Source organism: Lepisosteus oculatus, unplaced genomic scaffold (assembly GCF_040954835.1).
Source record: "Lepisosteus oculatus isolate fLepOcu1 unplaced genomic scaffold, fLepOcu1.hap2 HAP2_SCAFFOLD_61, whole genome shotgun sequence".
NCBI lineage: Eukaryota > Metazoa > Chordata > Actinopteri > Semionotiformes > Lepisosteidae > Lepisosteus > Lepisosteus oculatus.
This window is the reverse complement of record NW_027168160.1, coordinates 324,826-469,004: the sequence shown is the minus strand read 5'-3', so window position 1 is coordinate 469,004 and position 144,179 is coordinate 324,826.

The window sequence follows — 144,179 nt, the reverse complement described above, 5'->3', positions numbered from 1 at the left end:
AACCTGCCCCAGCCCCCCGCGAATCCAAACCCCGACTACGTGCCCTGCCCTCACTGCGGCCGGCGCTTTGCCCCCAGGCCGGCACAGAGGCACTTCCCCAAGTGTCAGCACATCAGGAGCCGCCCTCCTCCTCCTCCTCGCAGATGAAAACTGATGTGAAGAAGAGCAAAAGAGTCATGATCTTGGCTCACGACTCACGTCCTGCTTTTTCTTTTTAGAAACACATTTAGCACAGTTCATCCGTATGATGATGAAAAAAAAATGTTACCTTATTTTAATTAAATGATTTTTTTTTGGTGGACTGGTGTTTGCGTAGCTGTGGTTATTTCAGTTTTTCTCTTATCATTCATACACCTTGACCTCCTAAAAATAATTTTTCAACCTGGAACGTACAATTAGCAGGCAATAGAACAGGTCGCATTGGTCTTGGAACCATCAAAAAGCAGTATTCACACATTCTCGGCATCAATTTTCCTTAAAAACAACTGAAAAAGCAAGGTAAAGAGTGATTGATTTTTTTAATGAAAGTTATTTGATTTAATTTATTTAATTTTCATAATATTTGAAATATGTTGGGATTAATGTGACTCAATATTATCTGCAGCTCTTACACTCCAGGCACCTGATAAAGTGGAACGCAGTGTCTTTGCCTTACATGGCGCTCAGCTCTTCCTCAATCCCAGCAGAAGCACCAGCAGAAGCAGCAGCCTCCGGGTCCTGCCTCATGCACAGCTTAAAATGCAACACCAAGTAATACAACAAACAACAGGGAAAACCATTCACGATCAGACACATCCGTTGATTGCTGGCTCTCAGTAAAGGGACATTCATTGCATCATTACATCACAAAATAGACTACATTTCAAGGTTAAAGAATTACCATGTTCTGCGATTCAGAACGAGGCAGCAAAACTTCCTATAATCTGTTGTGGCCCTATGACATTGTAAAGGAGCAGGCTTGTGAATACATCTCGTTTAATCCAATGGAAATATAACTCTCAACTTTTTTACGTTTTTGCCAATAAATAATACTACATTGTTAACTCTGCATAAAGAACCTTGGAATGGAACGTTTTTTGCAGTGAAATGTTTGCTGCATAACCTATACCCTTTCTCTCCTACATCACATTGCATTAGTCATTACAGTGATTAGTGAGCAGGAAGGGCTGCATCACATCGCAATTTGTGTGGAACTTGAATGCGAATTTGTTACAACATGGCGTAACTTACAGTCCTTTCACAAAATTCATGATTTTGTGCTCAATTTTGAGTTTGTAAAGTTTTTCTATAATGTCAATGATTTTATTTTGTGACTGAAATTAAATACTTTTGTGTCTGCAAAATTGGGACTGTAGTTCCACCTTAACCTACTAGTACTGTATGTCTTTGGACTGTGGGAAGAAACTGGAGCACCTGGAAGAAATCCACACAAATGAAGGGAGAACATACAATTCCATCCAGACTGCACCCCAGGAATTGAACCCAGGACCCCAGCTCTGTGAACCACAGTGCCACCTCATTGCTATAGTCACTATAATTAATGTCAAAACTCATTTGCAAATGAGCAGCCTGGGATCCAAAAGGATCAAGACAAGGATCCAAACAAAGCACTATCCCAAAGCTTGGCTTTGTACAGTATATCATACAGGGCTTGATGCAGAAGGCAGATAATCTAAGTCCATGCAATAATTGCTAAGGGAAAGTGACTTTGTGTTTTTGGAGGAAAGTCACTCAACTGTGTTAGTGAAATGATTGTTCTGATGTACGGCTGATGTCCAAACACTGAAAACATGATTGTGTATGCAATCGCACTCCCGAGCTCCATTGGGTATGGTTAAAATAACTTTTTATAGTTCATCACATTCAAAGTGTGTGTACCTGATGAAAGTGTAACACGCATTTGGAGGAGTTATTCAGGATTTTCTTTCATTCAACTATTTCAAGACCCATTATTTTCAGATGTTGTAGTATACGTGAATAATGAAAGGCCTTCATATTACACAATGAAGGAATGACTTCGCAGGTGTGAAGAATAAAAGATTAATTCAGCTCACTTTGGGGAGTTTCACAATGGCCCTCCTTAAAGAAATGTGGGTTTGATTAAAGGAGTGAAGAAAAAGCACTGAATAATATTTGCTTCTGTAAACGTAATCATCTCAAAATATGGTTAAAGAAATTGAAGAAGGTTAAACATAATCCAAAACGTATAAGGTCAATTTAAATACAACCAGAATTCTAGTGTTTATGCAATGCATCTGTGGGTTGATATGAAATACGGCCGTTCTTAAACTAAACCAGGTTATCGAGAGCATATTCCGAGTACGGCTGTGGCCAGTTGTACTGTGAACTGCGAGGACCGTATCTTATCCTGAACTGACTGTGCGAATACCGTCCTCTGCTGGCAGAAGGAATAGATTACAACGGCACTGTATTGGCGATTAGTCCTATTGCTAGAATATTGAAACAACAAGGAGTCCGCGGAGTCAAGCAATGCTGAATAAACAAGTACCTGAAATTCAATAGGATTTTGTGTATTGATTACAAATAGGTGTGAATTTCTCATGTACAGTGGTATTCATGAATTCCTTACACAAGCAGCCGTTGTTATGATACTTTCGTAATCTGAATATAAATCTGTTATCTACTTGAAACTGTAATTATTGAATAGATTAATGTCTTTGAAATGCTTCATTAACTGGGCAGTTTCCATGTTTGGAAATGTTTTTATTTTGATTGCTGATTGCTAGATACTGTATGTTTAATAGGCATGCTGTTAATATTTTCTACAAATAAGACAGTTATGCTGTAGTAAGTTCTATATAAGTTATATAACATAAGTTATATTTTGTTCTGAGGTCAATTTGAATCTCATACTAAATTACTGGTGTCCTTTTATCTGAGAAACACTACCTGATTGATCACCTGATGCCTAGAAATTAGCATGCACAGTAGCCCAGTGTTTAGCATTGCTAGCTCACAGTGCTGAGGCCCTGGGTACACTTCTGGACCTGGGGTGCTATCTGTATGGAGCTTGTATGTTCTCCCCATGTTTGCATGAGTTTGCTTTGGGTGCTCCGGCTTCCTCCCACAGTTCAAAGAACTACTGGTAGGTTAATTGGCTTCTGGGATAATTGGTGAGTGTCTGTGTCTTCCCTGCATTGGACTACCATCCAGTCCCAGGTATCTCCTGCTTATTACTTTCTGAGGCTCTGGCTCCCCCGTGCCCCGCGACCCCCTGACCCCCTGACCCTGAATTGGATGAAGCGGTTAGAAAATGGGTGGTTTCTGTTATGCTCTGGTCATGCTCTGCCATAGCAACAACTTGTAAAAAATGCAGATGCTAGGATTTAACTCAAAGAAGGAGCTCAGATCACTGTGTTGGCATCACTGTACAGGTGTCCGGTTTGTTTTAGAACATGTGCTAAAATCTTATTTACTAACTTCTAGACTTTTTACCCCCCATATCAGTCTGCAGGTGCACAGTGGTCTGTGGACACCCTCCTTGCTCTGTCGTAAAACAGGAAATAAAAAGCAACTGGTTTTGACTTTAATGCACTGAGACTGTGGAACTCACAGAACTCTCTTGTCAGAAAGGCAGCTTCTAACAGCTTTTAAGTGAAGACTAAGAACACTTTTCTATTTTATTAAAATAGATTATATATGTTTTGTTTAAATATATGTTATAAATGTTAAAACGACAGCTCGTATAAGCTTGTATTTTTACCTTTCGATCATTTTTAGAATTGCTTTGAGTTGCTTTTACCATGATAAACAGTACAAAATATGAGGTGTTGAACTTGTCAAAAGTTTTAAAGCGCTTTATGACGTAAAGTGTGATGACAGTCCTTGGCGGTCTATGTAACAATTCTTCTTGAAGTAGGTCATCGGGCCAACAGTATACAAACATTACAGCTCAAGTGCTTTTGTATCTGAACGCTTTTAGGTAAGTTATTTAGCAGCTGCGGTATTAATAATGATTTTAATGGCAAATTCAATTGCAGGTAAAATAAAAATGGCGGATAACTTTCTTTCTAGCTTCGTGAAGCGGTCGCGCTATATTATACATATATACCATAATAAGAAACATAATATGTACAGTAGAATTTTTCACTTTAAGCTGGCATTATCCAGAACCGGGTCAGGGCCCGGACCCGGACCGTGCAGTGTGGTCCGTCGGCCTTCTAAAGATGTTTAGGAGATCGAGGCGCCCTTGGATTTGATTAGAAACTTGCATAATTTCTTAACTTGACCCCATTATCTTAAAAAAAACGGCCAGGCCAAGACCAAAGCATGAAGGCTGCGAGGATCGGGGGACTCTCATTTTTGGTCACAGCGTACAGTAGTAGATCAGTAACCTCTGTTTATCGTGATAACCTTTAATTATTTTCCAGTACTTTTTTAAATGATAAAACACATTGTCTCGCCAGTTTTGCTAAAGATACGGTTTTAGTGTTTACGCATAAATTTGTAAGCCGTAGGTTTAAATCTCGTGGTCTTATTTTCTGCATTTTCATCGTAAGGGAAGGCGCTCGTTTGCGATTTACGCGCTGAATATTGTAAGCAGAGGAGCCTTAAGGCACAGCCTCGCCTTAACACCATCGTTTGCATTGTCATTGTCATCCAGAAAAGCAGTCGTAAGAAAATGAATCTGTGGCGGCTCCGAACATTAAAAAAACTATATCTAGACTGCAAATACATCCCAATCTTACTATCAACACGTTTTAAGACCCCTCTCCTTTCCACCGGTATACAAGCTAAGAGAGAAATATTGGAAATCCCATCTGAAGTAGCCCTCGTCTCACCTTCGGAGCTGTGAGCGATGGGGATCATAATTAAAAGGGGTACAGTTACTTTGAAAATGTGTATGTGATACTTAAATTTAAATAAAATAAAAAGATAAATTATATAACACAGACTGCTATCTATGTCCATGTGTTTAAGACGTATGAATCGGTTTTAAAACAGGCACACCCCTTCTCACAAATCCGACTGGAGTCTCAGTCCGTCGTCGCGATGAATTAGGAGCTCAGATGTAGGCTAAGTGATTGCAATTTACTTATTTAAAAGAACCACTTCAAATCAAAAGGGAGACATTTTGTAATGGTAGTTATCGTATTATAGTATACGATAACTGTATACGTATTATACGTAATTGTAGATATACAGTACATAAAGGGTATGAATAGGTGTGAGCTTTTACTGTATATTTAATATTTTATCTGACCCACTTGTAGAAACCGCCTACTCAGATTTATTTAAGTGGTCTGCCACCATAAAGACAGAAAAATATAATGACACCCTGTTACATTAACTGTAAAATAAACGCCGTAACTGCGGCCATATGAAAATTTGGATAAAGATTATACAAACATCCTAAGGAGCTCTATGACAATATGAGCGTCGTAATAATGGTTGGTGACCTGACGTAACAGTGCTCCCTGAATTACGTGATCTGTATATACCCAAATACAGATATATCACATAGGGAGATGCAGTCAAACATTGCATTGCTATCGTCGTGGTGAACTATTTCTCCGCTGTTTAAAACTTGTTTGGTAAGTGTCATCAAATATGCTTGTCAATTTGTAGCGAAATCGATATACTGTATCATAATCCTTCAGCTATCTATAATGTAGTGAAACGGCTAATTAATATTGATAAATTCCCTTATTCACGGTGACTTTTGCTCAAACCCCTGTTGCATAATGGGTTAATTTTATATAAAAAAACATTTATATCATAGATATAATACAAGCTTTGAAATGAAATAGCACATTTCCAGGTTTCAGTTAAACATTTTTAAAAAAGCTCATGACTTTAAGCATTCTGAACATTGAGAATGTTATTTGGGAAACAAATGTTTATTATAATGTTTATGTTTAGGATCTGTCTCCTACTGAGTCAGCATGCAGCATTCAACACCATTAGGTTTAATATTAAAAAGTTGTGTATTTCCTGAATTGTTTTTTTTTATTCTTTTCTATTAGACCATACTAGACTGTGCAGGATATCATTTATTTGCCATTTTTGCCTTTTCCAGATACCTGGGAAACAAAGCTCATATCTCATTTGCCAATGGAGCCCAGTCCTAAGCCTGGTGCTCTGTCCCCCTCCCCGAAGGACACAGACTCGAATCGACCCGCGCCCTTAAGGCAACAGGATCTGATCTCCACGTACTGCCCGCCTCCCAAGATACAGCTTCTGAAGGACACCTTCCAAGAGAAACTGATGCAGGAAAAGGAGAAAAAAATGATCGCCATGTACAATCGGCGGCAGGAGGCAGCTCTACAGAAGATGAGAAAATGTTTCCAATATGTCAAATACGCTGCGGAGAAGAAGATGGGGAACAGCTATCGCTTCCAAGCCCAACAGGGCCCCGAGAAGAACATTGTGGGGTATGATCGGTCTTACCCCCTGAAGCCTATGGGTAACAGGAAAGTCTCCGGCCCTGGTGAGGTTCGGGCTGTGGACCGCCCGGACGCACAGAGTGATTCCTTGTTTGCCCCCACCCCGCCTCAGGATGGTCATGAGAGGCCCTGCGAGAGGCCGGGCAGGAGGGGCTCAAGAGTACGCAAACCTAAGGACAGGACTGTCCTCCCCATGGTGGCGACCCCTCCAGGGCAATGCCCTTCTCATGCCAATGGGAAGGAGCACTTTCAGTTGCAAGAGGAGCTACGAAAAGTGGCCGAGGCAGAGGCCGCGCTGAAGGAGGAGCATCGCCGGAGGGAGGCCAGCCTGCAGGATGAGATGCGCCGGAAGGAGGCCATGATGAAGGACGAGATTCGCCAGAAGGAGGCCATGATGCAGGCGAAGCTCTTCAGAGCTCAGGAGGAGCTGAGGATGGTTCCGAGAGAGATGGAAGACTCCAGAGAGGTGGCCGGAAGGGAAAATAGAGGCGAGGCAGAGCGAGCTTTGCCCCAGAGGACCATGGGCCAACCACCGCTCTAAGGCCGTGCCTCTTCTGACCTGCAGAATGGAGAAGCAAAAAGCCTTCACTCCAAGGAAAGCCCTTCCTATCAGAGGAGACAACCTTGATTATGGTTCTCCAATGGAAGATGGCGGATGCGCAGAATCGCACTTTCCCTCTGCGCTTTCCCATCAGGAGAGACGTCAAGTGAGCCCTTGCAGCCGTGGGCTAGAAGACGTCCCCTGTGGAAGGAGAAAGTATCTCAAGAAAGCAAGGCTCCCTGAAAGCGACGTGTCAGCGGCACAGGCCGCGCAGGGCCACTTCAGAAATAACACCACATGTCTGGATGAACAAACTCTGTCAGTGGAAAACAGATATTTGTCCCCTACAAGTCTGATGTGCCCTACCGCTGAGCAATTTCCATATGAGAATAGCCAGAGTGGAAACCCTCAGCTGGTGCCCTGTGAACTGTGTCACGGGAAGTTTGCTGTAGAGAGGCTGGAGAAACACAGCAAGATCTGCAAGAAGCTTCAGAATTCAAAGAGGAAGGTTTTTGACTCTTTCAAGCACAGGGCCAAGGGAACAGAACTGGAGACATACATCCATAAGAAGAAGGTTAAACCGCCAATCGTGGTAAGGGCTATCCTTAAACTCTTTCCAAGCTTCCCTTTTTTTCTCCTAGAGTCAGACTCAGCTTATAAATCAATGTAAACAATAAATAAGTGTTTTATGAAGTACTCTTCTGAAAAACTGCCGCAAAGGCACATTTGCCAGACAGAATAAATGTGTCTTAGTGACTTCTGAATTCTGTTGTAAAAATCTACATATCAAGCAAATAGCACTCACAGGAAACAAAACCATAACTACGTAAATTGTACTCTCTACCCAATGACCTGAAAGGTGGCCCCAGAAAGCTACGTTATTACTGTATTGATATTTTCTTGCCTTGTGAATGGTTTGCGACCAGACTGTGTACGCAGTGCTAGTCTGGACTTTTTCTGGAAGCTGTTTTATTGGTTTCATTTCCTGTTCCCAGCTGAGAAAGAACAACTGGAGGCAGAAGCACGAGGATTTCATTCGGAGCATCAAACAGGCCAGGGAGGTGCAGCAGGTGATCACGCAAGGAGGGAAAGTTGTGAACCTGCCCCAGCCCCCCGCGAATCCAAACCCCGACTACGTGCCCTGCCCTCACTGCGGCCGGCGCTTTGCCCCCAGGCCGGCACAGAGGCACTTCCGCCCTCCTCCTCCTCCTCGCAGATGAAAACTGATGTGAAGAAGAGCAAAAGAGTCATGATCTTGGCTCACGACTCACGTCCTGCTTTTTCTTTTTAGAAACACATTTAGCACAGTTCATCCGTATGATGATGAAAAAAAAATGTTACCTTATTTTAATTAAATGATTTTTTTTTGGTGGACTGGTGTTTGCGTAGCTGTGGTTATTTCAGTTTTTCTCTTATCATTCATACACCTTGACCTCCTAAAAATAATTTTTCAACCTGGAACGTACAATTAGCAGGCAATAGCACAGGTCACATTGGTCTTGGAACCATCAAAAAGCAGTATTCACACATTCTCGGCATCAATTTTCCTTAAAAACAACTGAAAAAGCAAGGTAAAGAGTGATTGATTTTTTTAATGAAAGTTATTTGATTTAATTTATTTAATTTTCATAATATTTGAAATATGTTGGGATTAATGTGACTCAATATTATCTGCAGCTCTTACACTCCAGGCACCTGATAAAGTGGAACGCAGTGTCTTTGCCTTACATGGCGCTCAGCTCTTCCTCAATCCCAGCAGAAGCACCAGCAGAAGCAGCAGCCTCCGGGTCCTGCCTCATGCACAGCTTAAAATGCAACACCAAGTAATACAACAAACAACAGGGAAAACCATTCACGATCAGACACATCCGTTGATTGCTGGCTCTCAGTAAAGGGACATTGCATCATTACATCACAAAATAGACTACATTTCAAGGTTAAAGAATTACCATGTTCTGCGATTCAGAACGAGGCAGCAAAACTTCCTATAATCTGTTGTGGCCCTGTGACATTGTAAAGGAGCAGGCTTGTGAATACATCTCGTTTAATCCAATGGAAATATTGCTCTCAACTTTTTTACGTTTTTGCCAATAAATAATACTACATTGTTAACTCTGCATAAAGAACCTTGGAATGGAACGTTTTTTGCAGTGAAATGTTTGCTGCATAACCTATACCCTTTCTCTCCTACATCACATTGCATTAGTCATTACAGTGATTAGTGAGCAGGAAGGGCTGCATCACATCGCAATTTGTGTGGAACTTGAATGCGAATTTGTTACAACATGGCGTAACTTACAGTCCTTTCACAAAATTCATGATTTTGTGCTCAATTTTGAGTTTGTAAAGTTTTTCTAAAATGTCAATGATTTTATTTTGTGACTGAAATTAAATAATTTTGTGTCTGCAAAATTGGGACTGTAGTTCCACCTTAACCTACTTGTACTGTATGTCTTTGGACTGTGGGAAGAAACTGGAGCACCTGGAAGAAATCCACACAAATGAAGGGAGAACATACAATTCCATCCAGACTGCACCCCAGGAATTGAACCCAGGACCCCAGCTCTGTGAACCACAGTGCCAGCTCATTGCTATAGTCACTATAATTAATGTCAAAACTCATTTGCAAATGAGCAGCCTGGGATCCAAAAGGATCAAGACAAGGATCCAAACAAAGCACTATCCCAAAGCTTGGCTTTGTACCGTATATAATACAGGGCTTGATGCAGAAGGCAGATAATCAAAGTCCATGCAATAATTGCTAAGGGAAAGTGACTTTGTGTTCTTGGAGGGAAGTCACTCAACATGGAGCTGTGTTAGTGAAATGATTGTTCTGATGTACGGCTGATGTCCAAACACTGAAAACATGATTGTGTATGCAATCGCACTCCTGAGCTCCATTGGGTATGGTTAAAATAACTTTTTATAGTTCATCACATTCAAAGTGTGTGTACTTGATGAAAGTGTAACACGCATTTGGAGGAGTTATTCAGGATTTTCTTTCATTCAACTATTTCAAGACCCATTATTTTCAGATGTTGTAGTATACGTGAATAATGAAAGGCCTTCATATTACACAATGTAGGAATGACTTCGCAGGTGTGAAGAATAAAAGATTAATTCAGCTCACTTTGGGGAGTTTCACAATGGCGCTCCTTATAGAAATGTGGGTTTGATTAAAGGAGTGAAGAAAAAGCACTGAATAATATTTGCTTCTGTAAACGTAATCATCTCAAAATATGGTTGAAGAAATTGAAGAAGGTTAAACATAATCCAAAACGTATAAGGTCAATTTAAGTACAACCAGAATTCTAGTGTTTATGCAATGCATCTGTGGGTTGATATGAAATATGGCCGTACTTAAACTAAACGAGGTTATCGAGAGCATATTCCGAATACGGCTTTGGCCAGTTGTACTGTGAACTGCGAGGACCGTATCTTATCCTGAACTGGCTGTGCGAATACCGTCCTCTGCTGGCAGAAGGAATAGATTACAACGGCACTGTATTGGCGATTAGTCCTATTGCTAGAATATTGAAACAACAAGGAGTCCGCGGAGTCAAGCAATGCTGAATAAACAAGCACCTGAAATTCAATAGGATTTTGTGTATTGATTACAAATAGGTGTGGAATTCTCATGTACAGTGGTATTCATGGATTCCTTACACAAGCAGCAGTTGTTATGATGCTTTCGTAATCTGAATATAAATCTGTTATCTACTTAAAACTGTAATTATTGAATAGATTAATGTCTTTGAAATGCTTCATTAACTGGGCAGTTTCCATGTTTGGAAATGTTTTTATTTTGATTGCTGATTGCTAGATACTGTATGTTTAATAGGCATGCTGTTAATATTTTCTACAAGAGCCAAATAAGACAGTTATGCTGTAGTAAGTTCTATATAAGTTATATAACATAAGTTATATTTTGTTCTGAGGTCAATTTGAATCTCATACTAAATAACTGGTGTCCTTTTATCTGAGAAACACTACCTGATTGATCACCTGATGCCTAGAAATTAGCATGCACAGTAGCCCAGCGTTTAGCATTGCTAGCTCACAGTGCTGAGGCCCTGGGTACACTTCTGGACCTGGGGTGCTATCTGTATGGAGCTTGTATGTTCTCCCCATGTTTGCATGAGTTTGCTTTGGGTGCTCCGGCTTCCTCCCACAGTTCAAAGAACTACTGGTAGGTTAATTGGCTTCTGGGATAATTGGTGAGTGTCTGTGTCTTCCCTGCATTGGACTACCATCCAGTCCCAGGTATCTCCTGCTTATTACTTTCTGAGGCTCTGGCTCCCCCGTGCCCCGCGACCCCCTGACCCCCTGACCCTGAATTGGATGAAGCGGTTAGAAAATGGGTGGTTTCTGTTATGCTCTGGTCATGCTCTGCCATAGCAACAACTTGTAAAAAATGCAGATGCTAGGATTTAACTCAAAGAAGGAGCTCAGATCACTGTGTTGGCATCACTGTACAGGTGTCCGGTTTGTTTTAGAACATGTGCTAAAATCTTATTTACTAACTTCTAGACTTTTTACCCCCCATATCAGTCTGCAGGTGCACAGTGGTCTGTGGACACCCTCCTTGCTCTGTCGTAAAACAGGAAATAAAAAGCAACTGGTTTTGACTTTAATGCACTGAGACTGTGGAACTCACAGAACTCTCTTGTCAGAAAGGCAGCTTCTAACAGCTTTTAAGTGAAGACTAAGAACACTTTTCTATTTTATTAAAATAGATTATATATGTTTTGTTTAAATATATGTTATAAATGTTAAAACGACAGCTCGTATAAGCTTGTATTTTTACCTTTCGATCATTTTTAGAATTGCTTTGAGTTGCTTTTACCATGATAAACAGTACAAAATATGAGGTGTTGAACTTGTCAAAAGTTTTAAAGCGCTTTATGACGTAAAGTGTGATGACAGTCCTTGGCGGTCTATGTAACAATTCTTCTTGAAGTAGGTCATCGGGCCAACAGTATACAAACATTACAGCTCAAGTGCTTTTGTATCTGAACGCTTTTAGGTAAGTTATTTAGCAGCTGCGGTATTAATAATGATTTTAATGGCAAATTCAATTGCAGGTAAAATAAAAATGGCGGATAACTTTCTTTCTAGCTTCGTGAAGCGGTCGCGCTATATTATACATATATACCATAATAAGAAACATAATATGTACAGTAGAATTTTTCACTTTAAGCTGGCATTATCCAGAACCGGGTCAGGGCCCGGACCCGGACCGTGCAGTGTGGTCCGTCGGCCTTCTAAAGATGTTTAGGAGATCGAGGCGCCCTTGGATTTGATTAGAAACTTGCATAATTTCTTAACTTGACCCCATTATCTTAAAAAAAACGGCCAGGCCAAGACCAAAGCATGAAGGCTGCGAGGATCGGGGGACTCTCATTTTTGGTCACAGCGTACAGTAGTAGATCAGTAACCTCTGTTTATCGTGATAACCTTTAATTATTTTCCAGTACTTTTTTAAATGATAAAACACATTGTCTCGCCAGTTTTGCTAAAGATACGGTTTTAGTGTTTACGCATAAATTTGTAAGCCGTAGGTTTAAATCTCGTGGTCTTATTTTCTGCATTTTCATCGTAAGGGAAGGCGCTCGTTTGCGATTTACGCGCTGAATATTGTAAGCAGAGGAGCCTTAAGGCACAGCCTCGCCTTAACACCATCGTTTGCATTGTCATTGTCATCCAGAAAAGCAGTCGTAAGAAAATGAATCTGTGGCGGCTCCGAACATTAAAAAAACTATATCTAGACTGCAAATACATCCCAATCTTACTATCAACACGTTTTAAGACCCCTCTCCTTTCCACCGGTATACAAGCTAAGAGAGAAATATTGGAAATCCCATCTGAAGTAGCCCTCGTCTCACCTTCGGAGCTGTGAGCGATGGGGATCATAATTAAAAGGGGTACAGTTACTTTGAAAATGTGTATGTGATACTTAAATTTAAATAAAATAAAAAGATAAATTATATAACACAGACTGCTATCTATGTCCATGTGTTTAAGACGTATGAATCGGTTTTAAAACAGGCACATCCCTTTACTTCTCACAAATCCAACTGGAGTCTCAGTCCGTCGTCGCGATGAATTAGGAGCTCAGATGTAGGCTAAGTGATTGCAATTTACTTATTTAAAAGAACCACTTCAAATCAAAAGGGAGACATTTTGTAATGGTAGTTATCGTATTATAGTATACGATAACTGTATACGTAGTATACGTAATTGTAGATATACAGTACATAAAGGGTATGAATAGGTGTGAGCTTTTACTGTATATTTAATATTTTATCTGACCCACTTGTAGAAACCGCCTACTCAGATTTATTTAAGTGGTCTGCCACCATAAAGACAGAAAAATATAATGACACCCTGTTACATTAACTGTAAAATAAACGCCGTAACTGCGGCCATATGAAAATTTGGATAAAGATTATACAAACATCCTAAGGAGCTCTATGACATATGAGCGTCGTAATAATGGTTGGTGACCTGACGTAACAGTGCTCCCTGAATTACGTGATCTGTATATACCCAAATACAGATATATCACATAGGGAGATGCAGTCAAACATTGCATTGCTATCGTCGTGGTGAACTATTTCTCCGCTGTTTAAAACTTGTTTGGTAAGTGTCATCAAATATGCTTGTCAATTTGTAGCGAAATCGATATACTGTATCATAATCCTTCAGCTATCTATAATGTAGTGAAACGGCTTATTAATATTGATAAATTCCCTTATTCACAGTGACTTTTGCTCAAACCCCTGTTGCATAATGGGTTAATTTTATATAAAAAAACATTTATATCATAGATATAATACAAGCTTTGAAATGAAATAGCACATTTCCAGGTTTCAGTTAAACATTTTAAAAAAAGCTCATGACTTTAAGCATTCTGAACATTGAGAATGTTATTTGGGAAACAAATGTTTATTATAATGTTTATGTTTAGGATCTGTCTCCTACTGAGTCAGCATGCAGCATTCAACACCATTAGGTTTAATATTAAAAAGTTGTGTATTTCCTGAATTGTTTTTTTTTATTCTTTTCTATTAGACCATACTAGACTGTGCAGGATATCATTTATTTGCCATTTTTGCCTTTTCCAGATACCTGGGAAACAAAGCTCATATCTCATTTGCCAATGGAGCCCAGTCCTAAGCCTGGTGCTCTGTCCCCCTCCCCGAAGGACACAGACTCGAATCGACCCGCGCCCTTAAGGCAACAGGATCTGATCTCCACGTACTGCCCGCCTCCCAAGATACAGCTTCTGAAGGACACCTTCCAAGAGAAACTGATGCAGGAAAAGGAGAAAAAAATGATCGCCATGTACAATCGGCGGCAGGAGGCAGCTCTACAGAAGATGAGAAAATGTTTCCAATATGTCAAATACGCTGCGGAGAAGAAGATGGGGAACAGCTATCGCTTCCAAGCCCAACAGGGCCCCGAGAAGAACATTGTGGGGTATGATCGGTCTTACCCCCTGAAGCCTATGGGTAACAGGAAAGTCTCCGGCCCTGGTGAGGTTCGGGCTGTGGACCGCCCGGACGCACAGAGTGATTCCTTGTTTGCCCCCACCCCGCCTCAGGATGGTCATGAGAGGCCCTGCGAGAGGCCGGGCAGGAGGGGCTCAAGAGTACGCAAACCTAAGGACAGGACTGTCCTCCCCATGGTGGCGACCCCTCCAGGGCAATGCCCTTCTCATGCCAATGGGAAGGAGCACTTTCAGTTGCAAGAGGAGCTACGAAAAGTGGCCGAGGCAGAGGCCGCGCTGAAGGAGGAGCATCGCCGGAGGGAGGCCAGCCTGCAGGATGAGATGCGCCGGAAGGAGGCCATGATGAAGGACGAGATTCGCCAGAAGGAGGCCATGATGCAGGCGAAGCTCTTCAGAGCTCAGGAGGAGCTGAGGATGGTTCCGAGAGAGATGGAAGACTCCAGAGAGGTGGCCGGAAGGGAAAATAGAGGCGAGGCAGAGCGAGCTTTGCCCCAGAGGACCATGGGCCAACCACCGCTCTAAGGCCGTGCCTCTTCTGACCTGCAGAATGGAGAAGCAAAAAGCCTTCACTCCAAGGAAAGCCCTTCCTATCAGAGGAGACAACCTTGATTATGGTTCTCCAATGGAAGATGGCGGATGCGCAGAATCGCACTTTCCCTCTGCGCTTTCCCATCAGGAGAGACGTCAAGTGAGCCCTTGCAGCCGTGGGCTAGAAGACGTCCCCTGTGGAAGGAGAAAGTATCTCAAGAAAGCAAGGCTCCCTGAAAGCGACGTGTCAGCGGCACAGGCCGCGCAGGGCCACTTCAGAAATAACACCACATGTCTGGATGAACAAACTCTGTCAGTGGAAAACAGATATTTGTCCCCTACAAGTCTGATGTGCCCTACCGCTGAGCAATTTCCATATGAGAATAGCCAGAGTGGAAACCCTCAGCTGGTGCCCTGTGAACTGTGTCACGGGAAGTTTGCTGTAGAGAGGCTGGAGAAACACAGCAAGATCTGCAAGAAGCTTCAGAATTCAAAGAGGAAGGTTTTTGACTCTTTCAAGCACAGGGCCAAGGGAACAGAACTGGAGACATACATCCATAAGAAGAAGGTTAAACCGCCAATCGTGGTAAGGGCTATCCTTAAACTCTTTCCAAGCTTCCCTTTTTTTCTCCTAGAGTCAGACTCAGCTTATAAATCAATGTAAACAATAAATAAGTGTTTTATGAAGTACTCTTCTGAAAAACTGCCGCAAAGGCACATTTGCCAGACAGAATAAATGTGTCTTAGTGACTTCTGAATTCTGTTGTAAAAATCTACATATCAAGCAAATAGCACTCACAGGAAACAAAACCATAACTACGTATATTGTACTCTCTACCCAATGACCTGAAAGGTAGCCCCAGAAAGCTACGTTATTACTGTATTGATATTTTCTTGCCTTGTGAATGGTTTGCGACCAGACTGTGTAAGCAGTGCTAGTCTGGACTTTTTCTGGAAGCTGTTTTATTGGTTTCATTTCCTGTTCCCAGCTGAGAAAGAACAACTGGAGGCAGAAGCACGAGGATTTCATTCGGAGCATCAAACAGGCCAGGGAGGTGCAGCAGGTGATCACGCAAGGAGGGAAAGTTGTGAACCTGCCCCAGCCCCCCGCGAATCCAAACCCCGACTACGTGCCCTGCCCTCACTGCGGCCGGCGCTTTGCCCCCAGGCCAGCACAGAGGCACTTCCCCAAGTGTCAGCACATCAGGAGCCGCCCTCCTCCTCCTCGCAGATGAAAACTGATGTGAAGAAGAGCAAAAGAGTCATGATCTTGGCTCACGACTCACGTCCTGCTTTTTCTTTTTAGAAACACATTTAGCACAGTTCATCCGTATGATGATGAAAAAAAAATGTTACCTTATTTTAATTAAATGATTTTTTTTTGGTGGACTGGTGTTTGCGTAGCTGTGGTTATTTCAGTTTTTCTCTTATCATTCATACACCTTGACCTCCTAAAAATAATTTTTCAACCTGGAACGTACAATTAGCAGGCAATAGAACAGGTCACATTGGTCTTGGAACCATCAAAAAGCAGTATTCACACATTCTCGGCATCAATTTTCCTTAAAAACAACTGAAAAAGCAAGGTAAAGAGTGATTGATTTTTTTAATGAAAGTTATTTGATTTAATTTATTTAATTTTCATAATATTTGAAATATGTTGGGATTAATGTGACTCAATATTATCTGCAGCTCTTACACTCCAGGCACCTGATAAAGTGGAACGCAGTGTCTTTGCCTTACATGGCGCTCAGCTCTTCCTCAATCCCAGCAGAAGCACCAGCAGAAGCAGCAGCCTCCGGGTCCTGCCTCATGCACAGCTTAAAATGCAACACCAAGTAATACAACAAACAACAGGGAAAACCATTCACGATCAGACACATCCGTTGATTGCTGGCTCTCAGTAAAGGGACATTGCATCATTACATCACAAAATAGACTACATTTCAAGGTTAAAGAATTACCATGTTCTGCGATTCAGAACGAGGCAGCAAAACTTCCTATAATCTGTTGTGGCCCTGTGACATTGTAAAGGAGCAGGCTTGTGAATACATCTCGTTTAATCCAATGGAAATATTGCTCTCAACTTTTTTACGTTTTTGCCAATAAATAATACTACATTGTTAACTCTGCATAAAGAACCTTGGAATGGAACGTTTTTTGCAGTGAAATGTTTGCTGCATAACCTATACCCTTTCTCTCCTACATCACATTGCATTAGTCATTACAGTGATTAGTGAGCAGGAAGGGCTGCATCACATCGCAATTTGTGTGGAACTTGAATGCGAATTTGTTACAACATGGCGTAACTTACAGTCCTTTCACAAAATTCATGATTTTGCGCTCAATTTTGAGTTTGTAAAGTTTTTCTATAATGTCAATGATTTTATTTTGTGACTGAAATTAAATACTTTTGTGTCTGCAAAATTGGGACTGTAGTTCCACCTTAACCTACTAGTACTGTATGTCTTTGGACTGTGGGAAGAAACTGGAGCACCTGGAAGAAATCCACACAAATGAAGGGAGAACATACAATTCCATCCAGACTGCACCCCAGGAATTGAACCCAGGACCCCAGCTCTGTGAACCACAGTGCCACCTCATTGCTATAGTCACTATAATTAATGTCAAAACTCATTTGCAAATGAGCAGCCTGGGATCCAAAAGGATCAAGACAAGGATCCAAACAAAGCACTATCCCAAAGCTTGGCTTTGTACCGTATATAATACAGGGCTTGATGCAGAAGGCAGATAATCAAAGTCCATGCAATAATTGCTAAGGGAAAGTGACTTTGTGTTCTTGGAGGGAAGTCACTCAACACGGAGCTGTGTTAGTGAAATGATTGTTCTGATGTACGGCTGATGTCCAAACACTGAAAACATGATTGTGTATGCAATCGCACTCCTGAGCTCCATTGGGTATGGTTAAAATAACTTTTTATAGTTCATCACATTCAAAGTGTGTGTACTTGATGAAAGTGTAACACGCATTTGGAGGAGTTATTCAGGATTTTCTTTCATTCAACTATTTCAAGACCCATTATTTTCAGATGTTGTAGTATACGTGAATAATGAAAGGCCTTCATATTACACAATGAAGGAATGACTTTGCAGGTGTGAAGAATAAAAGATTAATTCAGCTCACTTTGGGGAGTTTCACAATGGCCCTCCTTATAGAAATGTGGGTTTGATTAAAGGAGTGAAGAAAAAGCACTGAATAATATTTGCTTCTGTAAACGTAATCATCTCAAAATATGGTTGAAGAAATTGAAGAAGGTTAAACATAATCCAAAACGTATAAGGTCAATTTAAGTACAACCAGAATTCTAGTGTTTATGCAATGCATCTGTGGGTTGATATGAAATATGGCCGTACTTAAACTAAACGAGGTTATCGAGAGCATATTCCGAATACGGCTTTGGCCAGTTGTACTGTGAACCGCGAGGACCGTATCTTATCCTGAACTGGCTGTGCGAATACCGTCCTCTGCTGGCAGAAGGAATAGATTACAACGGCACTGTATTGGCGATTAGTCCTATTGCTAGAATATTGAAACAACAAGGAGTCCGCGGAGTCAAGCAATGCTGAATAAACAAGTACCTGAAATTCAATAGGATTTTGTGTATTGATTACAAATAGGTGTGGAATTCTCATGTACAGTGGTATTCATGGATTCCTTACACAAGCAGCAGTTGTTATGATGCTTTCGTAATCTGAATATAAATCTGTTATCTACTTAAAACTGTAATTATTGAATAGATTAATGTCTTTGAAATGCTTCATTAACTGGGCAGTTTCCATGTTTGGAAATGTTTTTATTTTGATTGCTGATTGCTAGATACTGTATGTTTAATAGGCATGCTGTTAATATTTTCTACAAGAGCCAAATAAGACAGTTATGCTGTAGTAAGTTCTATATAAGTTATATAACATAAGTTATATTTTGTTCTGAGGTCAATTTGAATCTCATACTAAATAACTGGTGTCCTTTTATCTGAGAAACACTACCTGATTGATCACCTGATGCCTAGAAATTAGCATGCACAGTAGCCCAGCGTTTAGCATTGCTAGCTCACAGTGCTGAGGCCCTGGGTACACTTCTGGACCTGGGGTGCTATCTGTATGGAGCTTGTATGTTCTCCCCATGTTTGCATGAGTTTGCTTTGGGTGCTCCGGCTTCCTCCCACAGTTCAAAGAACTACTGGTAGGTTAATTGGCTTCTGGGATAATTGGTGAGTGTCTGTGTCTTCCCTGCATTGGACTACCATCCAGTCCCAGGTATCTCCTGCTTATTACTTTCTGAGGCTCTGGCTCCCCCGTGCCCCGCGACCCCCTGACCCCCTGACCCTGAATTGGATGAAGCGGTTAGAAAATGGGTGGTTTCTGTTATGCTCTGGTCATGCTCTGCCATAGCAACAACTTGTAAAAAATGCAGATGCTAGGATTTAACTCAAAGAAGGAGCTCAGATCACTGTGTTGGCATCACTGTACAGGTGTCCGGTGTGTTTTAGAACATATGTTAAAATCTTATTTACTAACTTCTAGACTTTTTACCCCCCATATCAGTCTGCAGGTGCACAGTGGTCTGTGGACACCCTCCTTGCTCTGTCGTAAAACAGGAAATAAAAAGCAACTGGTTTTGACTTTAATGCACTGAGACTGTGGAACTCACAGAACTCTCTTGTCAGAAAGGCAGCTTGTAACAGCTTTTAAGTGAAGACTAAGAACACTTTTCTATTTTATTAAAATAGATTATATATGTTTTGTTTAAATATATGTTATAAATGTTAAAACGACAGCTCGTATAAGCTTGTATTTTTACCTTTCGATCATTTTTATAATTGCTTTGAGTTGCTTTTACCATGATAAACAGTACAAAATATGAGGTGTTGAACTTGTCTAAAGTTTTAAAGCGCTTTATGACGTAAAGTGTGATGACAGTCCTTGGCGGTCTATGTAACAATTCTTCTTGAAGTAGGTCATCGGGCCAACAGTATATAAACATTACAGCTCAAGTGCTTTTGTATCTGAACGCTTTTAGGTAAGTTATTTAGCAGCTGCGGTATTAATAATGATTTTAATGGCAAATTCAATTGCAGGTAAAATAAAAATGGCGGATAACTTTCTTTCTAGCTTCGTGAAGCGGTCGCGCTATATTATACATATATACCATAATAAGAAACATAATATGTACAGTAGAATTTTTCACTTTAAGCTGGCATTATCCAGAACCGGGTCAGGGCCCGGACCCGGACCGTGCAGTGTGGTCCGTCGGCCTTCTAAAGATGTTTAGGAGATCGAGGCGCCCTTGGATTTGATTAGAAACTTGCATAATTTCTTAACTTGACCCCATTATCTTAAAAAAAACGGCCAGGCCAAGACCAAAGCATGAAGGCTGCGAGGATCGGGGGACTCTCATTTTTGGTCACAGCGTACAGTAGTAGATCAGTAACCTCTGTTTATCGTGATAACCTTTAATTATTTTCCAGTACTTTTTTAAATGATAAAACACATTGTCTCGCCAGTTTTGCTAAAGATACGGTTTTAGTGTTTACGCATAAATTTGTAAGCCGTAGGTTTAAATCTCGTGGTCTTATTTTCTGCATTTTCATCGTAAGGGAAGGCGCTCGTTTGCGATTTACGCGCTGAATATTGTAAGCAGAGGAGCCTTAAGGCACAGCCTCGCCTTAACACCATCGTTTGCATTGTCATTGTCATCCAGAAAAGCAGTCGTAAGAAAATGAATCTGTGGCGGCTCCGAACATTAAAAAAACTATATCTAGACTGCAAATACATCCCAATCTTACTATCAACACGTTTTAAGACCCCTCTCCTTTCCACCGGTATACAAGCTAAGAGAGAAATATTGGAAATCCCATCTGAAGTAGCCCTCGTCTCACCTTCGGAGCTGTGAGCGATGGGGATCATAATTAAAAGGGGTACAGTTACTTTGAAAATGTGTATGTGATACTTAAATTTAAATAAAATAAAAAGATAAATTATATAACACAGACTGCTATCTATGTCCATGTGTTTAAGACGTATGAATCGGTTTTAAAACAGGCACACCCCTTCTCACAAATCCGACTGGAGTCTCAGTCCGTCGTCGCGATGAATTAGGAGCTCAGATGTAGGCTAAGTGATTGCAATTTACTTATTTAAAAGAACCACTTCAAATCAAAAGGGAGACATTTTGTAATGGTAGTTATCGTATTATAGTATACGATAACTGTATACGTAGTATACGTAATTGTAGATATACAGTACATAAAGGGTATGAATAGGTGTGAGCTTTTACTGTATATTTAATATTTTATCTGACCCACTTGTAGAAACCGCCTACTCAGATTTATTTAAGTGGTCTGCCACCATAAAGACAGAAAAATATAATGACACCCTGTTACATTAACTGTAAAATAAACGCCGTAACTGCGGCCATATGAAAATTTGGATAAAGATTATACAAACATCCTAAGGAGCTCTATGACATATGAGCGTCGTAATAATGGTTGGTGACCTGACGTAACAGTGCTCCCTGAATTACGTGATCTGTATATACCCAAATACAGATATATCACATAGGGAGATGCAGTCAAACATTGCATTGCTATCGTCGTGGTGAACTATTTCTCCGCTGTTTAAAACTTGTTTGGTAAGTGTCATCAAATATGCTTGTCAATTTGTAGCGAAATCGATATACTGTATCATAATCCTTCAGCTATCTATAATGTAGTGAAACGGCTAATTAATATTGATAAATTCCCTTATTCACAGTGACTTTTGCTCAAACCCCTGTTGCATAATGGGTTAATTTTATATAAAAAAACATTTATATCATAGATATAATACAAGCTTTGAAATGAAATAGCACATTTCCAGGTTTCAGTTAAACATTTTTAAAAAAGCTCATGACTTTAAGCATTCTGAACATTGAGAATGTTATTTGGGAAACAAATGTTTATTATAATGTTTATGTTTAGGATCTGTCTCCTACTGAGTCAGCATGCAGCATTCAACACCATTAGGTTTAATATTAAAAAGTTGTGTATTTCCTGAATTGTTTTTTTTTATTCTTTTCTATTAGACCATACTAGACTGTGCAGGATATCATTTATTTGCCATTTTTGCCTTTTCCAGATACCTGGGAAACAAAGCTCATATCTCATTTGCCAATGGAGCCCAGTCCTAAGCCTGGTGCTCTGTCCCCCTCCCCGAAGGACACAGACTCGAATCGACCCGCGCCCTTAAGGCAACAGGATCTGATCTCCACGTACTGCCCGCCTCCCAAGATACAGCTTCTGAAGGACACCTTCCAAGAGAAACTGATGCAGGAAAAGGAGAAAAAAATGATCGCCATGTACAATCGGCGGCAGGAGGCAGCTCTACAGAAGATGAGAAAATGTTTCCAATATGTCAAATACGCTGCGGAGAAGAAGATGGGGAACAGCTATCGCTTCCAAGCCCAACAGGGCCCCGAGAAGAACATTGTGGGGTATGATCGGTCTTACCCCCTGAAGCCTATGGGTAACAGGAAAGTCTCCGGCCCTGGTGAGGTTCGGGCTGTGGACCGCCCGGACGCACAGAGTGATTCCTTGTTTGCCCCCACCCCGCCTCAGGATGGTCATGAGAGGCCCTGCGAGAGGCCGGGCAGGAGGGGCTCAAGAGTACGCAAACCTAAGGACAGGACTGTCCTCCCCATGGTGGCGACCCCTCCAGGGCAATGCCCTTCTCATGCCAATGGGAAGGAGCACTTTCAGTTGCAAGAGGAGCTACGAAAAGTGGCCGAGGCAGAGGCCGCGCTGAAGGAGGAGCATCGCCGGAGGGAGGCCAGCCTGCAGGATGAGATGCGCCGGAAGGAGGCCATGATGAAGGACGAGATTCGCCAGAAGGAGGCCATGATGCAGGCGAAGCTCTTCAGAGCTCAGGAGGAGCTGAGGATGGTTCCGAGAGAGATGGAAGACTCCAGAGAGGTGGCCGGAAGGGAAAATAGAGGCGAGGCAGAGCGAGCTTTGCCCCAGAGGACCATGGGCCAACCACCGCTCTAAGGCCGTGCCTCTTCTGACCTGCAGAATGGAGAAGCAAAAAGCCTTCACTCCAAGGAAAGCCCTTCCTATCAGAGGAGACAACCTTGATTATGGTTCTCCAATGGAAGATGGCGGATGCGCAGAATCGCACTTTCCCTCTGCGCTTTCCCATCAGGAGAGACGTCAAGTGAGCCCTTGCAGCCGTGGGCTAGAAGACGTCCCCTGTGGAAGGAGAAAGTATCTCAAGAAAGCAAGGCTCCCTGAAAGCGACGTGTCAGCGGCACAGGCCGCGCAGGGCCACTTCAGAAATAACACCACATGTCTGGATGAACAAACTCTGTCAGTGGAAAACAGATATTTGTCCCCTACAAGTCTGATGTGCCCTACCGCTGAGCAATTTCCATATGAGAATAGCCAGAGTGGAAACCCTCAGCTGGTGCCCTGTGAACTGTGTCACGGGAAGTTTGCTGTAGAGAGGCTGGAGAAACACAGCAAGATCTGCAAGAAGCTTCAGAATTCAAAGAGGAAGGTTTTTGACTCTTTCAAGCACAGGGCCAAGGGAACAGAACTGGAGACATACATCCATAAGAAGAAGGTTAAACCGCCAATCGTGGTAAGGGCTATCCTTAAACTCTTTCCAAGCTTCCCTTTTTTTCTCCTAGAGTCAGACTCAGCTTATAAATCAATGTAAACAATAAATAAGTGTTTTATGAAGTACTCTTCTGAAAAACTGCCGCAAAGGCACATTTGCCAGACAGAATAAATGTGTCTTAGTGACTTCTGAATTCTGTTGTAAAAATCTACATATCAAGCAAATAGCACTCACAGGAAACAAAACCATAACTACGTAAATTGTACTCTCTACCCAATGACCTGAAAGGTGGCCCCAGAAAGCTACGTTATTACTGTATTGATATTTTCTTGCCTTGTGAATGGTTTGCGACCAGACTGTGTACGCAGTGCTAGTCTGGACTTTTTCTGGAAGCTGTTTTATTGGTTTCATTTCCTGTTCCCAGCTGAGAAAGAACAACTGGAGGCAGAAGCACGAGGATTTCATTCGGAGCATCAAACAGGCCAGGGAGGTGCAGCAGGTGATCACGCAAGGAGGGAAAGTTGTGAACCTGCCCCAGCCCCCCGCGAATCCAAACCCCGACTACGTGCCCTGCCCTCACTGCGGCCGGCGCTTTGCCCCCAGGCCGGCACAGAGGCACTTCCGCCCTCCTCCTCCTCCTCGCAGATGAAAACTGATGTGAAGAAGAGCAAAAGAGTCATGATCTTGGCTCACGACTCACGTCCTGCTTTTTCTTTTTAGAAACACATTTAGCACAGTTCATCCGTATGATGATGAAAAAAAAATGTTACCTTATTTTAATTAAATGATTTTTTTTTGGTGGACTGGTGTTTGCGTAGCTGTGGTTATTTAAGTTTTTCTCTTATCATTCATACACCTTGACCTCCTAAAAATAATTTTTCAACCTGGAACGTACAATTAGCAGGCAATAGAACAGGTCACATTGGTCTTGGAACCATCAAAAAGCAGTATTCACACATTCTCGGCATCAATTTTCCTTAAAAACAACTGAAAAAGCAAGGTAAAGAGTGATTGATTTTTTTAATGAAAGTTATTTGATTTAATTTATTTAATTTTCATAATATTTGAAATATGTTGGGATTAATGTGACTCAATATTATCTGCAGCTCTTACACTCCAGGCACCTGATAAAGTGGAACGCAGTGTCTTTGCCTTACATGGCGCTCAGCTCTTCCTCAATCCCAGCAGAAGCACCAGCAGAAGCAGCAGCCTCCGGGTCCTGCCTCATGCACAGCTTAAAATGCAACACCAAGTAATACAACAAACAACAGGGAAAACCATTCACGATCAGACACATCCGTTGATTGCTGGCTCTCAGTAAAGGGACATTGCATCATTACATCACAAAATAGACTACATTTCAAGGTTAAAGAATTACCATGTTCTGCGATTCAGAACGAGGCAGCAAAACTTCCTATAATCTGTTGTGGCCCTGTGACATTGTAAAGGAGCAGGCTTGTGAATACATCTCGTTTAATCCAATGGAAATATTGCTCTCAACTTTTTTACGTTTTTGCCAATAAATAATACTACATTGTTAACTCTGCATAAAGAACCTTGGAATGGAACGTTTTTTGCAGTGAAATGTTTGCTGCATAACCTATACCCTTTCTCTCCTACATCACATTGCATTAGTCATTACAGTGATTAGTGAGCAGGAAGGGCTGCATCACATCGCAATTTGTGTGGAACTTGAATGCGAATTTGTTACAACATGGCGTAACTTACAGTCCTTTCACAAAATTCATGATTTTGTGCTCAATTTTGAGTTTGTAAAGTTTTTCTATAATGTCAATGATTTTATTTTGTGACTGAAATTAAATACTTTTGTGTCTGCAAAATTGGGACTGTAGTTCCACCTTAACCTACTAGTACTGTATGTCTTTGGACTGTGGGAAGAAACTGGAGCACCTGGAAGAAATCCACACAAATGAAGGGAGAACATACAATTCCATCCAGACTGCACCCCAGGAATTGAACCCAGGACCCCAGCTCTGTGAACCACAGTGCCAGCTCATTGCTATAGTCACTATAATTAATGTCAAAACTCATTTGCAAATGAGCAGCCTGGGATCCAAAAGGATCAAGACAAGGATCCAAACAAAGCACTATCCCAAAGCTTGGCTTTGTACCGTATATAATACAGGGCTTGATGCAGAAGGCAGATAATCAAAGTCCATGCAATAATTGCTAAGGGAAAGTGACTTTGTGTTCTTGGAGGGAAGTCACTCAACATGGAGCTGTGTTAGTGAAATGATTGTTCTGATGTACGGCTGATGTCCAAACACTGAAAACATGATTGTGTATGCAATCGCACTCCTGAGCTCCATTGGGTATGGTTAAAATAACTTTTTATAGTTCATCACATTCAAAGTGTGTGTACTTGATGAAAGTGTAACACGCATTTGGAGGAGTTATTCAGGATTTTCTTTCATTCAACTATTTCAAGACCCATTATTTTCAGATGTTGTAGTATACGTGAATAATGAAAGGCCTTCATATTACACAATGTAGGAATGACTTCGCAGGTGTGAAGAATAAAAGATTAATTCAGCTCACTTTGGGGAGTTTCACAATGGCCCTCCTTATAGAAATGTGGGTTTGATTAAAGGAGTGAAGAAAAAGCACTGAATAATATTTGCTTCTGTAAACGTAATCATCTCAAAATATGGTTGAAGAAATTGAAGAAGGTTAAACATAATCCAAAACGTATAAGGTCAATTTAAGTACAACCAGAATTCTAGTGTTTATGCAATGCATCTGTGGGTTGATATGAAATATGGCCGTACTTAAACTAAACGAGGTTATCGAGAGCATATTCCGAATACGGCTTTGGCCAGTTGTACTGTGAACTGCGAGGACCGTATCTTATCCTGAACTGGCTGTGCGAATACCGTCCTCTGCTGGCAGAAGGAATAGATTACAACGGCACTGTATTGGCGATTAGTCCTATTGCTAGAATATTGAAACAACAAGGAGTCCGCGGAGTCAAGCAATGCTGAATAAACAAGCACCTGAAATTCAATAGGATTTTGTGTATTGATTACAAATAGGTGTGGAATTCTCATGTACAGTGGTATTCATGGATTCCTTACACAAGCAGCAGTTGTTATGATGCTTTCGTAATCTGAATATAAATCTGTTATCTACTTAAAACTGTAATTATTGAATAGATTAATGTCTTTGAAATGCTTCATTAACTGGGCAGTTTCCATGTTTGGAAATGTTTTTATTTTGATTGCTGATTGCTAGATACTGTATGTTTAATAGGCATGCTGTTAATATTTTCTACAAATAAGACAGTTATGCTGTAGTAAGTTCTATATAAGTTATATAACATAAGTTATATTTTGTTCTGAGGTCAATTTGAATCTCATACTAAATAACTGGTGTCCTTTTATCTGAGAAACACTACCTGATTGATCACCTGATGCCTAGAAATTAGCATGCACAGTAGCCCAGCGTTTAGCATTGCTAGCTCACAGTGCTGAGGCCCTGGGTACACTTCTGGACCTGGGGTGCTATCTGTATGGAGCTTGTATGTTCTCCCCATGTTTGCATGAGTTTGCTTTGGGTGCTCCGGCTTCCTCCCACAGTTCAAAGAACTACTGGTAGGTTAATTGGCTTCTGGGATAATTGGTGAGTGTCTGTGTCTTCCCTGCATTGGACTACCATCCAGTCCCAGGTATCTCCTGCTTATTACTTTCTGAGGCTCTGGCTCCCCCGTGCCCCGCGACCCCCTGACCCCCTGACCCTGAATTGGATGAAGCGGTTAGAAAATGGGTGGTTTCTGTTATGCTCTGGTCATGCTCTGCCATAGCAACAACTTGTAAAAAATGCAGATGCTAGGATTTAACTCAAAGAAGAAGCTCAGATCACTGTGTTGGCATCACTGTACAGGTGTCCGGTTTGTTTTAGAACATGTGCTAAAATCTTATTTACTAACTTCTAGACTTTTTACCCCCCATATCAGTCTGCAGGTGCACAGTGGTCTGTGGACACCCTCCTTGCTCTGTCGTAAAAGAGGAAATAAAAAGCAACTGGTTTTGACTTTAATGCACTGAGACTGTGGAACTCACAGAACTCTCTTGTCAGAAAGGCAGCTTCTAACAGCTTTTAAGTGAAGACTAAGAACACTTTTCTATTTTATTAAAATAGATTATATATGTTTTGTTTAAATATCTGTTATAAATGTTAAAACGACAGCTCGTATAAGCTTGTATTTTTACCTTTCGATCATTTTTAGAATTGCTTTGAGTTGCTTTTACCATGATAAACAGTACAAAATATGAGGTGTTGAACTTGTCAAAAGTTTTAAAGCGCTTTATGACGTAAAGTGTGATGACAGTCCTTGGCGGTCTATGTAACAATTCTTCTTGAAGTAGGTCATCGGGCCAACAGTATACAAACATTACAGCTCAAGTGCTTTTGTATCTGAACGCTTTTAGGTAAGTTATTTAGCAGCTGCGGTATTAATAATGATTTTAATGGCAAATTCAATTGCAGGTAAAATAAAAATGGCGGATAACTTTCTTTCTAGCTTCGTGAAGCGGTCGCGCTATATTATACATATATACCATAATAAGAAACATAATATGTACAGTAGAATTTTTCACTTTAAGCTGGCATTATCCAGAACCGGGTCAGGGCCCGGACCCGGACCGTGCAGTGTGGTCCGTCGGCCTTCTAAAGATGTTTAGGAGATCGAGGCGCCCTTGGATTTGATTAGAAACTTGCATAATTTCTTAACTTGACCCCATTATCTTAAAAAAAACGGCCAGGCCAAGACCAAAGCATGAAGGCTGCGAGGATCGGGGGACTCTCATTTTTGGTCACAGCGTACAGTAGTAGATCAGTAACCTCTGTTTATCGTGATAACCTTTAATTATTTTCCAGTACTTTTTTAAATGATAAAACACATTGTCTCGCCAGTTTTGCTAAAGATACGGTTTTAGTGTTTACGCATAAATTTGTAAGCCGTAGGTTTAAATCTCGTGGTCTTATTTTCTGCATTTTCATCGTAAGGGAAGGCGCTCGTTTGCGATTTACGCGCTGAATATTGTAAGCAGAGGAGCCTTAAGGCACAGCCTCGCCTTAACACCATCGTTTGCATTGTCATTGTCATCCAGAAAAGCAGTCGTAAGAAAATGAATCTGTGGCGGCTCCGAACATTAAAAAAACTATATCTAGACTGCAAATACATCCCAATCTTACTATCAACACGTTTTAAGACCCCTCTCCTTTCCACCGGTATACAAGCTAAGAGAGAAATATTGGAAATCCCATCTGAAGTAGCCCTCGTCTCACCTTCGGAGCTGTGAGCGATGGGGATCATAATTAAAAGGGGTACAGTTACTTTGAAAATGTGTATGTGATACTTAAATTTAAATAAAATAAAAAGATAAATTATATAACACAGACTGCTATCTATGTCCATGTGTTTAAGACGTATGAATCGGTTTTAAAACAGGCACATCCCTTTACTTCTCACAAATCCAACTGGAGTCTCAGTCCGTCGTCGCGATGAATTAGGAGCTCAGATGTAGGCTAAGTGATTGCAATTTACTTATTTAAAAGAACCACTTCAAATCAAAAGGGAGACATTTTGTAATGGTAGTTATCGTATTATAGTATACGATAACTGTATACGTAGTATACGTAATTGTAGATATACAGTACATAAAGGGTATGAATAGGTGTGAGCTTTTACTGTATATTTAATATTTTATCTGACCCACTTGTAGAAACCGCCTACTCAGATTTATTTAAGTGGTCTGCCACCATAAAGACAGAAAAATATAATGACACCCTGTTACATTAACTGTAAAATAAACGCCGTAACTGCGGCCATATGAAAATTTGGATAAAGATTATACAAACATCCTAAGGAGCTCTATGACATATGAGCGTCGTAATAATGGTTGGTGACCTGACGTAACAGTGCTCCCTGAATTACGTGATCTGTATATACCCAAATACAGATATATCACATAGGGAGATGCAGTCAAACATTGCATTGCTATCGTCGTGGTGAACTATTTCTCCGCTGTTTAAAACTTGTTTGGTAAGTGTCATCAAATATGCTTGTCAATTTGTAGCGAAATCGATATACTGTATCATAATCCTTCAGCTATCTATAATGTAGTGAAACGGCTTATTAATATTGATAAATTCCCTTATTCACAGTGACTTTTGCTCAAACCCCTGTTGCATAATGGGTTAATTTTATATAAAAAAACATTTATATCATAGATATAATACAAGCTTTGAAATGAAATAGCACATTTCCAGGTTTCAGTTAAACATTTTTAAAAAAGCTCATGACTTTAAGCATTCTGAACATTGAGAATGTTATTTGGGAAACAAATGTTTATTATAATGTTTATGTTTAGGATCTGTCTCCTACTGAGTCAGCATGCAGCATTCAACACCATTAGGTTTAATATTAAAAAGTTGTGTATTTCCTGAATTGTTTTTTTTTATTCTTTTCTATTAGACCATACTAGACTGTGCAGGATATCATTTATTTGCCATTTTTGCCTTTTCCAGATACCTGGGAAACAAAGCTCATATCTCATTTGCCAATGGAGCCCAGTCCTAAGCCTGGTGCTCTGTCCCCCTCCCCGAAGGACACAGACTCGAATCGACCCGCGCCCTTAAGGCAACAGGATCTGATCTCCACGTACTGCCCGCCTCCCAAGATACAGCTTCTGAAGGACACCTTCCAAGAGAAACTGATGCAGGAAAAGGAGAAAAAAATGATCGCCATGTACAATCGGCGGCAGGAGGCAGCTCTACAGAAGATGAGAAAATGTTTCCAATATGTCAAATACGCTGCGGAGAAGAAGATGGGGAACAGCTATCGCTTCCAAGCCCAACAGGGCCCCGAGAAGAACATTGTGGGGTATGATCGGTCTTACCCCCTGAAGCCTATGGGTAACAGGAAAGTCTCCGGCCCTGGTGAGGTTCGGGCTGTGGACCGCCCGGACGCACAGAGTGATTCCTTGTTTGCCCCCACCCCGCCTCAGGATGGTCATGAGAGGCCCTGCGAGAGGCCGGGCAGGAGGGGCTCAAGAGTACGCAAACCTAAGGACAGGACTGTCCTCCCCATGGTGGCGACCCCTCCAGGGCAATGCCCTTCTCATGCCAATGGGAAGGAGCACTTTCAGTTGCAAGAGGAGCTACGAAAAGTGGCCGAGGCAGAGGCCGCGCTGAAGGAGGAGCATCGCCGGAGGGAGGCCAGCCTGCAGGATGAGATGCGCCGGAAGGAGGCCATGATGAAGGACGAGATTCGCCAGAAGGAGGCCATGATGCAGGCGAAGCTCTTCAGAGCTCAGGAGGAGCTGAGGATGGTTCCGAGAGAGATGGAAGACTCCAGAGAGGTGGCCGGAAGGGAAAATAGAGGCGAGGCAGAGCGAGCTTTGCCCCAGAGGACCATGGGCCAACCACCGCTCTAAGGCCGTGCCTCTTCTGACCTGCAGAATGGAGAAGCAAAAAGCCTTCACTCCAAGGAAAGCCCTTCCTATCAGAGGAGACAACCTTGATTATGGTTCTCCAATGGAAGATGGCGGATGCGCAGAATCGCACTTTCCCTCTGCGCTTTCCCATCAGGAGAGACGTCAAGTGAGCCCTTGCAGCCGTGGGCTAGAAGACGTCCCCTGTGGAAGGAGAAAGTATCTCAAGAAAGCAAGGCTCCCTGAAAGCGACGTGTCAGCGGCACAGGCCGCGCAGGGCCACTTCAGAAATAACACCACATGTCTGGATGAACAAACTCTGTCAGTGGAAAACAGATATTTGTCCCCTACAAGTCTGATGTGCCCTACCGCTGAGCAATTTCCATATGAGAATAGCCAGAGTGGAAACCCTCAGCTGGTGCCCTGTGAACTGTGTCACGGGAAGTTTGCTGTAGAGAGGCTGGAGAAACACAGCAAGATCTGCAAAAAGCTTCAGAATTCAAAGAGGAAGGTTTTTGACTCTTTCAAGCACAGGGCCAAGGGAACAGAACTGGAGACATACATCCATAAGAAGAAGGTTAAACCGCCAATCGTGGTAAGGGCTATCCTTAAACTCTTTCCAAGCTTCCCTTTTTTTCTCCTAGAGTCAGACTCAGCTTATAAATCAATGTAAACAATAAATAAGTGTTTTATGAAGTACTCTTCTGAAAAACTGCCGCAAAGGCACATTTGCCAGACAGAATAAATGTGTCTTAGTGACTTCTGAATTCTGTTGTAAAAATCTACATATCAAGCAAATAGCACTCACAGGAAACAAAACCATAACTACGTATATTGTACTCTCTACCCAATGACCTGAAAGGTAGCCCCAGAAAGCTACGTTATTACTGTATTGATATTTTCTTGCCTTGTGAATGGTTTGCGACCAGACTGTGTACGCAGTGCTAGTCTGGACTTTTTCTGGAAGCTGTTTTATTGGTTTCATTTCCTGTTCCCAGCTGAGAAAGAACAACTGGAGGCAGAAGCACGAGGATTTCATTCGGAGCATCAAACAGGCCAGGGAGGTGCAGCAGGTGATCACGCAAGGAGGGAAAGTTGTGAACCTGCCCCAGCCCCCCGCGAATCCAAACCCCGACTACGTGCCCTGCCCTCACTGCGGCCGGCGCTTTGCCCCCAGGCCGGCACAGAGGCACTTCCCCAAGTGTCAGCACATCAGGAGCCGCCCTCCTCCTCCTCGCAGATAAAAACTGATGTGAAGAAGAGCAAAAGAGTCATGATCTTGGCTCACGACTCACGTCCTGCTTTTTCTTTTTAGAAACACATTTAGCACAGTTCATCCGTATGATGATGAAAAAAAAATGTTACCTTATTTTAATTAAATGATTTTTTTTTGGTGGACTGGTGTTTGCGTAGCTGTGGTTATTTCAGTTTTTCTCTTATCATTCATACACCTTGACCTCCTAAAAATAATTTTTCAACCTGGAACGTACAATTAGCAGGCAATAGAACAGGTCACATTGGTCTTGGAACCATCAAAAAGCAGTATTCACACATTCTCGGCATCAATTTTCCTTAAAAACAACTGAAAAAGCAAGGTAAAGAGTGATTGATTTTTTTAATGAAAGTTATTTGATTTAATTTATTTAATTTTCATAATATTTGAAATATGTTGGGATTAATGTGACTCAATATTATCTGCAGCTCTTACACTCCAGGCACCTGATAAAGTGGAACGCAGTGTCTTTGCCTTACATGGCGCTCAGCTCTTCCTCAATCCCAGCAGAAGCACCAGCAGAAGCAGCAGCCTCCGGGTCCTGCCTCATGCACAGCTTAAAATGCAACACCAAGTAATACAACAAACAACAGGGAAAACCATTCACGATCAGACACATCCGTTGATTGCTGGCTCTCAGTAAAGGGACATTGCATCATTACATCACAAAATAGACTACATTTCAAGGTTAAAGAATTACCATGTTCTGCGATTCAGAACGAGGCAGCAAAACTTCCTATAATCTGTTGTGGCCCTGTGACATTGTAAAGGAGCAGGCTTGTGAATACATCTCGTTTAATCCAATGGAAATATTGCTCTCAACTTTTTTACGTTTTTGCCAATAAATAATACTACATTGTTAACTCTGCATAAAGAACCTTGGAATGGAACGTTTTTTGCAGTGAAATGTTTGCTGCATAACCTATACCCTTTCTCTCCTACATCACATTGCATTAGTCATTACAGTGATTAGTGAGCAGGAAGGGCTGCATCACATCGCAATTTGTGTGGAACTTGAATGCGAATTTGTTACAACATGGCGTAACTTACAGTCCTTTCACAAAATTCATGATTTTGCGCTCAATTTTGAGTTTGTAAAGTTTTTCTATAATGTCAATGATTTTATTTTGTGACTGAAATTAAATACTTTTGTGTCTGCAAAATTGGGACTGTAGTTCCACCTTAACCTACTAGTACTGTATGTCTTTCGACTGTGGGAAGAAACTGGAGCACCTGGAAGAAATCCACACAAATGAAGGGAGAACATACAATTCCATCCAGACTGCACCCCAGGAATTGAACCCAGGACCCCAGATCTGTGAACCACAGTGCCACCTCATTGCTATAGTCACTATAATTAATGTCAAAACTCATTTGCAAATGAGCAGCCTGGGATCCAAAAGGATCAAGACAAGGATCCAAACAAAGCACTATCCCAAAGCTTGGCTTTGTACAGTATATCATACAGGGCTTGATGCAGAAGGCAGATAATCTAAGTCCATGCAATAATTGCTAAGAGAAAGTGACTTTGTGTTCTTGGAGGGAAGTCACTCAACATGGAGCTGTGTTAGTGAAATGATTGTTCTGATGTACGGCTGATGTCCAAACACTGAAAACATGATTGTGTATGCAATCGCACTCCCGAGCTCCATTGGGTATGGTTAAAATAACTTTTTATAGTTCATCACATTCAAAGTGTGTGTACCTGATGAAAGTGTAACACGCATTTGGAGGAGTTATTCAGGATTTTCTTTCATTCAACTATTTCAAGACCCATTATTTTCAGATGTTGTAGTATACGTGAATAATGAAAGGCCTTCATATTACACAATGAAGGAATGACTTCGCAGGTGTGAAGAATAAAAGATTAATTCAGCTCACTTTGGGGAGTTTCACAATGGCCCTCCTTAAAGAAATGTGGGTTTGATTAAAGGAGTGAAGAAAAAGCACTGAATAATATTTGCTTCTGTAAACGTAATCATCTCAAAATATGGTTAAAGAAATTGAAGAAGGTTAAACATAATCCAAAACGTATAAGGTCAATTTAAATACAACCAGAATTCTAGTGTTTATGCAATGCATCTGTGGGTTGATATGAAATACGGCCGTTCTTAAACTAAACGAGGTTATCGAGAGCATATTCCGAGTACGGCTGTGGCCAGTTGTACTGTGAACTGCGAGGACCGTATCTTATCCTGAACTGACTGTGCGGATACCGTCCTCTGCTGGCAGAAGGAATAGATTACAACGGCACTGTATTGGCGATTAGTCCTATTGCTAGAATATTGAAACAACAAGGAGTCCGCGGAGTCAAGCAATGCTGAATAAACAAGTACCTGAAATTCAATAGGATTTTGTGTATTGATTACAAATAGGTGTGAATTTCTCATGTACAGTGGTATTCATGGATTCCTTACACAAGCAGCCGTTGTTATGATACTTTCGTAATCTGAATATAAATCTGTTATCTACTTGAAACTGTAATTATTGAATAGATTAATGTCTTTGAAATGCTTCATTAACTGGGCAGTTTCCATGTTTGGAAATGTTTTTATTTTGATTGCTGATTGCTAGATACTGTATGTTTAATAGGTATGCTGTTAATATTTTCTACAAATAAGACAGTTATGCTGTAGTAAGTTCTATATAAGTTATATAACATAAGTTATATTTTGTTCTGAGGTCAATTTGAATCTCATACTAAATAACTGGTGTCCTTTTATCTGAGAAACACTACCTGATTGATCACCTGATGCCTAGAAATTAGCATGCACAGTAGCCCAGCGTTTAGCATTGCTAGCTCACAGTGCTGAGGCCCTGGGTACACTTCTGGACCTGGGGTGCTATCTGTATGGAGCTTGTATGTTCTCCCCATGTTTGCCTGAGTTTGCTTTGGGTGCTCCGGCTTCCTCCCAAAGTTCAAAGAACTACTGGTAGGTTAATTGGCTTCTGGGATAATTGGTGAGTGTCTGTGTCTTCCCTGCATTGGACTACCATCCAGTCCCAGGTATCTCCTGCTTATTACTTTCTGAGGCTCTGGCTCCCCCGTGCCCCGCGACCCCCTGACCCCCTGACCCTGAATTGGATGAAGCGGTTAGAAAATGGGTGGTTTCTGTTATGCTCTGGTCATGCTCTGCCATAGCAACAACTTGTAAAAAATGCAGATGCTAGGATTTAACTCAAAGAAGGAGCTCAGATCACTGTGTTGGCATCACTGTACAGGTGTCCGGTGTGTTTTAGAACATATGTTAAAATCTTATTTACTAACTTCTAGACTTTTTACCCCCCATATCAGTCTGCAGGTGCACAGTGGTCTGTGGACACCCTCCTTGCTCTGTCGTAAAAGAGGAAATAAAAAGCAACTGGTTTTGACTTTAATGCACTGAGACTGTGGAACTCACAGAACTCTCTTGTCAGAAAGGCAGCTTCTAACAGCTTTTAAGTGAAGACTAAGAACACTTTTCTATTTTATTAAAATAGATGATATATGTTTTGTTTAAATATATGTTATAAATGTTAAAACGACAGCTCGTATAAGCTTGTATTTTTACCATTCGATCATTTTTATAATTGCTTTGAGTTGCTTTTACCATGATAAACAGTACAAAATATGAGGTGTTGAATTTGTCTAAAGTTTTAAAGCGCTTTATGACGTAAAGTGTGATGACAGTCCTTGGCGGTCTATGTAACAATTCTTCTTGAAGTAGGTCATCGGGCCAACAGTATACAAACATTACAGCTCAAGTGCTTTTGTATCTGAACGCTTTTAGGTAAGTTATTTAGCAGCTGCGGTATTAATAATGATTTTAATGGCAAATTCAATTGCAGGTAAAATAAAAATGGCGGATAACTTTCTTTCTAGCTTCGTGAAGCGGTCGCGCCACATTATACATATATACCATAATAAGAAACATAATATGTACAGTAGAATTTTTCACTTTAAGCTGGCATTATCCAGATCCGGGTCAGGGAACGGACCCGGACCGTGCAGTGTGGTCCGTCGGCCTTCTAAAGATGTTTAGGAGATCGAGGCGCCCTTGGATTTGATTAGAAACTTGCATAATTTCTTAACTTGACCCCATTATCTTAAAAAAAACGGCCAGGCCAAGACCAAAGCATGAAGGCTGCGAGGATCGGGGGACTCTCATTTTTGGTCACAGCGTACAGTAGTAGATCAGTAACCTCTGTTTATCGTGATAACCTTTAATTATTTTCCAGTACTTTTTTAAATGATAAAACACATTGTCTCGCCAGTTTTGCTAAAGATACGGTTTTAGTGTTTACGCATAAATTTGTAAGCCGTAGGTTTAAATCTCGTGGTCTTATTTTCTGCATTTTCATCGTAAGGGAAGGCGCTCGTTTGCGATTTACGCGCTGAATATTGTAAGCAGAGGAGCCTTAAGGCACAGCCTCGCCTTAACACCATCGTTTGCATTGTCATTGTCATCCAGAAAAGCAGTCGTAAGAAAATGAATCTGTGGCGGCTCCGAACATTAAAAAAACTATATCTAGACTGCAAATACATCCCAATCTTACTATCAACACGTTTTAAGACCCGGTATACAAGCTAAGAGAGAAATATTGGAAATCCCATCTGAAGTAGCCCTCGTCTCACCTTCGGAGCTGTGAGCGATGGGGATCATAATTAAAAGGGGTACAGTTACTTTGAAAATGTGTATGTGATACTTAAATTTAAATAAAATAAAAAGATAAATTATATAACACAGACTGCTATCTATGTCCATGTGTTTAAGACGTATGAATCGGTTTTAAAACAGGCACACCCCTTCTCACAAATCCGACTGGAGTCTCAGTCCGTCGTCGCGATGAATTAGGAGCTCAGATGTAGGCTAAGTGATTGCAATTTACTTATTTAAAAGAACCACTTCAAATCAAAAGGGAGACATTTTGTAATGGTAGTTATCGTATTATAGTATACGATAACTGTATACGTAGTATACGTAATTGTAGATATACAGTACATAAAGGGTATGAATAGGTGTGAGCTTTTACTGTATATTTAATATTTTATCTGACCCACTTGTAGAAACCGCCTACTCAGATTTATTTAAGTGGTCTGCCACCATAAAGACAGAAAAATATAATGACACCCTGTTACATTAACTGTAAAATAAACGCCGTAACTGCGGCCATATGAAAATTTGGATAAAGATTATACAAACATCCTAAGGAGCTCTATGACATATGAGCGTCGTAATAATGGTTGGTGACCTGACGTAACAGTGCTCCCTGAATTACGTGATCTGTATATACCCAAATACAGATATATCACATAGGGAGATGCAGTCAAACATTGCATTGCTATCGTCGTGGTGAACTATTTCTCCGCTGTTTAAAACTTGTTTGGTAAGTGTCATCAAATATGCTTGTCAATTTGTAGCGAAATCGATATACTGTATCATAATCCTTCAGCTATCTATAATGTAGTGAAACGGCTAATTAATATTGATCAATTCCCTTATTCACAGTGACTTTTGCTCAAACCCCTGTTGCATAATGGGTTAATTTTATATAAAAAAACATTTATATCATAGATATAATACAAGCTTTGAAATGAAATAGCACATTTCCAGGTTTCAGTTAAACATTTTTAAAAAAGCTCATGACTTTAAGCATTCTGAACATTGAGAATGTTATTTGGGAAACAAATGTTTATTATAATGTTTATGTTTAGGATCTGTCTCCTACTGAGTCAGCATGCAGCATTCAACACCATTAGGTTTAATATTAAAAAGTTGTGTATTTCCTGAATTGTTTTTTTTTTATTCTTTTCTATTAGACCATACTAGACTGTGCAGGATATCATTTATTTGCCATTTTTGCCTTTTCCAGATACCTGGGAAACAAAGCTCATATCTCATTTGCCAATGGAGCCCAGTCCTAAGCCTGGTGCTCTGTCCCCCTCCCCGAAGGACACAGACTCGAATCGACCCGCGCCCTTAAGGCAACAGGATCTGATCTCCACGTACTGCCCGCCTCCCAAGATACAGCTTCTGAAGGACACCTTCCAAGAGAAACTGATGCAGGAAAAGGAGAAAAAAATGATCGCCATGTACAATCGGCGGCAGGAGGCAGCTCTACAGAAGATGAGAAAATGTTTCCAATATGTCAAATACGCTGCGGAGAAGAAGATGGGGAACAGCTATCGCTTCCAAGCCCAACAGGGCCCCGAGAAGAACATTGTGGGGTATGCTCGGTCTTACCCCCTGAAGCCTATGGGTAACAGGAAAGTCTCCGGCCCTGGTGAGGTTCGGGCTGTGGACCGCCCGGACGCACAGAGTGATTCCTTGTTTGCCCCCACCCCGCCTCAGGATGGTCATGAGAGGCCCTGCGAGAGGCCGGGCAGGAGGGGCTCAAGAGTACGCAAACCTAAGGACAGGACTGTCCTCCCCATGGTGGCGACCCCTCCAGGGCAATGCCCTTCTCATGCCAATGGGAAGGAGCACTTTCAGTTGCAAGAGGAGCTACGAAAAGTGGCCGAGGCAGAGGCCGCGCTGAAGGAGGAGCATCGCCGGAGGGAGGCCAGCCTGCAGGATGAGATGCGCCGGAAGGAGGCCATGATGAAGGACGAGATTCGCCAGAAGGAGGCCATGATGCAGGCGAAGCTCTTCAGAGCTCAGGAGGAGCTGAGGATGGTTCCGAGAGAGATGGAAGACTCCAGAGAGGTGGCCGGAAGGGAAAATAGAGGCGAGGCAGAGCGAGCTTTGCCCCAGAGGACCATGGGCCAACCACCGCTCTAAGGCCGTGCCTCTTCTGACCTGCAGAATGGAGAAGCAAAAAGCCTTCACTCCAAGGAAAGCCCTTCCTATCAGAGGAGACAACCTTGATTATGGTTCTCCAATGGAAGATGGCGGATGCGCAGAATCGCACTTTCCCTCTGCGCTTTCCCATCAGGAGAGACGTCAAGTGAGCCCTTGCAGCCGTGGGCTAGAAGACGTCCCCTGTGGAAGGAGAAAGTATCTCAAGAAAGCAAGGCTCCCTGAAAGCGACGTGTCAGCGGCACAGGCCGCGCAGGGCCACTTCAGAAATAACACCACATGTCTGGATGAACAAACTCTGTCAGTGGAAAACAGATATTTGTCCCCTACAAGTCTGATGTGCCCTACCGCTGAGCAATTTCCATATGAGAATAGCCAGGGTGGAAACCCTCAGCTGGTGCCCTGTGAACTGTGTCACGGGAAGTTTGCTGTAGAGAGGCTGGAGAAACACAGCAAGATCTGCAAGAAGCTTCAGAATTCAAAGAGGAAGGTTTTTGACTCTTTCAAGCACAGGGCCAAGGGAACAGAACTGGAGACATACATCCATAAGAAGAAGGTTAAACCGCCAATCGTGGTAAGGGCTATCCTTAAACTCTTTCCAAGCTTCCCTTTTTTTCTCCTAGAGTCAGACTCAGCTTATAAATCAATGTAAACAATAAATAAGTGTTTTATGAAGTACTCTTCTGAAAAACTGCCGCAAAGGCACATTTGCCAGACAGAATAAATGTGTCTTAGTGACTTCTGAATTCTGTTGTAAAAATCTACATATCAAGCAAATAGCACTCACAGGAAACAAAACCATAACTACGTAAATTGTACTCTCTACCCAATGACCTGAAAGGTAGCCCCAGAAAGCTACGTTATTACTGTATTGATATTTTCTTGCCTTGTGAATGGTTTGCGACCAGACTGTGTACGCAGTGCTAGTCTGGACTTTTTCTGGAAGCTGTTTTATTGGTTTCATTTCCTGTTCCCAGCTGAGAAAGAACAACTGGAGGCAGAAGCACGAGGATTTCATTCGGAGCATCAAACAGGCCAGGGAGGTGCAGCAGGTGATCACGCAAGGAGGGAAAGTTGTGAACCTGCCCCAGCCCCCCGCGAATCCAAACCCCGACTACGTGCCCTGCCCTCACTGCGGCCGGCGCTTTGCCCCCAGGCCGGCACAGAGGCACTTCCCCAAGTGTCAGCACATCAGGAGCCGCCCTCCTCCTCCTCCTCGCAGATGAAAACTGATGTGAAGAAGAGCAAAAGAGTCATGATCTTGGCTCACGTCTCACGTCCTGCTTTTTCTTTTTAGAAACACATTTAGCACAGTTCATCCGTATGATGATGAAAAAAAAATGTTACCTTATTTTAATTAAATGATTTTTTTTTGGTGGACTGGTGTTTGCGTAGCTGTGGTTATTTCAGTTTTTCTCTTATCATTCATACACCTTGACCTCCTAAAAATAATTTTTCAACCTGGAACGTACAATTAGCAGGCAATAGAACAGGTCACATTGGTCTTGGAACCATCAAAAAGCAGTATTCACACATTCTCGGCATCAATTTTCCTTAAAAACAACTGAAAAAGCAAGGTAAAGAGTGATTGATTTTTTTAATGAAAGTTATTTGATTTAATTTATTTAATTTTCATAATATTTGAAATATGTTGGGATTAATGTGACTCAATATTATCTGCAGCTCTTACACTCCAGGCACCTGATAAAGTGGAACGCAGTGTCTTTGCCTTACATGGCGCTCAGCTCTTCCTCAATCCCAGCAGAAGCACCAGCAGAAGCAGCAGCCTCCGGGTCCTGCCTCATGCACAGCTTAAAATGCAACACCAAGTAATACAACAAACAACAGGGAAAACCATTCACGATCAGACACATCCGTTGATTGCTGGCTCTCAGTAAAGGGACATTGCATCATTACATCACAAAATAGACTACATTTCAAGGTTAAAGAATTACCATGTTCTGCGATTCAGAACGAGGCAGCAAAACTTCCTATAATCTGTTGTGGCCCTGTGACATTGTAAAGGAGCAGGCTTGTGAATACATCTCGTTTAATCCAATGGAAATATTGCTCTCAACTTTTTTACGTTTTTGCCAATAAATAATACTACATTGTTAACTCTGCATAAAGAACCTTGGAATGGAACGTTTTTTGCAGTGAAATGTTTGCTGCATAACCTATACCCTTTCTCTCCTACATCACATTGCATTAGTCATTACAGTGATTAGTGAGCAGGAAGGGCTGCATCACATCGCAATTTGTGTGGAACTTGAATGCGAATTTGTTACAACATGGCGTAACTTACAGTCCTTTCACAAAATTCATGATTTTGTGCTCAATTTTGAGTTTGTAAAGTTTTTCTATAATGTCAATGATTTTATTTTGTGACTGAAATTAAATACTTTTGTGTCTGCAAAATTGGGACTGTAGTTCCACCTTAACCTACTAGTACTGTATGTCTTTGGACTGTGGGAAGAAACTGGAGCACCTGGAAGAAATCCACACAAATGAAGGGAGAACATACAATTCCATCCAGACTGCACCCCAGGAATTGAACCCAGGACCCCAGCTCTGTGAACCACAGTGCCAGCTCATTGCTATAGTCACTATAATTAATGTCAAAACTCATTTGCAAATGAGCAGCCTGGGATCCAAAAGGATCAAGACAAGGATCCAAACAAAGCACTATCCCAAAGCTTGGCTTTGTACCGTATATAATACAGGGCTTGATGCAGAAGGCAGATAATCAAAGTCCATGCAATAATTGCTAAGGGAAAGTGACTTTGTGTTCTTGGAGGGAAGTCACTCAACATGGAGCTGTGTTAGTGAAATGATTGTTCTGATGTACGGCTGATGTCCAAACACTGAAAACATGATTGTGTATGCAATCGCACTCCTGAGCTCCATTGGGTATGGTTAAAATAACTTTTTATAGTTCATCACATTCAAAGTGTGTGTACTTGATGAAAGTGTAACACGCATTTGGAGGAGTTATTCAGGATTTTCTTTCATTCAACTATTTCAAGACCCATTATTTTCAGATGTTGTAGTATACGTGAATAATGAAAGGCCTTCATATTACACAATGAAGGAATGACTTCGTAGGTGTGAAGAATAAAAGATTAATTCAGCTCACTTTGGGGAGTTTCACAATGGCCCTCCTTAAAGAAATGTGGGTTTGATTAAAGGAGTGAAGAAAAAGCACTGAATAATATTTGCTTCTGTAAACGTAATCATCTCAAAATATGGTTAAAGAAATTGAAGAAGGTTAAACATAATCCAAAACGTATAAGGTCAATTTAAATACAACCAGAATTCTCGTGTTTATGCAATGCATCTGTGGGTTGATATGAAATACGGCCGTTCTTAAACTAAACGAGGTTATCGAGAGCATATTCCGAGTACGGCTGTGGCCAGTTGTACTGTGAACTGCGAGGACCGTATCTTATCCTGAACTGACTGTGCGAATACCGTCCTCTGCTGGCAGAAGGAATAGATTACAACGGCACTGTATTGGCGATTAGTCCTATTGCTAGAATATTGAAACAACAAGGAGTCCGCGGAGTCAAGCAATGCTGAATAAACAAGTACCTGAAATTCAATAGGATTTTGTGTATTGATTACAAATAGGTGTGAATTTCTCATGTACAGTGGTATTCATGGATTCCTTACACAAGCAGCCGTTGTTATGATACTTTCGTAATCTGAATATAAATCTGTTATCTACTTAAAACTGTAATTATTGAATAGATTAATGTCTTTGAAATGCTTCATTAACTGGGCAGTTTCCATGTTTGGAAATGTTTTTATTTTGATTGCTGATTGCTAGATACTGTATGTTTAATAGGCATGCTGTTAATATTTTCTACAAGAGCCAAATAAGACAGTTATGCTGTAGTAAGTTCTATATAAGTTATATAACATAAGTTATATTTTGTTCTGAGGTCAATTTGAATCTCATACTAAATAACTGGTGTCCTTTTATCTGAGAAACACTACCTGATTGATCACCTGATGCCTAGAAATTAGCATGCACAGTAGCCCAGCGTTTAGCATTGCTAGCTCACAGTGCTGAGGCCCTGGGTACACTTCTGGACCTGGGGTGCTATCTGTATGGAGCTTGTATGTTCTCCCCATGTTTGCATGAGTTTGCTTTGGGTGCTCCGGCTTCCTCCCACAGTTCAAAGAACTACTGGTAGGTTAATTGGCTTCTGGGATAATTGGTGAGTGTCTGTGTCTTCCCTGCATTGGACTACCATCCAGTCCCAGGTATCTCCTGCTTATTACTTTCTGAGGCTCTGGCTCCCCCGTGCCCCGCGACCCCCTGACCCCCTGACCCTGAATTGGATGAAGCGGTTAGAAAATGGGTGGTTTCTGTTATGCTCTGGTCATGCTCTGCCATAGCAACAACTTGTAAAAAATGCAGATGCTAGGATTTAACTCAAAGAAGGAGCTCAGATCACTGTGTTGGCATCACTGTACAGGTGTCCGGTGTGTTTTAGAACATATGTTAAAATCTTATTTACTAACTTCTAGACTTTTTACCCCCCATATCAGTCTGCAGGTGCACAGTGGTCTGTGGACACCCTCCTTGCTCTGTCGTAAAAGAGGAAATAAAAAGCAACTGGTTTTGACTTTAATGCACTGAGACTGTGGAACTCACAGAACTCTCTTGTCAGAAAGGCAGCTTCTAACAGCTTTTAAGTGAAGACTAAGAACACTTTTCTATTTTATTAAAATAGATTATATATGTTTTGTTTAAATATATGTTATAAATGTTAAAACGACAGCTCGTATAAGCTTGTATTTTTACCTTTCGATCATTTTTATAATTGCTTTGAGTTGCTTTTACCATGATAAACAGTACAAAATATGAGGTGTTGAACTTGTCAAAAGTTTTAAAGCGCTTTATGACGTAAAGTGTGATGACAGTCCTTGGCGGTCTATGTAACAATTCTTCTTGAAGTAGGTCATCGGGCCAACAGTATACAAACATTACAGCTCAAGTGCTTTTGTATCTGAACGCTTTTAGGTAAGTTATTTAGCAGCTGCGGTATTAATAATGATTTTAATGGCAAATTCAATTGCAGGTAAAATAAAAATGGCGGATAACTTTCTTTCTAGCTTCGTGAAGCGGTCGCGCTATATTATACATATATACCATAATAAGAAACATAATATGTACAGTAGAATTTTTCACTTTAAGCTGGCATTATCCAGAACCGGGTCAGGGCCCGGACCCGGACCGTGCAGTGTGGTCCGTCGGCCTTCTAAAGATGTTTAGGAGATCGAGGCGCCCTTGGATTTGATTAGAAACTTGCATAATTTCTTAACTTGACCCCATTATCTTAAAAAAAACGGCCAGGCCAAGACCAAAGCATGAAGGCTGCGAGGATCGGGGGACTCTCATTTTTGGTCACAGCGTACAGTAGTAGATCAGTAACCTCTGTTTATCGTGATAACCTTTAATTATTTTCCAGTACTTTTTTAAATGATAAAACACATTGTCTCGCCAGTTTTGCTAAAGATACGGTTTTAGTGTTTACGCATAAATTTGTAAGCCGTAGGTTTAAATCTCGTGGTCTTATTTTCTGCATTTTCATCGTAAGGGAAGGCGCTCGTTTGCGATTTACGCGCTGAATATTGTAAGCAGAGGAGCCTTAAGGCACAGCCTCGCCTTAACACCATCGTTTGCATTGTCATTGTCATCCAGAAAAGCAGTCGTAAGAAAATGAATCTGTGGCGGCTCCGAACATTAAAAAAACTATATCTAGACTGCAAATACATCCCAATCTTACTATCAACACGTTTTAAGACCCCTCTCCTTTCCACCGGTATACAAGCTAAGAGAGAAATATTGGAAATCCCATCTGAAGTAGCCCTCGTCTCACCTTCGGAGCTGTGAGCGATGGGGATCATAATTAAAAGGGGTACAGTTACTTTGAAAATGTGTATGTGATACTTAAATTTAAATAAAATAAAAAGATAAATTATATAACACAGACTGCTATCTATGTCCATGTGTTTAAGACGTATGAATCGGTTTTAAAACAGGCACACCCCTTCTCACAAATCCGACTGGAGTCTCAGTCCGTCGTCGCGATGAATTAGGAGCTCAGATGTAGGCTAAGTGATTGCAATTTACTTATTTAAAAGAACCACTTCAAATCAAAAGGGAGACATTTTGTAATGGTAGTTATCGTATTATAGTATACGATAACTGTATACGTAGTATACGTAATTGTAGATATACAGTACATAAAGGGTATGAATAGGTGTGAGCTTTTACTGTATATTTAATATTTTATCTGACCCACTTGTAGAAACCGCCTACTCAGATTTATTTAAGTGGTCTGCCACCATAAAGACAGAAAAATATAATGACACCCTGTTACATTAACTGTAAAATAAACGCCGTAACTGCGGCCATATGAAAATTTGGATAAAGATTATACAAACATCCTAAGGAGCTCTATGACATATGAGCGTCGTAATAATGGTTGGTGACCTGACGTAACAGTGCTCCCTGAATTACGTGATCTGTATATACCCAAATACAGATATATCACATAGGGAGATGCAGTCAAACATTGCATTGCTATCGTCGTGGTGAACTATTTCTCCGCTGTTTAAAACTTGTTTGGTAAGTGTCATCAAATATGCTTGTCAATTTGTAGCGAAATCGATATACTGTATCATAATCCTTCAGCTATCTATAATGTAGTGAAACGGCTAATTAATATTGATCAATTCCCTTATTCACAGTGACTTTTGCTCAAACCCCTGTTGCATAATGGGTTAATTTTATATAAAAAAACATTTATATCATAGATATAATACAAGCTTTGAAATGAAATAGCACATTTCCAGGTTTCAGTTAAACATTTTTAAAAAAGCTCATGACTTTAAGCATTCTGAACATTGAGAATGTTATTTGGGAAACAAATGTTTATTATAATGTTTATGTTTAGGATCTGTCTCCTACTGAGTCAGCATGCAGCATTCAACACCATTAGGTTTAATATTAAAAAGTTGTGTATTTCCTGAATTGTTTTTTTTTATTCTTTTCTATTAGACCATACTAGACTGTGCAGGATATCATTTATTTGCCATTTTTGCCTTTTCCAGATACCTGGGAAACAAAGCTCATATCTCATTTGCCAATGGAGCCCAGTCCTAAGCCTGGTGCTCTGTCCCCCTCCCCGAAGGACACAGACTCGAATCGACCCGCGCCCTTAAGGCAACAGGATCTGATCTCCACGTACTGCCCGCCTCCCAAGATACAGCTTCTGAAGGACACCTTCCAAGAGAAACTGATGCAGGAAAAGGAGAAAAAAATGATCGCCATGTACAATCGGCGGCAGGAGGCAGCTCTACAGAAGATGAGAAAATGTTTCCAATATGTCAAATACGCTGCGGAGAAGAAGATGGGGAACAGCTATCGCTTCCAAGCCCAACAGGGCCCCGAGAAGAACATTGTGGGGTATGATCGGTCTTACCCCCTGAAGCCTATGGGTAACAGGAAAGTCTCCGGCCCTGGTGAGGTTCGGGCTGTGGACCGCCCGGACGCACAGAGTGATTCCTTGTTTGCCCCCACCCCGCCTCAGGATGGTCATGAGAGGCCCTGCGAGAGGCCGGGCAGGAGGGGCTCAAGAGTACGCAAACCTAAGGACAGGACTGTCCTCCCCATGGTGGCGACCCCTCCAGGGCAATGCCCTTCTCATGCCAATGGGAAGGAGCACTTTCAGTTGCAAGAGGAGCTACGAAAAGTGGCCGAGGCAGAGGCCGCGCTGAAGGAGGAGCATCGCCGGAGGGAGGCCAGCCTGCAGGATGAGATGCGCCGGAAGGAGGCCATGATGAAGGACGAGATTCGCCAGAAGGAGGCCATGATGCAGGCGAAGCTCTTCAGAGCTCAGGAGGAGCTGAGGATGGTTCCGAGAGAGATGGAAGACTCCAGAGAGGTGGCCGGAAGGGAAAATAGAGGCGAGGCAGAGCGAGCTTTGCCCCAGAGGACCATGGGCCAACCACCGCTCTAAGGCCGTGCCTCTTCTGACCTGCAGAATGGAGAAGCAAAAAGCCTTCACTCCAAGGAAAGCCCTTCCTATCAGAGGAGACAACCTTGATAATGGTTCTCCAATGGAAGATGGCGGATGCGCAGAATCGCACTTTCCCTCTGCGCTTTCCCATCAGGAGAGACGTCAAGTGAGCCCTTGCAGCCGTGGGCTAGAAGACGTCCCCTGTGGAAGGAGAAAGTATCTCAAGAAAGCAAGGCTCCCTGAAAGCGACGTGTCAGCGGCACAGGCCGCGCAGGGCCACTTCAGAAATAACACCACATGTCTGGATGAACAAACTCTGTCAGTGGAAAACAGATATTTGTCCCCTACAAGTCTGATGTGCCCTACCGCTGAGCAATTTCCATATGAGAATAGCCAGAGTGGAAACCCTCAGCTGGTGCCCTGTGAACTGTGTCACGGGAAGTTTGCTGTAGAGAGGCTGGAGAAACACAGCAAGATCTGCAAGAAGCTTCAGAATTCAAAGAGGAAGGTTTTTGACTCTTTCAAGCACAGGGCCAAGGGAACAGAACTGGAGACATACATCCATAAGAATAAGGTTAAACCGCCAATCGTGGTAAGGGCTATCCTTAAACTCTTTCCAAGCTTCCCTTTTTTTCTCCTAGAGTCAGACTCAGCTTATAAATCAATGTAAACAATAAATAAGTGTTTTATGAAGTACTCTTCTGAAAAACTGCCGCAAAGGCACATTTGCCAGACAGAATAAATGTGTCTTAGTGACTTCTGAATTCTGTTGTAAAAATCTACATATCAAGCAAATAGCACTCACAGGAAACAAAACCATAACTACGTAAATTGTACTCTCTACCCAATGACCTGAAAGGTGGCCCCAGAAAGCTACGTTATTACTGTATTGATATTTTCTTGCCTTGTGAATGGTTTGCGACCAGACTGTGTACGCAGTGCTAGTCTGGACTTTTTCTGGAAGCTGTTTTATTGGTTTCATTTCCTGTTCCCAGCTGAGAAAGAACAACTGGAGGCAGAAGCACGAGGATTTCATTCGGAGCATCAAACAGGCCAGGGAGGTGCAGCAGGTGATCACGCAAGGAGGGAAAGTTGTGAACCTGCCCCAGCCCCCCGCGAATCCAAACCCCGACTGCGTGCCCTGCCCTCACTGCGGCCGGCGCTTTGCCCCCAGGCCGGCACAGAGGCACATCCCCAAGTGTCAGCACATCAGGAGCCACCCTCCTCCTCCTCCTCGCAGATGAAAACTGATGTGAAGAAGAGCAAAAGAGTCATGATCTTGGCTCACGTCTCACGTCCTGCTTTTTCTTTTTAGAAACACATTTAGCACAGTTCATCCGTATGATGATGAAAAAAAAATGTTACCTTATTTTAATTAAATGATTTTTTTTTGGTGGACTGGTGTTTGCGTAGCTGTGGTTATTTCAGTTTTTCTCTTATCATTCATACACCTTGACCTCCTAAAAATAATTTTTCAACCTGGAACGTACAATTAGCAGGCAATAGAACAGGTCACATTGGTCTTGGAACCATCAAAAAGCAGTATTCACACATTCTCGGCATCAATTTTCCTTAAAAACAACTGAAAAAGCAAGGTAAAGAGTGATTGATTTTTTTAATGAAAGTTATTTGATTTAATTTATTTAATTTTCATAATATTTGAAATATGTTGGGATTAATGTGACTCAATATTATCTGCAGCTCTTACACTCCAGGCACCTGATAAAGTGGAACGCAGTGTCTTTGCCTTACATGGCGCTCAGCTCTTCCTCAATCCCAGCAGAAGCACCAGCAGAAGCAGCAGCCTCCGGGTCCTGCCTCATGCACAGCTTAAAATGCAACACCAAGTAATACAACAAACAACAGGGAAAACCATTCACGATCAGACACATCCGTTGATTGCTGGCTCTCAGTAAAGGGACATTGCATCATTACATCACAAAATAGACTACATTTCAAGGTTAAAGAATTACCATGTTCTGCGATTCAGAACGAGGCAGCAAAACTTCCTATAATCTGTTGTGGCCCTGTGACATTGTAAAGGAGCAGGCTTGTGAATACATCTCGTTTAATCCAATGGAAATATTGCTCTCAACTTTTTTACGTTTTTGCCAATAAATAATACTACATTGTTAACTCTGCATAAAGAACCTTGGAATGGAACGTTTTTTGCAGTGAAATGTTTGCTGCATAACCTATACCCTTTCTCTCCTACATCACATTGCATTAGTCATTACAGTGATTAGTGAGCAGGAAGGGCTGCATCACATCGCAATTTGTGTGGAACTTGAATGCGAATTTGTTACAACATGGCGTAACTTACAGTCCTTTCACAAAATTCATGATTTTGTGCTCAATTTTGAGTTTGTAAAGTTTTTCTATAATGTCAATGATTTTATTTTGTGACTGAAATTAAATACTTTTGTGTCTGCAAAATTGGGACTGTAGTTCCACCTTAACCTACTAGTACTGTATGTCTTTGGACTGTGGGAAGAAACTGGAGCACCTGGAAGAAATCCACACAAATGAAGGGAGAACATACAATTCCATCCAGACTGCACCCCAGGAATTGAACCCAGGACCCCAGCTCTGTGAACCACAGTGCCAGCTCATTGCTATAGTCACTATAATTAATGTCAAAACTCATTTGCAAATGAGCAGCCTGGGATCCAAAAGGATCAAGACAAGGATCCAAACAAAGCACTATCCCAAAGCTTGGCTTTGTACCGTATATAATACAGGGCTTGATGCAGAAGGCAGATAATCAAAGTCCATGCAATAATTGCTAAGGGAAAGTGACTTTGTGTTCTTGGAGGGAAGTCACTCAACATGGAGCTGTGTTAGTGAAATGATTGTTCTGATGTACGGCTGATGTCCAAACACTGAAAACATGATTGTGTATGCAATCGCACTCCTGAGCTCCATTGGGTATGGTTAAAATAACTTTTTATAGTTCATCACATTCAAAGTGTGTGTACTTGATGAAAGTGTAACACGCATTTGGAGGAGTTATTCAGGATTTTCTTTCATTCAACTATTTCAAGACCCATTATTTTCAGATGTTGTAGTATACGTGAATAATGAAAGGCCTTCATATTACACAATGTAGGAATGACTTCGCAGGTGTGAAGAATAAAAGATTAATTCAGCTCACTTTGGGGAGTTTCACAATGGCCCTCCTTATAGAAATGTGGGTTTGATTAAAGGAGTGAAGAAAAAGCACTGAATAATATTTGCTTCTGTAAACGTAATCATCTCAAAATATGGTTGAAGAAATTGAAGAAGGTTAAACATAATCCAAAACATATAAGGTCAATTTAAGTACAACCAGAATTCTAGTGTTTATGCAATGCATCTGTGGGTTGATATGAAATATGGCCGTACTTAAACTAAACGAGGTTATCGAGAGCATATTCCGAATACGGCTTTGGCCAGTTGTACTGTGAACTGCGAGGACCGTATCTTATCCTGAACTGGCTGTGTGAATACCGTCCTCTGCTGGCAGAAGGAATAGATTACAACGGCACTGTATTGGCGATTAGTCCTATTGCTAGAATATTGAAACAACAAGGAGTCCGCGGAGTCAAGCAATGCTGAATGAACAAGTACCTGAAATTCAATAGGATTTTGTGTATTGATTACAAATAGGTGTGGAATTCTCATGTACAGTGGTATTCATGGATTCCTTACACAAGCAGCAGTTGTTATGATGCTTTCGTAATCTGAATATAAATCTGTTATCTACTTAAAACTGTAATTATTGAATAGATTAATGTCTTTGAAATGCTTCATTAACTGGGCAGTTTCCATGTTTGGAAATGTTTTTATTTTGATTGCTGATTGCTAGATACTGTATGTTTAATAGGCATGCTGTTAATATTTTCTACAAGAGCCAAATAAGACAGTTATGCTGTAGTAAGTTCTATATAAGTTATATAACATAAGTTATATTTTGTTCTGAGGTCAATTTGAATCTCATACTAAATAACTGGTGTCCTTTTATCTGAGAAACACTACCTGATTGATCACCTGATGCCTAGAAATTAGCATGCACAGTAGCCCAGCGTTTAGCATTGCTAGCTCACAGTGCTGAGGCCCTGGGTACACTTCTGGACCTGGGGTGCTATCTGTATGGAGCTTGTATGTTCTCCCCATGTTTGCATGAGTTTGCTTTGGGTGCTCCGGCTTCCTCCCACAGTTCAAAGAACTACTGGTAGGTTAATTGGCTTCTGGGATAATTGGTGAGTGTCTGTGTCTTCCCTGCATTGGACTACCATCCAGTCCCAGGTATCTCCTGCTTATTACTTTCTGAGGCTCTGGCTCCCCCGTGCCCCGCGACCCCCTGACCCCCTGACCCTGAATTGGATGAAGCGGTTAGAAAATGGGTGGTTTCTGTTATGCTCTGGTCATGCTCTGCCATAGCAACAACTTGTAAAAAATGCAGATGCTAGGATTTAACTCAAAGAAGGAGCTCAGATCACTGTGTTGGCATCACTGTACAGGTGTCCGGTTTGTTTTAGAACATGTGCTAAAATCTTATTTACTAACTTCTAGACTTTTTACCCCCCATATCAGTCTGCAGGTGCACAGTGGTCTGTGGACACCCTCCTTGCTCTGTCGTAAAAGAGGAAATAAAAAGCAACTGGTTTTGACTTTAATGCACTGAGACTGTGGAACTCACAGAACTCTCTTGTCAGAAAGGCAGCTTCTAACAGCTTTTAAGTGAAGACTAAGAACACTTTTCTATTTTATTAAAATAGATTATATATGTTTTGTTTAAATATATGTTATAAATGTTAAAACGACAGCTCGTATAAGCTTGTATTTTTACCTTTCGATCATTTTTATAATTGCTTTGAGTTGCTTTTACCATGATAAACAGTACAAAATATGAGGTGTTGAACTTGTCAAAAGTTTTAAAGCGCTTTATGACGTAAAGTGTGATGACAGTCCTTGGCGGTCTATGTAACAATTCTTCTTGAAGTAGGTCATCGGGCCAACAGTATACAAACATTACAGCTCAAGTGCTTTTGTATCTGAACGCTTTTAGGTAAGTTATTTAGCAGCTGCGGTATTAATAATGATTTTAATGGCAAATTCAATTGCAGGTAAAATAAAAATGGCGGATAACTTTCTTTCTAGCTTCGTGAAGCGGTCGCGCTATATTATACATATATACCATAATAAGAAACATAATATGTACAGTAGAATTTTTCACTTTAAGCTGGCATTATCCAGAACCGGGTCAGGGTCCGGACCCGGACCGTGCAGTGTGGTCCGTCGGCCTTCTAAAGATGTTTAGGAGATCGAGGCGCCCTTGGATTTGATTAGAAACTTGCATAATTTCTTAACTTGACCCCATTATCTTAAAAAAAACGGCCAGGCCAAGACCAAAGCATGAAGGCTGCGAGGATCGGGGGACTCTCATTTTTGGTCACAGCGTACAGTAGTAGATCAGTAACCTCTGTTTATCGTGATAACCTTTAATTATTTTCCAGTACTTTTTTAAATGATAAAACACATTGTCTCGCCAGTTTTGCTAAAGATACGGTTTTAGTGTTTACGCATAAATTTGTAAGCCGTAGGTTTAAATCTCGTGGTCTTATTTTCTGCATTTTCATCGTAAGGGAAGGCGCTCGTTTGCGATTTACGCGATGAATATTGTAAGCAGAGGAGCCTTAAGGCACAGCCTCGCCTTAACACCATCGTTTGCATTGTCATTGTCATCCAGAAAAGCAGTCGTAAGAAAATGAATCTGTGGCGGCTCCGAACATTAAAAAAACTATATCTAGACTGCAAATACATCCCAATCTTACTATCAACACGTTTTAAGACCCCTCTCCTTTCCACCGGTATACAAGCTAAGAGAGAAATATTGGAAATCCCATCTGAAGTAGCCCTCGTCTCACCTTCGGAGCTGTGAGCGATGGGGATCATAATTAAAAGGGGTACAGTTACTTTGAAAATGTGTATGTGATACTTAAATTTAAATAAAATAAAAAGATAAATTATATAACACAGACTGCTATCTATGTCCATGTGTTTAAGACGTATGAATCGGTTTTAAAACAGGCACACCCCTTTACTTCTCACAAATCCAACTGGAGTCTCAGTCCGTCGTCGCGATGAATTAGGAGCTCAGATGTAGGCTAAGTGATTGCAATTTACTTATTTAAAAGAACCACTTCAAATCAAAAGGGAGACATTTTGTAATGGTAGTTATCGTATTATAGTATACGATAACTGTATACGTAGTATACGTAATTGTAGATATACAGTACATAAAGGGTATGAATAGGTGTGAGCTTTTACTGTATATTTAATATTTTATCTGACCCACTTGTAGAAACCGCCTACTCAGATTTATTTAAGTGGTCTGCCACCATAAAGACAGAAAAATATAATGACACCCTGTTACATTAACTGTAAAATAAACGCCGTAACTGCGGCCATATGAAAATTTGGATAAAGATTATACAAACATCCTAAGGAGCTCTATGACATATGAGCGTCGTAATAATGGTTGGTGACCTGACGTAACAGTGCTCCCTGAATTACGTGATCTGTATATACCCAAATACAGATATATCACATAGGGAGATGCAGTCAAACATTGCATTGCTATCGTCGTGGTGAACTATTTCTCCGCTGTTTAAAACTTGTTTGGTAAGTTTCATCAAATATGCTTGTCAATTTGTAGCGAAATCGATATACTGTATCATAATCCTTCAGCTATCTATAATGTAGTGAAACGGCTAATTAATATTGATAAATTCCCTTATTCACAGTGACTTTTGCTCAAACCCCTGTTGCATAATGGGTTAATTTTATATAAAAAAACATTTATATCATAGATATAATACAAGCTTTGAAATGAAATAGCACATTTCCAGGTTTCAGTTAAACATTTTTAAAAAAGCTCATGACTTTAAGCATTCTGAACATTGAGAATGTTATTTGGGAAACAAATGTTTATTATAATGTTTATGTTTAGGATCTGTCTCCTACTGAGTCAGCATGCAGCATTCAACACCATTAGGTTTAATATTAAAAAGTTGTGTATTTCCTGAATTGTTTTTTTTTATTCTTTTCTATTAGACCATACTAGACTGTGCAGGATATCATTTATTTGCCATTTTTGCCTTTTCCAGATACCTGGGAAACAAAGCTCATATCTCATTTGCCAATGGAGCCCAGTCCTAAGCCTGGTGCTCTGTCCCCCTCCCCGAAGGACACAGACTCGAATCGACCCGCGCCCTTAAGGCAACAGGATCTGATCTCCACGTACTGCCCGCCTCCCAAGATACAGCTTCTGAAGGACACCTTCCAAGAGAAACTGATGCAGGAAAAGGAGAAAAAAATGATCGCCATGTACAATCGGCGGCAGGAGGCAGCTCTACAGAAGATGAGAAAATGTTTCCAATATGTCAAATACGCTGCGGAGAAGAAGATGGGGAACAGCTATCGCTTCCAAGCCCAACAGGGCCCCGAGAAGAACATTGTGGGGTATGATCGGTCTTACCCCCTGAAGCCTATGGGTAACAGGAAAGTCTCCGGCCCTGGTGAGGTTCGGGCTGTGGACCGCCCGGACGCACAGAGTGATTCCTTGTTTGCCCCCACCCCGCCTCAGGATGGTCATGAGAGGCCCTGCGAGAGGCCGGGCAGGAGGGGCTCAAGAGTACGCAAACCTAAGGACAGGACTGTCCTCCCCATGGTGGCGACCCCTCCAGGGCAATGCCCTTCTCATGCCAATGGGAAGGAGCACTTTCAGTTGCAAGAGGAGCTACGAAAAGTGGCCGAGGCAGAGGCCGCGCTGAAGGAGGAGCATCGCCGGAGGGAGGCCAGCCTGCAGGATGAGATGCGCCGGAAGGAGGCCATGATGAAGGACGAGATTCGCCAGAAGGAGGCCATGATGCAGGCGAAGCTCTTCAGAGCTCAGGAGGAGCTGAGGATGGTTCCGAGAGAGATGGAAGACTCCAGAGAGGTGGCCGGAAGGGAAAATAGAGGCGAGGCAGAGCGAGCTTTGCCCCAGAGGACCATGGGCCAACCACCGCTCTAAGGCCGTGCCTCTTCTGACCTGCAGAATGGAGAAGCAAAAAGCCTTCACTCCAAGAAAAGCCCTTCCTATCAGAGGAGACAACCTTGATTATGGTTCTCCAATGGAAGATGGCGGATGCGCAGAATCGCACTTTCCCTCTGCGCTTTCCCATCAGGAGAGACGTCAAGTGAGCCCTTGCAGCCGTGGGCTAGAAGACGTCCCCTGTGGAAGGAGAAAGTATCTCAAGAAAGCAAGGCTCCCTGAAAGCGACGTGTCAGCGGCACAGGCCGCGCAGGGCCACTTCAGAAATAACACCACATGTCTGGTTGAACAAACTCTGTCAGTGGAAAACAGATATTTGTCCCCTACAAGTCTGATGTGCCCTACCGCTGAGCAATTTCCATATGAGAATAGCCAGAGTGGAAACCCTCAGCTGGTGCCCTGTGAACTGTGTCACGGGAAGTTTGCTGTAGAGAGGCTGGAGAAACACAGCAAGATCTGCAAGAAGCTTCAGAATTCAAAGAGGAAGGTTTTTGACTCTTTCAAGCACAGGGCCAAGGGAACAGAACTGGAGACATACATCCATAAGAAGAAGGTTAAACCGCCAATCGTGGTAAGGGCTATCCTTAAACTCTTTCCAAGCTTCCCTTTTTTTCTCCTAGAGTCAGACTCAGCTTATAAATCAATGTAAACAATAAATAAGTGTTTTATGAAGTACTCTTCTGAAAAACTGCCGCAAAGGCACATTTGCCAGACAGAATAAATGTGTCTTAGTGACTTCTGAATTCTGTTGTAAAAATCTACATATCAAGCAAATAGCACTCACAGGAAACAAAACCATAACTACGTAAATTGTACTCTCTACCCAATGACCTGAAAGGTAGCCCCAGAAAGCTACGTTATTACTGTATTGATATTTTCTTGCCTTGTGAATGGTTTGCGACCAGACTGTGTACGCAGTGCTAGTCTGGACTTTTTCTGGAAGCTGTTTTATTGGTTTCATTTCCTGTTCCCAGCTGAGAAAGAACAACTGGAGGCAGAAGCACGAGGATTTCATTCGGAGCATCAAACAGGCCAGGGAGGTGCAGCAGGTGATCACGCAAGGAGGGAAAGTTGTGAACCTGCCCCAGCCCCCCGCGAATCCAAACCCCGACTACGTGCCCTGCCCTCACCCAGGCCGGCGCTTTGCCCCCAGGCCGGCACAGACGCACTTCCCCAAGTGTCAGCACATCAGGAGCCGCCCTCCTCCTCCTCCTCGCAGATGAAAACTGATGTGAAGAAGAGCAAAAGAGTCATGATCTTGGCTCACGACTCACGTCCTGCTTTTTCTTTTTAGAAACACATTTAGCACAGTTCATCCGTATGATGATGAAAAAAAAATGTTACCTTATTTTAATTAAATGATTTTTTTTTGGTGGACTGGTGTTTGCGTAGCTGTGGTTATTTCAGTTTTTCTCTTATCATTCATACACCTTGACCTCCTAAAAATAATTTTTCAACCTGGAACGTACAATTAGCAGGCAATAGAACAGGTCACATTGGTCTTGGAACCATCAAAAAGCAGTATTCACACATTCTCGGCATCAATTTTCCTTAAAAACAACTGAAAAAGCAAGGTAAAGAGTGATTGATTTTTTTAATGAAAGTTATTTGATTTAATTTATTTAATTTTCATAATATTTGAAATATGTTGGGATTAATGTGACTCAATATTATCTGCAGCTCTTACACTCCAGGCACCTGATAAAGTGGAACGCAGTGTCTTTGCCTTACATGGCGCTCAGCTCTTCCTCAATCCCAGCAGAAGCACCAGCAGAAGCAGCAGCCTCCGGGTCCTGCCTCATGCACAGCTTAAAATGCAACACCAAGTAATACAACAAACAACAGGGAAAACCATTCACGATCAGACACATCCGTTGATTGCTGGCTCTCAGTAAAGGGACATTGCATCATTACATCACAAAATAGACTACATTTCAAGGTTAAAGAATTACCATGTTCTGCGATTCAGAACGAGGCAGCAAAACTTCCTATAATCTGTTGTGGCCCTATGACATTGTAAAGGAGCAGGCTTGTGAATACATCTCGTTTAATCCAATGGAAATATAACTCTCAACTTTTTTACGTTTTTGCCAATAAATAATACTACATTGTTAACTCTGCATAAAGAACCTTGGAATGGAACGTTTTTTGCAGTGAAATGTTTGCTGCATAACCTATACCCTTTCTCTCCTACATCACATTGCATTAGTCATTACAGTGATTAGTGAGCAGGAAGGGCTGCATCACATCGCAATTTGTGTGGAACTTGAATGCGAATTTGTTACAACATGGCGTAACTTACAGTCCTTTCACAAAATTCATGATTTTGTGCTCAATTTTGAGTTTGTAAAGTTTTTCTAAAATGTCAATGATTTTATTTTGTGACTGAAATTAAATAATTTTGTGTCTGCAAAATTGGGACTGTAGTTCCACCTTAACCTACTTGTACTGTATGTCTTTGGACTGTGGGAAGAAACTGGAGCACCTGGAAGAAATCCACACAAATGAAGGGAGAACATACAATTCCATCCAGACTGCACCCCAGGAATTGAACCCAGGACCCCAGCTCTGTGAACCACAGTGCCAGCTCATTGCTATAGTCACTATAATTAATGTCAAAACTCATTTGCAAATGAGCAGCCTGGGATCCAAAAGGATCAAGACAAGGATCCAAACAAAGCACTATCCCAAAGCTTGGCTTTGTACCGTATATAATACAGGGCTTGATGCAGAAGGCAGATAATCAAAGTCCATGCAATAATTGCTAAGGGAAAGTGACTTTGTGTTCTTGGAGGGAAGTCACTCAACATGGAGCTGTGTTAGTGAAATGATTGTTCTGATGTACGGCTGATGTCCAAACACTGAAAACATGATTGTGTATGCAATCGCACTCCTGAGCTCCATTGGGTATGGTTAAAATAACTTTTTATAGTTCATCACATTCAAAGTGTGTGTACTTGATGAAAGTGTAACACGCATTTGGAGGAGTTATTCAGGATTTTCTTTCATTCAACTATTTCAAGACCCATTATTTTCAGATGTTGTAGTATACGTGAATAATGAAAGGCCTTCATATTACACAATGTAGGAATGACTTCGCAGGTGTGAAGAATAAAAGATTAATTCAGCTCACTTTGGGGAGTTTCACAATGGCCCTCCTTATAGAAATGTGGGTTTGATTAAAGGAGTGAAGAAAAAGCACTGAATAATATTTGCTTCTGTAAACGTAATCATCTCAAAATATGGTTGAAGAAATTGAAGAAGGTTAAACATAATCCAAAACGTATAAGGTCAATTTAAGTACAACCAGAATTCTAGTGTTTATGCAATGCATCTGTGGGTTGATATGAAATATGGCCGTACTTAAACTAAACGAGGTTATCGAGAGCATATTCCGAATACGGCTTTGGCCAGTTGTACTGTGAACTGCGAGGACCGTATCTTATCCTGAACTGGCTGTGCGAATACCGTCCTCTGCTGGCAGAAGGAATAGATTACAACGGCACTGTATTGGCGATTAGTCCTATTGCTAGAATATTGAAACAACAAGGAGTCCGCGGAGTCAAGCAATGCTGAATGAACAAGTACCTGAAATTCAATAGGATTTTGTGTATTGATTACAAATAGGTGTGAAATTCTCATGTACAGTGGTATTCATGGATTCCTTACACAAGCAGCCGTTGTTATGATACTTTCGTAATCTGAATATAAATCTTTTATCTACTTGAAACTGTAATTATTGAATAGATTAATGTCTTTGAAATGCTTCATTAACTGGGCAGTTTCCATGTTTGGAAATGTTTTTATTTTGATTGCTGATTGCTAGATACTGTATGTTTAATAGGCATGCTGTTAATATTTTCTACAAGAGCCAAATAAGACAGTTATGCTGTAGTAAGTTCTATATAAGTTATATAACATAAGTTATATTTTGTTCTGAGGTCAATTTGAATCTCATACTAAATTACTGGTGTCCTTTTATCTGAGAAACACTACCTGATTGATCACCTGATGCCTAGAAATTAGCATGCACAGTAGCCCAGCGTTTAGCATTGCTAGCTCACAGTGCTGAGGCCCTGGGTACACTTCTGGACCTGGGGTGCTATCTGTATGGAGCTTGTATGTTCTCCCCATGTTTGCATGAGTTTGCTTTGGGTGCTCCGGCTTCCTCCCACAGTTCAAAGAACTACTGGTAGGTTAATTGGCTTCTGGGATAATTGGTGAGTGTCTGTGTCTTCCCTGCATTGGACTACCATCCAGTCCCAGGTATCTCCTGCTTATTACTTTCTGAGGCTCTGGCTCCCCCGTGCCCCGCGACCCCCTGACCCCCTGACCCTGAATTGGATGAAGCGGTTAGAAAATGGGTGGTTTCTGTTATGCTCTGGTCATGCTCTGCCATAGCAACAACTTGTAAAAAATGCAGATGCTAGGATTTAACTCAAAGAAGGAGCTCAGATCACTGTGTTGGCATCACTGTACAGGTGTCCGGTGTGTTTTAGAACATATGTTAAAATCTTATTTACTAACTTCTAGACTTTTTACCCCCCATATCAGTCTGCAGGTGCACAGTGGTCTGTGGACACCCTCCTTGCTCTGTCGTAAAAGAGGAAATAAAAAGCAACTGGTTTTGACTTTAATGCACTGAGACTGTGGAACTCACAGAACTCTCTTGTCAGAAAGGCAGCTTCTAACAGCTTTTAAGTGAAGACTAAGAACACTTTTCTATTTTATTAAAATAGATTATATATGTTTTGTTTAAATATATGTTATAAATGTTAAAACGACAGCTCGTATAAGCTTGTATTTTTACCTTTCGATCATTTTTAGAATTGCTTTGAGTTGCTTTTACCATGATAAACAGTACAAAATATGAGGTGTTGAACTTGTCTAAAGAAACATAATATGTACAGTAGAATTTTTCACTTTAAGCTGGCATTATCCAGAACCGGGTCAGGGCCCGGACCCGGACCGTGCAGTGTGGTCCGCCAGCCTTCTAAAGATGTTTAGGAGATCGAGGCGCCCTTGGATTTGATTAGAAACTTGCATAATTTCTTAATTGACCCCATTATCTTAAAAAAAACGGCCAGGCCAAGACCAAAGCATGAAGGCTGCGAGGATCGGGGGACTCTCATTTTTGGTCACAGCGTACAGTAGTAGATCAGTAACCTCTGTTTATCGTGATAACCTTTAATTATTTTCCAGTACTTTTTTAAATGATAAAACACATTGTCTCGCCAGTTTTGCTAAAGATACGGTTTTAGTGTTTACGCATAAATTTGTAAGCCCTAGGTTTAAATCTCGTGGTCTTATTTTCTGCATTTTCATCGTAAGGGAAGGCGCTCGTTTGCGATTTACGCGCTGAATATTGTAAGCAGAGGAGCCTTAAGGCACAGCCTCGCCTTAACACCATCGTTTGCATTGTCATTGTCATCCAGAAAAGCAGTCGTAAGAAAATGAATCTGTGGCGGCTCCGAACATTAAAAAAACTATATCTAGACTGCAAATACATCCCAATCTTACTATCAACACGTTTTAAGACCCCTCTCCTTTCCACCGGTATACAAGCTAAGAGAGAAATATTGGAAATCCCATCTGAAGTAGCCCTCGTCTCACCTTCGGAGCTGTGAGCGATGGGGATCATAATTAAAAGGGGTACAGTTACTTTGAAAATGTGTATGTGATACTTAAATTTAAATAAAATAAAAAGATAAATTATATAACACAGACTGCTATCTATGTCCATGTGTTTAAGACGTATGAATCGGTTTTAAAACAGGCACACCCCTTTACTTCTCACAAATCCAACTGGAGTCTCAGTCCGTCGTCGCGATGAATTAGGAGCTCAGATGTAGGCTAAGTGATTGCAATTTACTTATTTAAAAGAACCACTTCAAATCAAAAGGGAGACATTTTGTAATGGTAGTTATCGTATTATAGTATACGATAACTGTATACGTAGTATACGTAATTGTAGATATACAGTACATAAAGGGTATGAATAGGTGTGAGCTTTTACTGTATATTTAATATTTTATCTGACCCACTTGTAGAAACCGCCTACTCAGATTTATTTAAGTGGTCTGCCACCATAAAGACAGAAAAATATAATGACACCCTGTTACATTAACTGTAAAATAAACGCCGTAACTGCGGCCATATGAAAATTTGGATAAAGATTATACAAACATCCTAAGGAGCTCTATGACATATGAGCGTCGTAATAATGGTTGGTGACCTGACGTAACAGTGCTCCCTGAATTACGTGATCTGTATATACCCAAATACAGATATATCACATAGGGAGATGCAGTCAAACATTGCATTGCTATCGTCGTGGTGAACTATTTCTCCGCTGTTTAAAACTTGTTTGGTAAGTGTCATCAAATATGCTTGTCAATTTGTAGCGAAATCGATATACTGTATCATAATCCTTCAGCTATCTATAATGTAGTGAAACGGCTAATTAATATTGATCAATTCCCTTATTCACAGTGACTTTTGCTCAAACCCCTGTTGCATAATGGGTTAATTTTATATAAAAAAACATTTATATCATAGATATAATACAAGCTTTGAAATGAAATAGCACATTTCCAGGTTTCAGTTAAACATTTTTAAAAAAGCTCATGACTTTAAGCATTCTGAACATTGAGAATGTTATTTGGGAAACAAATGTTTATTATAATGTTTATGTTTAGGATCTGTCTCCTACTGAGTCAGCATGCAGCATTCAACACCATTAGGTTTAATATTAAAAAGTTGTGTATTTCCTGAATTGTTTTTTTTTATTCTTTTCTATTAGACCATACTAGACTGTGCAGGATATCATTTATTTGCCATTTTTGCCTTTTCCAGATACCTGGGAAACAAAGCTCATATCTCATTTGCCAATGGAGCCCAGTCCTAAGCCTGGTGCTCTGTCCCCCTCCCCGAAGGACACAGACTCGAATCGACCCGCGCCCTTAAGGCAACAGGATCTGATCTCCACGTACTGCCCGCCTCCCAAGATACAGCTTCTGAAGGCCACCTTCCAAGAGAAACTGATGCAGGAAAAGGAGAAAAAAATGATCGCCATGTACAATCGGCGGCAGGAGGCAGCTCTACAGAAGATGAGAAAATGTTTCCAATATGTCAAATACGCTGCGGAGAAGAAGATGGGGAACAGCTATCGCTTCCAAGCCCAACAGGGCCCCGAGAAGAACATTGTGGGGTATGATCGGTCTTACCCCCTGAAGCCTATGGGTAACAGGAAAGTCTCCGGCCCTGGTGAGGTTCGGGCTGTGGACCGCCCGGACGCACAGAGTGATTCCTTGTTTGCCCCCACCCCGCCTCAGGATGGTCATGAGAGGCCCTGCGAGAGGCCGGGCAGGAGGGGCTCAAGAGTACGCAAACCTAAGGACAGGACTGTCCTCCCCATGGTGGCGACCCCTCCAGGGCAATGCCCTTCTCATGCCAATGGGAAGGAGCACTTTCAGTTGCAAGAGGAGCTACGAAAAGTGGCCGAGGCAGAGGCCGCGCTGAAGGAGGAGCATCGCCGGAGGGAGGCCAGCCTGCAGGATGAGATGCGCCGGAAGGAGGCCATGATGAAGGACGAGATTCGCCAGAAGGAGGCCATGATGCAGGCGAAGCTCTTCAGAGCTCAGGAGGAGCTGAGGATGGTTCCGAGAGAGATGGAAGACTCCAGAGAGGTGGCCGGAAGGGAAAATAGAGGCGAGGCAGAGCGAGCTTTGCCCCAGAGGACCATGGGCCAACCACCGCTCTAAGGCCGTGCCTCTTCTGACCTGCAGAATGGAGAAGCAAAAAGCCTTCACTCCAAGGAAAGCCCTTCCTATCAGAGGAGACAACCTTGATTATGGTTCTCCAATGGAAGATGGCGGATGCGCAGAATCGCACTTTCCCTCTGCGCTTTCCCATCAGGAGAGACGTCAAGTGAGCCCTTGCAGCCGTGGGCTAGAAGACGTCCCCTGTGGAAGGAGAAAGTATCTCAAGAAAGCAAGGCTCCCTGAAAGCGACGTGTCAGCGGCACAGGCCGCGCAGGGCCACTTCAGAAATAACACCACATGTCTGGATGAACAAACTCTGTCAGTGGAAAACAGATATTTGTCCCCTACAAGTCTGATGTGCCCTACCGCTGAGCAATTTCCATATGAGAATAGCCAGAGTGGAAACCCTCAGCTGGTGCCCTGTGAACTGTGTCACGGGAAGTTTGCTGTAGAGAGGCTGGAGAAACACAGCAAGATCTGCAAGAAGCTTCAGAATTCAAAGAGGAAGGTTTTTGACTCTTTCAAGCACAGGGCCAAGGGAACAGAACTGGAGACATACATCCATAAGAAGAAGGTTAAACCGCCAATCGTGGTAAGGGCTATCCTTAAACTCTTTCCAAGCTTCCCTTTTTTTCTCCTAGAGTCAGACTCAGCTTATAAATCAATGTAAACAATAAATAAGTGTTTTATGAAGTACTCTTCTGAAAAACTGCCGCAAAGGCACATTTGCCAGACAGAATAAATGTGTCTTAGTGACTTCTGAATTCTGTTGTAAAAATCTACATATCAAGCAAATAGCACTCACAGGAAACAAAACCATAACTACGTAAATTGTACTCTCTACCCAATGACCTGAAAGGTAGCCCCAGAAAGCTACGTTATTACTGTATTGATATTTTCTTGCCTTGTGAATGGTTTGCGACCAGACTGTGTACGCAGTGCTAGTCTGGACTTTTTCTGGAAGCTGTTTTATTGGTTTCATTTCCTGTTCCCAGCTGAGAAAGAACAACTGGAGGCAGAAGCACGAGGATTTCATTCGGAGCATCAAACAGGCCAGGGAGGTGCAGCAGGTGATCACGCAAGGAGGGAAAGTTGTGAACCTGCCCCAGCCCCCCGCGAATCCAAACCCCGACTACGTGCCCTGCCCTCACCCAGGCCGGCGCTTTGCCCCCAGGCCGGCACAGACGCACTTCCCCAAGTGTCAGCACATCAGGAGCCGCCCTCCTCCTCCTCCTCGCAGATGAAAACTGATGTGAAGAAGAGCAAAAGAGTCATGATCTTGGCTCACGACTCACGTCCTGCTTTTTCTTTTTAGAAACACATTTAGCACAGTTCATCCGTATGATGATGAAAAAAAAATGTTACCTTATTTTAATTAAATGATTTTTTTTTGGTGGACTGGTGTTTGCGTAGCTGTGGTTATTATTTGAGTTTTTCTCTTATCATTCATACACCTTGACCTCCTAAAAATAATTTTTCAACCTGGAACATACAATTAGCAGGCAATAGAACAGGTCACATTGGTCTTGGAACCATCAAAAAGCAGTATTCACACATTCTCGGCATCAATTTTCCTTAAAAACAACTGAAAAAGCAAGGTAAAGAGTGATTGATTTTTTTAATGAAAGTTATTTGATTTAATTTATTTAATTTTCATAAGATTTGAAATATGTTGGGATTAATGTGACTCAATATTATCTGCAGCTCTTACACTCCAGGCACCTGATAAAGTGGAACGCAGTGTCTTTGCCATACATGGCGCTCAGCTCTTCCTCAATCCCAGCAGAAGCACCAGCAGAAGCAGCAGCCTCCGGGTCCTGCCTCATGCACAGCTTAAAATGCAACACCAAGTAATACAACAAACAACAGGGAAAACCATTCACGATCAGACACATCCGTTGATTGCTGGCTCTCAGTAAAGGGACATTGCATCATTACATCACAAAATAGACTACATTTCAAGGTTAAAGAATTACCATGTTCTGCGATTCAGAACGAGGCAGCAAAACTTCCTATAATCTGTTGTGGCCCTATGACATTGTAAAGGAGCAGGCTTGTGAATACATCTCGTTTAATCCAATGGAAATATAACTCTCAACTTTTTTACGTTTTTGCCAATAAATAATACTACATTGTTAACTCTGCATAAAGAACCTTGGAATGGAACGTTTTTTGCAGTGAAATGTTTGCTGCATAACCTATACCCTTTCTCTCCTACATCACATTGCATTAGTCATTACAGTGATTAGTGAGCAGGAAGGGCTGCATCACATCGCAATTTGTGTGGAACTTGAATGCGAATTTGTTACAACATGGCGTAACTTACAGTCCTTTCACAAAATTCATGATTTTGTGCTCAATTTTGAGTTTGTAAAGTTTTTCTAAAATGTCAATGATTTTATTTTGTGACTGAAATTAAATAATTTTGTGTCTGCAAAATTGGGACTGTAGTTCCACCTTAACCTACTAGTACTGTATGTCTTTGGACTGTGGGAAGAAACTGGAGCACCTGGAAGAAATCCACACAAATGAAGGGAGAACATACAATTCCATCCAGACTGCACCCCAGGAATTGAACCCAGGACCCCAGCTCTGTGAACCACAGTGCCAGCTCATTGCTATAGTCACTATAATTAATGTCAAAACTCATTTGCAAATGAGCAGCCTGGGATCCAAAAGGATCAAGACAAGGATCCAAACAAAGCACTATCCCAAAGCTTGGCTTTGTACCGTATATAATACAGGGCTTGATGCAGAAGGCAGATAATCAAAGTCCATGCAATAATTGCTAAGGGAAAGTGACTTTGTGTTCTTGGAGGGAAGTCACTCAACATGGAGCTGTGTTAGTGAAATGATTGTTCTGATGTACGGCTGATGTCCAAACACTGAAAACATGATTGTGTATGCAATCGCACTCCTGAGCTCCATTGGGTATGGTTAAAATAACTTTTTATAGTTCATCACATTCAAAGTGTGTGTACTTGATGAAAGTGTAACACGCATTTGGAGGAGTTATTCAGGATTTTCTTTCATTCAACTATTTCAAGACCCATTATTTTCAGATGTTGTAGTATACGTGAATAATGAAAGGCCTTCATATTACACAATGTAGGAATGACTTCGCAGGTGTGAAGAATAAAAGATTAATTCAGCTCACTTTGGGGAGTTTCACAATGGCCCTCCTTATAGAAATGTGGGTTTGATTAAAGGAGTGAAGAAAAAGCACTGAATAATATTTGCTTCTGTAAACGTAATCATCTCAAAATATGGTTGAAGAAATTGAAGAAGGTTAAACATAATCCAAAACATATAAGGTCAATTTAAGTACAACCAGAATTCTAGTGTTTATGCAATGCATCTGTGGGTTGATATGAAATATGGCCGTACTTAAACTAAACGAGGTTATCGAGAGCATATTCCGAATACGGCTTTGGCCAGTTGTACTGTGAACTGCGAGGACCGTATCTTATCCTGAACTGGCTGTGTGAATACCGTCCTCTGCTGGCAGAAGGAATAGATTACAACGGCACTGTATTGGCGATTAGTCCTATTGCTAGAATATTGAAACAACAAGGAGTCCGCGGAGTCAAGCAATGCTGAATGAACAAGTACCTGAAATTCAATAGGATTTTGTGTATTGATTACAAATAGGTGTGGAATTCTCATGTACAGTGGTATTCATGGATTCCTTACACAAGCAGCAGTTGTTATGATGCTTTCGTAATCTGAATATAAATCTGTTATCTACTTAAAACTGTAATTATTGAATAGATTAATGTCTTTGAAATGCTTCATTAACTGGGCAGTTTCCATGTTTGGAAATGTTTTTATTTTGATTGCTGATTGCTAGATACTGTATGTTTAATAGGCATGCTGTTAATATTTTCTACAAGAGCCAAATAAGACAGTTATGCTGTAGTAAGTTCTATATAAGTTATATAACATAAGTTATATTTTGTTCTGAGGTCAATTTGAATCTCATACTAAATAACTGGTGTCCTTTTATCTGAGAAACACTACCTGATTGATCACCTGATGCCTAGAAATTAGCATGCACAGTAGCCCAGCGTTTAGCATTGCTAGCTCACAGTGCTGAGGCCCTGGGTACACTTCTGGACCTGGGGTGCTATCTGTATGGAGCTTGTATGTTCTCCCCATGTTTGCATGAGTTTGCTTTGGGTGCTCCGGCTTCCTCCCACAGTTCAAAGAACTACTGGTAGGTTAATTGGCTTCTGGGATAATTGGTGAGTGTCTGTGTCTTCCCTGCATTGGACTACCATCCAGTCCCAGGTATCTCCTGCTTATTACTTTCTGAGGCTCTGGCTCCCCCGTGCCCCGCGACCCCCTGACCCCCTGACCCTGAATTGGATGAAGCGGTTAGAAAATGGGTGGTTTCTGTTATGCTCTGGTCATGCTCTGCCATAGCAACAACTTGTAAAAAATGCAGATGCTAGGATTTAACTCAAAGAAGGAGCTCAGATCACTGTGTTGGCATCACTGTACAGGTGTCCGGTTTGTTTTAGAACATGTGCTAAAATCTTATTTACTAACTTCTAGACTTTTTACCCCCCATATCAGTCTGCAGGTGCACAGTGGTCTGTGGACACCCTCCTTGCTCTGTCGTAAAAGAGGAAATAAAAAGCAACTGGTTTTGACTTTAATGCACTGAGACTGTGGAACTCACAGAACTCTCTTGTCAGAAAGGCAGCTTCTAACAGCTTTTAAGTGAAGACTAAGAACACTTTTCTATTTTATTAAAATAGATTATATATGTTTTGTTTAAATATATGTTATAAATGTTAAAACGACAGCTCGTATAAGCTTGTATTTTTACCTTTCGATCATTTTTAGAATTGCTTTGAGTTGCTTTTACCATGATAAACAGTACAAAATATGAGGTGTTGAACTTGTCAAAAGTTTTAAAGCGCTTTATGACGTAAAGTGTGATGACAGTCCTTGGCGGTCTATGTAACAATTCTTCTTGAAGTAGGTCATCGGGCCAACAGTATACAAACATTACAGCTCAAGTGCTTTTGTATCTGAACGCTTTTAGGTAAGTTATTTAGCAGCTGCGGTATTAATAATGATTTTAATGGCAAATTCAATTGCAGGTAAAATAAAAATGGCGGATAACTTTCTTTCTAGCTTCGTGAAGCGGTCGCGCTATATTATACATATATACCATAATAAGAAACATAATATGTACAGTAGAATTTTTCACTTTAAGCTGGCATTATCCAGAACCGGGTCAGGGTCCGGACCCGGACCGTGCAGTGTGGTCCGTCGGCCTTCTAAAGATGTTTAGGAGATCGAGGCGCCCTTGGATTTGATTAGAAACTTGCATAATTTCTTAACTTGACCCCATTATCTTAAAAAAAACGGCCAGGCCAAGACCAAAGCATGAAGGCTGCGAGGATCGGGGGACTCTCATTTTTGGTCACAGCGTACAGTAGTAGATCAGTAACCTCTGTTTATCGTGATAACCTTTAATTATTTTCCAGTACTTTTTTAAATGATAAAACACATTGTCTCGCCAGTTTTGCTAAAGATACGGTTTTAGTGTTTACGCATAAATTTGTAAGCCGTAGGTTTAAATCTCGTGGTCTTATTTTCTGCATTTTCATCGTAAGGGAAGGCGCTCGTTTGCGATTTACGCGCTGAATATTGTAAGCAGAGGAGCCTTAAGGCACAGCCTCGCCTTAACACCATCGTTTGCATTGTCATTGTCATCCAGAAAAGCAGTCGTAAGAAAATGAATCTGTGGCGGCTCCGAACATTAAAAAAACTATATCTAGACTGCAAATACATCCCAATCTTACTATCAACACGTTTTAAGACCCCTCTCCTTTCCACCGGTATACAAGCTAAGAGAGAAATATTGGAAATCCCATCTGAAGTAGCCCTCGTCTCACCTTCGGAGCTGTGAGCGATGGGGATCATAATTAAAAGGGGTACAGTTACTTTGAAAATGTGTATGTGATACTTAAATTTAAATAAAATAAAAAGATAAATTATATAACACAGACTGCTATCTATGTCCATGTGTTTAAGACGTATGAATCGGTTTTAAAACAGGCACACCCCTTCTCACAAATCCGACTGGAGTCTCAGTCCGTCGTCGCGATGAATTAGGAGCTCAGATGTAGGCTAAGTGATTGCAATTTACTTATTTAAAAGAACCACTTCAAATCAAAAGGGAGACATTTTGTAATGGTAGTTATCGTATTATAGTATACGATAACTGTATACGTAGTATACGTAATTGTAGATATACAGTACATAAAGGGTATGAATAGGTGTGAGCTTTTACTGTATATTTAATATTTTATCTGACCCACTTGTAGAAACCGCCTACTCAGATTTATTTAAGTGGTCTGCCACCATAAAGACAGAAAAATATAATGACACCCTGTTACATTAACTGTAAAATAAACGCCGTAACTGCGGCCATATGAAAATTTGGATAAAGATTATACAAACATCCTAAGGAGCTCTATGACATATGAGCGTCGTAATAATGGTTGGTGACCTGACGTAACAGTGCTCCCTGAATTACGTGATCTGTATATACCCAAATACAGATATATCACATAGGGAGATGCAGTCAAACATTGCATTGCTATCGTCGTGGTGAACTATTTCTCCGCTGTTTAAAACTTGTTTGGTAAGTGTCATCAAATATGCTTGTCAATTTGTAGCGAAATCGATATACTGTATCATAATCCTTCAGCTATCTATAATGTAGTGAAACGGCTAATTAATATTGATCAATTCCCTTATTCACAGTGACTTTTGCTCAAACCCCTGTTGCATAATGGGTTAATTTTATATAAAAAAACATTTATATCATAGATATAATACAAGCTTTGAAATGAAATAGCACATTTCCAGGTTTCAGTTAAACATTTTTAAAAAAGCTCATGACTTTAAGCATTCTGAACATTGAGAATGTTATTTGGGAAACAAATGTTTATTATAATGTTTATGTTTAGGATCTGTCTCCTACTGAGTCAGCATGCAGCATTCAACACCATTAGGTTTAATATTAAAAAGTTGTGTATTTCCTGAATTGTTTTTTTTTATTCTTTTCTATTAGACCATACTAGACTGTGCAGGATATCATTTATTTGCCATTTTTGCCTTTTCCAGATACCTGGGAAACAAAGCTCATATCTCATTTGCCAATGGAGCCCAGTCCTAAGCCTGGTGCTCTGTCCCCCTCCCCGAAGGACACAGACTCGAATCGACCCGCGCCCTTAAGGCAACAGGATCTGATCTCCACGTACTGCCCGCCTCCCAAGATACAGCTTCTGAAGGACACCTTCCAAGAGAAACTGATGCAGGAAAAGGAGAAAAAAATGATCGCCATGTACAATCGGCGGCAGGAGGCAGCTCTACAGAAGATGAGAAAATGTTTCCAATATGTCAAATACGCTGCGGAGAAGAAGATGGGGAACAGCTATCGCTTCCAAGCCCAACAGGGCCCCGAGAAGAACATTGTGGGGTATGATCGGTCTTACCCCCTGAAGCCTATGGGTAACAGGAAAGTCTCCGGCCCTGGTGAGGTTCGGGCTGTGGACCGCCCGGACGCACAGAGTGATTCCTTGTTTGCCCCCACCCCGCCTCAGGATGGTCATGAGAGGCCCTGCGAGAGGCCGGGCAGGAGGGGCTCAAGAGTACGCAAACCTAAGGACAGGACTGTCCTCCCCATGGTGGCGACCCCTCCAGGGCAATGCCCTTCTCATGCCAATGGGAAGGAGCACTTTCAGTTGCAAGAGGAGCTACGAAAAGTGGCCGAGGCAGAGGCCGCGCTGAAGGAGGAGCATCGCCGGAGGGAGGCCAGCCTGCAGGATGAGATGCGCCGGAAGGAGGCCATGATGAAGGACGAGATTCGCCAGAAGGAGGCCATGATGCAGGCGAAGCTCTTCAGAGCTCAGGAGGAGCTGAGGATGGTTCCGAGAGAGATGGAAGACTCCAGAGAGGTGGCCGGAAGGGAAAATAGAGGCGAGGCAGAGCGAGCTTTGCCCCAGAGGACCATGGGCCAACCACCGCTCTAAGGCCGTGCCTCTTCTGACCTGCAGAATGGAGAAGCAAAAAGCCTTCACTCCAAGAAAAGCCCTTCCTATCAGAGGAGACAACCTTGATTATGGTTCTCCAATGGAAGATGGCGGATGCGCAGAATCGCACTTTCCCTCTGCGCTTTCCCATCAGGAGAGACGTCAAGTGAGCCCTTGCAGCCGTGGGCTAGAAGACGTCCCCTGTGGAAGGAGAAAGTATCTCAAGAAAGCAAGGCTCCCTGAAAGCGACGTGTCAGCGGCACAGGCCGCGCAGGGCCACTTCAGAAATAACACCACATGTCTGGATGAACAAACTCTGTCAGTGGAAAACAGATATTTGTCCCCTACAAGTCTGATGTGCCCTACCGCTGAGCAATTTCCATATGAGAATAGCCAGAGTGGAAACCCTCAGCTGGTGCCCTGTGAACTGTGTCACGGGAAGTTTGCTGTAGAGAGGCTGGAGAAACACAGCAAGATCTGCAAGAAGCTTCAGAATTCAAAGAGGAAGGTTTTTGACTCTTTCAAGCACAGGGCCAAGGGAACAGAACTGGAGACATACATCCATAAGAAGAAGGTTAAACCGCCAATCGTGGTAAGGGCTATCCTTAAACTCTTTCCAAGCTTCCCTTTTTTTCTCCTAGAGTCAGACTCAGCTTATAAATCAATGTAAACAATAAATAAGTGTTTTATGAAGTACTCTTCTGAAAAACTGCCGCAAAGGCACATTTGCCAGACAGAATAAATGTGTCTTAGTGACTTCTGAATTCTGTTGTAAAAATCTACATATCAAGCAAATAGCACTCACAGGAAACAAAACCATAACTACGTAAATTGTACTCTCTACCCAATGACCTGAAAGGTAGCCCCAGAAAGCTACGTTATTACTGTATTGATATTTTCTTGCCTTGTGAATGGTTTGCGACCAGACTGTGTACGCAGTGCTAGTCTGGACTTTTTCTGGAAGCTGTTTTATTGGTTTCATTTCCTGTTCCCAGCTGAGAAAGAACAACTGGAGGCAGAAGCACGAGGATTTCATTCGGAGCATCAAACAGGCCAGGGAGGTGCAGCAGGTGATCACGCAAGGAGGGAAAGTTGTGAACCTGCCCCAGCCCCCCGCGAATCCAAACCCCGACTACGTGCCCTGCCCTCACCCAGGCCGGCGCTTTGCCCCCAGGCCGGCACAGACGCACTTCCCCAAGTGTCAGCACATCAGGAGCCGCCCTCCTCCTCCTCCTCGCAGATGAAAACTGATGTGAAGAAGAGCAAAAGAGTCATGATCTTGGCTCACGACTCACGTCCTGCTTTTTCTTTTTAGAAACACATTTAGCACAGTTCATCCGTATGATGATGAAAAAAAAATGTTACCTTATTTTAATTAAATGATTTTTTTTTGGTGGACTGGTGTTTGCGTAGCTGTGGTTATTTCAGTTTTTCTCTTATCATTCATACACCTTGACCTCCTAAAAATAATTTTTCAACCTGGAACGTACAATTAGCAGGCAATAGAACAGGTCACATTGGTCTTGGAACCATCAAAAAGCAGTATTCACACATTCTCGGCATCAATTTTCCTTAAAAACAACTGAAAAAGCAAGGTAAAGAGTGATTGATTTTTTTAATGAAAGTTATTTGATTTAATTTATTTAATTTTCATAATATTTGAAATATGTTGGGATTAATGTGACTCAATATTATCTGCAGCTCTTACACTCCAGGCACCTGATAAAGTGGAACGCAGTGTCTTTGCCTTACATGGCGCTCAGCTCTTCCTCAATCCCAGCAGAAGCACCAGCAGAAGCAGCAGCCTCCGGGTCCTGCCTCATGCACAGCTTAAAATGCAACACCAAGTAATACAACAAACAACAGGGAAAACCATTCACGATCAGACACATCCGTTGATTGCTGGCTCTCAGTAAAGGGACATTGCATCATTACATCACAAAATAGACTACATTTCAAGGTTAAAGAATTACCATGTTCTGCGATTCAGAACGAGGCAGCAAAACTTCCTATAATCTGTTGTGGCCCTATGACATTGTAAAGGAGCAGGCTTGTGAATACATCTCGTTTAATCCAATGGAAATATAACTCTCAACTTTTTTACGTTTTTGCCAATAAATAATACTACATTGTTAACTCTGCATAAAGAACCTTGGAATGGAACGTTTTTTGCAGTGAAATGTTTGCTGCATAACCTATACCCTTTCTCTCCTACATCACATTGCATTAGTCATTACAGTGATTAGTGAGCAGGAAGGGCTGCATCACATCGCAATTTGTGTGGAACTTGAATGCGAATTTGTTACAACATGGCGTAACTTACAGTCCTTTCACAAAATTCATGATTTTGTGCTCAATTTTGAGTTTGTAAAGTTTTTCTAAAATGTCAATGATTTTATTTTGTGACTGAAATTAAATAATTTTGTGTCTGCAAAATTGGGACTGTAGTTCCACCTTAACCTACTAGTACTGTATGTCTTTGGACTGTGGGAAGAAACTGGAGCACCTGGAAGAAATCCACACAAATGAAGGGAGAACATACAATTCCATCCAGACTGCACCCCAGGAATTGAACCCAGGACCCCAGCTCTGTGAACCACAGTGCCAGCTCATTGCTATAGTCACTATAATTAATGTCAAAACTCATTTGCAAATGAGCAGCCTGGGATCCAAAAGGATCAAGACAAGGATCCAAACAAAGCACTATCCCAAAGCTTGGCTTTGTACCGTATATAATACAGGGCTTGATGCAGAAGGCAGATAATCAAAGTCCATGCAATAATTGCTAAGGGAAAGTGACTTTGTGTTCTTGGAGGGAAGTCACTCAACATGGAGCTGTGTTAGTGAAATGATTGTTCTGATGTACGGCTGATGTCCAAACACTGAAAACATGATTGTGTATGCAATCGCACTCCTGAGCTCCATTGGGTATGGTTAAAATAACTTTTTATAGTTCATCACATTCAAAGTGTGTGTACTTGATGAAAGTGTAACACGCATTTGGAGGAGTTATTCAGGATTTTCTTTCATTCAACTATTTCAAGACCCATTATTTTCAGATGTTGTAGTATACGTGAATAATGAAAGGCCTTCATATTACACAATGTAGGAATGACTTCGCAGGTGTGAAGAATAAAAGATTAATTCAGCTCACTTTGGGGAGTTTCACAATGGCCCTCCTTATAGAAATGTGGGTTTGATTAAAGGAGTGAAGAAAAAGCACTGAATAATATTTGCTTCTGTAAACGTAATCATCTCAAAATATGGTTGAAGAAATTGAAGAAGGTTAAACATAATCCAAAACGTATAAGGTCAATTTAAGTACAACCAGAATTCTAGTGTTTATGCAATGCATCTGTGGGTTGATATGAAATATGGCCGTACTTAAACTAAACGAGGTTATCGAGAGCATATTCCGAATACGGCTTTGGCCAGTTGTACTGTGAACTGCGAGGACCGTATCTTATCCTGAACTGGCTGTGCGAATACCGTCCTCTGCTGGCAGAAGGAATAGATTACAACGGCACTGTATTGGCGATTAGTCCTATTGCTAGAATATTGAAACAACAAGGAGTCCGCGGAGTCAAGCAATGCTGAATGAACAAGTACCTGAAATTCAATAGGATTTTGTGTATTGATTACAAATAGGTGTGAAATTCTCATGTACAGTGGTATTCATGGATTCCTTACACAAGCAGCCGTTGTTATGATACTTTCGTAATCTGAATATAAATCTTTTATCTACTTGAAACTGTAATTATTGAATAGATTAATGTCTTTGAAATGCTTCATTAACTGGGCAGTTTCCATGTTTGGAAATGTTTTTATTTTGATTGCTGATTGCTAGATACTGTATGTTTAATAGGCATGCTGTTAATATTTTCTACAAGAGCCAAATAAGACAGTTATGCTGTAGTAAGTTCTATATAAGTTATATAACATAAGTTATATTTTGTTCTGAGGTCAATTTGAATCTCATACTAAATTACTGGTGTCCTTTTATCTGAGAAACACTACCTGATTGATCACCTGATGCCTAGAAATTAGCATGCACAGTAGCCCAGCGTTTAGCATTGCTAGCTCACAGTGCTGAGGCCCTGGGTACACTTCTGGACCTGGGGTGCTATCTGTATGGAGCTTGTATGTTCTCCCCATGTTTGCATGAGTTTGCTTTGGGTGCTCCGGCTTCCTCCCACAGTTCAAAGAACTACTGGTAGGTTAATTGGCTTCTGGGATAATTGGTGAGTGTCTGTGTCTTCCCTGCATTGGACTACCATCCAGTCCCAGGTATCTCCTGCTTATTACTTTCTGAGGCTCTGGCTCCCCCGTGCCCCGCGACCCCCTGACCCCCTGACCCTGAATTGGATGAAGCGGTTAGAAAATGGGTGGTTTCTGTTATGCTCTGGTCATGCTCTGCCATAGCAACAACTTGTAAAAAATGCAGATGCTAGGATTTAACTCAAAGAAGGAGCTCAGATCACTGTGTTGGCATCACTGTACAGGTGTCCGGTGTGTTTTAGAACATATGTTAAAATCTTATTTACTAACTTCTAGACTTTTTACCCCCCATATCAGTCTGCAGGTGCACAGTGGTCTGTGGACACCCTCCTTGCTCTGTCGTAAAAGAGGAAATAAAAAGCAACTGGTTTTGACTTTAATGCACTGAGACTGTGGAACTCACAGAACTCTCTTGTCAGAAAGGCAGCTTCTAACAGCTTTTAAGTGAAGACTAAGAACACTTTTCTATTTTATTAAAATAGATTATATATGTTTTGTTTAAATATATGTTATAAATGTTAAAACGACAGCTCGTATAAGCTTGTATTTTTACCTTTCGATCATTTTTAGAATTGCTTTGAGTTGCTTTTACCATGATAAACAGTACAAAATATGAGGTGTTGAACTTGTCTAAAGAAACATAATATGTACAGTAGAATTTTTCACTTTAAGCTGGCATTATCCAGAACCGGGTCAGGGCCCGGACCCGGACCGTGCAGTGTGGTCCGCCAGCCTTCTAAAGATGTTTAGGAGATCGAGGCGCCCTTGGATTTGATTAGAAACTTGCATAATTTCTTAATTGACCCCATTATCTTAAAAAAAACGGCCAGGCCAAGACCAAAGCATGAAGGCTGCGAGGATCGGGGGACTCTCATTTTTGGTCACAGCGTACAGTAGTAGATCAGTAACCTCTGTTTATCGTGATAACCTTTAATTATTTTCCAGTACTTTTTTAAATGATAAAACACATTGTCTCGCCAGTTTTGCTAAAGATACGGTTTTAGTGTTTACGCATAAATTTGTAAGCCCTAGGTTTAAATCTCGTGGTCTTATTTTCTGCATTTTCATCGTAAGGGAAGGCGCTCGTTTGCGATTTACGCGCTGAATATTGTAAGCAGAGGAGCCTTAAGGCACAGCCTCGCCTTAACACCATCGTTTGCATTGTCATTGTCATCCAGAAAAGCAGTCGTAAGAAAATGAATCTGTGGCGGCTCCGAACATTAAAAAAACTATATCTAGACTGCAAATACATCCCAATCTTACTATCAACACGTTTTAAGACCCCTCTCCTTTCCACCGGTATACAAGCTAAGAGAGAAATATTGGAAATCCCATCTGAAGTAGCCCTCGTCTCACCTTCGGAGCTGTGAGCGATGGGGATCATAATTAAAAGGGGTACAGTTACTTTGAAAATGTGTATGTGATACTTAAATTTAAATAAAATAAAAAGATAAATTATATAACACAGACTGCTATCTATGTCCATGTGTTTAAGACGTATGAATCGGTTTTAAAACAGGCACACCCCTTTACTTCTCACAAATCCAACTGGAGTCTCAGTCCGTCGTCGCGATGAATTAGGAGCTCAGATGTAGGCTAAGTGATTGCAATTTACTTATTTAAAAGAACCACTTCAAATCAAAAGGGAGACATTTTGTAATGGTAGTTATCGTATTATAGTATACGATAACTGTATACGTAGTATACGTAATTGTAGATATACAGTACATAAAGGGTATGAATAGGTGTGAGCTTTTACTGTATATTTAATATTTTATCTGACCCACTTGTAGAAACCGCCTACTCAGATTTATTTAAGTGGTCTGCCACCATAAAGACAGAAAAATATAATGACACCCTGTTACATTAACTGTAAAATAAACGCCGTAACTGCGGCCATATGAAAATTTGGATAAAGATTATACAAACATCCTAAGGAGCTCTATGACATATGAGCGTCGTAATAATGGTTGGTGACCTGACGTAACAGTGCTCCCTGAATTACGTGATCTGTATATACCCAAATACAGATATATCACATAGGGAGATGCAGTCAAACATTGCATTGCTATCGTCGTGGTGAACTATTTCTCCGCTGTTTAAAACTTGTTTGGTAAGTGTCATCAAATATGCTTGTCAATTTGTAGCGAAATCGATATACTGTATCATAATCCTTCAGCTATCTATAATGTAGTGAAACGGCTAATTAATATTGATAAATTCCCTTATTCACAGTGACTTTTGCTCAAACCCCTGTTGCATAATGGGTTAATTTTATATAAAAAAAACATTTATATCATAGATATAATACAAGCTTTGAAATGAAATAGCACATTTCCAGGTTTCAGTTAAACATTTTTAAAAAAGCTCATGACTTTAAGCATTCTGAACATTGAGAATGTTATTTGGGAAACAAATGTTTATTATAATGTTTATGTTTAGGATCTGTCTCCTACTGAGTCAGCATGCAGCATTCAACACCATTAGGTTTAATATTAAAAAGTTGTGTATTTCCTGAATTGTTTTTTTTTATTCTTTTCTATTAGACCATACTAGACTGTGCAGGATATCATTTATTTGCCATTTTTGCCTTTTCCAGATACCTGGGAAACAAAGCTCATATCTCATTTGCCAATGGAGCCCAGTCCTAAGCCTGGTGCTCTGTCCCCCTCCCCGAAGGACACAGACTCGAATCGACCCGCGCCCTTAAGGCAACAGGATCTGATCTCCACGTACTGCCCGCCTCCCAAGATACAGCTTCTGAAGGCCACCTTCCAAGAGAAACTGATGCAGGAAAAGGAGAAAAAAATGATCGCCATGTACAATCGGCGGCAGGAGGCAGCTCTACAGAAGATGAGAAAATGTTTCCAATATGTCAAATACGCTGCGGAGAAGAAGATGGGGAACAGCTATCGCTTCCAAGCCCAACAGGGCCCCGAGAAGAACATTGTGGGGTATGATCGGTCTTACCCCCTGAAGCCTATGGGTAACAGGAAAGTCTCCGGCCCTGGTGAGGTTCGGGCTGTGGACCGCCCGGACGCACAGAGTGATTCCTTGTTTGCCCCCACCCCGCCTCAGGATGGTCATGAGAGGCCCTGCGAGAGGCCGGGCAGGAGGGGCTCAAGAGTACGCAAACCTAAGGACAGGACTGTCCTCCCCATGGTGGCGACCCCTCCAGGGCAATGCCCTTCTCATGCCAATGGGAAGGAGCACTTTCAGTTGCAAGAGGAGCTACGAAAAGTGGCCGAGGCAGAGGCCGCGCTGAAGGAGGAGCATCGCCGGAGGGAGGCCAGCCTGCAGGATGAGATGCGCCGGAAGGAGGCCATGATGAAGGACGAGATTCGCCAGAAGGAGGCCATGATGCAGGCGAAGCTCTTCAGAGCTCAGGAGGAGCTGAGGATGGTTCCGAGAGAGATGGAAGACTCCAGAGAGGTGGCCGGAAGGGAAAATAGAGGCGAGGCAGAGCGAGCTTTGCCCCAGAGGACCATGGGCCAACCACCGCTCTAAGGCCGTGCCTCTTCTGACCTGCAGAATGGAGAAGCAAAAAGCCTTCACTCCAAGGAAAGCCCTTCCTATCAGAGGAGACAACCTTGATTATGGTTCTCCAATGGAAGATGGCGGATGCGCAGAATCGCACTTTCCCTCTGCGCTTTCCCATCAGGAGAGACGTCAAGTGAGCCCTTGCAGCCGTGGGCTAGAAGACGTCCCCTGTGGAAGGAGAAAGTATCTCAAGAAAGCAAGGCTCCCTGAAAGCGACGTGTCAGCGGCACAGGCCGCGCAGGGCCACTTCAGAAATAACACCACATGTCTGGATGAACAAACTCTGTCAGTGGAAAACAGATATTTGTCCCCTACAAGTCTGATGTGCCCTACCGCTGAGCAATTTCCATATGAGAATAGCCAGAGTGGAAACCCTCAGCTGGTGCCCTGTGAACTGTGTCACGGGAAGTTTGCTGTAGAGAGGCTGGAGAAACACAGCAAGATCTGCAAGAAGCTTCAGAATTCAAAGAGGAAGGTTTTTGACTCTTTCAAGCACAGGGCCAAGGGAACAGAACTGGAGACATACATCCATAAGAAGAAGGTTAAACCGCCAATCGTGGTAAGGGCTATCCTTAAACTCTTTCCAAGCTTCCCTTTTTTTCTCCTAGAGTCAGACTCAGCTTATAAATCAATGTAAACAATAAATAAGTGTTTTATGAAGTACTCTTCTGAAAAACTGCCGCAAAGGCACATTTGCCAGACAGAATAAATGTGTCTTAGTGACTTCTGAATTCTGTTGTAAAAATCTACATATCAAGCAAATAGCACTCACAGGAAACAAAACCATAACTACGTAAATTGTACTCTCTACCCAATGACCTGAAAGGTAGCCCCAGAAAGCTACGTTATTACTGTATTGATATTTTCTTGCCTTGTGAATGGTTTGCGACCAGACTGTGTACGCAGTGCTAGTCTGGACTTTTTCTGGAAGCTGTTTTATTGGTTTCATTTCCTGTTCCCAGCTGAGAAAGAACAACTGGAGGCAGAAGCACGAGGATTTCATTCGGAGCATCAAACAGGCCAGGGAGGTGCAGCAGGTGATCACGCAAGGAGGGAAAGTTGTGAACCTGCCCCAGCCCCCCGCGAATCCAAACCCCGACTACGTGCCCTGCCCTCACCCAGGCCGGCGCTTTGCCCCCAGGCCGGCACAGACGCAGTTCCCCAAGTGTCAGCACATCAGGAGCCGCCCTCCTCCTCCTCCTCGCAGATGAAAACTGATGTGAAGAAGAGCAAAAGAGTCATGATCTTGGCTCACGACTCACGTCCTGCTTTTTCTTTTTAGAAACACATTTAGCACAGTTCATCCGTATGATGATGAAAAAAAAATGTTACCTTATTTTAATTAAATGATTTTTTTTTGGTGGACTGGTGTTTGCGTAGCTGTGGTTATTATTTGAGTTTTTCTCTTATCATTCATACACCTTGACCTCCTAAAAATAATTTTTCAACCTGGAACATACAATTAGCAGGCAATAGAACAGGTCACATTGGTCTTGGAACCATCAAAAAGCAGTATTCACACATTCTCGGCATCAATTTTCCTTAAAAACAACTGAAAAAGCAAGGTAAAGAGTGATTGATTTTTTTAATGAAAGTTATTTGATTTAATTTATTTAATTTTCATAAGATTTGAAATATGTTGGGATTAATGTGACTCAATATTATCTGCAGCTCTTACACTCCAGGCACCTGATAAAGTGGAACGCAGTGTCTTTGCCATACATGGCGCTCAGCTCTTCCTCAATCCCAGCAGAAGCACCAGCAGAAGCAGCAGCCTCCGGGTCCTGCCTCATGCACAGCTTAAAATGCAACACCAAGTAATACAACAAACAACAGGGAAAACCATTCACGATCAGACACATCCGTTGATTGCTGGCTCTCAGTAAAGGGACATTGCATCATTACATCACAAAATAGACTACATTTCAAGGTTAAAGAATTACCATGTTCTGCGATTCAGAACGAGGCAGCAAAACTTCCTATAATCTGTTGTGGCCCTATGACATTGTAAAGGAGCAGGCTTGTGAATACATCTCGTTTAATCCAATGGAAATATAACTCTCAACTTTTTTACGTTTTTGCCAATAAATAATACTACATTGTTAACTCTGCATAAAGAACCTTGGAATGGAACGTTTTTTGCAGTGAAATGTTTGCTGCATAACCTATACCCTTTCTCTCCTACATCACATTGCATTAGTCATTACAGTGATTAGTGAGCAGGAAGGGCTGCATCACATCGCAATTTGTGTGGAACTTGAATGCGAATTTGTTACAACATGGCGTAACTTACAGTCCTTTCACAAAATTCATGATTTTGTGCTCAATTTTGAGTTTGTAAAGTTTTTCTAAAATGTCAATGATTTTATTTTGTGACTGAAATTAAATAATTTTGTGTCTGCAAAATTGGGACTGTAGTTCCACCTTAACCTACTAGTACTGTATGTCTTTGGACTGTGGGAAGAAACTGGAGCACCTGGAAGAAATCCACACAAATGAAGGGAGAACATACAATTCCATCCAGACTGCACCCCAGGAATTGAACCCAGGACCCCAGCTCTGTGAACCACAGTGCCAGCTCATTGCTATAGTCACTATAATTAATGTCAAAACTCATTTGCAAATGAGCAGCCTGGGATCCAAAAGGATCAAGACAAGGATCCAAACAAAGCACTATCCCAAAGCTTGGCTTTGTACCGTATATAATACAGGGCTTGATGCAGAAGGCAGATAATCAAAGTCCATGCAATAATTGCTAAGGGAAAGTGACTTTGTGTTCTTGGAGGGAAGTCACTCAACATGGAGCTGTGTTAGTGAAATGATTGTTCTGATGTACGGCTGATGTCCAAACACTGAAAACATGATTGTGTATGCAATCGCACTCCTGAGCTCCATTGGGTATGGTTAAAATAACTTTTTATAGTTCATCACATTCAAAGTGTGTGTACTTGATGAAAGTGTAACACGCATTTGGAGGAGTTATTCAGGATTTTCTTTCATTCAACTATTTCAAGACCCATTATTTTCAGATGTTGTAGTATACGTGAATAATGAAAGGCCTTCATATTACACAATGTAGGAATGACTTCGCAGGTGTGAAGAATAAAAGATTAATTCAGCTCACTTTGGGGAGTTTCACAATGGCCCTCCTTATAGAAATGTGGGTTTGATTAAAGGAGTGAAGAAAAAGCACTGAATAATATTTGCTTCTGTAAACGTAATCATCTCAAAATATGGTTGAAGAAATTGAAGAAGGTTAAACATAATCCAAAACATATAAGGTCAATTTAAGTACAACCAGAATTCTAGTGTTTATGCAATGCATCTGTGGGTTGATATGAAATATGGCCGTACTTAAACTAAACGAGGTTATCGAGAGCATATTCCGAATACGGCTTTGGCCAGTTGTACTGTGAACTGCGAGGACCGTATCTTATCCTGAACTGGCTGTGTGAATACCGTCCTCTGCTGGCAGAAGGAATAGATTACAACGGCACTGTATTGGCGATTAGTCCTATTGCTAGAATATTGAAACAACAAGGAGTCCGCGGAGTCAAGCAATGCTGAATGAACAAGTACCTGAAATTCAATAGGATTTTGTGTATTGATTACAAATAGGTGTGGAATTCTCATGTACAGTGGTATTCATGGATTCCTTACACAAGCAGCAGTTGTTATGATGCTTTCGTAATCTGAATATAAATCTGTTATCTACTTAAAACTGTAATTATTGAATAGATTAATGTCTTTGAAATGCTTCATTAACTGGGCAGTTTCCATGTTTGGAAATGTTTTTATTTTGATTGCTGATTGCTAGATACTGTATGTTTAATAGGCATGCTGTTAATATTTTCTACAAGAGCCAAATAAGACAGTTATGCTGTAGTAAGTTCTATATAAGTTATATAACATAAGTTATATTTTGTTCTGAGGTCAATTTGAATCTCATACTAAATAACTGGTGTCCTTTTATCTGAGAAACACTACCTGATTGATCACCTGATGCCTAGAAATTAGCATGCACAGTAGCCCAGCGTTTAGCATTGCTAGCTCACAGTGCTGAGGCCCTGGGTACACTTCTGGACCTGGGGTGCTATCTGTATGGAGCTTGTATGTTCTCCCCATGTTTGCATGAGTTTGCTTTGGGTGCTCCGGCTTCCTCCCACAGTTCAAAGAACTACTGGTAGGTTAATTGGCTTCTGGGATAATTGGTGAGTGTCTGTGTCTTCCCTGCATTGGACTACCATCCAGTCCCAGGTATCTCCTGCTTATTACTTTCTGAGGCTCTGGCTCCCCCGTGCCCCGCGACCCCCTGACCCCCTGACCCTGAATTGGATGAAGCGGTTAGAAAATGGGTGGTTTCTGTTATGCTCTGGTCATGCTCTGCCATAGCAACAACTTGTAAAAAATGCAGATGCTAGGATTTAACTCAAAGAAGGAGCTCAGATCACTGTGTTGGCATCACTGTACAGGTGTCCGGTGTGTTTTAGAACATATGTTAAAATCTTATTTACTAACTTCTAGACTTTTTACCCCCCATATCAGTCTGCAGGTGCACAGTGGTCTGTGGACACCCTCCTTGCTCTGTCGTAAAAGAGGAAATAAAAAGCAACTGGTTTTGACTTTAATGCACTGAGACTGTGGAACTCACAGAACTCTCTTGTCAGAAAGGCAGCTTCTAACAGCTTTTAAGTGAAGACTAAGAACACTTTTCTATTTTATTAAAATAGATTATATATGTTTTGTTTAAATATATGTTATAAATGTTAAAACGACAGCTCGTATAAGCTTGTATTTTTACCTTTCGATCATTTTTAGAATTGCTTTGAGTTGCTTTTACCATGATAAACAGTAAAAAATATGAGGTGTTGAACTTGTCTAAAGTTTTAAAGCGCTTTATGACGTAAAGTGTGATGACAGTCCTTGGCGGTCTATGTAACAATTCTTCTTGAAGTAGGTCATCGGGCCAACAGTATACAAACATTACAGCTCAAGTGCTTTTGTATCTGAACGCTTTTAGGTAAGTTATTTAGCAGCTGCGGTATTAATAATGATTTTAATGGCAAATTCAATTGCAGGTAAAATAAAAATGGCGGATAACTTTCTTTCTAGCTTCGTGAAGCGGTCGCGCTATATTATACATATATACCATAATAAGAAACATAATATGTACAGTAGAATTTTTCACTTTAAGCTGGCATTATCCAGAACCGGGTCAGGGCCCGGACCCGGACCGTGCAGTGTGGTCCGTCGGCCTTCTAAAGATGTTTAGGAGATCGAGGCGCCCTTGGATTTGATTAGAAACTTGCATAATTTCTTAACTTGACCCCATTATCTTAAAAAAAAACGGCCAGGCCAAGACCAAAGCATGAAGGCTGCGAGGATCGGGGGACTCTCATTTTTGGTCACAGCGTACAGTAGTAGATCAGTAACCTCTGTTTATCGTGATAACCTTTAATTATTTTCCAGTACTTTTTTAAATGATAAAACACATTGTCTCGCCAGTTTTGCTAAAGATACGGTTTTAGTGTTTACGCATAAATTTGTAAGCCGTAGGTTTAAATCTCGTGGTCTTATTTTCTGCATTTTCATCGTAAGGGAAGGCGCTCGTTTGCGATTTACGCGCTGAATATTGTAAGCAGAGGAGCCTTAAGGCACAGCCTCGCCTTAACACCATCGTTTGCATTGTCATTGTCATCCAGAAAAGCAGTCGTAAGAAAATGAATCTGTGGCGGCTCCGAACATTAAAAAAACTATATCTAGACTGCAAATACATCCCAATCTTACTATCAACACGTTTTAAGACCCCTCTCCTTTCCACCGGTATACAAGCTAAGAGAGAAATATTGGAAATCCCATATGAAGTAGCCCTCGTCTCACCTTCGGAGCTGTGAGCGATGGGGATCATAATTAAAAGGGGTACAGTTACTTTGAAAATGTGTATGTGATACTTAAATTTAAATAAAATAAAAAGATAAATTATATAACACAGACTGCTATCTATGTCCATGTGTTTAAGACGTATGAATCGGTTTTAAAACAGGCACACCCCTTCTCACAAATCCGACTGGAGTCTCAGTCCGTCGTCGCGATGAATTAGGAGCTCAGATGTAGGCTAAGTGATTGCAATTTACTTATTTAAAAGAACCACTTCAAATCAAAAGGGAGACATTTTGTAATGGTAGTTATCGTATTATAGTATACGATAACTGTATACGTACTATACGTAATTGTAGATATACAGTACATAAAGGGTATGAATAGGTGTGAGCTTTTACTGTATATTTAATATTTTATCTGACCCACTTGTAGAAACCGCCTACTCAGATTTATTTAAGTGGTCTGCCACCATAAAGACAGAAAAATATAATGACACCCTGTTACATTAACTGTAAAATAAACGCCGTAACTGCGGCCATATGAAAATTTGGATAAAGATTATACAAACATCCTAAGGAGCTCTATGACATATGAGCGTCGTAATAATGGTTGGTGACCTGACGTAACAGTGCTCCCTGAATTACGTGATCTGTATATACCCAAATACAGATATATCACATAGGGAGATGCAGTCAAACATTGCATTGCTATCGTCGTGGTGAACTATTTCTCCGCTGTTTAAAACTTGTTTGGTAAGTGTCATCAAATATGCTTGTCAATTTGTAGCGAAATCGATATACTGTATCATAATCCTTCAGCTATCTATAATGTAGTGAAACGGCTAATTAATATTGATAAATTCCCTTATTCACAGTGACTTTTGCTCAAACCCCTGTTGCATAATGGGTTAATTTTATATAAAAAAACATTTATATCATAGATATAATACAAGCTTTGAAATGAAATAGCACATTTCCAAGTTTCAGTTAAACATTTTTAAAAAAGCTCATGACTTTAAGCATTCTGAACATTGAGAATGTTATTTGGGAAACAAATGTTTATTATAATGTTTATGTTTAGGATCTGTCTCCTACTGAGTCAGCATGCAGCATTCAACACCATTAGGTTTCATATTAAAAAGTTGTGTATTTCCTGAATTGTTTTTTTTTATTCTTTTCTATTAGACCATACTAGACTGTGCAGGATATCATTTATTTGCCATTTTTGTCTTTTCCAGATACCTGGGAAACAAAGCTCATATCTCATTTGCCAATGGAGCCCAGTCCTAAGCCTGGTGCTCTGTCCCCCTCCCCGAAGGACACAGACTCGAATCGACCCGCGCCCTTAAGGCAACAGGATCTGATCTCCACGTACTGCCCGCCTCCCAAGATACAGCTTCTGAAGGCCACCTTCCAAGAGAAACTGATGCAGGAAAAGGAGAAAAAAATGATCGCCATGTACAATCGGCGGCAGGAGGCAGCTCTACAGAAGATGAGAAAATGTTTCCAATATGTCAAATACGCTGCGGAGAAGAAGATGGGGAACAGCTATCGCTTCCAAGCCCAACAGGGCCCCGAGAAGAACATTGTGGGGTATGATCGGTCTTACCCCCTGAAGCCTATGGGTAACAGGAAAGTCTCCGGCCCTGGTGAGGTTCGGGCTGTGGACCGCCCGGACGCACAGAGTGATTCCTTGTTTGCCCCCACCCCGCCTCAGGATGGTCATGAGAGGCCCTGCGAGAGGCCGGGCAGGAGGGGCTCAAGAGTACGCAAACCTAAGGACAGGACTGTCCTCCCCATGGTGGCGACCCCTCCAGGGCAATGCCCTTCTCATGCCAATGGGAAGGAGCACTTTCAGTTGCAAGAGGAGCTACGAAAAGTGGCCGAGGCAGAGGCCGCGCTGAAGGAGGAGCATCGCCGGAGGGAGGCCAGCCTGCAGGATGAGATGCGCCGGAAGGAGGCCATGATGAAGGACGAGATTCGCCAGAAGGAGGCCATGATGCAGGCGAAGCTCTTCAGAGCTCAGGAGGAGCTGAGGATGGTTCCGAGAGAGATGGAAGACTCCAGAGAGGTGGCCGGAAGGGAAAATAGAGGCGAGGCAGAGCGAGCTTTGCCCCAGAGGACCATGGGCCAACCACCGCTCTAAGGCCGTGCCTCTTCTGACCTGCAGAATGGAGAAGCAAAAAGCCTTCACTCCAAGGAAAGCCCTTCCTATCAGAGGAGACAACCTTGATTATGGTTCTCCAATGGAAGATGGCGGATGCGCAGAATCGCACTTTCCCTCTGCGCTTTCCCATCAGGAGAGACGTCAAGTGAGCCCTTGCAGCCGTGGGCTAGAAGACGTCCCCTGTGGAAGGAGAAAGTATCTCAAGAAAGCAAGGCTCCCTGAAAGCGACGTGTCAGCGGCACAGGCCGCGCAGGGCCACTTCAGAAATAACACCACATGTCTGGATGAACAAACTCTGTCAGTGGAAAACAGATATTTGTCCCCTACAAGTCTGATGTGCCCTACCGCTGAGCAATTTCCATATGAGAATAGCCAGAGTGGAAACCCTCAGCTGGTGCCCTGTGAACTGTGTCACGGGAAGTTTGCTGTAGAGAGGCTGGAGAAACACAGCAAGATCTGCAAGAAGCTTCAGAATTCAAAGAGGAAGGTTTTTGACTCTTTCAAGCACAGGGCCAAGGGAACAGAACTGGAGACATACATCCATAAGAAGAAGGTTAAACCGCCAATCGTGGTAAGGGCTATCCTTAAACTCTTTCCAAGCTTCCCTTTTTTTCTCCTAGAGTCAGACTCAGCTTATAAATCAATGTAAACAATAAATAAGTGTTTTATGAAGTACTCTTCTGAAAAACTGCCGCAAAGGCACATTTGCCAGACAGAATAAATGTGTCTTAGTGACTTCTGAATTCTGTTGTAAAAATCTACATATCAAGCAAATAGCACTCACAGGAAACAAAACCATAACTACGTAAATTGTACTCTCTACCCAATGACCTGAAAGGTAGCCCCAGAAAGCTAAGTTATTACTGTATTGATATTTTCTTGCCTTGTGAATGGTTTGCGACCAGACTGTGTACGCAGTGCTAGTCTGGACTTTTTCTGGAAGCTGTTTTATTGGTTTCATTTCCTGTTCCCAGCTGAGAAAGAACAACTGGAGGCAGAAGCACGAGGATTTCATTCGGAGCATCAAACAGGCCAGGGAGGTGCAGCAGGTGATCACGCAAGGAGGGAAAGTTGTGAACCTGCCCCAGCCCCCCGCGAATCCAAACCCCGACTACGTGCCCTGCCCTCACTGCGGCCGGCGCTTTGCCCCCAGGCCGGCACAGAGGCACATCCCCAAGTGTCAGCACATCAGGAGCCGCCCTCCTCCTCCTCCTCGCAGATGAAAACTGATGTGAAGAAGAGCAAAAGAGTCATGATCTTGGCTCACGACTCACGTCCTGCTTTTTCTTTTTAGAAACACATTTAGCACAGTTCATCCGTATGATGATGAAAAAAAAATGTTACCTTATTTTAATTAAATGATTTTTTTTTGGTGGACTGGTGTTTGCGTAGCTGTGGTTATTTCAGTTTTTCTCTTATCATTCATACACCTTGACCTCCTAAAAATAATTTTTCAACCTGGAACGTACAATTGGCAGGCAATAGAACAGGTCACATTGGTCTTGGAACCATCAAAAAGTAGTATTCACACATTCTCGGCATCAATTTTCCTTAAAAACAACTGAAAAAGCAAGGTAAAGAGTGATTGATTTTTTTAATGAAAGTTATTTGATTTAATTTATTTAATTTTCATAATATTTGAAATATGTTGGGATTAATGTGACTCAATATTATCTGCAGCTCTTACACTCCAGGCACCTGATAAAGTGGAACGCAGTGTCTTTGCCTTACATGGCGCTCAGCTCTTCCTCAATCCCAGTAGAAGCACCAGCAGAAGCAGCAGCCTCCGGGTCCTGCCTCATGCACAGCTTAAAATGCAACACCAAGTAATACAACAAACAACAGGGAAAACCATTCAAGATCAGACACATCCGTTGATTGCTGGCTCTCAGTAAAGGGACATTGCATCATTACATCACAAAATGGACTACATTTCAAGGTTAAAAAATTACCATGTTCTGCGATTCAGAACGAGGCAGCAAAACTTCCTGTAATCTGATGTGGCCCTGTGACATTGTAAAGGAGCAGGCTTGTGAATACATCTCGTTTAATCCAATGGAAATATTGCTCTCAACTTTTTTACGTTTTTGCCAATAAATAATATTACATTGTTAACTCTGCATAAAGAACCTTGGAATGGAACGTTTTTTGCAGTGAAATGTTTGCTGCATAACCTATACCTTTTCTCTCCTACATCACATTGCATTAGTCATTACAGTGATTAGTGAGCAGGAAGGGCTGCATCACATCGCAATTTGTGTGGAACTTGAATGCGAATTTGTTACAACATGGCGTAACTTACAGTCCTTTCACAAAATTCATGATTTTGTGCTCAATTTTGAGTTTGTAAAGTTTTTCTATAATGTCAATGATTTTATTTTGTGACTGAAATTAAATACTTTTGTGTCTGCAAAATTGGGACTGTAGTTCCACCTTAACCTACTAGTACTGTATGTCTTTGGACTGTGGGAAGAAACTGGAGCACCTGGAAGAAATCCACACAAATGAAGGGAGAACATACAATTCCATCCAGACTGCACCCCAGGAATTGAACCCAGGACCCCAGCTCTGTGAACCACAGTGCCACCTCATTGCTATAGTCACTTTAATTAATGTCAAAACTCATTTGCAAATGAGCAGCCTGGGATCCAAAAGGATCAAGACAAGGATCCAAACAAAGCACTATCCCAAAGCTTGGCTTTGTACAGTATATCATACAGGGCTTGATGCAGAAGGCAGATTATCTAAGTCCATGCAATAATTGCTAAGGGAAAGTGACTTTGTGTTTTTGGAGAGAAGTCACTCAACATGGAGCTGTGTTAGTGAAATGATTGTTCTGATGTACGGCTGATGTCCAAACACTGAAAACATGATTGTGTATGCAATCGCACTCCCGAGCTCCATTGGGTATGGTTAAAATAACTTTTTATAGTTCATCACATTCAAAGTGTGTGTACCTGATGAAAGTGTAACACGCATTTGGAGGAGTTATTCAGGATTTTCTTTCATTCAACTATTTCAAGACCGATTATTTTCAGATGTTGTAGTATACGTGAATAATGAAAGGCCTTCATATTACACAATGAAGGAATGACTTCGCAGGTGTGAAGAATAAAAGATTAATTCAGCTCACTTTGGGGAGTTTCACAATGGCCCTCCTTATAGAAATGTGGGTTTGATTACAGGAGTGAAGAAAAAGCACTGAATAATATTTGCTTCTGTAAACGTAATCATCTCAAAATATGGTTGAAGAAATTGAAGAAGGTTAAACATAATCCAAAACGTATAAGGTCAATTTAAGTACAACCAGAATTCTAGTGTTTATGCAATGCATCTGTGGGTTGATATGAAATATGGCCGTACTTAAACTAAACGAGGTTATCGAGAGCATATTCCGAATACGGCTTTGGCCAGTTGTACTGTGAACTGCGAGGACCGTATCTTATCCTGAACTGGCTGTGCGAATACCGTCCTCTGATGGCAGAAGGAATAGATTACAACGGCACTGTATTGGCGATTAGTCCTATTGCTAGAATATTGAAACAACAAGGAGTCCGCGGAGTCAAGCAATGCTGAATAAACAAGTACCTGAAATTCAATAGGATTTTGTGTATTGATTACAAATAGGTGTGGAATTCTCATGTACAGTGGTATTCATGGATTCCTTACACAAGCAGCAGTTGTTATGATGCTTTCGTAATCTGAATATAAATCTGTTATCTACTTAAAACTGTAATTATTGAATAGATTAATGTCTTTGAAATGCTTCATTAACTGGGCAGTTTCCATGTTTGGAAATGTTTTTATTTTGATTGCTGATTGCTAGATACTGTATGTTTAATAGGCATGCTGTTAATATTTTCTACAAGAGCCAAATAAGACAGTTATGCTGTAGTAAGTTCTATATAAGTTATATAACATAAGTTATATTTTGTTCTGAGGTCAATTTGAATCTCATACTAAATAACTGGTGTCCTTTTATCTGAGAAACACTACCTGATTGATCACCTGATGCCTAGAAATTAGCATGCACAGTAGCCCAGCGTTTAGCATTGCTAGCTCACCGTGCTGAGGCCCTGGGTACACGTCTGGACCTGGGGTGCTATCTGTATGGAGCTTGTATGTTCTCCCCATGTTTGCATGAGTTTGCTTTGGGTGCTCCGGCTTCCTCCCACAGTTCAAAGAACTACTGGTAGGTTAATTGGCTTCTGGGATAATTGGTGAGTGTCTGTGTCTTCCCTGCATTGGACTACCATCCAGTCCCAGGTATCTCCTGCTTATTACTTTCTGAGGCTCTGGCTCCCCCGTGACCCCCCGACCCCCTGACCCCCTGACCCTGAATTGGATGAAGCGGTTAGAAAATGGGTGGTTTCTGTTATGCTCTGGTCATGCTCTGCCATAGCAACAACTTGTAAAAAATGCAGATGCTAGGATTTAACTCAAAGAAGGAGCTCAGATCACTGTGTTGGCATCACTGTACAGGTGTCCGGTGTGTTTTAGAACATGTGCTAAAATCTTATTTACTAACTTCTAGACTTTTTACCCCCCATATCAGCCTGCAGGTGCACAGTGGTCTGTGGACACCCTCCTTCTTCTTCTTCTTCTTCTTTTTCACAGCCTTAGTCCCAGACTGTCCTGGGGTCAGCTGCTTTGGTTGCTCTTCTCCATTTGTCTCTGTCGAGCACATCTTCCTCACTCACTTCACATACCTCCATATCTTTTCTCACACAATCTATCCATCTCTTTCTAGGCCTGCCTCTTCCTCTGTTACCTTCCACCTCAAATTCCATTACCCTCTTTGTTACTTCCTCAACGTCCCTCCTCATGATATGTCCATACCACCGTAACCTCGCTTCTCGCATCTTCTCAACCACATCCACCACCCTACATCGTCTACGGATTTCTTCATTTCTGATCTTATCCTTCATTGAAATCTGCAGAATCCATCTCAACATCCTCATTTCAGTTCTTCTCATCAAGTTCTCTTCCCTCTTTCCAACTGCCAAGCATTCAGCTCCATATAGTAATACAGGTCTAATCACAGTCTTGTACATTTTGCACTTTAACTTTCTGGGAATTTTCCTGTCACAGATTATTCCAGTTATTTCTCTCCACTTGTTCCATCCAGCTTTCACTCTTTGTTTTACTGCCTCCAGTGTTTCTCCTCCCTTTACCAGTTTTGATCCAAGGTATTTAAAGTCATCAACTTGTTTCAGTTTTCCTCCATTTGTCTCCTCAACATTGGTCATAGTATCTCCTCTTCTCTCCATTACCATTATTTCAGATTTTTCTGCATTCATTTTCAGTCCACCCTTTTCCAGACTCCTCTGCCATTTGAACACTTTCTCCTGTAGTTCTACTTCTGAGTCTGCCATCAGTGCCACATCATCAGCAAAGATGAGTTCCCAAGGCACTTCTGTTCTTACCTCCTCTGTCAGTGTGTCAATAATGTTTATGAAAAGGAAAGGACTTAGTGCTGATCCTTGGTGTACTCCAACTGTGATTTCAAACTCTTTTGTCTCTCCCTGTTGTGTTATTATCTTTGTAGTTGTATCTCTATAGGTTGCTTGAACTAACTTCACCATGCTTTCTGGTACTCCTTTCTTCCTCAAGCACCAATACACCACCTCTCTGGGCACACGGTCATATGCCTTCTCCAAGGCATATGACACCCTCCTTGCTCTTTCGTAAAACAGGAAATAAAAAGCAACTGGTTTTGACTTTAATGCACTGAGACTGTGGAACTCACAGAACTCTCTTGTCAGAAAGGCAGCTTCTAACAGCTTTTAAGTGAAGACTAAGAACACTTTTCTATTTTATTAAAATAGATGATATATGTTTTGTTTAAATATATGTTATAAATGTTAAAACGACAGCTCGTATAAGCTTGTATTTTTACGTTTCGATCATTTTTAGAATTGCTTTGAGTTGCTTTTAACATGATAAACAGTACAAAATATGAGGTGTTGAACTTGTCAAAAGTTTTAAAGCGCTTTATGACGTAAAGTGTGATGACAGTCCTTGGCGGTCTATGTAACAATTCTTCTTGAAGTAGGTCATCGGGCCAACAGTATACAAACATTACAGCTCAAGTGCTTTTGTATCTGAACGCTTTTAGGTAAGTTATTTAGCAGCTGCGGTATTAATAATGATTTTAATGGCAAATTCAATTGCAGGTAAAATAAAAATGGCGGATAACTTTCTTTCTAGCTTCGTGAAGCGGTCGCGCTATATTATACATATATACCATAATAAGAAACATAATATGTACAGTAGAATTTTTCACTTTAAGCTGGCATTATCCAGAACCGGGTCAGGGAACGGACCCGGACCGTGCAGTGTGGTCCGTCGGCCTTCTAAAGATGTTTAGGAGATCGAGGCGCCCTTGGATTTGATTAGAAACTTGCATAATTTCTTAACTTGACCCCATTATCTTAAAAAAAACGGCCAGGCCAAGACCAAAGCATGAAGGCTGCGAGGATCGGGGGACTCTCATTTTTGGTCACAGCGTACAGTAGTAGATCAGTAACCTCTGTTTATCGTGATAACCTTTAATTATTTTCCAGTACTTTTTTAAATGATAAAACACATTGTCTCGCCAGTTTTGCTAAAGATACGGTTTTAGTGTTTACGCATAAATTTGTAAGCCGTAGGTTTAAATCTCGTGGTCTTATTTTCTGCATTTTCATCGTAAGGGAAGGCGCTCGTTTGCGATTTACGCGCTGAATATTGTAAGCAGAGGAGCCTTAAGGCACAGCCTCGCCTTAACACCATCGTTTGCATTGTCATTGTCATCCAGAAAAGCAGTCGTAAGAAAATGAATCTGTGGCGGCTCCGAACATTAAAAAAACTATATCTAGACTGCAAATACATCCCAATCTTACTATCAACACGTTTTAAGACCCCTCTCCTTTCCACCGGTATACAAGCTAAGAGAGAAATATTGGAAATCCCATCTGAAGTAGCCCTCGTCTCACCTTCGGAGCTGTGAGCGATGGGGATCATAATTAAAAGGGGTACAGTTACTTTGAAAATGTGTATGTGATACTTAAATTTAAATAAAATAAAAAGATAAATTATATAACACAGACTGCTATCTATGTCCATGTGTTTAAGACGTATGAATCGGTTTTAAAACAGGCACACCCCTTCTCACAAATCCGACTGGAGTCTCAGTCCGTCGTCGCGATGAATTAGGAGCTCAGATGTAGGCTAAGTGATTGCAATTTACTTATTTAAAAGAACCACTTCAAATCAAAAGGGAGACATTTTGTAATGGTAGTTATCGTATTATAGTATACGATAACTGTATACGTAGTATACGTAATTGTAGATATACAGTACATAAAGGGTATGAATAGGTGTGAGCTTTTACTGTATATTTAATATTTTATCTGACCCACTTGTAGAAACCGCCTACTCAGATTTATTTAAGTGGTCTGCCACCATAAAGACAGAAAAATATAATGACACCCTGTTACATTAACTGTAAAATAAACGCCGTAACTGCGGCCATATGAAAATTTGGATAAAGATTATACAAACATCCTAAGGAGCTCTATGACATATGAGCGTCGTAATAATGGTTGGTGACCTGACGTAACAGTGCTCCCTGAATTACGTGATCTGTATATACCCAAATACAGATATATCACATAGGGAGATGCAGTCAAACATTGCATTGCTATCGTCGTGGTGAACTATTTCTCCGCTGTTTAAAACTTGTTTGGTAAGTGTCATCAAATATGCTTGTCAATTTGTAGCGAAATCGATATACTGTATCATAATCCTTCAGCTATCTATAATGTAGTGAAACGGCTAATTAATATTGATCAATTCCCTTATTCACAGTGACTTTTGCTCAAACCCCTGTTGCATAATGGGTTAATTTTATATAAAAAAACATTTATATCATAGATATAATACAAGCTTTGAAATGAAATAGCACATTTCCAGGTTTCAGTTAAACATTTTTAAAAAAGCTCATGACTTTAAGCATTCTGAACATTGAGAATGTTATTTGGGAAACAAATGTTTATTATAATGTTTATGTTTAGGATCTGTCTCCTACTGAGTCAGCATGCAGCATTCAACACCATTAGGTTTAATATTAAAAAGTTGTGTATTTCCTGAATTGTTTTTTTTTATTCTTTTCTATTAGACCATACTAGACTGTGCAGGATATCATTTATTTGCCATTTTTGCCTTTTCCAGATACCTGGGAAACAAAGCTCATATCTCATTTGCCAATGGAGCCCAGTCCTAAGCCTGGTGCTCTGTCCCCCTCCCCGAAGGACACAGACTCGAATCGACCCGCGCCCTTAAGGCAACAGGATCTGATCTCCACGTACTGCCCGCCTCCCAAGATACAGCTTCTGAAGGACACCTTCCAAGAGAAACTGATGCAGGAAAAGGAGAAAAAAATGATCGCCATGTACAATCGGCGGCAGGAGGCAGCTCTACAGAAGATGAGAAAATGCCCAACAGGGCCCCGAGAAGAACATTGTGGGGTATGATCGGTCTTACCCCCTGAAGCCTATGGGTAACAGGAAAGTCTCCGGCCCTGGTGAGGTTCTGGCTGTGGACCGCCCGGACGCACAGAGTGATTCCTTGTTTGCCCCCACCCCGCCTCAGGATGGTCATGAGAGGCCCTGCGAGAGGCCGGGCAGGAGGGGCTCAAGAGTACGCAAACCTAAGGACAGGACTGTCCTCCCCATGGTGGCGACCCCTCCAGGGCAATGCCCTTCTCATGCCAATGGGAAGGAGCACTTTCAGTTGCAAGAGGAGCTACGAAAAGTGGCCGAGGCAGAGGCCGCGCTGAAGGAGGAGCATCGCCGGAGGGAGGCCAGCCTGCAGGATGAGATGCGCCGGAAGGAGGCCATGATGAAGGACGAGATTCGCCAGAAGGAGGCCATGATGCAGGCGAAGCTCTTCAGAGCTCAGGAGGAGCTGAGGATGGTTCCGAGAGAGATGGAAGACTCCAGAGAGGTGGCCGGAAGGGAAAATAGAGGCGAGGCAGAGCGAGCTTTGCCCCAGAGGACCATGGGCCAACCACCGCTCTAAGGCCGTGCCTCTTCTGACCTGCAGAATGGAGAAGCAAAAAGCCTTCACTCCAAGGAAAGCCCTTCCTATCAGAGGAGACAACCTTGATTATGGTTCTCCAATGGAAGATGGCGGATGCGCAGAATCGCACTTTCCCTCTGCGCTTTCCCATCAGGAGAGACGTCAAGTGAGCCCTTGCAGCCGTGGGCTAGAAGACGTCCCCTGTGGAAGGAGAAAGTATCTCAAGAAAGCAAGGCTCCCTGAAAGCGACGTGTCAGCGGCACAGGCCGCGCAGGGCCACTTCAGAAATAACACCACATGTCTGGATGAACAAACTCTGTCAGTGGAAAACAGATATTTGTCCCCTACAAGTCTGATGTGCCCTACCGCTGAGCAATTTCCATATGAGAATAGCCAGAGTGGAAACCCTCAGCTGGTGCCCTGTGAACTGTGTCACGGGAAGTTTGCTGTAGAGAGGCTGGAGAAACACAGCAAGATCTGCAAGAAGCTTCAGAATTCAAAGAGGAAGGTTTTTGACTCTTTCAAGCACAGGGCCAAGGGAACAGAACTGGAGACATACATCCATAAGAAGAAGGTTAAACCGCCAATCGTGGTAAGGGCTATCCTTAAACTCTTTCCAAGCTTCCCTTTTTTTCTCCTAGAGTCAGACTCAGCTTATAAATCAATGTAAACAATAAATAAGTGTTTTATGAAGTACTCTTCTGAAAAACTGCCGCAAAGGCACATTTGCCAGACAGAATAAATGTGTCTTAGTGACTTCTGAATTCTGTTGTAAAAATCTACATATCAAGCAAATAGCACTCACAGGAAACAAAACCATAACTACGTAAATTGTACTCTCTACCCAATGACCTGAAAGGTAGCCCCAGAAAGCTACGTTATTACTGTATTGATATTTTCTTGCCTTGTGAATGGTTTGCGACCAGACTGTGTACGCAGTGCTAGTCTGGACTTTTTCTGGAAGCTGTTTTATTGGTTTCATTTCCTGTTCCCAGCTGAGAAAGAACAACTGGAGGCAGAAGCACGAGGATTTCATTCGGAGCATCAAACAGGCCAGGGAGGTGCAGCAGGTGATCACGCAAGGAGGGAAAGTTGTGAACCTGCCCCAGCCCCCCGCGAATCCAAACCCCGACTACGTGCCCTGCCCTCACTGCGGCCGGCGCTTTGCCCCCAGGCCGGCACAGAGGCACTTCCCCAAGTGTCAGCACATCAGGAGCCGCCCTCCTCCTCCTCCTCGCAGATGAAAACTGATGTGAAGAAGAGCAAAAGAGTCATGATCTTGGCTCACGACTCACGTCCTGCTTTTTCTTTTTAGAAACACATTTAGCACAGTTCATCCGTATGATGATGAAAAAAAAATGTTACCTTATTTTAATTAAATGATTTTTTTTTGGTGGACTGGTGTTTGCGTAGCTGTGGTTATTTCAGTTTTTCTCTTATCATTCATACACCTTGACCTCCTAAAAATAATTTTTCAACCTGGAACGTACAATTAGCAGGCAATAGAACAGGTCACATTGGTCTTGGAACCATCAAAAGGCAGTATTCACACATTCTCGGCATCAATTTTCCTTAAAAACAACTGAAAAAGCAAGGTAAAGAGTGATTGATTTTTTTAATGAAAGTTATTTGATTTAATTTATTTAATTTTCATAATATTTGAAATATGTTGGGATTAATGTGACTCAATATTATCTGCAGCTCTTACACTCCAGGCACCTGATAAAGTGGAACGCAGTGTCTTTGCCTTACATGGCGCTCAGCTCTTCCTCAATCCCAGCAGAAGCACCAGCAGAAGCAGCAGCCTCCGGGTCCTGCCTCATGCACAGCTTAAAATGCAACACCAAGTAATACAACAAACAACAGGGAAAACCATTCACGATCAGACACATCCGTTGATTGCTGGCTCTCAGTAAAGGGACATTGCATCATTACATCACAAAATAGACTACATTTCAAGGTTAAAGAATTACCATGTTCTGCGATTCAGAACGAGGCAGCAAAACTTCCTATAATCTGTTGTGGCCCTATGACATTGTAAAGGAGCAGGCTTGTGAATACATCTCGTTTAATCCAATGGAAATATAACTCTCAACTTTTTTACGTTTTTGCCAATAAATAATACTACATTGTTAACTCTGCATAAAGAACCTTGGAATGGAACGTTTTTTGCAGTGAAATGTTTGCTGCATAACCTATACCCTTTCTCTCCTACATCACATTGCATTAGTCATTACAGTGATTAGTGAGCAGGAAGGGCTGCATCACATCGCAATTTGTGTGGAACTTGAATGCGAATTTGTTACAACATGGCGTAACTTACAGTCCTTTCACAAAATTCATGATTTTGTGCTCAATTTTGAGTTTGTAAAGTTTTTCTATAATGTCAATGATTTTATTTTGTGACTGAAATTAAATACTTTTGTGTCTGCAAAATTGGGACTGTAGTTCCACCTTAACCTACTAGTACTGTATGTCTTTGGACTGTGGGAAGAAACTGGAGCACCTGGAAGAAATCCACACAAATGAAGGGAGAACATACAATTCCATCCAGACTGCACCCCAGGAATTGAACCCAGGACCCCAGCTCTGTGAACCACAGTGCCAGCTCATTGCTATAGTCACTATAATTAATGTCAAAACTCATTTGCAAATGAGCAGCCTGGGATCCAAAAGGATCAAGACAAGGATCCAAACAAAGCACTATCCCAAAGCTTGGCTTTGTACCGTATATAATACAGGGCTTGATGCAGAAGGCAGATAATCAAAGTCCATGCAATAATTGCTAAGGGAAAGTGACTTTGTGTTCTTGGAGGGAAGTCACTCAACACGGAGCTGTGTTAGTGAAATGATTGTTCTGATGTACGGCTGATGTCCAAACACTGAAAACATGATTGTGTATGCAATCGCACTCCTGAGCTCCATTGGGTATGGTTAAAATAACTTTTTATAGTTCATCACATTCAAAGTGTGTGTACTTGATGAAAGTGTAACACGCATTTGGAGGAGTTATTCAGGATTTTCTTTCATTCAACTATTTCAAGACCCATTATTTTCAGATGTTGTAGTATACGTGAATAATGAAAGGCCTTCATATTACACAATGTAGGAATGACTTCGCAGGTGTGAAGAATAAAAGATTAATTCAGCTCACTTTGGGGAGTTTCACAATGGCCCTCCTTATAGAAATGTGGGTTTGATTAAAGGAGTGAAGAAAAAGCACTGAATAATATTTGCTTCTGTAAACGTAATCATCACAAAATATGGTTGAAGAAATTGAAGAAGGTTAAACATAATCCAAAACGTATAAGGTCAATTTAAGTACAACCAGAATTCTAGTGTTTATGCAATGCATCTGTGGGTTGATATGAAATATGGCCGTACTTAAACTAAACGAGGTTATCGAGAGCATATTCCGAATACGGCTTTGGCCAGTTGTACTGTGAACTGCGAGGAGCGTATCTTATCCTGAACTGGCTGTGCGAATACCGTCCTCTGCTGGCAGAAGGAATAGATTACAACGGCACTGTATTGGCGATTAGTCCTATTGCTAGAATATTGAAACAACAAGGAGTCCGCGGAGTCAAGCAATGCTGAATAAACAAGTACCTGAAATTCAATAGGATTTTGTGTATTGATTACAAATAGGTGTGGAATTCTCATGTACAGTGGTATTCATGGATTCCTTACACAAGCAGCAGTTGTTATGATGCTTTCGTAATCTGAATATAAATCTGTTATCTACTTAAAACTGTAATTATTGAATAGATTAATGTCTTTGAAATGCTTCATTAACTGGGCAGTTTCCATGTTTGGAAATGTTTTTATTTTGATTGCTGATTGCTAGATACTGTATGTTTAATAGGCATGCTGTTAATATTTTCTACAAGAGCCAAATAAGACAGTTATGCTGTAGTAAGTTCTATATAAGTTATATAACATAAGTTATATTTTGTTCTGAGGTCAATTTGAATCTCATACTAAATAACTGGTGTCCTTTTATCTGAGAAACACTACCTGATTGATCACCTGATGCCTAGAAATTAGCATGCACAGTAGCCCAGCGTTTAGCATTGCTAGCTCACAGTGCTGAGGCCCTGGGTACACTTCTGGACCTGGGGTGCTATCTGTATGGAGCTTGTATGTTCTCCCCATGTTTGCATGAGTTTGCTTTGGGTGCTCCGGCTTCCTCCCACAGTTCAAAGAACTACTGGTAGGTTAATTGGCTTCTGGGATAATTGGTGAGTGTCTGTGTCTTCCCTGCATTGGACTACCATCCAGTCCGAGGTATCTCCTGCTTATTACTTTCTGAGGCTCTGGCTCCCCCGTGCCCCGCGACCCCCTGACCCCCTGACCCTGAATTGGATGAAGCGGTTAGAAAATGGGTGGTTTCTGTTATGCTCTGGTCATGCTCTGCCATAGCAACAACTTGTAAAAAATGCAGATGCTAGGATTTAACTCAAAGAAGGAGCTCAGATCACTGTGTTGGCATCACTGTACAGGTGTCCGGTTTGTTTTAGAACATGTGCTAAAATCTTATTTACTAACTTCTAGACTTTTTACCCCCCATATCAGTCTGCAGGTGCACAGTGGTCTGTGGACACCCTCCTTGCTCTGTCATAAAAGAGGAAATAAAAAGCAACTGGTTTTGACTTTAATGCACTGAGACTGTGGAACTCACAGAACTCTCTTGTCAGAAAGGCAGCTTCTAACAGCTTTTAAGTGAAGACTAAGAACACTTTTCTATTTTATTAAAATAGATGATATATGTTTTGTTTAAATATATGTTATAAATGTTAAAACGACAGCTCGTATAAGCTTGTATTTTTACCTTTCGATCATTTTTAGAATTGCTTTGAGTTGCTTTTACCATGATAAACAGTACAAAATATGAGGTGTTGAACTTGTCTAAAGTTTTAAAGCGCTTTATGACGTAAAGTGTGATGACAGTCCTTGGCGGTCTATGTAACAATTCTTCTTGAAGTAGGTCATCGGGCCAACAGTATACAAACATTACAGCTCAAGTGCTTTTGTATCTGAACGCTTTTAGGTAAGTTATTTAGCAGCTGCGGTATTGATAATGATTTTAATGGCAAATTCAATTGCAGGTAAAATAAAAAAGGCGGATAACTTTCTTTCTAGCTTCGTGAAGCGGTCGCGCTGTATTATACATATATACCATAATAAGAAACATAATATGTACAGTAGACTTTTTCACTTTAAGCTGGCATTATCCAGAACCGGGTCAGGGAACGGACCCGGACCGTGCAGTGTGGTCCGTCGGCCTTCTAAAGATGTTTAGGAGATCGGGGCGCCCTTGGATTTGATTAGAAACTTGCATAATTTCTTAACTTGACCCCATTATCCTAAAAAAAAACGGCCAGGCCAAGATCAAAGCATGAAGGCTGCGAGGATCGGGGGACTCTCATTGTTGGTCACAGCGTACAGTAGTAGATCAGTAACCTCTGTTTATCGTGATAACCTTTAATTATTTTCCAGTACTTTTTTAAATGATAAAACACATTGTCTCGCCAGTTTTGCTAAAGATACGGTTTTAGTGTTTACGCATAAATTTGTAAGCCGTAGGTTTAAATCTCGTGGTCTTATTTTCTGCATTTTCATCGTAAGGGAAGGCGCTCGTTTGCGATTTACGCGCTGAATATTGTAAGCAGAGGAGCCTTAAGGCACAGCCTCGCCTTAACACCATCGTTTGCATTGTCATTGTCATCCAGAAAAGCAGTCGTAAGAAAATGAATCTGTGGCGGCTCCGAACATTAAAAAAACTATATCTAGACTGCAAATACATCCCAATCTTACTATCAACACGTTTTAAGAGCCCTCTCCTTTCCACCGGTATACAAGCTAAGAGAGAAATATTGGAAATCCCATCTGAAGTAGCCCTCGTCTCACCTTCGGAGCTGTGAGCGATGGGGATCATAATTAAAAGGGGTACAGTTACTTTGAAAATGTGTATGTGATACTTAAATTTAAATAAAATAAAAAGATAAATTATATAACACAGACTGCTATCTATGTCCATGTGTTTAAGACGTATGAATCGGTTTTAAAACAGGCACACCCCTTCTCACAAATCCGACTGGAGTCTCAGTCCGTCGTCGCGATGAATTAGGAGCTCAGATGTAGGCTAAGTGATTGCAATTTACTTATTTAAAAGAACCACTTCAAATCAAAAGGGAGACATTTTGTAATGGTAGTTATCGTATTATAGTATACGATAACTGTATACGTAGTATACGTAATTGTAGATATACAGTACATAAAGGGTATGAATAGGTGTGAGCTTTTACTGTATATTTAATATTTTATCTGACCCACTTGTAGAAACCGCCTACTCAGATTTATTTAAGTGGTCTGCCACCATAAAGACAGAAAAATATAATGACACCCTGTTACATTAACTGTAAAATAAACGCCGTAACTGCGGCCATATGAAAATTTGGATAAAGATTATACAAACATCCTAAGGAGCTCTATGACATATGAGCGTCGTAATAATGGTTGGTGACCTGACGTAACAGTGCTCCCTGAATTACGTGATCTGTATATACCCAAATACAGATATATCACATAGGGAGATGTAGTCAAACATTGCATTGCTATAGTCGTGGTGAACTATTTCTCCGCTGTTTAAAACTTGTTTGGTAAGTGTCATCAAATATGCTTGTCAATTTGTAGCGAAATCGATATACTGTATCATAATCCTTCAGCTATCTATAATGTAGTGAAACGGCTAATTAATATTGATAAATTCCCTTATTCACAGTGACTTTTGCTCAAACCCCTGTTGCATAATGGGTTAATTTTATATAAAAAAACATTTATATCATAGATATAATACAAGCTTTGAAATGAAATAGCACATTTCCAGGTTTCAGTTAAACATTTTTAAAAAAGCTCATGACTTTAAGCATTCTGAACATTGAGAATGTTATTTGGGAAACAAATGTTTATTATAATGTTTATGTTTAGGATCTGTCTCCTACTGAGTCAGCATGCAGCATTCAACACCATTAGGTTTAATATTAAAAAGTTGTGTATTTCCTGAATTGTTTTTTTTTTTATTCTTTTCTATTAGACCATACTAGACTGTGCAGGATATCATTTATTTGCCATTTTTGCCTTTTCCAGATACCTGGGAAACAAAGATCATATCTCATTTGCCAATGGAGCCCAGTCCTAAGCCTGGTGCTCTGTCCCCCTCCCCGAAGGACACAGACTCGAATCGACCCGCGCCCTTAAGGCAACAGGATCTGATTTCCACGTACTGCCCGCCTCCCAAGATACAGCTTCTGAAGGACACCTTCCAAGAGAAACTGATGCAGGAAAAGGAGAAAAAAATGATCGCCATGTACAATCGGCGGCAGGAGGCAGCTCTACAGAAGATGAGAAAATGTTTCCAATATGTCAAATACGCTGCGGAGAAGAAGACGGGGAACAGCTATCGCTTCCAAGCCCAACAGGGCCCCGAGAAGAACATTGTGGGGTATGATCGGTCTTACCCCCTGAAGCCTATGGGTAACAGGAAAGTCTCCGGCCCTGGTGAGGTTCGGGCTGTGGACCGCCCGGAAGCACAGAGTGATTCCTTGTTTGCCCCCAACCCGCCTCAGGATGGTCATGAGAGGCCCTGCGAGAGGCCGGGCAGGAGGGGCTCAAGAGTACGCAAACCTAAGGACAGGACTGTCCTCCCCATGGTGGCGACCCCTCCAGGGCAATGCCCTTCTCATGCCAATGGGAAGGAGCACTTTCAGTTGCAAGAGGAGCTACGAAAAGTGGCCGAGGCAGAGGCCGCGCTGAAGGAGGAGCATCGCCGGAGAGAGGCCAGCCTGCAGGATGAGATGCGCCGGAAGGAGGCCATGATGAAGGACGAGATTCGCCAGAAGGAGGCCATGATGCAGGCGACGCTCTTCAGAGCTCAGGAGGAGCTGAGGATGGTTCCGAGAGAGATGGAAGACTCCAGAGAGGTGGCCGGAAGGGAAAATAGAGGCGAGGCAGAGCGAGCTTTGCCCCAGAGGACCATGGGCCAACCACCGCTCTAAGGCCGTGCCTCTTCTGACCTGCAGAATGGAGAAGCAAAAAGCCTTCACTCCAAGGAAAGCCCTTCCTATCAGAGGAGACAACCTTGATTATGGTTCTCCAATGGAAGATGGCGGATGCGCAGAATCGCACTTTCCCTCTGCGCTTTCCCATCAGGAGAGACGTCAAGTGAGCCCTTGCAGCCGTGGGCTAGAAGACGTCCCCTGTGGAAGGAGAAAGTATCTCAAGAAAGCAAGGCTCCCTGAAAGCGACGTATCAGCGGCACAGGCCGCGCAGGCCCACTTCAGAAATAACACCACATGTCTGGATGAACAAACTCTGTCAGTGGAAAACAGATATTTGTCCCCTACAAGTCTGATCTGCCCTACCGCTGAGCAATTTCCATATGAGAATAGCCAGAGTGGAAACCCTCAGCTGGTGCCCTGTGAACTGTGTCACAGGAAGTTTGCTGTAGAGAGGCTGGAGAAACACAGCAAGATCTGCTAGAAGCTTCAGAATTCAAAGAGGAAGGTTTTTGACTCTTTCAAGCACAGGGCCAAGGGAATAGAACTGGAGACATACATCCATAAGAAGAAGGTTAAACCGCCAATCGTGGTAAGGGCTATCCTTAAACTCTTTCCAAGCTTCCCTTTTTTTCTCCTAGAGTCAGACTCAGCTTATAAATCAATGTAGACAATAAATAAGTGTTTTATGAAGTACTCTTCTGAAAAACTGCCGCAAAGGCACATTTGCCAGACAGAATAAATGTGTCTTAGTGACTTCTGAATTCTGTTGTAAAAATCTACATATCAAGCAAATAGCACTCACAGGAAACAAAACCATAACTACGTAAATTGTACTCTCTACCCAATGACCTGAAAGGTAGCCCCAGAAAGCTACGTTATTACTGTATTGATATTTTCTTGCCTTGTGAATGGTTTGCGACCAGACTGTGTACGCAGTGCTAGTCTGGACTTTTTCTGGAAGCTGTTTTATTGGTTTCATTTCCTGTTCCCAGCTGAGAAAGAACAACTGGAGGCAGAAGCACGAGGATTTCATTCGGAGCATCAAACAGGCCAGGGAGGTGCAGCAGGTGATCACGCAAGGAGGGAAAGTTGTGAACCTGCCCCAGCCCCCCGCGAATCCAAACCCCGACTACGTGCCCTGCCCTCACTGCGGCCGGCGCTTTGCCCCCAGGCCGGCACAGAGGCACTTCCCCAAGTGTCAGCACATCAGGAGCCGCCCTCCTCCTCCTCCTCGCAGATGAAAACTGATGTGAAGAAGAGCAAAAGAGTCATGATCTTGGCTCACGACTCACGTCCTGCTTTTTCTTTTTAGAAACACATTTAGCACAGTTCATCCGTATGATGATGAAAAAAAAATGTTACCTTATTTTAATTAAATGATTTTTTTTTGGTGGACTGGTGTTTGCGTAGCTGTGGTTATTTCAGTTTTTCTCTTATCATTCATACACCTTGACCTCCTAAAAATAATTTTTCAACCTGGAACGTACAATTAGCAGGCAATAGAACAGGTCACATTGGTCTTGGAACCATCAAAAAGCAGTATTCACACATTCTCGGCATCAATTTTCCTTAAAAACAACTGAAAAAGCAAGGTAAAGAGTGATTGATTTTTTTAATGAAAGTTATTTGATTTAATTTATTTAATTTTCATAATATTTGAAATATGTTGGGATTAATGTGACTCAATATTATCTGCAGCTCTTACACTCCAGGCACCTGATAAAGTGGAACGCAGTGTCTTTGCCTTACATGGCGCTCAGCTCTTCCTCAATCCCAGCAGAAGCACCAGCAGAAGCAGCAGCCTCCGGGTCCTGCCTCATGCACAGCTTAAAATGCAACACCAAGTAATACAACAAACAACAGGGAAAACCATTCACGATCAGACACATCCGTTGATTGCTGGCTCTCAGTAAAGGGACATTGCATCATTACATCACAAAATAGACTACATTTCAAGGTTAAAGAATTACCATGTTCTGCGATTCAGAACGAGGCAGCAAAACTTCCTATAATCTGTTGTGGCCCTATGACATTGTAAAGGAGCAGGCTTGTGAATACATCTCGTTTAATCCAATGGAAATATAACTCTCAACTTTTTTACGTTTTTGCCAATAAATAATACTACATTGTTAACTCTGCATAAAGAACCTTGGAATGGAACGTTTTTTGCAGTGAAATGTTTGCTGCATAACCTATACCCTTTCTCTCCTACATCACATTGCATTAGTCATTACAGTGATTAGTGAGCAGGAAGGGCTGCATCACATCGCAATTTGTGTGGAACTTGAATGCGAATTTGTTACAACATGGCGTAACTTACAGTCCTTTCACAAAATTCATGATTTTGTGCTCAATTTTGAGTTTGTAAAGTTTTTCTATAATGTCAATGATTTTATTTTGTGACTGAAATTAAATACATTTGTGTCTGCAAAATTGGGACTGTAGTTCCACCTTAACCTACTAGTACTGTATGTCTTTGGACTGTGGGAAGAAACTGGAGCACCTGGAAGAAATCCACACAAATGAAGGGAGAACATACAATTCCATCCAGACTGCACCCCAGGAATTGAACCCAGGACCCCAGCTCTGTGAACCACAGTGCCAGCTCATTGCTATAGTCACTATAATTAATGTCAAAACTCATTTGCAAATGAGCAGCCTGGGATCCAAAAGGATCAAGACAAGGATCCAAACAAAGCACTATCCCAAAGCTTGGCTTTGTACCGTATATAATACAGGGCTTGATGCAGAAGGCAGATAATCAAAGTCCATGCAATAATTGCTAAGGGAAAGTGACTTTGTGTTCTTGGAGGGAAGTCACTCAACACGGAGCTGTGTTAGTGAAATGATTGTTCTGATGTACGGCTGATGTCCAAACACTGAAAACATGATTGTGTATGCAATCGCACTCCTGAGCTCCATTGGGTATGGTTAAAATAACTTTTTATAGTTCATCACATTCAAAGTGTGTGTACTTGATGAAAGTGTAACACGCATTTGGAGGAGTTATTCAGGATTTTCTTTCATTCAACTATTTCAAGACCCATTATTTTCAGATGTTGTAGTATACGTGAATAATGAAAGGCCTTCATATTACACAATGAAGGAATGACTTCGCAGGTGTGAAGAATAAAAGATTAATTCAGCTCACTTTGGGGAGTTTCACAATGGCCCTCCTTATAGAAATGTGGGTTTGATTAAAGGAGTGAAGAAAAAGCACTGAATAATATTTGCTTCTGTAAACGTAATCATCTCAAAATATGGTTGAAGAAATTGAAGAAGGTTAAACATAATCCAAAACGTATAAGGTCAATTTAAGTACAACCAGAATTCTAGTGTTTATGCAATGCATCTGTGGTTTGATATGAAATATGGCCGTACTTAAACTAAACGAGGTTATCGAGAGCATATTCCGAATACGGCTTTGGCCAGTTGTACTGTGAACTGCGAGGACCGTATCTTATCCTGAACTGGCTGTGCGAATACCGTCCTCTGCTGGCAGAAGGAATAGATTACAACGGCACTGTATTGGCGATTAGTCCTATTGCTAGAATATTGAAACAACAAGGAGTCCGCGGAGTCAAGCAATGCTGAATAAACAAGTACCTGAAATTCAATAGGATTTTGTGTATTGATTACAAATAGGTGTGGAATTCTCATGTACAGTGGTATTCATGGATTCCTTACACAAGCAGCAGTTGTTATGATGCTTTCGTAATCTGAATATAAATCTGTTATCTACTTAAAACTGTAATTATTGAATAGATTAATGTCTTTGAAATGCTTCATTAACTGGGCAGTTTCCATGTTTGGAAATGTTTTTATTTTGATTGCTGATTGCTAGATACTGTATGTTTAATAGGCATGCTGTTAATATTTTCTACAAATAAGACAGTTATGCTGTAGTAAGTTCTATATAAGTTATATAACATAAGTTATATTTTGTTCTGAGGTCAATTTGAATCTCATACTAAATTACTGGTGTCCTTTTATCTGAGAAACACTACCTGATTGATCACCTGATGCCTAGAAATTTGCATGCACAGTAGCCCAGCGTTTAGCATTGCTAGCTCACAGTGCTGAGGCCCTGGGTACACTTCTGGACCTGGGGTGCTATCTGTATGGAGCTTGTATGTTCTCCCCATGTTTGCATGAGTTTGCTTTGGGTGCTCCGGCTTCCTCCCACAGTTCAAAGAACTACTGGTAGGTTAATTGGATTCTGGGATAATTGGTGAGTGTCTGTGTCTTCCCTGCATTGGACTACCATCCAGTCCCAGGTATCTCCTGCTTATTACTTTCTGAGGCTCTGGCTCCCCCGTGCCCCGCGACCCCCTGACCCCCTGACCCTGAATTGGATGAAGCGGTTAGAAAATGGGTGGTTTCTGTTATGCTCTGGTCATGCTCTGCCATAGCAACAACTTGTAAAAAATGCAGATGCTAGGATTTAACTCAAAGAAGGAGCTCAGATCACTGTGTTGGCATCACTGTACAGGTGTCCGGTGTGTTTTAGAACATATGTTAAAATCTTATTTACTAACTTCTAGACTTTTTACCCCCCATATCAGTCTGCAGGTGCACAGTGGTCTGTGGACACCCTCCTTGCTCTGTCGTAAAACAGGAAATAAAAAGCAACTGGTTTTGACTTTAATGCACTGAGACTGTGGAACTCACAGAACTCTCTTGTCAGAAAGGCAGCTTCTAACAGCTTTTAAGTGAAGACTAAGAACACTTTTCTATTTTATTAAAATAGATTATATATGTTTTGTTTAAATATATGTTATAAATGTTAAAACGACAGCTCGTATAAGCTTGTATTTTTACCTTTCGATCATTTTTAGAATTGCTTTGAGTTCCTTTTACCATGATAAACAGTACAAAATATGAGGTGTTGAACTTGTCAAAAGTTTTAAAGCGCTTTATGACGTAAAGTGTGATGACAGTCCTTGGCGGTCTATGTAACAATTCTTCTTGAAGTAGGTCATCGGGCCAACAGTATATAAACATTACAGCTCAAGTGCTTTTGTATCTGAACGCTTTTAGGTAAGTTATTTAGCAGCTGCGGTATTAATCGTGATTTTAATGACAAATTCAATTGCAGGTAAAATAAAAATGGCGGATAACTTTCTTTCTAGCTTCGTGAAGCGGTCGCGCCACATTATACATATATACCATAATAAGAAACATAATATGTACAGTAGAATTTTTCACTTTAAGCTGGCATTATCCAGAACCGGGTCAGGGCCCGGACCCGGACCGTGCAGTGTGGTCCGTCGGCCTTCTAAAGATGTTTAGGAGATCGAGGCGCCCTTGGATTTGATTAGAAACTTGCATAATTTCTTAACTTGACCCCATTATCTTAAAAAAAACGGCCAGGCCAAGACCAAAGCATGAAGGCTGCGAGGATCGGGGGACTCTCATTTTTGGTCACAGCGTACAGTAGTAGATCAGTAACCTCTGTTTATCGTGATAACCTTTAATTATTTTCCAGTACTTTTTTAAATGATAAAACACATTGTCTCGCCAGTTTTGCTAAAGATACGGTTTTAGTGTTTACGCATAAATTTGTAAGCCGTAGGTTTAAATCTCGTGGTCTTATTTTCTGCATTTTCATCGTAAGGGAAGGCGCTCGTTTGCGATTTACGCGCTGAATATTGTAAGCAGAGGAGCCTTAAGGCACAGCCTCGCCTTAACACCATCGTTTGGATTGTCATTGTCATCCAGAAAAGCAGTCGTAAGAAAATGAATCTGTGGCGGCTCCGAACATTAAAAAAACTATATCTAGACTGCAAATACATCCCAATCTTACTATCAACACGTTTTAAGACCCCTCTCCTTTCCACCGGTATACAAGCTAAGAGAGAAATATTGGAAATCTGATCTGAAGTAGCCCTCGTCTCACCTTCGGAGCTGTGAGCGATGGGGATCATAATTAAAAGGGGTACAGTTACTTTGAAAATGTGTATGTGATACTTAAATTTAAATAAAATAAAAAGATAAATTATATAACACAGACTGCTATCTATGTCCATGTGTTTAAGACGTATGAATCGGTTTTAAAAGAGGCACACCCCTTCTCACAAATCCGACTGGAGTCTCAGTCCGTCGTCGCGATGAATTAGGAGCTCAGATGTAGGCTAAGTGATTGCAATTTACTTATTTAAAAGAACCACTTCAAATCAAAAGGGAGACATTTTGTAATGGTAGTTATCGTATTATAGTATACGATAACTGTATACGTAGTATACGTAATTGTAGATATACAGTACATAAAGGGTATGAATAGGTGTGAGCTTTTACTGTATATTTAATATTTTATCTGACCCACTTGTAGAAACCGCCTACTCAGATTTATTTAAGTGGTCTGCCACCATAAAGACAGAAAAATATAATGACACCCTGTTACATTAACTGTAAAATAAACGCCGTAACTGCGGCCATATGAAAATTTGGATAAAGATTATACAAACATCCTAAGGAGCTCTATGACAAATGAGCGTCGTAATAATGGTTGGTGACCTGACGTAACAGTGCTCCCTGAATTACGTGATCTGTATATACCCAAATACAGATATATCACATAGGGAGATGCAGTCAAACATTGCATTGCTATCGTCGTGGTGAACTATTTCTCCGCTGTTTAAAACTTGTTTGGTAAGTGTCATCAAATATGCTTGTCAATTTGTAGCGAAATCGATATACTGTATCATAATCCTTCAGCTATCTATAATGTAGTGAAACGGCTAATTAATATTGATAAATTCCCTTATTCACAGTGACTTTTGCTCAAACCCCTGTTGCATAATGGGTTAATTTTATATAAAAAAACATTTATATCATAGATATAATACAAGCTTTGAAATGAAATAGCACATTTCCAGGTTTCAGTTAAACATTTTTAAAAAAGCTCATGACTTTAAGCATTCTGAACATTGAGAATGTTATTTGGGAAACAAATGTTTATTATAATGTTTGTGTTTAGGATCTGTCTCCTACTGAGTCAGCATGCAGCATTCAACACCATTAGGTTTAATATTAAAAAGTTGTGTATTTCCTGAATTGTTTTTTTTTTATTCTTTTCTATTAGACCATACTAGACTGTGCAGGATATCATTTATTTGCCATTTTTGCCTTTTCCAGATACCTGGGAAACAAAGCTCATATCTCATTTGCCAATGGAGCCCAGTCCTAAGCCTGGTGCTCTGTCCCCCTCCCCGAAGGACACAGACTCGAATCGACCCGCGCCCTTAAGGCAACAGGATCTGATCTCCACGTACTGCCCGCCTCCCAAGATACAGCTTCTGAAGGCCACCTTCCAAGAGAAACTGATGCAGGAAAAGGAGAAAAAAATGATCGCCATGTACAATCGGCGGCAGGAGGCAGCTCTACAGAAGATGAGAAAATGTTTCCAATATGTCAAATACGCTGCGGAGAAGAAGATGGGGAACAGCTATCGCTTCCAAGCCCAACAGGGCCCCGAGAAGAACATTGTGGGGTATGATCGGTCTTACCCCCTGAAGCCTATGGGTAACAGGAAAGTCTCCGGCCCTGGTGAGGTTCGGGCTGTGGACCGCCCGGACGCACAGAGTGATTCCTTGTTTGCCCCCACCCCGCCTCAGGATGGTCATGAGAGGCCCTGCGAGAGGCCGGGCAGGAGGGGCTCAAGAGTACGCAAACCTAAGGACAGGACTGTCCTCCCCATGGTGGCGACCCCTCCAGGGCAATGCCCTTCTCATGCCAATGGGAAGGAGCACTTTCAGTTGCAAGAGGAGCTACGAAAAGTGGCCGAGGCAGAGGCCGCGCTGAAGGAGGAGCATCGCCGGAGGGAGGCCAGCCTGCAGGATGAGATGCGCCGGAAGGAGGCCATGATGAAGGACGAGATTCGCCAGAAGGAGGCCATGATGCAGGCGAAGCTCTTCAGAGCTCAGGAGGAGCTGAGGATGGTTCCGAGAGAGATGGAAGACTCCAGAGAGGTGGCCGGAAGGGAAAATAGAGGCGAGGCAGAGCGAGCTTTGCCCCAGAGGACCATGGGCCAACCACCGCTCTAAGGCCGTGCCTCTTCTGACCTGCAGAATGGAGAAGCAAAAAGCCTTCACTCCAAGGAAAGCCCTTCCTATCAGAGGAGACAACCTTGATTATGGTTCTCCAATGGAAGATGGCGGATGCGCAGAATCGCACTTTCCCTCTGCGCTTTCCCATCAGGAGAGACGTCAAGTGAGCCCTTGCAGCCGTGGGCTAGAAGACGTCCCCTGTGGAAGGAGAAAGTATCTCAAGAAAGCAAGGCTCCCTGAAAGCGACGTGTCAGCGGCACAGGCCGCGCAGGGCCACTTCAGAAATAACACCACATGTCTGGATGAACAAACTCTGTCAGTGGAAAACAGATATTTGTCCCCTACAAGTCTGATGTGCCCTACCGCTGAGCAATTTCCATATGAGAATAGCCAGAGTGGAAACCCTCAGCTGGTGCCCTGTGAACTGTGTCACGGGAAGTTTGCTGTAGAGAGGCTGGAGAAACACAGCAAGATCTGCAAGAAGCTTCAGAATTCAAAGAGGAAGGTTTTTGACTCTTTCAAGCACAGGGCCAAGGGAACAAAACTGGAGACATACATCCATAAGAAGAAGGTTAAACCGCCAATCGTGGTAAGGGCTATCCTTAAACTCTTTCCAAGCTTCCCTTTTTTTCTCCTAGAGTCAGACTCAGCTTATAAATCAATGTAAACAATAAATAAGTGTTTTATGAAGTACTCTTCTGAAAAACTGCCGCAAAGGCACATTTGCCAGACAGAATAAATGTGTCTTAGTGACTTCTGAATTCTGTTGTAAAAATCTACATATCAAGCAAATAGCACTCACAGGAAACAAAACCATAACTACGTAAATTGTACTCTCTACCCAATGACCTGAAAGGTGGCCCCAGAAAGCTACGTTATTACTGTATTGATATTTTCTTGCCTTGTGAATGGTTTGCGACCAGACTGTGTACGCAGTGCTAGTCTGGACTTTTTCTGGAAGCTGTTTTATTGGTTTCATTTCCTGTTCCCAGCTGAGAAAGAACAACTGGAGGCAGAAGCACGAGGATTTCATTCGGAGCATCAAACAGGCCAGGGAGGTGCAGCAGGTGATCACGCAAGGAGGGAAAGTTGTGAACCTGCCCCAGCCCCCCGCGAATCCAAACCCCGACTACGTGCCCTGCCCTCACTGCGGCCGGCGCTTTGCTCCCAGGCCGGCACAGAGGCACATCCCCAAGTGTCAGCACATCAGGAGCCGCCCTCCTCCTCCTCCTCGCAGATGAAAATTGATGTGAAGAAGAGCAAAAGAGTCATGATCTTGGCTCACGACTCACGTCCTGCTTTTTCTTTTTAGAAACACATTTAGCACAGTTCATCCGTATGATGATGAAAAAAAAATGTTACCTTATTTTAATTAAATGATTTTTTTTTGGTGTTTGCATAGCTGTGGTTATTTCAGTTTTTCTCTTATCATTCATACACCTTGACCTCCTAAAAATAATTTTTCAACCTGGAACGTACAATTAGCAGGCAATAGAACAGGTCACATTGGTCTTGGAACCATCAAAAAGCAGTATTCACACATTCTCGGCATCAATTTTCCTTAAAAACAACTGAAAAAGCAAGGTAAAGAGTGATTGATTTTTTTAATGAAAGTTATTTGATTTAATTTATTTAATTTTCATAATATTTGAAATATGTTGGGATTAATGTGACTCAATATTATCTGCAGCTCTTACACTCCAGGCACCTGATAAACTGGAATGCAGTGTCTTTGCCTTACATGGCGCTCAGCTCTTCCTCAATCCCAGCAGAAGCACCAGCAGAAGCAGCAGCCTCCGGGTCCTGCCTCATGCACAGCTTAAAATGCAACACCAAGTAATACAACAAACAACAGGGAAAACCATTCACGATCAGACACATCCGTTGATTGCTGGCTCTCAGTAAAGGGACATTGCATCATTACATCACAAAATAGACTACATTTCAAGGTTAAAGAATTACCATGTTCTGCGATTCAGAACGAGGCAGCAAAACTTCCTATAATCTGTTGTGGCCCTATGACATTGTAAAGGAGCAGGCTTGTGAATACATCTCGTTTAATCCAATGGAAATATAACTCTCAACTTTTTTACGTTTTTGCCAATAAATAATACTACATTGTTAACTCTGCATAAAGAACCTTGGAATGGAACGTTTTTTGCAGTGAAATGTTTGCTGCATAACCTATACCCTTTCTCTCCTACATCACATTGCATTAGTCATTACAGTGATTAGTGAGCAGGAAGGGCTGCATCACATCGCAATTTGTGTGGAACTTGAATGCGAATTTGTTACAACATGGCGTAACTTACAGTCCTTTCACAAAATTCATGATTTTGTGCTCAATTTTGAGTTTGTAAAGTTTTTCTATAATGTCAATGATTTTATTTTGTGACTGAAATTAAATAATTTTGTGTCTGCAAAATTGGGACTGTAGTTCCACCTTAACCTACTAGTACTGTATGTCTTTGGACTGTGGGAAGAAACTGGAGCACCTGGAAGAAATCCACACAAATGAAGGGAGAACATACAATTCCATCCAGACTGCACCCCAGGAATTGAACCCAGGACCCCAGCTCTGTGAACCACAGTGCCAGCTCATTGCTATAGTCACTATAATTAATGTCAAAACTCATTTGCAAATGAGCAGCCTGGGATCCAAAAGGATCAAGACAAGGATCCAAACAAAGCACTATCCCAAAGCTTGGCTTTGTACCGTATATAATACAGGGCTTGATGCAGAAGGCAGATAATCAAAGTCCATGCAATAATTGCTAAGGGAAAGTGACTTTGTGTTCTTGGAGGGAAGTCACTCAACATGGAGCTGTGTTAGTGAAATGATTGTTCTGATGTACGGCTGATGTCCAAACACTGAAAACATGATTGTGTATGCAATCGCACTCCTGAGCTCCATTGGGTATGGTTAAAATAACTTTTTATAGTTCATCACATTCAAAGTGTGTGTACTTGATGAAAGTGTAACACGCATTTGGAGGAGTTATTCAGGATTTTCTTTCATTCAACTATTTCAAGACCCATTATTTTCAGATGTTGTAGTATACGTGAATAATGAAAGGCCTTCATATTACACAATGTAGGAATGACTTCGCAGGTGTGAAGAATAAAAGATTAATTCAGCTCACTTTGGGGAGTTTCACAATGGCCCTCCTTATAGAAATGTGGGTTTGATTAAAGGAGTGAAGAAAAAGCACTGAATAATATTTGCTTCTGTAAACGTAATCATCTCAAAATATGGTTGAAGAAATTGAAGAAGGTTAAACATAATCCAAAACGTATAAGGTCAATTTAAGTACAACCAGAATTCTAGTGTTTATGCAATGCATCTGTGGGTTGATATGAAATATGGCCGTACTTAAACTAAACGAGGTTATCGAGAGCATATTCCGAATACGGCTTTGGCCAGTTGTACTGTGAACTGCGAGGAGCGTATCTTATCCTGAACTGGCTGTGCGAATACCGTCCTCTGCTGGCAGAAGGAATAGATTACAACGGCACTGTATTGGCGATTAGTCCTATTGCTAGAATATTGAAACAACAAGGAGTCCGCGGAGTCAAGCAATGCTGAATAAACAAGTACCTGAAATTCAATAGGATTTTGTGTATTGATTACAAATAGGTGTGGAATTCTCATGTACAGTGGTATTCATGGATTCTTTACACAAGCAGCAGTTGTTATGATGCTTTCGTAATCTGAATATAAATCTGTTATCTACTTAAAACTGTAATTATTGAATAGATTAATGTCTTTGAAATGCTTCATTAACTGGGCAGTTTCCATGTTTGGAAATGTTTTTATTTTGATTGCTGATTGCTAGATACTGTATGTTTAATAGGCATGCTGTTAATATTTTCTACAAGAGCCAAATAAGACAGTTATGCTGTAGTAAGTTCTATATAAGTTATATAACATAAGTTATATTTTGTTCTGAGGTCAATTTGAATCTCATACTAAATAACTGGTGTCCTTTTATCTGAGAAACACTACCTGATTGATCACCTGATGCCTAGAAATTAGCATGCACAGTAGCCCAGCGTTTAGCATTGCTAGCTCACAGTGCTGAGGCCCTGGGTACACTTCTGGACCTGGGGTGCTATCTGTATGGAGCTTGTATGTTCTCCCCATGTTTGCATGAGTTTGCTTTGGGTGCTCCGGCTTCCTCCCACAGTTCAAAGAACTACTGGTAGGTTAATTGGCTTCTAGGATTATTGGTGAGTGTCTGTGTCTTCCCTGCATTGGACTACCATCCAGTCCGTGGTATCTCCTGCTTATTATTTTCTGAGGCTCTGGCTCCCCTGTGCCCCCCGACCCCCTGACCCCCTGACCCTGAATTGGATGAAGCGGTTAGAAAATGGGTGGTTTCTGTTATGCTCTGGTCATGCTCTGCCATAGCAACAACTTGTAAAAAATGCAGATGCTAGGATTTAACTCAAAGAAGGAGCTCAGATCACTGTGTTGGCATCACTGTACAGGTGTCCGGTGTGTTTTAGAACATATGTTAAAATCTTATTTACTAACTTCTAGACTTTTTACCCCCCATATCAGTCTGCAGGTGCACAGTGGTCTGTGGACACCCTCCTTGCTCTGTCGTAAAAGAGGAAATAAAAAGCAACTGGTTTTGACTTTAATGCACTGAAACTGTGGAACTCACAGAACTCTCTTGTCAGAAAGGCAGCTTCTAACAGCTTTTAAGTGAAGACTAAGAACACTTTTCTATTTTATTAAAATAGATTATATATGTTTTGTTTAAATATATGTTATAAATGTTAAAACGACAGCTCGTATAAGCTTGTATTTTTACCTTTCGATCATTTTTATAATTGCTTTGAGTTGCTTTTACCATGATAAACAGTACAAAATATGAGGTGTTGAACTTGTCAAAAGTTTTAAAGCGCTTTATGACATAAAGTGTGATGACAGTCCTTGGCGGTCTATGTAACAATTCTTCTTGAAGTAGGTCATCGGGCCAACAGTATACAAACATTACAGCTCAAGTGCTTTTGTATCTGAACGCTTTTAGGTAAGTTATTTAGCAGCTGCGGTATTAATAATGATTTTAATGGCAAATTCAATTGCAGGTAAAATAAAAATGGCGGATAACTTTCTTTCTAGCTTCGTGAAGCGGTCGCGCTATATTATACATATATACCATAATAAGAAACATAATATGTACAGTAGAATTTTTCACTTTAAGCTGGCATTATCCAGAACCGGGTCAGGGCCCGGACCCGGACCGTGCAGTGTGGTCCGTCGGCCTTCTAAAGATGTTTAGGAGATCGAGGCGCCCTTGGATTTGATTAGAAACTTGCATAATTTCTTAACTTGACCCCATTATCTTAAAAAAAACGGCCAGGCCAAGACCAAAGCATGAAGGCTGCGAGGATCGGGGGACTCTCATTTTTGGTCACAGCGTACAGTAGTAGATCAGTAACCTCTGTTTATCGTGATAACCTTTAATTATTTTCCAGTACTTTTTTAAATGATAAAACACATTGTCTCGCCAGTTTTGCTAAAGATACGGTTTTAGTGTTTACGCATAAATTTGTAAGCCGTAGGTTTAAATCTCGTGGTCTTATTTTCTGCATTTTCATCGTAAGGGAAGGCGCTCGTTTGCGATTTACGCGCTGAATATTGTAAGCAGAGGAGCCTTAAGGCACAGCCTCGCCTTAACACCATCGTTTGCATTGTCATTGTCATCCAGAAAAGCAGTCGTAAGAAAATGAATCTGTGGCGGCTCCGAACATTAAAAAAACTATATCTAGACTGCAAATACATCCCAATCTTACTATCAACACGTTTTAAGAGCCCTCTCCTTTCCACCGGTATACAAGCTAAGAGAGAAATATTGGAAATCCCATCTGAAGTAGCCCTCGTCTCACCTTCGGAGCTGTGAGCGATGGGGATCATAATTAAAAGGGGTACAGTTACTTTGAAAATGTGTATGTGATACTTAAATTTAAATAAAATAAAAAGATAAATTATATAACACAGACTGCTATCTATGTCCATGTGTTTAAGACGTATGAATCGGTTTTAAAACAGGCACACCCCTTCTCACAAATCCGACTGGAGTCTCAGTCCGTCGTCGCGATGAATTAGGAGCTCAGATGTAGGCTAAGTGATTGCAATTTACTTATTTAAAAGAACCACTTCAAATCAAAAGGGAGACATTTTGTAATGGTAGTTATCGTATTATAGTATACGATAACTGTATACGTAGTATACGTAATTGTAGATATACAGTACATAAAGGGTATGAATAGGTGTGAGCTTTTACTGTATATTTAATATTTTATCTGACCCACTTGTAGAAACCGCCTACTCAGATTTATTTAAGTGGTCTGCCACCATAAAGACAGAAAAATATAATGACACCCTGTTACATTAACTGTAAAATAAACGCCGTTACTGCGGCCATATGAAAATTTGGATAAAGATTATACAAACATCCTAAGGAGCTCTATGACATATGAGCGTCGTAATAATGGTTGGTGACCTGACGTAACAGTGCTCCCTGAATTACGTGATCTGTATATACCCAAATACAGATATATCACATAGGGAGATGCAGTCAAACATTGCATTGCTATCGTCGTGGTGAACTATTTCTCCGCTGTTTAAAACTTGTTTGGTAAGTGTCATCAAATATGCTTGTCAATTTGTAGCGAAATCGATATACTGTATCATAATCCTTCAGCTATCTATAATGTAGTGAAACGGCTAATTAATATTGATAAATTCCCTTATTCACAGTGACTTTTGCTCAAACCCCTGTTGCATAATGGGTTAATTTTATATAAAAAAACATTTATATCATAGATATAATACAAGCTTTGAAATGAAATAGCACATTTCCAGGTTTCAGTTAAACATTTTTAAAAAAGCTCATGACTTTAAGCATTCTGAACATTGAGAATGTTATTTGGGAAACAAATGTTTATTATAATGTTTATGTTTAGGATCTGTCTCCTACTGAGTCAGCATGCAGCATTCAACACCATTAGGTTTAATATTAAAAAGTTGTGTATTTCCTGAATTGTTTTTTTTTATTCTTTTCTATTAGACCATACTAGACTGTGCAGGATATCATTTATTTGCCATTTTTGCCTTTTCCAGATACCTGGGAAACAAAGCTCATATCTCATTTGCCAATGGAGCCCAGTCCTAAGCCTGGTGCTCTGTCCCCCTCCCCGAAGGACACAGACTCGAATCGACCCGCGCCCTTAAGGCAACAGGATCTGATCTCCACGTACTGCCCGCCTCCCAAGATACAGCTTCTGAAGGACACCTTCCAAGAGAAACTGATGCAGGAAAAGGAGAAAAAAATGATCGCCATGTACAATCGGCGGCAGGAGGCAGCTCTACAGAAGATGAGAAAATGTTTCCAATATGTCAAATACGCTGCGGAGAAGAAGATGGGGAACAGCTATCGCTTCCAAGCCCAACAGGGCCCCGAGAAGAACATTGTGGGGTATGATCGGTCTTACCCCCTGAAGCCTATGGGTAACAGGAAAGTCTCCGGCCCTGGTGAGGTTCGGGCTGTGGACCGCCCGGACGCACAGAGTGATTCCTTGTTTGCCCCCACCCCGCCTCAGGATGGTCATGAGAGGCCCTGCGAGAGGCCGGGCAGGAGGGGCTCAAGAGTACGCAAACCTAAGGACAGGACTGTCCTCCCCATGGTGGCGACCCCTCCAGGGCAATGCCCTTCTCATGCCAATGGGAAGGAGCACTTTCAGTTGCAAGAGGAGCTACGAAAAGTGGCCGAGGCAGAGGCCGCGCTGAAGGAGGAGCATCGCCGGAGGGAGGCCAGCCTGCAGGATGAGATGCGCCGGAAGGAGGCCATGATGAAGGACGAGATTCGCCAGAAGGAGGCCATGATGCAGGCGAAGCTCTTCAGAGCTCAGGAGGAGCTGAGGATGGTTCCGAGAGAGATGGAAGACTCCAGAGAGGTGGCCGGAAGGGAAAATAGAGGCGAGGCAGAGCGAGCTTTGCCCCAGAGGACCATGGGCCAACCACCGCTCTAAGGCCGTGCCTCTTCTGACCTGCAGAATGGAGAAGCAAAAAGCCTTCACTCCAAGGAAAGCCCTTCCTATCAGAGGAGACAACCTTGATTATGGTTCTCCAATGGAAGATGGCGGATGCGCAGAATCGCACTTTCCCTCTGCGCTTTCCCATCAGGAGAGACGTCAAGTGAGCCCTTGCAGCCGTGGGCTAGAAGACGTCCCCTGTGGAAGGAGAAAGTATCTCAAGAAAGCAAGGCTCCCTGAAAGCGACGTGTCAGCGGCACAGGCCGCGCAGGGCCACTTCAGAAATAACACCACATGTCTGGATGAACAAACTCTGTCAGTGGAAAACAGATATTTGTCCCCTACAAGTCTGATGTGCCCTACCGCTGAACATTTTCCATATGAGAATAGCCAGAGTGGAAACCCTCAGCTGGTGCCCTGTGAACTGTGTCACGGGAAGTTTGCTGTAGAGAGGCTGGAGAAACACAGCAAGATCTGCAAGAAGCTTCAGAATTCAAAGAGGAAGGTTTTTGACTCTTTCAAGCACAGGGCCAAGGGAACAGAACTGGAGACATACATCCATAAGAAGAAGGTTAAACCGCCAATCGTGGTAAGGGCTATCCTTAAACTCTTTCCAAGCTTCCCTTTTTTTCTCCTAGAGTCAGACTCAGCTTATAAATCAATGTAGACAATAAATAAGTGTTTTATGAAGTACTCTTCTGAAAAACTGCCCCAAAGGCACATTTGCCAGACAGAATAAATGTGTCTTAGTGACTTCTGAATTCTGTTGTAAAAATCTACATATCAAGCAAATAGCACTCACAGGAAACAAAACCATAACTACGTAAATTGTACTCTCTACCCAATGACCTGAAAGGTAGCCCCAGAAAGCTACGTTATTACTGTATTGATATTTTCTTGCCTTGTGAATGGTTTGCGACCAGACTGTGTACGCAGTGCTAGTCTGGACTTTTTCTGGAAGCTGTTTTATTGGTTTCATTTCCTGTTCCCAGCTGAGAAAGAACAACTGGAGGCAGAAGCACGAGGATTTCATTCGGAGCATCAAACAGGCCAGGGAGGTGCAGCAGGTGATCACGCAAGGAGGGAAAGTTGTGAACCTGCCCCAGCCCCCCGCGAATCCAAACCCCGACTACGTGCCCTGCCCTCACTGCGGCCGGCGCTTTGCCCCCAGGCCGGCACAGAGGCACTTCCCCAAGTGTCAGCACATCAGGAGCCGCCCTCCTCCTCCTCCTCGCAGATGAAAACTGATGTGAAGAAGAGCAAAAGAGTCATGATCTTGGCTCACGACTCACGTCCTGCTTTTTCTTTTTAGAAACACATTTAGCACAGTTCATCCGTATGATGATGAAAAAAAAATGTTACCTTATTTTAATTAAATGATTTTTTTTTGGTGGACTGGTGTTTGCGTAGCTGTGGTTATTTCAGTTTTTCTCTTATCATTCATACACCTTGACCTCCTAAAAATAATTTTTCAACCTGGAACGTACAATTAGCAGGCAATAGAACAGGTCACATTGGTCTTGGAACCATCAAAAAGCAGTATTCACACATTCTCGGCATCAATTTTCCTTAAAAACAACTGAAAAAGCAAGGTAAAGAGTGATTGATTTTTTTAATGAAAGTTATTTGATTTAATTTATTTAATTTTCATGATATTTGAAATATTTTGGGATTAATGTGACTCAATATTATCTGCAGCTCTTACACTCCAGGCACCTGATAAAGTGGAACGCAGTGTCTTTGCCTTACATGGCGCTCAGCTCTTCCTCAATCCCAGCAGAAGCACCAGCAGAAGCAGCAGCCTCCGGGTCCTGCCTCATGCACAGCTTAAAATGCAACACCAAGTAATACAACAAACAACAGGGAAAACCATTCACGATCAGACACATCCGTTGATTGCTGGCTCTCAGTAAAGGGACATTGCATCATTACATCACAAAATAGACTACATTTCAAGGTTAAAGAATTACCATGTTCTGCGATTCAGAACGAGGCAGCAAAACTTCCTATAATCTGTTGTGGCCCTGTGACATTGTAAAGGAGCAGGCTTGTGAATACATCTCGTTTAATCCAATGGAAATATTGCTCTCAACTTTTTTACGTTTTTGCCAATAAATAATACTACATTGTTAACTCTGCATAAAGAACCTTGGAATGGAACGTTTTTTTCAGTGAAATGTTTGCTGCATAACCTATACCCTTTCTCTCCTACATCACATTGCATTAGTCATTACAGTGATTAGTGAGCAGGAAGGGCTGCATCACATCGCAATTTGTGTGGAACTTGAATGCGAATTTGTTACAACATGGCGTAACTTACAGTCCTTTCACAAAATTCATGATTTTGTGCTCAATTTTGAGTTTGTAAAGTTTTTCTATAATGTCAATGATTTTATTTTGTGACTGAAATTAAATAATTTTGTGTCTGCAAAATTGGGACTGTAGTTCCACCTTAACCTACTAGTACTGTATGTCTTTGGACTGTGGGAAGAAACTGGAGCACCTGGAAGAAATCCACACAAATGAAGGGAGAACATACAATTCCATCCAGACTGCACCCCAGGAATTGAACCCAGGACCCCAGCTCTGTGAACCACAGTGCCAGCTCATTGCTATAGTCACTATAATTAATGTCAAAACTCATTTGCAAATGAGCAGCCTGGGATCCAAAAGGATCAAGACAAGGATCCAAACAAAGCACTATCCCAAAGCTTGGCTTTGTACCGTATATAATACAGGGCTTGATGCAGAAGGCAGATAATCAAAGTCCATGCAATAATTGCTAAGGGAAAGTGACTTTGTGTTCTTGGAGGGAAGTCACTCAACATGGAGCTGTGTTAGTGAAATGATTGTTCTGATGTACGGCTGATGTCCAAACACTGAAAACATGATTGTGTATGCAATCGCACTCCTGAGCTCCATTGGGTATGGTTAAAATAACTTTTTATAGTTCATCACATTCAAAGTGTGTGTACTTGATGAAAGTGTAACACGCATTTGGAGGAGTTATTCAGGATTTTCTTTCATTCAACTATTTCAAGACCCATTATTTTCAGATGTTGTAGTATACGTGAATAATGAAAGGCCTTCATATTACACAATGTAGGAATGACTTCGCAGGTGTGAAGAATAAAAGATTAATTCAGCTCACTTTGGGGAGTTTCACAATGGCCCTCCTTATAGAAATGTGGGTTTGATTAAAGGAGTGAAGAAAAAGCACTGAATAATATTTGCTTCTGTAAACGTAATCATCTCAAAATATGGTTGAAGAAATTGAAGAAGGTTAAACATAATCCAAAACGTATAAGGTCAATTTAAGTACAACCAGAATTCTAGTGTTTATGCAATGCATCTGTGGGTTGATATGAAATATGGCCGTACTTAAACTAAACGAGGTTATCGAGAGCATATTCCGAATACGGCTTTGGCCAGTTGTACTGTGAACTGCGAGGAGCGTATCTTATCCTGAACTGGCTGTGCGAATACCGTCCTCTGCTGGCAGAAGGAATAGATTACAACGGCACTGTATTGGCGATTAGTCCTATTGCTAGAATATTGAAACAACAAGGAGTCCGCGGAGTCAAGCAATGCTGAATAAACAAGTACCTGAAATTCAATAGGATTTTGTGTATTGATTACAAATAGGTGTGGAATTCTCATGTACAGTGGTATTCATGGATTCCTTACACAAGCAGCAGTTGTTATGATGCTTTCGTAATCTGAATATAAATCTGTTATCTACTTAAAACTGTAATTATTGAATAGATTAATGTCTTTGAAATGCTTCATTAACTGGGCAGTTTCCATGTTTGGAAATGTTTTTATTTTGATTGCTGATTGCTAGATACTGTATGTTTAATAGGCATGCTGTTAATATTTTCTACAAGAGCCAAATAAGACAGTTATGCTGTAGTAAGTTCTATATAAGTTATATAACATAAGTTATATTTTGTTCTGAGGTCAATTTGAATCTCATACTAAATAACTGGTGTCCTTTTATCTGAGAAACACTACCTGATTGATCACCTGATGCCTAGAAATTAGCATGCACAGTAGCCCAGCGTTTAGCATTGCTAGCTCACAGTGCTGAGGCCCTGGGTACACTTCTGGACCTGGGGTGCTATCTGTATGGAGCTTGTATGTTCTCCCCATGTTTGCATGAGTTTGCTTTGGGTGCTCCGGCTTCCTCCCACAGTTCAAAGAACTACTGGTAGGTTAATTGGCTTCTGGGATAATTGGTGAGTGTCTGTGTCTTCCCTGCATTGGACTACCATCCAGTCCCAGGTATCTCCTGCTTATTACTTTCTGAGGCTCTGGCTCCCCCGTGCCCCCCGACCCCCTGACCCCCTGACCCTGAATTGGATGAAGCGGTTAGAAAATGGGTGGTTTCTGTTATGCTCTGGTCATGCTCTGCCATAGCAACAACTTGTAAAAAATGCAGATGCTAGGATTTAACTCAAAGAAGGAGCCCAGATCACTGTGTTGGCATCACTGTACAGGTGTCCGGTGTGTTTTAGAACATATGTTAAAATCTTATTTACTAACTTCTAGACTTTTTACCCCCCATATCAGTCTGCAGGTGCACAGTGGTCTGTGGACACCCTCCTTGCTCTGTCGTAAAAGAGGAAATAAAAAGCAACTGGTTTTGACTTTAATGCACTGAGACTGTGGAACTCACAGAACTCTCTTGTCAGAAAGGCAGCTTCTAACAGCTTTTAAGTGAAGACTAAGAACACTTTTCTATTTTATTAAAATAGATTATATATGTTTTGTTTAAATATATGTTATAAATGTTAAAACGACAGCTCGTATAAGCTTGTATTTTTACCTTTCGATCATTTTTATAATTGCTTTGAGTTGCTTTTACCATGATAAACAGTACAAAATATGAGGTGTTGAACTTGTCAAAAGTTTTAAAGCGCTTTATGACGTAAAGTGTGATGACAGTCCTTGGCGGTCTATGTAACAATTCTTCTTGAAGTAGGTCATCGGGCCAACAGTATACAAACATTACAGCTCAAGTGCTTTTGTATCTGAACGCTTTTAGGTAAGTTATTTAGCAGCTGCGGTATTAATAATGATTTTAATGGCAAATTCAATTGCAGGTAAAATAAAAATGGCGGATAACTTTCTTTCTAGCTTCGTGAAGCGGTCGCGCTATATTATACATATATACCATAATAAGAAACATAATATGTACAGTAGAATTTTTCACTTTAAGCTGGCATTATCCAGAACCGGGTCAGGGCCCGGACCCGGACCGTGCAGTGTGGTCCGCCGGCCTTCTAAAGATGTTTAGGAGATCGGGGCGCCCTTGGATTTGATTAGAAACTTGCATAATTTCTTAACTTGACCCCATTATCTTAAAAAAAACGGCCAGGCCAAGACCAAAGCATGAAGGCTGCGAGGATCGGGGGACTCTCATTTTTGGTCACAGCGTACAGTAGTAGATCAGTAACCTCTGTTTATCGTGATAACCTTTAATTATTTTCCAGTACTTTTTTAAATGATAAAACACATTGTCTCGCCAGTTTTGCTAAAGATACGGTTTTAGTGTTTACGCATAAATTTGTAAGCCGTAGGTTTAAATCTCGTGGTCTTATTTTCTGCATTTTCATCGTAAGGGAAGGCGCTCGTTTGCGATTTACGCGCTGAATATTGTAAGCAGAGGAGCCTTAAGGCACAGCCTCGCCTTAACACCATCGTTTGCATTGTCATTGTCATCCAGAAAAGCAGTCGTAAGAAAATGAATCTGTGGCGGCTCCGAACATTAAAAAAACTATATCTAGACTGCAAATACATCCCAATCTTACTATCAACACGTTTTAAGAGCCCTCTCCTTTCCACCGGTATACAAGCTAAGAGAGAAATATTGGAAATCCCATCTGAAGTAGCCCTCGTCTCACCTTCGGAGCTGTGAGCGATGGGGATCATAATTAAAAGGGGTACAGTTACTTTGAAAATGTGTATGTGATACTTAAATTTAAATAAAATAAAAAGATAAATTATATAACACAGACTGCTATCTATGTCCATGTGTTTAAGACGTATGAATCGGTTTTAAAACAGGCACACCCCTTCTCACAAATCCGACTGGAGTCTCAGTCCGTCGTCGCGATGAATTAGGAGCTCAGATGTAGGCTAAGTGATTGCAATTTACTTATTTAAAAGAACCACTTCAAATCAAAAGGGAGACATTTTGTAATGGTAGTTATCGTATTATAGTATACGATAACTGTATACGTAGTATACGTAATTGTAGATATACAGTACATAAAGGGTATGAATAGGTGTGAGCTTTTACTGTATATTTAATATTTTATCTGACCCACTTGTAGAAACCGCCTACTCAGATTTATTTAAGTGGTCTGCCACCATAAAGACAGAAAAATATAATGACACCCTGTTACATTAACTGTAAAATAAACGCCGTTACTGCGGCCATATGAAAATTTGGATAAAGATTATACAAACATCCTAAGGAGCTCTATGACATATGAGCGTCGTAATAATGGTTGGTGACCTGACGTAACAGTGCTCCCTGAATTACGTGATCTGTATATACCCAAATACAGATATATCACATAGGGAGATGCAGTCAAACATTGCATTGCTATCGTCGTGGTGAACTATTTCTCCGCTGTTTAAAACTTGTTTGGTAAGTGTCATCAAATATGCTTGTCAATTTGTAGCGAAATCGATATACTGTATCATAATCCTTCAGCTATCTATAATGTAGTGAAACGGCTAATTAATATTGATAAATTCCCTTATTCACAGTGACTTTTGCTCAAACCCCTGTTGCATAATGGGTTAATTTTATATAAAAAAAAACATTTATATCATAGATATAATACAAGCTTTGAAATGAAATAGCACATTTCCAGGTTTCAGTTAAACATTTTTAAAAAAGCTCATGACTTTAAGCATTCTGAACATTGAGAATGTTATTTGGGAAACAAATGTTTATTATAATGTTTATGTTTAGGATCTGTCTCCTACTGAGTCAGCATGCAGCATTCAACACCATTAGGTTTAATATTAAAAAGTTGTGTATTTCCTGAATTTTTTTTTTTATTCTTTTCTATTAGACCATACTAGACTGTGCAGGATATCATTTATTTGCCATTTTTGCCTTTTCCAGATACCTGGGAAACAAAGCTCATATCTCATTTGCCAATGGAGCCCAGTCCTAAGCCTGGTGCTCTGTCCCCCTCCCCGAAGGACACAGACTCGAATCGACCCGCGCCCTTAAGGCAACAGGATCTGATCTCCACGTACTGCCCGCCTCCCAAGATACAGCTTCTGAAGGACACCTTCCAAGAGAAACTGATGCAGGAAAAGGAGAAAAAAATGATCGCCATGTACAATCGGCGGCAGGAGGCAGCTCTACAGAAGATGAGAAAATGTTTCCAATATGTCAAATACGCTGCGGAGAAGAAGATGGGGAACAGCTATCGCTTCCAAGCCCAACAGGGCCCCGAGAAGAACATTGTGGGGTATGATCGGTCTTACCCCCTGAAGCCTATGGGTAACAGGAAAGTCTCCGGCCCTGGTGAGGTTCGGGCTGTGGACCGCCCGGACGCACAGAGTGATTCCTTGTTTGCCCCCACCCCGCCTCAGGATGGTCATGAGAGGCCCTGCGAGAGGCCGGGCAGGAGGGGCTCAAGAGTACGCAAACCTAAGGACAGGACTGTCCTCCCCATGGTGGTGACCCCTCCAGGGCAATGCCCTTCTCATGCCAATGGGAAGGAGCATTTTCAGTTGCAAGAGGAGCTACGAAAAGTGGCCGAGGCAGAGGCCGCGCTGAAGGAGGAGCATCGCCGGAGGGAGGCCAGCCTGCAGGATGAGATGCGCTGGAAGGAGGCCATGATGAAGGACGAGATTCGCCAGAAGGAGGCCATGATGCAGGCGAAGCTCTTCAGAGCTCAGGAGGAGCTGAGGATGGTTCCGAGAGAGATGGAAGACTCCAGAGAGGTGGCCGGAAGGGAAAATAGAGGCGAGGCAGAGCGAGCTTTGCCCCAGAGGACCATGGGCCAACCACCGCTCTAAGGCCGTGCCTCTTCTGACCTGCAGAATGGAGAAGCAAAAAGCCTTCACTCCAAGGAAAGCCCTTCCTATCAGAGGAGACAACCTTGATTATGGTTCTCCAATGGAAGATGGCGGATGCGCAGAATCGCACTTTCCCTCTGCGCTTTCCCATCAGGAGAGACGTCAAGTGAGCCCTTGCAGCCGTGGGCTAGAAGACGTCCCCTGTGGAAGGAGAAAGTATCTCAAGAAAGCAAGGCTCCCTGAAAGCGACGTGTCAGCGGCACAGGCCGCGCAGGGCCACTTCAGAAATAACACCACATGTCTGGATGAACAAACTCTGTCAGTGGAAAACAGATATTTGTCCCCTACAAGTCTGATGTGCCCTACCGCTGAACAATTTCCATATGAGAATAGCCAGAGTGGAAACCCTCAGCTGGTGCCCTGTGAACTGTGTCACGGGAAGTTTGCTGTAGAGAGGCTGGAGAAACACAGCAAGATCTGCAAGAAGCTTCAGAATTCAAAGAGGAAGGTTTTTGACTCTTTCAAGCACAGGGCCAAGGGAACAGAACTGGAGACATACATCCATAAGAAGAAGGTTAAACCGCCAATCGTGGTAAGGGCTATCCTTAAACTCTTTCCAAGCTTCCCTTGTTTTCTCCTAGAGTCAGACTCAGCTTATAAATCAATGTAGACAATAAATAAGTGTTTTATGAAGTACTCTTCTGAAAAACTGCCCCAAAGGCACATTTGCCAGACAGAATAAATGTGTCTTAGTGACTTCTGAATTCTGTTGTAAAAATCTACATATCAAGCAAATAGCACTCACAGGAAACAAAACCATAACTACGTAAATTGTACTCTCTACCCAATGACCTGAAAGGTAGCCCCAGAAAGCTACGTTATTACTGTATTGATATTTTCTTGCCTTGTGAATGGTTTGCGACCAGACTGTGTACGCAGTGCTAGTCTGGACTTTTTCTGGAAGCTGTTTTATTGGTTTCATTTCCTGTTCCCAGCTGAGAAAGAACAACTGGAGGCAGAAGCACGAGGATTTCATTCGGAGCATCAAACAGGCCAGGGAGGTGCAGCAGGTGATCACGCAAGGAGGGAAAGTTGTGAACCTGCCCCAGCCCCCCGCGAATCCAAACCCCGACTACGTGCCCTGCCCTCACTGCGGCCGGCGCTTTGCCCCCAGGCCGGCACAGAGGCACTTCCCCAAGTGTCAGCACATCAGGAGCCGCCCTCCTCCTCCTCCTCGCAGATGAAAACTGATGTGAAGAAGAGCAAAATAGTCATGATCTTGGCTCACGACTCACGTCCTGCTTTTTCTTTTTAGAAACACATTTAGCACAGTTCATCCGTATGATGATGAAAAAAAAATGTTACCTTATTTTAATTAAATGATTTTTTTTTGGTGGACTGGTGTTTGCGTAGCTGTGGTTATTTCAGTTTTTCTCTTATCATTCATACACCTTGACCTCCTAAAAATAATTTTTCAACCTGGAACGTACAATTAGCAGGCAATAGAACAGGTCACATTGGTCTTGGAACCATCAAAAAGCAGTATTCACACATTCTCGGCATCAATTTTCCTTAAAAACAACTGAAAAAGCAAGGTAAAGAGTGATTGATTTTTTTAATGAAAGTTATTTGATTTAATTTATTTAATTTTCATAATATTTGAAATATGTTGGGATTAATGTGACTCAATATTATCTGCAGCTCTTACACTCCAGGCACCTGATAAAGTGGAACGCAGTGTCTTTGCCTTACATGGCGCTCAGCTCTTCCTCAATCCCAGCAGAAGCACCAGCAGAAGCAGCAGCCTCCGGGTCCTGCCTCATGCACAGCTTAAAATGCAACACCAAGTAATACAACAAACAACAGGGAAAACCATTCACGATCAGACACATCCGTTGATTGCTGGCTCTCAGTAAAGGGACATTGCATCATTACATCACAAAATAGACTACATTTCAAGGTTAAAGAATTACCATGTTCTGCGATTCAGAACGAGGCAGCAAAACTTCCTATAATCTGTTGTGGCCCTATGACATTGTAAAGGAGCAGGCTTGTGAATACATCTCGTTTAATCCAATGGAAATATAACTCTCAACTTTTTTACGTTTTTGCCAATAAATAATACTACATTGTTAACTCTGCATAAAGAACCTTGGAATGGAACGTTTTTTGCAGTGAAATGTTTGCTGCATAACCTATACCCTTTCTCTCCTACATCACATTGCATTAGTCATTACAGTGATTAGTGAGCAGGAAGGGCTGCATCACATCGCAATTTGTGTGGAACTTGAATGCGAATTTGTTACAACATGGCGTAACTTACAGTCCTTTCACAAAATTCATGATTTTGTGCTCAATTTTGAGTTTGTAAAGTTTTTCTATAATGTCAATGATTTTATTTTGTGACTGAAATTAAATAATTTTGTGTCTGCAAAATTGGGACTGTAGTTCCACCTTAACCTACTAGTACTGTATGTCTTTGGACTGTGGGAAGAAACTGGAGCACCTGGAAGAAATCCACACAAATGAAGGGAGAACATACAATTCCATCCAGACTGCACCCTAGGAATTGAACCCAGGACCCCAGCTCTGTGAACCACAGTGCCAGCTCATTGCTATAGTCACTATAATTAATGTCAAAACTCATTTGCAAATGAGCAGCCTGGGATCCAAAAGGATCAAGACAAGGATCCAAACAAAGCACTATCCCAAAGCTTGGCTTTGTACCGTATATAATACAGGGCTTGATGCAGAAGGCAGATAATCAAAGTCCATGCAATAATTGCTAAGGGAAAGTGACTTTGTGTTCTTGGAGGGAAGTCACTCAACATGGAGCTGTGTTAGTGAAATGATTGTTCTGATGTACGGCTGATGTCCAAACACTGAAAACATGATTGTGTATGCAATCGCACTCCTGAGCTCCATTGGGTATGGTTAAAATAACTTTTTATAGTTCATCACATTCAAAGTGTGTGTACTTGATGAAAGTGTAACACACATTTGGAGGAGTTATTCAGGATTTTCTTTCATTCAACTATTTCAAGACCCATTATTTTCAGATGTTGTAGTATACGTGAATAATGAAAGGCCTTCATATTACACAATGTAGGAATGACTTCGCAGGTGTGAAGAATAAAAGATTAATTCAGCTCACTTTGGGGAGTTTCACAATGGCCCTCCTTATAGAAATGTGGGTTTGATTAAAGGAGTGAAGAAAAAGCACTGAATAATATTTGCTTCTGTAAACGTAATCATCTCAAAATATGGTTGAAGAAATTGAAGAAGGTTAAACATAATCCAAAACGTATAAGGTCAATTTAAGTACAACCAGAATTCTAGTGTTTATGCAATGCATCTGTGGGTTGATATGAAATATGGCCGTACTTAAACTAAACGAGGTTATCGAGAGCATATTCCGAATACGGCTTTGGCCAGTTGTACTGTGAACTGCGAGGACCGTATCTTATCCTGAACTGGCTGTGCGAATACCGTCCTCTGCTGGCAGAAGGAATAGATTACAACGGCACTGTATTGGCGATTAGTCCTATTGCTAGAATATTGAAACAACAAGGAGTCCGCGGAGTCAAGCAATGCTGAATAAACAAGTACCTGAAATTCAATAGGATTTTGTGTATTGATTACAAATAGGTGTGGAATTCTCATGTACAGTGGTATTCATGGATTCCTTACACAAGCAGCAGTTGTTATGATGCTTTCGTAATCTGAATATAAATCTGTTATCTACTTAAAACTGTAATTATTGAATAGATTAATGTCTTTGAAATGCTTCATTAACTGGGCAGTTTCCATGTTTGGAAATGTTTTTATTTTGATTGCTGATTGCTAGATACTGTATGTTTAATAGGCATGCTGTTAATATTTTCTACAAGAGCCAAATAAGACAGTTATGCTGTAGTAAGTTCTATATAAGTTATATAACATAAGTTATATTTTGTTCTGAGGTCAATTTGAATCTCATACTAAATAACTGGTGTCCTTTTATCTGAGAAACACTACCTGATTGATCACCTGATGCCTAGAAATTAGCATGCACAGTAGCCCAGCGTTTAGCATTGCTAGCTCACAGTGCTGAGGCCCTGGGTACACTTCTGGACCTGGGGTGCTATCTGTATGGAGCTTGTATGTTCTCCCCATGTTTGCATGAGTTTGCTTTGGGTGCTCCGGCTTCCTCCCACAGTTCAAAGAACTACTGGTAGGTTAATTGGCTTCTGGGATAATTGGTGAGTGTCTGTGTCTTCCCTGCATTGGACTACCATCCAGTCCCAGGTATCTCCTGCTTATTACTTTCTGAGGCTCTGGCTCCCCCGTGCCCCCCGACCCCCTGACCCCCTGACCCTGAATTGGATGAAGCGGTTAGAAAATGGGTGGTTTCTGTTATGCTCTGGTCATGCTCTGCCATAGCAACAACTTGTAAAAAATGCAGATGCTAGGATTTAACTCAAAGAAGGAGCTCAGATCACTGTGTTGGCATCACTGTACAGGTGTCCGGTGTGTTTTAGAACATATGTTAAAATCTTATTTACTAACTTCTAGACTTTTTACCCCCCATATCAGTCTGCAGGTGCACAGTGGTCTGTGGACACCCTCCTTGCTCTGTCGTAAAAGAGGAAATAAAAAGCAACTGGTTTTGACTTTAATGCACTGAGACTGTGGAACTCACAGAACTCTCTTGTCAGAAAGGCAGCTTCTAACAGCTTTTAAGTGAAGACTAAGAACACTTTTCTATTTTATTAAAATAGATTATATATGTTTTGTTTAAATATATGTTATAAATGTTAAAACGACAGCTCGTATAAGCTTGTATTTTTACCTTTCGATCATTTTTATAATTGCTTTGAGTTGCTTTTACCATGATAAACAGTACAAAATATGAGGTGTTGAACTTGTCAAAAGTTTTAAAGCGCTTTATGACGTAAAGTGTGATGACAGTCCTTGGCGGTCTATGTAACAATTCTTCTTGAAGTAGGTCATCGGGCCAACAGTATACAAACATTACAGCTCAAGTGCTTTTGTATCTGAACGCTTTTAGGTAAGTTATTTAGCAGCTGCGGTATTAATAATGATTTTAATGGCAAATTCAATTGCAGGTAAAATAAAAATGGCGGATAACTTTCTTTCTAGCTTCGTGAAGCGGTCGCGCTATATTATACATATATACCATAATAAGAAACATAATATGTACAGTAGAATTTTTCACTTTAAGCTGGCATTATCCAGAACCGGGTCAGGGCCCGGACCCGGACCGTGCAGTGTGGTCCGTCGGCCTTCTAAAGATGTTTAGGAGATCGAGGCGCCCTTGGATTTGATTAGAAACTTGCATAATTTCTTAACTTGACCCCATTATCTTAAAAAAAACGGCCAGGCCAAGACCAAAGCATGAAGGCTGCGAGGATCGGGGGACTCTCATTTTTGGTCACAGCGTACAGTAGTAGATCAGTAACCTCTGTTTATCGTGATAACCTTTAATTATTTTCCAGTACTTTTTTAAATGATAAAACACATTGTCTCGCCAGTTTTGCTAAAGATACGGTTTTAGTGTTTACGCATAAATTTGTAAGCCGTAGGTTTAAATCTCGTGGTCTTATTTTCTGCATTTTCATCGTAAGGGAAGGCGCTCGTTTGCGATTTACGCGCTGAATATTGTAAGCAGAGGAGCCTTAAGGCACAGCCTCGCCTTAACACCATCGTTTGCATTGTCATTGTCATCCAGAAAAGCAGTCGTAAGAAAATGAATCTGTGGCGGCTCCGAACATTAAAAAAACTATATCTAGACTGCAAATACATCCCAATCTTACTATCAACACGTTTTAAGAGCCCTCTCCTTTCCACCGGTATACAAGCTAAGAGAGAAATATTGGAAATCCCATCTGAAGTAGCCCTCGTCTCACCTTCGGAGCTGTGAGCGATGGGGATCATAATTAAAAGGGGTACAGTTACTTTGAAAATGTGTATGTGATACTTAAATTTAAATAAAATAAAAAGATAAATTATATAACACAGACTGCTATCTATGTCCATGTGTTTAAGACGTATGAATCGGTTTTAAAACAGGCACACCCCTTCTCACAAATCCGACTGGAGTCTCAGTCCGTCGTCGCGATGAATTAGGAGCTCAGATGTAGGCTAAGTGATTGCAATTTACTTATTTAAAAGAACCACTTCAAATCAAAAGGGAGACATTTTGTAATGGTAGTTATCGTATTATAGTATACGATAACTGTATACGTAGTATACGTAATTGTAGATATACAGTACATAAAGGGTATGAATAGGTGTGAGCTTTTACTGTATATTTAATATTTTATCTGACCCACTTGTAGAAACCGCCTACTCAGATTTATTTAAGTGGTCTGCCACCATAAAGACAGAAAAATATAATGACACCCTGTTACATTAACTGTAAAATAAACGCCGTTACTGCGGCCATATGAAAATTTGGATAAAGATTATACAAACATCCTAAGGAGCTCTATGACATATGAGCGTCGTAATAATGGTTGGTGACCTGACGTAACAGTGCTCCCTGAATTACGTGATCTGTATATACCCAAATACAGATATATCACATAGGGAGATGCAGTCAAACATTGCATTGCTATCGTCGTGGTGAACTATTTCTCCGCTGTTTAAAACTTGTTTGGTAAGTGTCATCAAATATGCTTGTCAATTTGTAGCGAAATCGATATACTGTATCATAATCCTTCAGCTATCTATAATGTAGTGAAACGGCTAATTAATATTGATAAATTCCCTTATTCACAGTGACTTTTGCTCAAACCCCTGTTGCATAATGGGTTAATTTTATATAAAAAAACATTTATATCATAGATATAATACAAGCTTTGAAATGAAATAGCACATTTCCAGGTTTCAGTTAAACATTTTTAAAAAAGCTCATGACTTTAAGCATTCTGAACATTGAGAATGTTATTTGGGAAACAAATGTTTATTATAATGTTTATGTTTAGGATCTGTCTCCTACTGAGTCAGCATGCAGCATTCAACACCATTAGGTTTAATATTAAAAAGTTGTGTATTTCCTGAATTTTTTTTTTTATTCTTTTCTATTAGACCATACTAGACTGTGCAGGATATCATTTATTTGCCATTTTTGCCTTTTCCAGATACCTGGGAAACAAAGCTCATATCTCATTTGCCAATGGAGCCCAGTCCTAAGCCTGGTGCTCTGTCCCCCTCCCCGAAGGACACAGACTCGAATCGACCCGCGCCCTTAAGGCAACAGGATCTGATCTCCACGTACTGCCCGCCTCCCAAGATACAGCTTCTGAAGGACACCTTCCAAGAGAAACTGATGCAGGAAAAGGAGAAAAAAATGATCGCCATGTACAATCGGCAGCAGGAGGCAGCTCTACAGAAGATGAGAAAATGTTTCCAATATGTCAAATACGCTGCGGAGAAGAAGATGGGGAACAGCTATCGCTTCCAAGCCCAACAGGGCCCCGAGAAGAACATTGTGGGGTATGATCGGTCTTACCCCCTGAAGCCTATGGGTAACAGGAAAGTCTCCGGCCCTGGTGAGGTTCGGGCTGTGGACCGCCCGGACGCACAGAGTGATTCCTTGTTTGCCCCCACCCCGCCTCAGGATGGTCATGAGAGGCCCTGCGAGAGGCCGGGCAGGAGGGGCTCAAGAGTACGCAAACCTAAGGACAGGACTGTCCTCCCCATGGTGGCGACCCCTCCAGGGCAATGCCCTTCTCATGCCAATGGGAAGGAGCACTTTCAGTTGCAAGAGGAGCTACGAAAAGTGGCCGAGGCAGAGGCCGCGCTGAAGGAGGAGCATCGCCGGAGGGAGGCCAGCCTGCAGGATGAGATGCGCCGGAAGGAGGCCATGATGAAGGACGAGATTCGCCAGAAGGAGGCCATGATGCAGGCGAAGCTCTTCAGAGCTCAGGAGGAGCTGAGGATGGTTCCGAGAGAGATGGAAGACTCCAGAGAGGTGGCCGGAAGGGAAAATAGAGGCGAGGCAGAGCGAGCTTTGCCCCAGAGGACCATGGGCCAACCACCGCTCTAAGGCCGTGCCTCTTCTGACCTGCAGAATGGAGAAGCAAAAAGCCTTCACTCCAAGGAAAGCCCTTCCTATCAGAGGAGACAACCTTGATTATGGTTCTCCAATGGAAGATGGCGGATGCGCAGAATCGCACTTTCCCTCTGCGCTTTCCCATCAGGAGAGACGTCAAGTGAGCCCTTGCAGCCGTGGGCTAGAAGACGTCCCCTGTGGAAGGAGAAAGTATCTCAAGAAAGCAAGGCTCCCTGAAAGCGACGTGTCAGCGGCACAGGCCGCGCAGGGCCACTTCAGAAATAACACCACATGTCTGGATGAACAAACTCTGTCAGTGGAAAACAGATATTTGTCCCCTACAAGTCTGATGTGCCCTACCGCTGAGCAATTTCCATATGAGAATAGCCAGAGTGGAAACCCTCAGCTGGTGCCCTGTGAACTGTGTCACGGGAAGTTTGCTGTAGAGAGGCTGGAGAAACACAGCAAGATCTGCAAGAAGCTTCAGAATTCAAAGAGGAAGGTTTTTGACTCTTTCAAGCACAGGGCCAAGGGAACAGAACTGGAGACATACATCCATAAGAAGAAGGTTAAACCGCCAATCGTGGTAAGGGCTATCCTTAAACTCTTTCCAAGCTTCCCTTTTTTTCTCCTAGAGTCAGACTCAGCTTATAAATCAATGTAGACAATAAATAAGTGTTTTATGAAGTACTCTTCTGAAAAACTGCCGCAAAGGCACATTTGCCAGACAGAATAAATGTGTCTTAGTGACTTCTGAATTCTGTTGTAAAAATCTACATATCAAGCAAATAGCACTCACAGGAAACAAAACCATAACTACGTAAATTGTACTCTCTACCCAATGACCTGAAAGGTAGCCCCAGAAAGCTACGTTATTACTGTATTGATATTTTCTTGCCTTGTGAATGGTTTGCGACCAGACTGTGTACGCAGTGCTAGTCTGGACTTTTTCTGGAAGCTGTTTTATTGGTTTAATTTCCTGTTCCCAGCTGAGAAAGAACAACTGGAGGCAGAAGCACGAGGATTTCATTCGGAGCATCAAACAGGCCAGGGAGGTGCAGCAGGTGATCACGCAAGGAGGGAAAGTTGTGAACCTGCCCCAGCCCCCCGCGAATCCAAACCCCGACTACGTGCCCTGCCCTCACTGCGGCCGGCGCTTTGCCCCCAGGCCGGCACAGAGGCACTTCCCCAAGTGTCAGCACATCAGGAGCCGCCCTCCTCCTCCTCCTCGCAGATGAAAACTGATGTGAAGAAGAGCAAAAGAGTCATGATCTTGGCTCACGACTCACGTCCTGCTTTTTCTTTTTAGAAACACATTTAGCACAGTTCATCCGTATGATGATGAAAAAAAAATGTTACCTTATTTTAATTAAATGATTTTTTTTTGGTGGACTGGTGTTTGCGTAGCTGTGGTTATTTCAGTTTTTCTCTTATCATTCATACACCTTGACCTCCTAAAAATAATTTTTCAACCTGGAACGTACAATTAGCAGGCAATAGAACAGGTCACATTGGTCTTGGAACCATCAAAAAGCAGTATTCACACATTCTCGGCATCAATTTTCCTTAAAAACAACTGAAAAAGCAAGGTAAAGAGTGATTGTTTTTTTTAATGAAAGTTATTTGATTTAATTTATTTAATTTTCATAATATTTGAAATATGTTGGGATTAATGTGACTCAATATTATCTGCAGCTCTTACACTCCAGGCACCTGATAAAGTGGAACGCAGTGTCTTTGCCTTACATGGCGCTCAGCTCTTCCTCAATCCCAGCAGAAGCACCAGCAGAAGCAGCAGCCTCCGGGTCCTGCCTCATGCACAGCTTAAAATGCAACACCAAGTAATACAACAAACAACAGGGAAAACCATTCACGATCAGACACATCCGTTGATTGCTGGCTCTCAGTAAAGGGACATTGCATCATTACATCACAAAATAGACTACATTTCAAGGTTAAAGAATTACCATGTTCTGCGATTCAGAACGAGGCAGCAAAACTTCCTATAATCTGTTGTGGCCCTGTGACATTGTAAAGGAGCAGGCTTGTGAATACATCTCGTTTAATCCAATGGAAATATTGCTCTCAACTTTTTTACGTTTTTGCCAATAAATAATACTACATTGTTAACTCTGCATAAAGAACCTTGGAATGGAACGTTTTTTGCAGTGAAATGTTTGCTGCATAACCTATACCCTTTCTCTCCACCATCACATTGCATTAGTCATTACAGTGATTAGTGAGCAGGAAGGGCTGCATCACATCGCAATTTGTGTGGAACTTGAATGCGAATTTGTTACAACATGGCGTAACTTACAGTCCTTTCACAAAATTCATGATTTTGTGCTCAATTTTGAGTTTGTAAAGTTTTTCTATAATGTCAATGATTTTATTTTGTGACTGAAATTAAATAATTTTGTGTCTGCAAAATTGGGACTGTAGTTCCACCTTAACCTACTAGTACTGTATGTCTTTGGACTGTGGGAAGAAACTGGAGCACCTGGAAGAAATCCACACAAATGAAGGGAGAACATACAATTCCATCCAGACTGCACCCCAGGAATTGAACCCAGGACCCCAGCTCTGTGAACCACAGTGCCAGCTCATTGCTATAGTCACTATAATTAATGTCAAAACTCATTTGCAAATGAGCAGCCTGGGATCCAAAAGGATCAAGACAAGGATCCAAACAAAGCACTATCCCAAAGCTTGGCTTTGTACCGTATATAATACAGGGCTTGATGCAGAAGGCAGATAATCAAAGTCCATGCAATAATTGCTAAGGGAAAGTGACTTTGTGTTCTTGGAGGGAAGTCACTCAACACGGAGCTGTGTTAGTGAAATGATTGTTCTGATGTACGGCTGATGTCCAAACACTGAAAACATGATTGTGTATGCAATCGCACTCCTGAGCTCCATTGGGTATGGTTAAAATAACTTTTTATAGTTCATCACATTCAAAGTGTGTGTACTTGATGAAAGTGTAACACGCATTTGGAGGAGTTATTCAGGATTTTCTTTCATTCAACTATTTCAAGACCCATTATTTTCAGATGTTGTAGTATACGTGAATAATGAAAGGCCTTCATATTACACAATGTAGGAATGACTTCGCAGGTGTGAAGAATAAAAGATTAATTCAGCTCACTTTGGGGAGTTTCACAATGGCCCTCCTTATAGAAATGTGGGTTTGATTAAAGGAGTGAAGAAAAAGCACTGAATAATATTTGCTTCTGTAAACGTAATCATCTCAAAATATGGTTGAAGAAATTGAAGAAGGTTAAACATAATCCAAAACGTATAAGGTCAATTTAAGTACAACCAGAATTCTAGTGTTTATGCAATGCATCTGTGGGTTGATATGAAATATGGCCGTACTTAAACTAAACGAGGTTATCGAGAGCATATTCCGAATACGGCTTTGGCCAGTTGTACTGTGAACTGCGAGGACCGTATCTTATCCTGAACTGGCTGTGCGAATACCGTCCTCTGCTGGCAGAAGGAATAGATTACAACGGCACTGTATTGGCGATTAGTCCTATTGCTAGAATATTGAAACAACAAGGAGTCCGCGGAGTCAAGCAATGCTGAATAAACAAGTACCTGAAATTCAATAGGATTTTGTGTATTGATTACAAATAGGTGTGGAATTCTCATGTACAGTGGTATTCATGGATTCCTTACACAAGCAGCAGTTGTTATGATGCTTTCGTAATCTGAATATAAATCTGTTATCTACTTAAAACTGTAATTATTGAATAGATTAATGTCTTTGAAATGCTTCATTAACTGGGCAGTTTCCATGTTTGGAAATGTTTTTATTTTGATTGCTGATTGCTAGATACTGTATGTTTAATAGGCATGCTGTTAATATTTTCTACAAGAGCCAAATAAGACAGTTATGCTGTAGTAAGTTCTATATAAGTTATATAACATAAGTTATATTTTGTTCTGAGGTCAATTTGAATCTCATACTAAATAATTGGTGTCCTTTTATCTGAGAAACACTACCTGATTGATCACCTGATGCCTAGAAATTAGCATGCACAGTAGCCCAGCGTTTAGCATTGCTAGCTCACAGTGCTGAGGCCCTGGGTACACTTCTGGACCTGGGGTGCTATCTGTATGGAGCGTGTATGTTCTCCCCATGTTTGCATGAGTTTGCTTTGGGTGCTCCGGCTTCCTCCCACAGTTCAAAGAACTACTGGTAGGTTAATTGGCTTCTGGGATAATTGGTGAGTGTCTGTGTCTTCCCTGCATTGGACTACCATCCAGTCCCAGGTATCTCCTGCTTATTACTTTCTGAGGCTCTGGCTCCCCCGTGCCCCGCGACCCCCTGACCCCCTGACCCTGAATTGGATGAAGCGGTTAGAAAATGGGTGGTTTCTGTTATGCTCTGGTCATGCTCTGCCATAGCAACAACTTGTAAAAAATGCAGATGCTAGGATTTAACTCAAAGAAGGAGCTCAGATCACTGTGTTGGCATCACTGTACAGGTGTCCGGTTTGTTTTAGAACATGTGCTAAAATCTTATTTACTAACTTCTAGACTTTTTACCCCCCATATCAGCCTGCAGGTGCACAGTGGTCTGTGGACACCCTCCTTGCTCTGTCGTAAAAGAGGAAATAAAAAGCAACTGGTTTTGACTTTAATGCACTGAGACTGTGGAACTCACAGAACTCTCTTGTCAGAAAGATAGCTTCTAACAGCTTTTAAGTGAAGACTAAGAACACTTTTCTATTTTATTAAAATAGATTATATATGTTTTGTTTAAATATATGTTATAAATGTTAAAACGACAGCTCGTATAAGCTTGTATTTTTACCTTTCGATCATTTTTAGAATTGCTTTGAGTTGCTTTTACCATGATAAACAGTACAAAATATGAGGTGTTGAACTTGTCTAAAGTTTTAAAGCGCTTTATGACGTAAAGTGTGATGACAGTCCTTGGCGGTCTATGTAACAATTCTTCTTGAAGTAGGTCATCGGGCCAACAGTATACAAACATTACAGCTCAAGTGCTTTTGTATCTGAACGCTTTTAGGTAAGTTATTTAGCAGCTGCGGTATTAATAATGATTTTAATGGCAAATTCAATTGCAGGTAAAATAAAAATGGCGGATAACTTTCTTTCTAGCTTCGTGAAGCGGTCGCGCTATATTATACATATATACCATAATAAGAAACATAATATGTACAGTAGAATTTTTCACTTTAAGCTGGCATTATCCAGAACCGGGTCAGGGCCCGGACCCGGACCGTGCAGTGTGGTCCGCCGGCCTTCTAAAGATGTTTAGGAGATCGAGGCGCCCTTGGATTTGATTAGAAACTTGCATAATTTCTTAACTTGACCCCATTATCTTAAAAAAAACGGCCAGGCCAAGACCAAAGCATGAAGGCTGCGAGGATCGGGGGACTCTCATTTTTGGTCACAGCGTACAGTAGTAGATCAGTAACCTCTGTTTATCGTGATAACCTTTAATTATTTTCCAGTACTTTTTTAAATGATAAAACACATTGTCTCGCCAGTTTTGCTAAAGATACGGTTTTAGTGTTTACGCATAAATTTGTAAGCCGTAGGTTTAAATCTCGTGGTCTTATTTTCTGCATTTTCATCGTAAGGGAAGGCGCTCGTTTGCGATTTACGCGCTGAATATTGTAAGCAGAGGAGCCTTAAGGCACAGCCTCGCCTTAACACCATCGTTTGCATTGTCATTGTCATCCAGAAAAGCAGTCGTAAGAAAATGAATCTGTGGCGGCTCCGAACATTAAAAAAACTATATCTAGACTGCAAATACATCCCAATCTTACTATCAACACGTTTTAAGAGCCCTCTCCTTTCCACCGGTATACAAGCTAAGAGAGAAATATTGGAAATCCCATCTGAAGTAGCCCTCGTCTCACCTTCGGAGCTGTGAGCGATGGGGATCATAATTAAAAGGGGTACAGTTACTTTGAAAATGTGTATGTGATACTTAAATTTAAATAAAATAAAAAGATAAATTATATAACACAGACTGCTATCTATGTCCATGTGTTTAAGACGTATGAATCGGTTTTAAAACAGGCACACCCCTTCTCACAAATCCGACTGGAGTCTCAGTCCGTCGTCGCGATGAATTAGGAGCTCAGATGTAGGCTAAGTGATTGCAATTTACTTATTTAAAAGAACCACTTCAAATCAAAAGGGAGACATTTTGTAATGGTAGTTATCGTATTATAGTATACGATATCTGTATACGTAGTATACGTAATTGTAGATATACAGTACATAAAGGGTATGAATAGGTGTGAGCTTTTACTGTATATTTAATATTTTATCTGACCCACTTGTAGAAACCGCCTACTCAGATTTATTTAAGTGGTCTGCCACCATAAAGACAGAAAAATATAATGACACCCTGTTACATTAACTGTAAAATAAACGCCGTAACTGCGGCCATATGAAAATTTGGATAAAGATTATACAAACATCCTAAGGAGCTCTATGACATATGAGCGTCGTAATAATGGTTGGTGACCTGACGTAACAGTGCTCCCTGAATTACGTGATCTGTATATACCCAAATACAGATATATCACATAGGGAGATGCAGTCAAACATTGCATTGCTATCGTCGTGGTGAACTATTTCTCCGCTGTTTAAAACTTGTTTGGTAAGTGTCATCAAATATGCTTGTCAATTTGTAGCGAAATCGATATACTGTATCATAATCCTTCAGCTATCTATAATGTAGTGAAACGGCTAATTAATATTGATAAATTCCCTTATTCACAGTGACTTTTGCTCAAACCCCTGTTGCATAATGGGTTAATTTTATATAAAAAAACATTTATATCATAGATATAATACAAGCTTTGAAATGAAATAGCACATTTCCAGGTTTCAGTTAAACATTTTTAAAAAAGCTCATGACTTTAAGCATTCTGAACATTGAGAATGTTATTTGGGAAACAAATGTTTATTATAATGTTTATGTTTAGGATCTGTCTCCTACTGAGTCAGCATGCAGCATTCAACACCATTAGGTTTAATATTAAAAAGTTGTGTATTTCCTGAATTGTTTTTTTTTTATTCTTTTCTATTAGACCATACTAGACTGTGCAGGATATCATTTATTTGCCATTTTTGCCTTTTCCAGATACCTGGGAAACAAAGCTCATATCTCATTTGCCAATGGAGCCCAGTCCTAAGCCTGGTGCTCTGTCCCCCTCCCCGAAGGACACAGACTCGAATCGACCCGCGCCCTTAAGGCAACAGGATCTGATCTCCACGTACTGCCCGCCTCCCAAGATACAGCTTCTGAAGGACACCTTCCAAGAGAAACTGATGCAGGAAAAGGAGAAAAAAATGATCGCCATGTACAATCGGCGGCAGGAGGCAGCTCTACAGAAGATGAGAAAATGTTTCCAATATGTCAAATACGCTGCGGAGAAGAAGATGGGGAACAGCTATCGCTTCCAAGCCCAACAGGGCCCCGAGAAGAACATTGTGGGGTATGATCGGTCTTACCCCCTGAAGCCTATGGGTAACAGGAAAGTCTCCGGCCCTGGTGAGGTTCGGGCTGTGGACCGCCCGGACGCACAGAGTGATTCCTTGTTTGCCCCCACCCCGCCTCAGGATGGTCATGAGAGGCCCTGCGAGAGGCCGGGCAGGAGGGGCTCAAGAGTACGCAAACCTAAGGACAGGACTGTCCTCCCCATGGTGGCGACCCCTCCAGGGCAATGCCCTTCTCATGCCAATGGGAAGGAGCACTTTCAGTTGCAAGAGGAGCTACGAAAAGTGGCCGAGGCAGAGGCCGCGCTGAAGGAGGAGCATCGCCGGAGGGAGGCCAGCCTGCAGGATGAGATGCGCCGGAAGGAGGCCATGATGAAGGACGAGATTCGCCAGAAGGAGGCCATGATGCAGGCGAAGCTCTTCAGAGCTCAGGAGGAGCTGAG